General features: G+C 49.2%; 1 protein-coding gene across 4 annotated transcripts; it reads left to right on the top strand.

Moving 5' to 3' along the window:
• The first annotated feature begins 34698 nt into the window (after positions 1–34698).
• Positions 34699–118863, top strand: LOC120370582 (pro-neuregulin-2, membrane-bound isoform-like). Of its 4 annotated transcripts, XM_039485546.1 has the most exons (4): positions 34703–35164; positions 35940–36584; positions 112442–112590; positions 118502–118863. In XM_039485546.1, exons 2-3 carry the CDS (start codon positions 36146–36148, stop codon positions 112546–112548), a joined length of 546 nt encoding a protein of 181 aa, XP_039341480.1. In that variant the 5' UTR covers positions 34703–35164; positions 35940–36145; the 3' UTR covers positions 112549–112590; positions 118502–118863. The 4 variants fall into 4 exon arrangements, with proteins under 4 accessions (XP_039341482.1, XP_039341480.1, XP_039341479.1 ...); XM_039485548.1 differs by lacking the exons at positions 112442–112590; positions 118502–118863 and adding an exon at positions 37305–37900 and having other exon boundaries at positions 34699–35164; XM_039485545.1 differs by lacking the exon at positions 112442–112590 and having other exon boundaries at positions 34716–35164.
• Positions 118864–120462: the final 1599 nt, after the last annotated feature.

The raw sequence follows: 120462 nt of genomic DNA, 5'->3' as shown, positions 1-120462 counted from the left end.
GGTCTAAGCATGCTTGGTCCTGCCTCAGTGCAGCAGGCTGGAATAGATGACCTCTTGAAGTCCCTTCGAGCCCTACAGATCTATGATTCTGTGAAATTACCCAAAACGTTCCTCTTGTTGCAATAGCAGGGGAGAAGGGAAGAGCACCATTCTACGCAGTTGCATCATGTCCAGCACAGAGATGAGTATAACAAGAAGTCGTTCAAAATGTGTGGACCAGGATGAGGCGAGAATGCCAGAGGGCTTCATAGTGCCCACAAACTGCTTTAGCTAGAAAAGGTCAGAACGATAGGCGGCTTTCAAGATTCCAGCCAAAAATTACAACCTGGAAGGAGAGTTGTCAGTTTAAACAAAACTCTTTGCCCCATAAAAGGTCAGCTAAAATGGTTTTAATTTTTTTATCAGGTATATATAAAATTTGTTTTGTGGTTTATAAGCTGGCTATCTTGGCTATTTAAATGTTTTGGAATGAATAAAAATGGTATTATAGGCTGGTCCCTTGCATGAGTGATATGAAATATTGCATAAGAGTCCAGCAAATACAATGCCCTCAATAATTACAGGTTTCACTCTTTTTATAGCACCCTAAGTGAACACAGCACTGGCCAGCAGAGAAGATATGCTGTGGAAATAGATTTAATCACTAAATAGCTTATATTCTATTGGCTATGAGAAAATGGGCACAATACAATGTGAAGAGTTGGTCCAATATAGAACTCACTTAGAGTGTGCTGTGGTCTTTATAGGTAGAATGGTTGGTGAAACAGATGTGCTTGCAAAATATTTGAAGGTAAGGTGTGGGATAATCCTCTGAAAGCAAGCATGTGCCACAGAGGGCAGCAAGAGCCATGGTAATGAACGCTGTTCTCTTTAAACCAGTGCTGAAATTCAGAGAGGAAAGAAAGTGAAGGAGTTCTTGTAATGTTTCAAGGGAAGTATAACTCAGAGAGGAGAGCACAGGAAATCTGCATTGAAAATCCCCACCAGACAGGCCCCATCAGACCTTTGAATGAACCGTTTGATCATTGCAGCTTACCTCTTGTTTTCTTTCCTTCTAGCTCATTACTTTAATGTATGCTTTTAAAAAAATTCTTGCTCAGAGGTCACCGTAAGAAATTTGGGGTCAAACTTTGAAGACTATGAGTTTCACTAATGCATGTAAAAGTGTGTTTTGCCTGTGCAATGGAAACACAACGTTTTGAAAATCTAGTCTTTTTTTTTTCCACATTAGAAGTAGCACAGGGACCAAGCACCTGATCGGTTGATCTAACAACATAAAGAATGTTAACAGGCCCTAGTTCCTCCAGTTTTAAAGATGATCTAGAAAGCTATTTTTCAAAAAGAAGAAACTGGCCCCTTCCTCCCCTCCCACTATTTAAGATGCCAAAAGAGTAACAGGGTATGTGTTTACACTGAAAACTGGCAAATACATTGAAAAACAAAATTCACTGGCTATGCTACCATCTAGTGGTGATTTAAAATATAGCCCATGGTAAATTGGGTTAGGTATGTGAACTAACAAAGTTGACCTTGCTGAGAAGCAGGCTCTGTGGCTGTACTTTTCCTAACCTGATGTCAGATTTCCCTCCGATGAGTGGATCTGTATTTCCCCAGGGAACGTCTCTGGAAAGAGGAGTGGGAGGGGGAATACAGGGGTGTCCCGGCCCACGTAAATTGACCGAGGTGGTGGCAGCGACAAGGAGACCTACCCTAGATAAATTCTACCTTTATAGAAAGAATTTATTAAAAGAAAAACAAGAAAATACAGAAACTCTATGTCAGATAGACAAGGTGGAGGAGGTGATATCTTTTACTGGACCAACTTTTGTTGGTGAGAGAGACAAGCTTTCAAGCCACACAGAGCCCTTCCTCAGGTCTGGGAAAGATACTGCCAGTGTCACAGCAAAATGCAAGGTGGAACAAATGGCTTATTACAACAATCTGTAACCCACTAATCCCCTCTTTTTGTCTTATAACTGCAGAGGTGTTAACAGGCCTCTCCACCTTGAATGATCCCTTACAATATGTGCTAACTACTCCTGCTAAAAGAATGAGGAGTACTTGTGGCACCTTAGAGACTAACAAATTTATTTGGCCATAAGCTTTCTTGGGCTAAAACCCACTTCATTGGATGCATGCAGTGGAAAATACAGTAGGAAGATATATATACACAGAGAACTTATGCCCAAATACATTTGTTAGTCTCTGAGGTGCCACAAGTACTCCTCGTTCTTTTTGCTGATACAGACTAACACGGCTACCTCTCTGAAACCTACTCCTGCTAAACAATCTTTAGCAGTGATGCTGGGAATACCATTTCCCACTGTGCTTAGGGTTGCCAACTGCCTAACTGCGCAAACCCAAATGCCCTTGCCCTGCCCCTGGCCCATCACTTCATGGAGGCCACGCCCCTTCCCGCACCCTTCTTCGAGGCCCTACCCGCTGCTGACTCCATCCCCCCATCTCTCCATTGCTTGATCTCCCCCTTCCTCACTCAGGGGGTTGGGGTGCAGTTCAGGGTGCGGGCTGTGGGAGAGACTTGGGGTGTGGGCTCTGGGCTGGGGCAGGGGGTTGGGGTGTGGGAGGGGGCAAGGGCTGTGGGCTCCGGCCGGGCGGCACTTACCTCGGCTGGCTCCTGGCCAATGGGAGCTGCAGAGTCGGCACTTGGGGTGAGGGTAGCGTGCAGAGACCCTCTGCCCCCACAGGGGCCACACGGACATGCCAGCCACTTCTGGGAGCAGTGCAGAGCCAGGACAGGCAGGGAGCCTGCTTTAGCTCCGCTGCATTGCCGGACATTTGGTGCCTAAAATCTCCCAGTTTGGCTTCAGTAGCCTCCAGGAGATAGAGCCTGTTTACGGGAGACACCCGGCAAAACCGTGAGGTTTGGCAACCCTAACTGTGCTTTGCATCCAGTAGTTATCAGCAGTTCAGGTTTGGGTTGTGCTGCAGGGACCTACAACTGTCCTAGGACTTTGAAGAGCATGTTAGTGAGTGTGCTTCAGGTAGGAGAGCAAAGGGAGGTGTACAGACCCATCCTACCATGGGCACTAAGGGGTTAATGGGCAGGTTAGCCATCTCCTCAGCTGCGGCTGATTGCTGGGCCAGCAACAGCTCGGGGATAAGAGGCTGCAGCTCAGAGGAGAGGGGAGGCTGCCAGAAACCCAAGGGTACAGAGAGGAGCTGTCCTTGGCAACAGCCTGACAGGAAGTCAGACCCCCACCAAGGAAGAATCAGAGAATGTGAGTCTGCAAAGGGCCTATGCAAGAGGGGAGGTGCGGGGCAGCAACGGATTGTGGGGAGCTGGTCCCAGATGCTTAGTGCAGGGTCCTGGGGCTGGAACCTGGGTGGGGGTAGGCTGGGCTCCCCTGCCAGCCCCCAGCAAAGGGGATAGTAAAACCCAGAGGAGCAAAGCGGTCAGGACTCTGCAGTGGCCTGAGATTATTGGGGTCCTAGTGTATGAGGCTCTTTATTGCCTTGGAAGGGGAAAGACAATAATGACCCAGTTGGAGTCTTAAGAGGAAACTCAGCACAGAGCCAAGTGACTATTGGTGGGATGGGGGAAACTGAGGCAGAGTTGCTGAGACACTATGCACAGCCACAAGAGCCATGGCTGGACCGGGCAGCTTTTCTGTTTTATAGGTTAGATGGTGTGTATGCACCCTTAGAGTTTGCCAACCTCAAATGCTCCAAAATCATGAGATTGGTTTAAAAATAGGGCTTCTGATTTTAGGTTTTAACCATTAAACACTGATAAAACACCCTTGATACAAAACGAAATAAATGAAATTTTGTGTTGATTCAATAAACACTGAAAATGGTTATTCAATTTGTGGTGACTTCACCCGTTCCCAGTGCTGTTTGCTTATGTGGGTGATGTCCCTATTCCCTGGCTTGTATCTAAGGGCTTGTCTACATGGAGCAGTAGTGCGGACTACAGCAGTGTTATTGCCTAAACACGCGAACATTGCACAGTAATTGATCCGTGTAGACCCTTCTGGTATGCACTGAGATTTCCTTAGTGCATTTTAAGGTAGTACTGTTTCAAACAGTACTATGTGTATATACCAAGCAAGAGTTCCAACCCTCCCAATTTTTGAACATCTATATGGAACTCAAAATTGTTAAAAATAAATCCTGGAAAATTACATTAATAAACCCTGGAAAAACAGAAGCCCTACTTACGTTGTTTCCTACTGGTTTTTGAGTCTTTGGGTGTCATGTTTTCCAGATTTTCTCCACAACCAAGAGGGTGAAAAAAGTTACTTTTATTTTTTAAATAAAAACCTAGATTCTCACATAATCCCAGGACTCCAGGAATTGGGGCTTTAAGAAAATCACCAGGTAGGGTGAAAGTCACAAAATAATTGGCAGAATTGTCAATATTGATCTTACAAAGAGGGCAGTGAGCTTCACTCCTGGAAGATTTTGATGAAAGAAAAAATCCAATTGGCGACTCAATCATGATTCTACTCCCTTCCTTTACCACCACCATCACCCAAATTTTCCATCTCCAGTCTTGTGTAGTTCTTGCATGGGAAGATGGGAGATCTTTTTGGAGCTGGTTATGGTGGGAAGGCTATGGGTATCAGTGGCATTTCATCCCCTCCCTGCATGGGGAAATCTGCCTAGATCATCTAGATCAGGAAGAATTTGTGGGGGCTCAAAGACATCTAGCACCTTCATTAAATTCTGGATGGCTGGAGAATCCAGCACTCAGCGTTTCCAGCCTTTCCAGCTACCAGGTGGCCTGACGGTTTTTCACCACAAATTCTATATGCCACTGATATTATCATTTTTTATCTGAACTTTGGTATAGAATCATAGAAGATTAGGGTTGGAAGAGACCTCAGAAGGTCATCTAATCCAACCCCCTGCTCAAAGCAGGACCCACACCAACTAAATCATCCCAGCCACAGTTTTGTCAAGCTGGGATTTAAAAACTTCTAAAGAAGGAGATTCCAACACCTCCCTAGGTAACCTATTCCAGTGCTTCACCACCCTCCTAGTGAAATAGTATTTCCTAATATCCAACCTAGACCTCCCCGACTGCAACTTGAGACCATTGCTCCTTGTTCTGTCATCTGCCACCACTGAGAATAGCCGAGCTCCATCCTCTTTGGCACCCCCCTTCAGGCAGTTGAAGGCTGCTATCAAATCCCCCCTCTCTCTTCTCTTCTGCAGACTAAACAAGCCCAGTACCCTGAGCCTCTCCTCATAAGTCATGTGCCCCAGCACCCTGATCATTTTTGTTGCTCTCTGCTGGACTATCTCCAATTTGTCCATATCCTTTCTATAGTGTGTGTGGGGGGCAAAACTGGACACAATACTCCAGATGTGGCCTCACCAGTGCCAAATGGAGGGGAATAATCACTTCTATCGATCTGCTGGCAATGCTCCTACTAATGCAGACCAATATGCCGTTAGCCTTCTTGGCAGCAAGGGCACACTGCTGACTCATATCCAGCTTCTCATCCACTGTAATCCCCAGGTCCTTTTCTGCAGAACTGCTGCTTAGCCAGTTGGTCTCCAGCCTGAAGCGGTGCATGGGATTCTTCCTTCCTAAGTGCAGGACTCTGCACTTGTCCTTGTTGAACCTCATCAGATTTCTTTTGGCCAAATTCTCCAATTTGTCTAGGTCACTCTGGATCCTATCCCTACTCTCCAGTGTATCTACCTCTCCCTCCAGTTTAGTGTCGTCTGTGAACTTGCTGAGGGTGCAATCCATCCCATCATCCAGATCATTTATAAAGATGTTGAACAAAACTGTCCCCAGGACCGACACCTGGGGCACTCCACTTGATACTGGCTGCCAACTAGACATTGAGTTGTTGATCACTACCCATTGAGCCTGACAATCTAGCCAGCTTTCTGTCCACCTTATAGTCCATTCATCCAATCCATAATTTTTTAACTTGCTGGAAAGAATACTGTGGGATACTGTATCAAAAGCTTTGCTGAAGTCAAGATACATCATGTCCACTGTTTTCCCCATATCCACAGAGCCAGTTATCTCATCATAGAAGGCAATCAAGTTGGCCAGGCATGACTTGCCCTGGGTGAATCCATGTTGACTGTTCCAGATCACCTTCCTCTCCTCCAAGTGCTTCAAAATGGTTTCCTCGAGGACCTGCTCCATGATTTTTCTAGGGACTGAGGTGAGGGTGACCGATCTGTAGTTCTCTGGGTTCTCCTTCTTCCCCTTTTTAAATATGGGCACTATATTTGCCTTTTTCCAATCGTCCGGGACCTCCCCCAATTGCCTCGAGTTTTCAAAGATAATGGCCAATGGCTCTGCAATCACATCAGCCAACTCCCTCAGCACCCTTGGATGCATTAGATCTGGACCCATGGACTTGTGCATGTCCAGCTTTTCTAAATAGTCTTTAACCTGTTCTTTCACCACTGAGGGCTGCTCACCTCCTCCCCATACTGTGTTGCCCAATGCAGCAGTCTGGGAGCTGACCTTGTCTGTGAAGACTGAGGCAAAAGTAGCATTGAATACTTCAGCTTTTTCCACATCATAGAATTGGAAGGGACCTCAGGAGATCATCTAGTCCAACCCTCTGCTCAAAGCAGGACCAATCCCCAGATTTTTACCCCAGTTCCCCAAATGGCCCCCTTAAGGATTGAACTTACAACCCTGGGTTTAGGAGACTAATGCTCAAACCACTGAGCTATCCCTCCCCCCATCATCTGTCACTTGGTTGTCTCCCCAATTCATTAAGGGTCCCACACTTTCCCTGACCTTTTTCTTGTTGCTAACATATCTGTAGACACCCTTCTTGTTACCCTTCACATCCCTTGCTAGCTGCAACTTCAGTTGTGTTTGGCCTTCCTGATTACACTCCTTCATGCTCGAGCAATATGTTTATGCTCTTCCCTAGTCATCTGTCCAAGTTTCCACTTCTTGTAAGCTTCCTTTTTGTGTTTAAGCTCACTGAAGATCTCACTGTTAAGCCAAGCTGGTCGCCTGCCATATTTGCTATTTTTTCTGCACATCGGGATGGTTCCTGTGCCCTGAATAAGGCTTCTTTAAAATACAGCCAGCTTTCCTGGACTCCTTTCCCCCTCATATTAGCCTCCCAGGGAATCCTGCCCACCAATTCCCTAAGGGCATCAAAGTCTGCTTTTCTGAAGTCCAGGGTCTGTATTTTGCTACTCTCCTATTTTGGATGATCCTCATATTTTGCTAGGATTGCCAACTCTCCATGATTGTCCGGGAGTCTCCAGGAATGAAAGATTATGTCATGTGTTGAAACCTCCAGGAATATGTCCACCAAGATTGGCAGCCCTACTCCAGTCGCAGACAGGGGAGCCAGTCAGGAATGAAGCCCCATGGTGACAGGCAATGCACTCAGACAATATGAAGCCCTGGCCATAGCAAGAATAGTTACAGAAGGACTGGATGGAGAGTGAATTTTGGGTGAGTAAACAAAAGTATTTAACCAGATGCCTGCCTTTAAAGAGTTATGTTCAGGGTAAAGACATGTATCATGTTCCTGTGTCATCCGCTCAATATAGAATACTTACAATGCACTGCTAATGAGTGTGCTGCAGACCAAGAATGATTTGTGGAAATTACTCTGAATTTAGAATGCTGAATAAATTAGAGAAAATTATAAACTGTTTGTAGAAAATCCAAAAGCAGAACCTCCCCTCTTCCCCACAAAAAAAGATTCACTGCAGATTAGTTGCCGAGTGCTGTTTATAAGTTTCCAATTATCTGAAAAACTTTCTGAAGAACAAGAAGGAGGGAAGTCACTTCACCTGTTTTAACCTTAGCTTCTTCCTTTCTAGAATGGGCATGATATTATTAAGCTATATTTCTGGGGGACTGTGAGCCTTTACTCAATGTTTGCAAAGTGTTTTGAGTTTCATTATTAGTAGGGTCAGGGTGACCAGATGTTTCAATTTTGGGGTCTTTTTCTTATATAGGCTCCTATTACCCCCTCCCGATTTTTCACACTTTCTGTCTGGTCACCCTAAGTAGGGTGCAGTATAAGAAGAGGAATAAACCACAGAATATAAAGCTATGGTACCAGTTAAGTATGCTCCTGAGTAGGTCATCAGCAGCAGGAATCAAACCTGGGATATCTGAAGCTGAAGCATGAGCTTCTACAGGGACACGGCTCTCTAATTCAAAAGTTGCAACAATCATAAATCTATATGTGATCCAGCCACTAGAGGGAAACAGAGCCATGCTGTGTAAGCAATGGTTACAGGAGGCTAAGGAAGAGAGGGACCTGTTTGTATTAGGGCTTTGCTAGCTGGCAGTCAGGTGACATGCTGGGTCCCTGGCACGGGAGGTACCAGCTACATATGTCAGGCCAGGTTCCACAGGGAAGCGTGTAAGGAAGTGCAAGTTCTGCAGGTTAAAGAGAGCCCACCAGGGTGGCTGTTGCCCATAACCAATACAGCTAGAACTCATACCAAACAGATTCTTGCTCCTAAGTATATATCACAGCAGATCAACATGAAATACTGCAGATACACCAGGCAAGAAGTGTGGCAATATATCACAGCAGATCAACATGAAATACTGCAGATACACCAGGCAAGAAGTGTGGCAACCAGGAGTTAATATAACAAGGGAGCCAGTGACCTGTTTTCCCCTAAGGATGTGGGTCGCTCAAATGCATCCACCGTGGTACAAAATCTTAGCATGTTTTCTAGAAAATAACAGAACAAAAGACAAAAAAGTAAAACTATAAAAGATAATTAACCAACACAAACATACTTGCAACAGTAGTTTTCGGACATCCCCATAAAAACACATCCATCACATGGACTTCACGTCAACTAAACTCCATGCCTAGTTGTAGGACAGAAGGGCTTGCATTAAATCAAGAGGTGGGAAAGACCTATGAGATCATCCAGCAGTCTCCCTGGCAATGCGGCTTTGTTCCCTCTAGTGCACAGAATCGGAGAGTGTGTTCAAGTTCTAATGGTTTCTTGTCTAGTTGCTCCATTTGCTACACTGGATATTGTGTTTAACAGAACTAGTAATTGATTTGATCTCTGTCAGGGAGGTAATTGCTTCTTGGATGTTTGTGTTGAAACATACATGTCTAATTTCTCTATTTTTGCTGCTTTCATGTGTTTTCCATAAACAATCAAAAACTTCTAGTTGACTGGGAACTCCGGAGGTAGCAAAGCTGTTTATTTCACATCTCTCCCTGTGGCCCATCCCACATTTTAAAAACGTGAGTGTCAGTAAGAAGTGCTAGACTGCTAGCCCAGGAGACCGAAAACCTCTCTCTCTATTAGGCCTTGTCTACACTACAAGACTATTTCGAATCAACTTAGTTCGAATTTGTGGATTCGACCTTATGAAGTCGAATTTGTGTATCCATACTAAATACACTAATTTGAATTTCTGAGTCCACATTCACGGGGCCAGCGTCGACTTTGGAAGCGGTGCACTGTGGGAAGCTATCCCACAGTTCCCGCAGTCCCCGCTGCCCATTGGAATGCTGGGTAGAGCCCCCAATGCCTGCTGGGGGAAGAAATGTGTCGAGGGTGGTTTTGGGTAAGTGTCTTCATTGAACCGTCAATCACAACCTCCCTCCCTCCCTCCTTGAAAGCGCCTGCAGGCAATCTGTTCGTGCACTTTTCTGGTCAGTGACAGCGCGGACGCCACAGCACTGCAAGCATGGAGCCTGCTGCGATCATCGCCGTTTTCTCCTCCTCGCACTTTATCGTCCACCTCTTCCACAGTCAGCTGCTGAGAAATTGGGCCACTTTTCAATGGTGCTGCAAGCACTGGGGGACCATAGGGGACGTTTTACAAACATCAACGTCGGGTGGCCAGGCAAGGTTCATGATGCGTGTGTTTTCAGGAACTGTGGGCTGCTCAGACGCCTGCAGGAAGGTAGTTTCTTCCCGGACCACGAAATAACTGTTGTGGATGTGCAGATGCCATAGCCAGCCTGCCCGCTAATGCACTTGCTCATGAAGCCCTATACAGGCGCCTGGGACAGCGACAAGGAACTCTTCAAATACCAGCGAGCAGCGAGCAGCGTGACCTGTGACTGTTCAGTTTCTTTACAGAGAAGCTGAACCTGCCCCTGTTTCTTTACCCAGTTACTGTTGACTCTCCTCTTCGGTTACATAACCCGTTCACCCCGTTACCCCCACTTCCAGCACACGTGTAAAAATAAAATACATGTCCCATTATTACTTAACAAAGGTTTCTTTATTCATGACTTTTCATGAAAGGGTTGAAACTGGGACGCAGGCTGTGCTGGGTAGGGTGTGCGGTGATGTAAAGACCGCCTCTAAACTCAAGGAATGACAGGCTCCTGCTCCTAGAGCAGTCCGCAGTGCCGGAATGCTTCTTTCAACGGAGCCTGCCATTCCTCTTTATGGAATTCTGTGTGCGGGCGGATATGTGACCTTGTGGTGGAGGAGGACGGATACAGATTCCTCAGCTGCGTGACTCAGCGGTCCAGGACAAGGACCGCTGTATAAGATCTGTAACCGCCCTCCCCCGCTGCAAAGTCACATCTCCCCCGCCCACACAGATCCTGGAAACCACCTCCAAAAACCGACCAGGGTGCCTACTGACTGCACCGTGTGTGTGACCCGCTGCTGATCCTGCCCCCGTGTCTGTACCCTGGGAAAGGTGACTGTCCTATGCACTTAACTACCCCCTTCCCACGCCCCCATTCAAACACAGTCTTCTTTGAAAAAACATAACGGAAACAGTAATTAACAGCAAAGCATTTTTATTAATTAAGTAGACAGTTAGGGGATGGGACTGGGATTGGGACTACTGTGAGTGTGGAAGTGAAGGACTTCGGCAAATGTAGGGTATGAGAGCTTTTGGGTACTTGAGCACTGTGCTGTGGTGCAGTGACAGTATTCACGTCCCCGGCCGCCCCTCCTGATTACTTTCGGTGAGGGGGGTATGGGACTTTGTGGCAGGGGAGTGCGGTTGCAGATACACTGCAGGGTGTCTCTGTCCTCCTGCGGTCCTGCAGAACATCCACAAGGCGCCTGAGCGTGTCCGTTTGCTCCCTCACTAGTCCAAGCAGCGTTTCAGTCGCCTGCTTGTCTTCCTCACGCCACCTCTCCTCCCGTTCGCTGTGTGAGCGCTGGCACAGAGAGACGGTCTCCCTCCACTGGCTCTGCTGGTCCGCCTCTGCTAGGTAGCAGCCCATACGTTCCTCGAACATCTTGTCCCTTGTCTTTTTCTTTCGCCGCCTAATCTTTGCCAGCCTCTGCGAGGGGGATGCTGTGGCAGGTCTGGAGACAGTGGAAGCTGTGAGATGGGAAACAGGGAGTGAATTCCTTGCAAAGATACATTTTGGTGAACAATTAACTGAGTCTAGGCTGTCTCTGTGAATTCTGGGTTGAGACCCCTGTGCCTGCTGGGGCACAAATCATTTTCGCGGTGGATTCTGGGTAAATGTCGCCAGTCATTCCTTCCTCCGGGAAAGCAACGGCAGACAATCATTTCAAGCCCGTTTTCCCAGAATTGCCCTGGCATACGCCATAGCGTGGCAACCATGGACACTGTTTTGCCTTTTGTATATGTCACCGTATGTGTACTAGATGCCGCTGACAGAGGCGGGCCAGCAGCGCTACACAGCAGCATGCTTTTGCTTTTGCATGACAGCAGAGATGGTTACCAGCCATATTGTACCATCAACCATACCATAAATTGGTAATAAGATGGTAATAAGATGGGCATGGTTACCTGTCCTTTTGCACTGCACCATTTGCTGCTGTCATAAGTGCCCCTGGCCGAGCAGCCAGGGGCGCAAAAGCAAAAACTGGGAATGACTCCCTGAGTCAATCCCTCCTTTTTGGTATCTAAAAATAGAATCAGTCCTGCCTAGATTATGGGCAAGTGTACTAGAGAACCACTGTATCATAGAACCAGAGAGCACAGCTGCTCTGTGTCCGATCCTGCATAAATTATGAGCTGTATGCTATTCACAGGGGGTGCTCCTGCAACAACAACACCTGTTCATTCCGTTCTTACCCCAGCCTTCCTGGGCTACCATACCATTGTCCCCCCACTTGTGTGATGTAATAAAGAATGCAGGAATAAGACACAGTGACTTGTTTGTGAGAAATGACTGGAAGGAAGCCTCCAGCTGCAATGATAGTCCAGGCAGGACATTAAGGAGTGTGGATGAAGGAGCCCATCATCCCTCTGCTAGTCCAGGGGCAATTGAATCTTTTATTTACAATGAAGGGTGGGGGCTGATGGAGCTCAGCCCCCTGTTGCAATGATGAGGACGGTTACCAGCCATATTGTACCATCAGCCATCAAAAATTAGGGACAGGCGCCCTTGATCGACCTTACTGATACTAGTCGGCATGGTTACCAGCCCTTTTGCACTGTCCCATGTGCCAATAGGCTGATGATGAGGACGGATTTCCATCTTATTGTACCATCAGCCACCCATGGCGGGGGGGGGAGCAAGGATGTTGGTGTTGAGTGCTGCACCATCGCGTCTATCTGCAGCATTCAGTAAAGATAGGGTGACATGTAAAAGAGTCAACAGAGGATTGTTTTCACTTCTGGTGGTGGGTGGGGTGTGTGCGCAAATTGCCGAACTATGCCCTGACCCACCACAGACACTGTCTTTGACCCTAGACGCATTTGGAGCTCATCCAAGAATGCAAATACTTTTTGGAGACAGCAGGAACTGTGGGATACCTTGCGTCCTCATTCCCCCCTCCCTCCATGAGCGTCCATTATATTCTTTGGCTTTCCGTTACGCTCGTCACGCAGCTGCGTGCTGAGTCTGTGCTATGCCGTCTGTCCGTAGATTTTTTAAAAATACTTTGGACCAGGCGTAACATTACAGTAATTACCCTAAGTAGATGCAGGAGTCTCCGAGCGAGATCACCCTGAGGAGGGTCACTGAAGGAGATAGAGAGCGCATGCTGCGTGAAAGCTAGCACGTACCAGGGCCCGATGCAGCCGTGCTCGGGGAGGCAGTGCTCCCTGAGTTCCTCATGAAAGCCTTGCGCGGAAAACTGTGCTACCACGGAGCACCCAATAAGGCAGCTCTCCCCAGGAACCTCCTGCTGATGCTTTTCGATTAACGCAAGGAGAGCTTCGTGGAGATCTCCAAGGATGATTTCTGTTCTATCCCCATATCTAGAGAGACCTCCTTTTCACACAGTTAAGATTCCTGTTATATTAAGAATAAAAGTTAACATGGTTACAGCACTTACTGACTGCTCCTTCCCCTGATTCAGGGTCCGGGTTAATGGCCGGGGAGGGTTGTTGGGGGATCTCCGTGACGGTGATGAATAGATCCTGGCTGTCGGGGAAACCAGCGTTGTAAGCGCTCTCGCCTGCCTCGTCCTCCACAAACCCTTCCTCATCTTCCCCGTCCGCGAACATCACCGAGGAACTGGCCGTCGACACTGTCCCATCGTCAGAGTCCACGGTCACTGGTGGGGCAGTGGTGGCAGGCTCCGTAGCGTCCGTTTGCCGCTTTGATTTTTCGGTAGCCTTGTCTGGGGTCCTTGATTTTCACGCGGCGTTGCGTTGCATCCCACCTGTATCCTCTGTCTCTCATGGCTTTGGAGACCTTCTCGTAGGTCTTCACATTCCCTGTTTTGGAGCGCAGCTCCGAAAGCACAGACTCCTCGCCCCACACACCGATCAGATCCAAGAGTTCCCAGTCAGTCTATGCTGGGTCCCTCTTTCTATTCACAGATAACATGAACTTCTCTGCTGGAGAGCTCTGCATCATTGCAGGTGCTGCGGAGCTCGCCCCGATGTCCAGCCAGGACGTCAGATTCAAAGTGCCCAGACAGGAAAATGAATTCAAATTTTCCCGGGTCATTTCCTGTGTGGCTGGTCAGAGAATCCAAGCTCGGACTGCTGTCCAGAGCGTCAACAGAGTGGTGCACTGTGGGATAGCTCCCGGAGCTACTAAGTTCGATTTGCATCCACACCTAGCCTAATTCGAGCTAGCCATGTCAAATTTAGCGTTACTCCACCTGCTGGGGTGGAGTACCAAATTCGAACTAAAGAGCCCTCTAGTTCGAATTAAATGGCTTCCTGGTGTGGACGGTTGAGCGGTTAGTTCGAATTAACGCTGCTAAATTCGAATTAAAGTCCTAGTGTAGACCAGGCCTTAGAATATGCACAGCACAAGCTGTAGCAATGCAAGCTTCCCCTCCTACAATGGGTGAGAAAGCAGTTCAGTTACCACGGCCTATTCAATCCTTTGCCTTTCTGCTGAAATGGTGAACAAAGAGGTAAATTTCATCTGTGATTTTTGTGATGTAGAAACTTTCCCACTAGGAACTGAATCCACCAACTCATTTCACATTTATTTTAGCTCTATGTTTTGCATTTTATAACTTCCTTCAGGGCTTGATTATCTCTTGAATGGAAACATGGTTGCTCCAGTTTGTGAGATCTACATTTTTTCCCCCCTTAGGGCTTTGCACTTCTCCATGCAGTGCTTAAAAGTCACCCACATTTCTGGGTTTTGTTTTCCTATTTATTTGAACCTATTATGCGAACTCTCATGCGGTTTTAGAGTATTAAGGCCAGAACCCTTGCGTTTTCCCCTGCCAATACAAGGTGCAATATCAGGGAGGCATGGCTTTGTTTTACTTGGATCAGGAAGCTGTCTTCATTGGAGCAAAAATCTAAACAAATATAATTTGAAAACTTATCCACATGCCACATCTACAATAGTGGGTGACCTGACTTGTGAGTCCACTATAGATAATATTGTGGTGAAAGACGTGGAACCTAGACTACATAGCCATATAACGTTATATCAGAGATTTTAGAACACCTAGAGCGCTCTCTTACCATTCTAGATCCATATTTCCTATTGAGATAGCAAAACAACATTGATTTTTACAATTGGTCACCGAACTTTTTTAGTAAATTTACTGTTGTGTATTATTATGCCATGGACTTGTTTTACAGTAGCTGTTTGCTTCAGTTGTTCTTCTTTCCATACTAATTTTGCTATTTTCTTTTATTGGGGTGCTATTGTTTCCTTGTGTCTTTCTTTCATTTCCTTGACCGAAGAGGGATATGTTCATGTTTATAAAGCAGAATGTAATTTTACAGGATTTAACTAGGAATCTTTCCTTATCATCAATCTTAATCCTGATTCTGATTTCTCAAAAATTCTGAATAAAGAAACAGCATCTCCTCTTAAGCAAATAAAAATGGATTTTTCAGTCTCATCCCAAATAGTGAAACTGAAAATCTAAGGGAGACTGATAGGATTTCATCTCCTATTCTGCCAAATCAAGAGTAGAAATTAGTGACTGAAGAAATTATACCTATATTTTAATGTACACTCATAGGGCATGCACAATTTAGAAAAACACTGGAGATAATGGAGAAGCCAGTTTTAAGAAATACATATTAAGAATGGCCATATCATCAGGGCAGTGAGATCATAAGTGAAATCTAAGACCTTGAAAGAAAAAAAAAATGGACACTTGCCCTTCCAGTGGAAAATGCCACAATCTTTTAGCTCCTAATGTCTAGGAGAAGTTTACATCACACCATTCACACATGCATTCAGAACAATAGCTGGTCAGGAATAAAGAGAAACTACCAGGAAGGCTGTGGGGAGAAAAAAGAATCAGACAGCAAGTGAAAGACAAAGCCAATGAGTGGACAGGGGTGCATGATGAAGTGGTCTGTCACTGAGCATGACTGCTGATTGGCTGGAGTTTAGTAGAAGCGGGACTAAGAAGCTATAAAACATATCCTAGCTGTGAGTCAGTCTGGCCTGGGAGCTTGGTTTAGACAGAGGGCCACTCTAGCTTTGTAAGACGTAGGCATGGTCTACACTAGACGCCTTTGCCACTATATAGTTATGCTGGTTTGGGGTGACACAACTGCATCTGTTCCCCCTCAGGCACACATTCAGGCCTTCACCTTCCCAGCTATCACCACTCTTGGGCAGAAACACGGTCTCTTTCCCTCCTGACCGGGGCATTTCCAGTATGCACAGTTGCTGGCCTACACTGTGAATCCCCCAAAAGGCAGACTGCCTCACCAGGCCAGCTGTGTCTTCCTTCCCCAGAGGCTGAAAACAGCATAATTGCCACAGTTAAGTTACCACACAGCTCTTTCTAAGCAAGCACATTTATTCTTAAGGTAAAAGCATTACAGAGGAATCCTATTAAAACAATAAAAGAACCTACATACATGCTAATAAGCTCACCAGAGATCACCCCAACTCCACCAAGGGCCCTGGCAGGTGAATAGTCCTTCAAACCCCACTGAGGGTTTTCCAGTGGTTACAAGTTCATAACCATGTTCGCTCAGAACAAACACCTTTGTGAGTTACTGCTTTATACCCTTTGGGTCTTTGATCTGTCCCCATGGAACAAGTGGTCAACAGACAAAGTTCCCCTTCTCAGGGTGAAGATACAAAAGGCTGAGTTCTTGCATAACCAGAGGAGTTACATTTACATACATCTCCCCCTAGGGATTTCCCCCCAAATCCACTGAACTTAAATTTCACATTGTTTCAACTAGCCCTTTGAAGCTCATAACACGGCCCCCATAACGTGGCCCCATTAGCCATGTTTCCACCCTAGAGGCATTGCACACAGTCCCACAATAACACATAAACATTTGCATTTTTAATACAATTAACTCTTATAAAATACTTAAACCTAATTCAGTCAGGTTTGTCCATGATATTGCAGGAAATTGCTATCTGTCACAAAGGGGAGTGATTTTTGTACCAGCAACAGACCTAGTGTAGACGCAGTTATATAGGCAAAAAGTACTCTTCCCAGTATGGTTCAGGAACTGGTATAAGATATACTCGCAATAGAGTGTTTTTACGCACTTCAGATGCATCTCCCCTAGGAGGGTTTGCCAGTATAGCTACACCGGTACAGCTACACTGGCTAACTCTTTCCAGTGTAGACAAGGCCTATGTTGGCCTGGGAAGCATGCTTTAGAGAAAAGCTCTTTTTGGCTTTGGAGGACTTCATTGACCTAGGAATGACATTCACCTTGGAGCCTGACTTCAGTTGAGACCTGCTCCATTTACAAAAGACTCAGTTTAGCCTGGGAATTGAGGCTTGGAAGAGGCTGGGTTTAGTCTGGGATGGTTTAGCCCAGCTGGGAAAGCTGGGCTTAGACAGAGGCTCGTGCCAGACTGAAAAGACTTTATTTAGCTTTGACAAAGACTTGTTCTAATTCTGAGGTTTCTTCCTTTTTCTGGGAACTGTATGGGAATCTTTTCAATCTAAGCCCTGGCCTACACTATGGGGTTAGGTTGAATTTAGCCATGTTAGGTCGATTTTAAAATGAATGCGTCTACACAACCAACCCCGTTCTGTCGACCTAAAGGGCTCCTAAAATTGACGTCTGTATTCCTCCCCGGTGAGGGGAGTAGCGCTAAAATTGACCTTGCTGCGTGGAATTTGGGATAGTGCAGACACAATTTGATGGTATTGGCCTCCAGGAGCTATCCCAGAGTGCTCCAATGTGACTGCTCTGGACAGCACTTTCAATTCCAATGCACTAGCCAGGTACACAGGAAAAGCCATGGGAAATTTTGAATTTCATTTCCTGTTTGGTTAGCATGGCGAGCTCAGCAGCACAGGTGACCATGCAGCCCCCCCAGAATCACAAATGAGCTCCAGCATGGACCAAAAGAGAGACACTGGATCTGATTGCTGTATGGGGAGAAGAATCTGTGCAGGCAGAACTCCGATCAAAAAGAAGAAATGCTAATATATTTGCCAGAATCGCACAGGTCATGATGGAGAGAGGCTACAACAAGGACACACAGCAGTGCCGCGTGAAAATTAAGGAGCTCAGGCAAGCCTACCAAAAGACAAGGGAGGCAAACAGTCACTCTGGGTCAGAGCCCCACACATGCCGCTTCTGTGATCAGCTGCATGGCATTCTGGGGGGGGACCCTACCACTACCCTGCCACTGTCCATGGGCACCTGCAAGGGAGGAATCTCATACAACAGAGGAGAGGATTCTGCGGATGAGGAAGAGGAGGAGGAGCAGCAGGCAAGCGGTGAAGCCTGTGAATCCATTCTCCCCGGCAGCCAGGACCTTTTCATCACCCTGGAGCCAATACCCTCCCACGGCAGGATCCCCGACCCTGAAGCCGGAGAAGGTATTCTGGTGAGTGAACATTTGTAACTACAATACAGGGTTTAAAAGCAATAGTGTTTAATGTTTGATTTGCCCTGAAGAATTGGGATGCATTCACAACCAGTACAACTACTGGAAAGGTCTGTTCACATGTCTGGGGATGGAGTGGGAATCCTCCAGGCACATCTCCATGAATCTCTCCTGAAGGTACTCGAAAGCCTTTGCAGAAGGTTTCTGGGGAGGGCTGCCTTATTTTGTCCTCCATGGTAGGACACTTTACCACACCAAGCCAGTAGCAAGTAGTCTGGAATCATTGCAGCACAAAGCATGGCAGTGAATGGTCCTGGGTTTTGGTCGCATTCAAGCAACATTTGGTCTACATCTTTCTGTGTCAGCCTCAGGAGAGTGATATCATTCATGGTCACCTCGTTGAAATAGGGGAATTTTTGTAAAGGATCAGTAAAAGGACCCCGTTCATGCTGGACTGTTTGCGCTTGGCTAAAAGAGATCACCCCGGAGAATAGCCATGTGGCGGGGGGAGGGGTGAAGAGATCATCCCAGAGAATAGCCATCTGGCGGGGGGAGGGGTGAAGAGATCATCCCAGAGAATAGCCATGCGGTGGGGTGGTGGGAGGTGTGTGTTGCACATCCACCCGAAAATGGCAGCCCCTCCTTTTAAATGTGAAACCCAACTGGCAGTGCGTGCTAAGGGAAAGAATGGCACTGCAGTTTGAAACCATTCTCACATGTTATGAAGGTGTAAGAAGCCAACCCCGCATACCAAAAGGCTTACCATGGCTGCCTGGAAACCGAATTCTGTTGCCCAGACGTTTGTGATGTGTTACCATACCGGCAAGCGCTCAATATAAAAGGCAAAATGCAACCTTGTACCTAAAGCACATGTGCTGTCTGCTCTGAATTGCCTGATTCACTGTGAAAGAGTCTCCTTTTTGTTCTCAGAAATGTATCATCTTAAACGTTACTCTCCCTTTTTATCTCCCCCTAGGTGCAAATGTTTCTATGCTCCCCCTATCATCTCCATCCCTGAGGTTATCGCAGCTTAGAAGGTGAAAAAAACGCACTTGCAATGACATGTTTTCTGAGCTCATGCAGTCCTCCCGCACTGATAGGGCACAGCTGAATGCATGGAGGCATTCAGTGACAGAGGCCAGGAAAGCATTAAGTGAGCGTGAAGAGCAGAGGCAGGAGGTGATGCTGAGGCTAATGGGGGACAAACGGACATGATGAAGTGTCTGTTGGAGCTGCAGGAAAACCAACAAGAGCACAGACTCCTGCTGCATTCATTGTATAACCGCCTGCCCTCCTCCCCAAGTTCCATATCCTCCTCACCCAGATGCCCAAGAACGTGTGGGGGGAGGCTCCGGGCACCCAGCCACTCCACTCCAGAGGATGACCTAAGCAACAGAAGGCTGTCATTCAAACAGTTTTGATTTGTAGTGTGGCTACAATAAGCAATGTGGCCTTGTCCTTCCCTCTTCTCCCGCCCCACCCCTTGTCAGTTACTACCTTGTCAGTTACTCATTTTTTTTTAATTAATAAAGAATGAATGCATGGTTTCAAAACAATAGTTACTTTATTTCGAAGAGGGGAGGGTGGTTGGCTTACAGGGAATTAAAATCAACAAAGGGGGTGGGTTTGCATCAAACAGAAACACACACAACTCTCACACTGTAGCCTGGCCAGTCATAAAACTGGTTTTCAAAGCCTCTGTGATGCGCAGCGCACCTAGCTGTGCTCTTCTAATTGCCCTGTTGTCTGGCAACTCATAATCAGATGCCAGACGATTTGCTTCAACCTTCCACCCGCCATAAATGTCTCCCCCTTACTCTCACAGATATTATGGAGCACACAGCAAGCAGCAATAACAATAGGAATGTTGGGTGTACTGAGGTTTAACCTAGTCAGCAAACAGCACCTGCGAGCTTTTAAACATCCAAAGGCACATTCTACCACCATTCTGCACTTGCTCAGCCTATAGTTGAACTGCTCCTTACTACTGTCCAGGCTGCCTGTGTAAGGCTTCATGAGCCATAGGAGCAAGGGGTAGGCTGGGTCCCCAAGGATAACAAATGGCATTTCAACATCCCCAGTGGTAATTTTTTGGTCTGGGAAGTAAGTCCCTTCTTGCAACTGCTCGAACAGCCTGGAGTTCCTAAAGATGCGAGCATCATGCACCTTTCCCGGCCATCCCACGTTGATGTTGGTGAAACGTCCCTTGTGATCCACCAGTGCTTGCAGCACCATTGAGAAGTACCCCTTGCGGTTTACGTACTGGTTGGCAAGGTAGTCTGTTGCCAAGATAGGGATATGCGTTCCGTCTATCGCCCCACCACAGTTAGGGAACCCCATTGCAGCAAAGCCATCCACTATGACCTGCACATTTCCCAGAGTCACTACTCTTGGTAACAGAAGGTCAGTGATTGCCTTGGCTACTTGGATCACAGCAGCCCCCACAGTAGATTTGCCCACTCCAAATTGATTCCCGACTGACTGGTAGCAGTCAGGCATTGCAAGCTTCCACAGGGCTATTGCCACTTGCTTCTCAACTGTCATGGCAGCTTTCATCTTGGTATTCCTGCGCTTCAGGGTGGGGGAAAGCAACTCACAGAGTTCAAGATAAGTGGCCTTACACATGCAAAAGTTTCGCAGTCACTGTGAATCATCCCATACCTGCAACACTATGCGGTCCCACCAGTCTGTGCTTGTTTGCTGGACCTAGAATTGGCATTCCACTGTATCAACCAGCCCCAGTGCCACCATGATGTCCCAATTGCCACAGCCCATTCTTTCAGGAACATCTGTGTCCGCGTCCTCATCAATATCCTCCTCATGCTGGCGTCTCTTAGCCTGGTTCTGCACATATTCCAGGATAATGTGCGAGGTGTTTACAATACTCACAACAGCAGCAGTGAGCTGAGCAGGCTCCATGTGTGCCATGGTATGGCATCTGCATGGGTAACCCAGGAAAAAAGGCATGAAACGATTATCTGCCGTTGCTTTCAAGGAGGGAGAGAGGAAGGGAGGGGCGACTGACGACATGTACCCAAACCCACCCGCAACAGAGTTTTTGCCCCATCAGGTATTGGGAGCTTAACCCAAAATTCCAATGGGCAGCAGAGACTGCGGGAACTGTGGGATAGCTACCCACAGTGCACTGCTCCGTAAGTCAATGCTAGCCATGGTATTGAGGACGCACTCCGCTGACTTAATGCGCTTAGTGGGGACATACACAATCAACTGTATAAAATCGATTTCTAAAAATCGACTTCTATAAAATCAACCTAATTTTGTAGTATAGACATACCCTAAATTACTTCAATTCCTACAGGAGCTAAAATTAAAAAGTATATTCTTCTAATGCTCCTGAATCTATCTTTCTGCTTCTTCCCTCTCCACAGTTTCTTGAGTCTACGACTCAGTTCACATATGTTTGGCTGCTGAGTAGAATTCTACTGAACAGAATAATGGGACTAAACTCCCCGAATGGTCTCTGTTTTGTGCACATGAAAAACTTGTGTATGCTCTTTCCAGTGCTACACTAATGTGCCTTGTTATCTACCCTCAGTGATGGCGTATTTTGAGACAGAGAAATTTTGCTTTCCCTGGTAATTTGCATTCTCCTTGTATCCATGGCTTGCCAATCCTACTGTCAGGATTCTCTTCCCAGGCAGACTGCAGAGCAAAATCAGATTAATTGTTTTTCAGCATGGGGTTAACTTTCTTCTTGTTGGACCCATGCTAGGGTGGCAGTTTCCCAAAGCTAGAAATCTTAATACATGTCTTAGATACTGGAGTTATGTCTCTAATGAACATATGGAACGTTTGAAGAGAACCATGAAACTATTCCAAGTAGGATGGCAAGCTGAATAACACTCTGTGTTCAAATTTGGGTATGGACTGAAATATCAGACATAGGTACTAGGGAACAAACTAGGGTGACCAGATGTCCCGATTTTATAGGGACAGTCCTGATATCTGAAGCTTTTTCTTATATAGGTGTGTCACAGGTCCGCACAGGTTTCCACTCCCTCGTGCCTGTGCCCTGTGTTAGCTGGTTAAAATAAAGAGTCCACACGCCTTCTTCGGTGCTTCATCCTTGTGTCTTTATTTACGTGCAACAGTGTTATCCTCCTTTTTCCCCCAGCGGCTGTCCCCAGTCAGACCCTCCCAGGGTCTCCTGGCCCATGAGGCTCCTTTCCTTTGGTGAGGAGACAGAGCAGTAACCCTCCTATCCCCTCCCAGGCTAGTCTCCCCACTGAGCTTTCCCCTGGGCTTTTATAGCCTCCTCCTCTTCAGCCCAGCTGTCGCTACTTAACTCAACTCATAGCAGTGAGTCAGCCCTTGTTAGGGCTTGCAGCTGGGCTCTCTGCTGACCGCCTGGGCCCCCACACCTGACCTCCCTACCAGAAATTAGGGCCTAGCCAGCATTTTAGCAGGGCATTCAAGGGGTTTACCCCTGCCCTGCCACAAGGTGCCTATTATCCCCCATCCCTGTCCTGATTTTTCACACTTGCTATTTGGTCATCCTGGAACAAACAGATAAGAGAAAATGGCTGTGTTTTGTCCCCCTTATCTGTGTCTGCTAAACCTATGGTAGAATGTAATCAAGAGTGAATGTGTGTCCCTGGGAGGGAAAGTTTTCTGAATAAAATGATACAGATTTTCTCATAAGAACACAGCTTTTTAGCCTGCGATCTGGGTGACTGGTCTTTAATGCATTTTGAAGGAGTTATACCTTTTTTGGCTTTGTGAACCTTTGTGATGCGTGCTATACGCCATTTAGCTATAGATCTTGTCAAGACTTCCTTCGCTTTAATTGCCAAGTAGCAGAGAACAGAAAGATGGGTTTCAGGGAGGATTTTATGCTTTTGGTATAAGTTTTGATTCCTCTTTGAACATCAAGCATGAGCCTGCTTCCTTTGCCTTTGGGGGTAGTTGTGACTCTTAATTCCTGCCCAGCCATCAGGGAGCCAATGAGTGAATAGCCCTGCTCCTGCTCCGCTCTGCTCCAGCCTAGACCATGCTCTGCACCCAGGTTTGTTCCAGTCCTGTCCCAGACTCACTCCTGTCTTTGAACCAGCCCTGCTCTTGCCTTCCCTTATTCCAGGTAATCCAGTTCTGACCCTCGGTTCTGATAGCTGGCTCCAACTCGGTCTCAATGCTTGGCTCTGGCATTTGGAGTCTGACATTGGTTCTGACCTTCATCTTCGATCCCTGGCTCTGTCTGCGCCTTGGTGTTGGGCTCTGACATTTAGTCTGTGACTGCTAGGACTGACCACCTATGACCTGATCTCCTGACAGTTTGAGCTGCCCCTAAAAGGAAAGGCTCATTCAGGGGGAGGGATAGCTCAGTGGCTTGAGCATTGGCCTGCTAAACCCAGGGTTGTGAGTTCAATCCTTGAGGGGGCCATTTAGGGATCGGGGCAAAAATCTTTCTGGGGATTGGTCCTGCTTTGAGCAGGGGGTTGGACTAGATGACCTTCTGAGGTCCCTTCCAACCCTGATATTCTATGATTCTAAGTCTTCCCAACCCTGATATTCTATGATTCTAAGTCTGGTTTCATGGGCATGGATCCCAACAAGACCAATGTCTTGTGCTGTACAGGAGTGGCACTGCAAGCGCAAGCCATAGCACTTGCCACTCCAAACCTGACCCCCTGGTGAACTGAAGAGTTCACTGCTGGATAAATTCCATGAGGAGATCAAGGATTAGCTGGCATGGATGCAGCCCCTGCCTGGCCTGGATGATTTCATCAAATGCATCAAGATTGACAACTGTCTGATGGAGGGCTGCCAGGAGCAGTGCTCAGTCTCTCATGCCCCGCCAGTCACCCAGGACGTGCAGGGAAATGAGGCATTTGGTAACTAGAGAGGCAACTGGCTTGGACTTCTAAGAAGTCACATAAGCCCTGGTCCCTCTCTTCACAGGAATATTGAATTCCCTACCAGAAGAGAACCCAGAAAAAGTTTTAATTTAGCCACAATCTTGGCCTTCCTTAAACTGGCTGAATCCCCTAAAGAATGGACCAACTTCACTACTAAAACTGGACTCAATGATTTTTAGCTAAAAATCACAGCAACAAGGCTGGAGAAAATTGTGGTCAAGAGACTAAATGAGGACCAGCCGCAGTTACGAAGCCATGAGCACGTGCTGATAATGCAAACGCAACAACAACCCAGAGGAACAGTAGCAGTAGAGACAGAACATGCATGGAGCGGAGTAGAGTGAGAATTAAAGAGTAATGTCTGTCAACTTGGCTTTGGTCCCCAAAACTATATAACCAATACAATCAACTCAGCAATCTTTGATCTGTAAGAAGGCACAACGCTAAGGCCCCAGTGTCCTACCTTCTCAGAGCACGTCCTACAGATCCTTTTTTATTATTTGTATTACAGTAGCACCTAGAGGACCCATGGTGTTAGGTGCTGTACACAGAGAGACAGCCAGAGCCTGCCCTGAAGAGCCTGCAATCTAAATAGACAAGACATAGTGTTGGGGGGTGGGAGTGGGAGGGAAGAGGCAGAGAGATGAAGTGAGCTGCCTGTGGTCACAAAGTTAGTCAGTGGAAGCAGTAGAAACAGAAATCATGTCTCCTAACAGTCCAATGTCAAGTCCAGTAGACCACACTGCCTCCTATTTGCTCATATTTCTAAACAGCCCCAGGGCATACAGAATCAGCAACACTAATGCAGGCTAATTCCTTACCAGCTGATGACATGTTAATCCAGTTCTAAGAACCCTTCCTAGTTTTGTTCATGATACCAGCTGATTTTAGCCATTTGTGGCTACAAAATTCAGATCTTCTCTTGCCAGCCCTTCATATGTGGCATTCCTATTGAAATAAAAGGGAGTAGTACCAAGCATGTTGGATCGACCTGTTAATGTTGCTTTAAAGAGCCTCACGCTGTCCATTCAATATTTAGGACAATAAGAAAGCAAAAAGACTAGAAGCGCTACATGGAATACACAACAGAAACATTAGATGTTAATGGGCAGAGCAGTTCCCTCTTAAAGCTAAGGGGTAGGACAAATACCGAGGGGAAATATAATGGCTTTTTATTAGTCTTCTTGCAGACTTTGCCATACTTCTTATACATTTATTTTTCTTTAAAAAGCTAGATGCATTGAGACAATGGTATGTACCAAGAAACAGGCTAGAATGCTCATTTCTTAAGCATTTGAAGGAAGTTGGCAAAATACTAAGCTGGAAATCAAACTGAGTGGCAAAAGACAGAGGACAGTAATGCTGCCAATTATTAGTTTTATTTCTGGCCAGCATGATGCTGTGTATAGTAAGGAATCTGTACTGCAGGATTTAGTCCACACAGAAAAGTAGTAGCAATGCTCTACAGCTTTCTTTGAGGGGGTTAAAATGGTTTACAAATGTAGTTATCCACATTTTCCAGAGGGGGAGAATGAGGTTAAGAGACTTACCCAAGGTCACTCAGCGCATCAGTGACAGAGCTGAGCCCCACAACTCCTGATCCTCAGTCCACAACTCCACCCACTAAATCACATTGCTTCTCTGGTTTGTCTACACTACAAAATTAGTTTGAATTTATTAAAGTCAACCTGTAGCCTTTGATTTTACAAAATCAATGGTGTATGTCCCCACTATGCGCATTCCGTTGGGGGAGCGCATCCCCACTACCAGGGGTAGCATTGACTCACGGAGCAATGCATTGTGGGCAGCTATCCCACAGTTCCTGCTGCCGATTGGAATTCTGGGTTAGGCTCCCAATGCCTGATGGGACAAAAAATTTTTTGTGAGGTGTTTTGGGTACATAATGTCAGCCTCCAGTGATGTACTTAGCTCCTCCCTCCCTTCCTCTCTCCCTGAAAGCAACGGCAAACAATCATTTTTGCGCCTAAGCCTGGGTTACTCGTGCAGATGCTATAGCACAGCAAGCATGGACCCCGCTCAGCTGTATGCTGTTGTTGTGAGCATCACAAACAGCTCGCACATCATCCTGCGGTATTTGCAGAGCCTAGCCAGGAGCAGCCATGCAGAAGAATGTGATGCCATGCAAACAGCTGTGCTGGAAGCCATGGAATGGAGCAATTTTGCACACACTGGCAGCGGCAGCTGGGCATGTTGACACAGTGGAATGCTGCTTCTGGGACAGGGAAACAAGCACAGACTGGTGAGATCGCATTGTGATGCAGGTATGGGATGAGGAGCAGTGGCTGCATAACTTTCGAAAGTGTAAAGCCACTTTCATGGAACTTTGAGAATTGCTTTCCCCAGCCCTGAAGTGCAGAAATATCAAAATGATACCTGCTCTGACAGTTGAGAAGCGAGTGGTGATAGCTTCGTGGAAGCTTGCAATGCCAGTTTGCTTCTGTTTGGAGTGGGTAATCAGTTTGGAGTGGGTAACTCTACCGTGGGGGCTGCTGTGATCCAAGTAGCCAGGGCAATCAATTCACTTCGGCTAAGAAGAGTAGTGACTCTGGGAAATGTGCAGGTCATAGTAGATGGCTTTGCCATGATGGGGTTCCCAGACCACCTTGCCAAAGAGTACATAAACCGGAAGGGCTACTTCTCAATGGTGTTGCAAGCGCTAGTGGATCACAGGGGACGTTTCACTGACATCAACGTGGAATGGTCAGGAAAGATAAATGACACGTGCATCTTTAGGAACTCTGGTCTCTTCAGAAAGCTCCAAGAAGGAACTTTCTTCCCAGACCAGAAAATTACCGCTGGTGATGTTGAAATGCCAATAGTTATCCTTGGAGACTCAGCCTACCCTTTGCTCCTGTGGCTCATGAAGCTGTACACAGGCAGCCTGGACAGCAGTAAGGATTTAGTTGGCGATTGGTCCTGCTTTGAGCAGGGGGTTGGACTAGATGACCTCCTGAAGTCCCTTCCAAACCTGATATTCTATGATTCTAAGGAGCAGTTCAACCATAGTCTGAGCAAGTGCAGAATGGTGGTAGAATGTGCCTTTGGATGTCTAAAGGGGCGCTGGTGCACTTTACTCACTAGGTTAGACCTCAGTGAAAGCAATATTCCTATTGTTGTTGCTGCTTGCTGTGTTCTACATAATATCTGGGAGAGTAAGGGGGAAAAGTTTCTGGCAGGGTGGGGGGGTTGAGGCAGATCGCCTGGCTGCCAATTATAAGCAGCTAGACACCAGGGCAATAAGAAGAGCACACTAAAGTGCACAGCATCTCTGAGAGGCTTTGAAAACCAGTTTCATGAATGATCCCACACTGATGTGACAGTTCTGTGTTGTTCCTTACCAACCTGCCTCCTTCTTCGCATGTACTGCCCTGTAAACTAAACCCCACCAACCACAGTGTGCACAGTGAATAAAGAGCCTCTTGTACGCAATTTGTGCATTTTTATTATGCTAACTGTGACAAAGTTCCTCCTCTACCTTGGTGGGTCCTGCGCTTATTGGCGGATTTGCTCGCCTCACAGATTCACTCTGTGGGTTGGGAAACAGCCCAGAGACTTTCCCCTCTGGTAGAAGCCACAGTCCAGGTCAATTCCTCCTGTGTTTAATCAGGAGTTGGGAGGTTTGGGGGAAACCCGGGCCCACCCTCTACTCCGGGTTCCAGCCCAGGGCCCTGTGGACTGCAGCTGTCTAGAGTGCCTCTTGTACAGTTGCGCGACAGCTACAACTCCCTGGGCTACTTCCCCATGGCCTCTTCCCAACACCTTCTTTGTCCTCACCACTGGACCTTCCTCCTGATGTCTGATAATGCTTGTACTTCTCAGTCCTCCAGCAGTATGGCTACTCACTCTCAGCTTCTTGCATGTCTCTTGCTCCCAGCTCCTCGCACACACTTCCTCTCCTCTGGCTCCCTTTGGCCTGACTAGAGTGAGCATCAGAGGGGCCTTAATTAGAGTCAGGTGCTTAACAGCCTCACCTGACTCTTAGCAGGTTAATTGGAGTCAGGTGTTCTCATTAGCCTGGAGCAGCCCCTGCTCTGGTCACTCAGGGAACAGAAAACTGCTTATCCAGTGGCCAGGATTTCTTCCTTCTACTACTCTGCTGTTCCCAACTGGCCTGGGTCTATCGCATAACAAACACTGAACAGAGACATCAATGAATAACAATGATAACCAGGTAAGGGCCTGATAACACAGGGAGGGAGGGTCAAGGACACATAGCTTATTACAATTGCACTGTCTAGCAATCAAAGCTGTGGGAATGAGAGCTTTCTGCTCCATGAACCATCCCCTGGAGTTGAGTTCAAGGGATAATGGAGCTTCCCCACCTGCCCCCCGCATTTTAGGACATCTGGGAAAGAAGGATATGGAACTTGATGAGGAGGGCAGCTCATTCACATTGGGTGCAATGGGACTCTAAGGTCTAGCTGTTTTTCCTGCACCTCAGCCAGATGCCTCAACATGTCTGTTTGCTTCCCCATAAGCTGCAACATCTCCTCTTCGGTGTTACGCTCTTGTTCCCTGCTTGCTTTCCTGCCCTCTTGGTCAATGTGCATACTCTCTGACAGTGTGAGCCTCCATGCATGCAGTGGGGCCCTGTTAGCCTCAGAGGAATGCATCAAATCACAGAACATGTCTTCCCTTGTCCGCTTTTTTCACCTTCTAATCTGGGACAGCCTTTGTGCTGGAGTGGAGGAAGCACCCAGAGAAAATGTTGCAGCTGCAAAGAAAATCATGAATTGCAATGAATGAAACAATTCACAAAGTAAATACATTCCCTGAGGTACTCGGCCAAATTTTGTGTTTTAAAAGGAGAGCCTGCCAGTAAGGTACAATGCATGGCAGAGCACTGGGAGCAGATTTAGGTTTTCAGGCAGGCATGGTAAGCACACACAAAAGGTGGTGTGAGGGCACACCCAGGGAAATTTTTTAGTGTGGAAACTCTTGGCACATAAACAGGCTTTTCCAGGGAGCACCCTTTGGTGGCTGCACCAGCCGCCATTGTATCCCAATTGTTTACCTCAAATTAAACATTAACCACAATTGAATTTAACCCTTGTAGTGTTATTACAAGTGTGCACTCACCAGAGGTGCCTTCCCCGCCATCACAGTCCCACACCAGGGTCCTGGGAGGGGATTGGCTCCAGAGTTAGGAAAAGGTCCTGGCTGTTGAGGAGAATGGATCCTCTGCTTGCCTGCTGCACATTCTCCTCCTCCTTCTCTTCCTCATCAACAATGTCCTCCTCATTGTGGCCCATGGCCGCCTGGGTCCCCTGGGAGGTATCCACGGAGAGTGTTGGGGTACTGGTGGGGTCCCCACCTAGAATTGCATGCAGCTGCTTATAGAAGCAGCATGTCTATGGCTCTTCACCAGAGTGACTATTCACCTCCCTTGTCTTCTGGTACGCTTGCCTGAGCTCCTTTCTTTTCACACGGCACTGCTGTGTGTCCCTGGTGTAGCCTTTTCCCCCCATGCCCTGTGCGATTTTGAAATAGATGTCAGCATTTCTTCTGCTTATTTAGAGCTCTGCCTGCACAGACTCTTTTCCCCACACAGAAATCAGATCCAGTGTCTCCTGTATGCTCCACGCTGGAGCACGTTTGCGTACCTGGGCAGCCATGTTCAGCTGTGGTGGTGAGCTCTCCATGCTGATCAAACAGGAAATGAAATTCAAAAGTTTCCAGGGCCTTTCCTGTTTTCCCGGCTGAAGTGCAGTGGAGCTGAAAGTGCTGTCCAGAGTGGACACATTGGAGCACTCTGAGACACCTCCCAGAATCCAAACAAGTCAAAATACACTGTGCTGTGTCTACATTACCCCTAATTTGACCTGGGAAGGTCGAATCTAGCATTACTCCTCTTGTTGAGATGGAGTACAGATGTCGATTTTAAAAGGCCCTTTAGGTGGGCGGGAAGGGCGGGGCTCTGTAGTATAGACAAGCACAATATAAATTCGACCTAATGCGGGGAATGTCAATCTAACAATGTAGTGTAGACCAGCCCCCTGTCTCTTGCAGTCTCAAGAATAAAGCTACCTACAATTCTCTTGCTTTCCTTTCTTGCTGCCAGTTTATATTCTCCCCATCCCTTGCAAATGAGCCAGCAGGCTGCCAGTTATGCTCATTAGTAGCATTCCCGCTCTATGAACGCCTCCTGTCCAAATAGGCTATCTGCTGGCTTGCACTGGATTACAGCCTTAGGGCTGCTCCAGTTTGCAAACACACCCATAGCTAATGGGGGGCTATGAGTTCCATGGGGCAATTTACTAGCCCCTTGTGCCAGCTCTCATTGGGGGCTCTGCTACCCTCTCACTGCAGCCAGAATTAGAACCCTCTCTTGCTGTTTTGTAGAGGACATAGACTCTCTAGTACTCATTAGGTCTAGTGCCTACAGGCATCCACACAGAGAAGTAATTTAAGCATCCCCAGAGAAGGCAATCCATGATCCTTCCTCCTAGCAACACAGGGAAAAACTTTGGGGAATTATGGCCTATGGCAAAGTTAGAAGAATCTCTGTGTAATTTCCTACTACGGGCTAAGCAGAACAAAGCCAGATCTGAGGGTTCTGCTGCTCTGGGCAAATCAGCAACTGCCCCACTCCTGCCAGCTATCAGTCACACAAACACTTAATGTATTGCTGGCCCCATAGTTTGCTCGGTGACCCCCTCCCCGTTGTTCTCACTATGTAGCAGGGCCAGCATATGCCTAAGGCTTTCCACATAGCAGGACCCAGACCTATTTTGAAGGGGCATTTTAATCTAAGTACAAGAAACATAAATAAGAGAAAAGAACTCTAGCAGTCCCTGTGATTCAGGCCATGTCTGGTATCAGAAGAGAAAGAGAAAAGATATTGACTGATAAAGAAAGTGACACAAACCTGTTGGGGCAGGAGGGAAAGAAAAACAACAAACCCAGGGTCAGATATCAGAGGAAACATGTTTATTTGAGGAGAAGGGTTGCAAAGGAGGAGATTCCACCCTGCTTAGTTCAGGGTGGACCAGAAGGGATTAAAGGTGGCACACAAACAGGTTCTAAAAGAGACAGATGGCCCAACGTATGTATGCAATGGACTTTCTCTGTCCAGCTCCTTTGCATCAAAGCCACATAAAGCTATGATAGACTTGGAAACAGTGAATTATGGAGCATGTCAGAATAGTTAGGGAAAGGAGGACAAATTACCCAGTAAACAAAGGAAAAATATTATCCCTTATAGGTTCCATCTCATTAATGTCTGAGTTGAGATTGTCTCACTGTCTAGGCTTAATGTCCCATCTAACCCATTTTCAATATAAAATATAGCCCAGCAGCCACAAATAATGAATTCACATTTATCCAGCACTTTTTTTTTGTTTTTTTTTACCCTAAAGCACTTCTCAAACTAGAATGGTCCCATGGAAATGCAACCATCTCTGGGGTGGAGAGCAGCCATCTATAAAACAATAAGGAGGGTGGGGAGAGGAATATTGATAAAAGGACATGTGGGCAATCCCCTACTTGGGTTTTTGATGCCCCTGAAGAGCAAAGAGGTCACTTTTAAAAGTCTCAGTTAAGGGACACCTTCAGAAGAAACGGTTGAAGATCTGAGCTGCTCCTACTGCAGCACTAGAGAGTGGAGGAATTAGAAACCTGAATTTTAGTCCACTCAAGCCACTTCTCTGGACAGCTAGGAGAGGGGCAGCCCTACCCATTTCTCCTGCAGGGGAAATCTATGGCCCAGATCCTCAAAGGTATTTAGGCACCTAACTCCCATTGATTCCAGTGAGAGTTAGGCACCTAAATACTTTTGAGGATCTGGGCCTGCATCACCATCTGAAAGAAATGTTTGGGAAAGAGTTATTTGCGTAGAGATTTATAGGTAAAGAAGAGGGAAGCCAGGGCAATTTCCCCACTCCCTGTAAACTACCTGTTCCCTGACTCCAAACAGTTGGCAGCTTCCTTGCCAGGGAAAGTATTTCCCCTCCTCCCTATATTTCTCAGTGGTTTCGTCTATCAGTATATGACTTTCCTTCCCTCTCCATAGGAATTTCACCCATAAATCCCTGTAGTTGCAGAGACTGTACTGAGCGTTCTGGGAATTGGACAGGTACCAGATACCACAACTGTGTTTTCCAGGCTTTTATTATTGTACTTTTCCTTCCACTAAGCAGCTGTGTTGCTCTTTTAGCCAATCATCTTGTGTCTGCTGTTTGGTTTGCAATTTTTTTTAAATACTATTTTGGTGCCTGCTAAAAGCATCAGCAAATCATGCTAGTTATTCTTAGACTAAGATTTTAACCATAGGATATAATGAAACCCACCTTGAGCAAGCACACAGCAAAAATCATTGGTCTAGGAGAAATGGTCTTGAACTAAATGTTGGACTCAGATGTATTACAAACTTTAGAGAGTCTTTAAAGTGGTTGCCTAAGGTGGAGGACTGGGGGTGGGGGTGGGGGTGGACTGCATTGCTCAGAGGACTGACAATGGTCACAGGTTCTCAGCATAGGAAACAGGACCTCAGGAAGCTCACAAACAAGTGCCAGAGGGTCAAGACAATCGTGCCTTGCCTATATTGCTAGCTTGGAGGGATGACCACCACCTAGATGGGAGGGGAGTCCCAGGGTGGTCCTGCTATGGAAAAAAATCAAGAGCCACTGGGCTAGGTCACCAGATCAAATCCAGTCCAAGTTAGTAGCAACTGAGAGTTATTGCTGCTTGTTGACCTATGTGAGACAAGCTGGTAAGTCTTAGGGGAGTGCTTAGTGGACAGATGTCCACACTGCATGAACCACCAACATAGCTGGCGTTCACTGGCACCTTTATTGGCAGTCTCAGTGCAGAGAAGCTAAAGATTGGAATGGGCATGGAGCATGAACACCCATCACCGTTAGCCATGGTCCTGCAGGGCACTTGAGAAGGGCTGCTTTCATCACCACTGCCCACATGGTATCTGTTCTATGAGTAAAGAGAGGGCTTCAGTCTCCAGGGGTGGCATCTACTAGCGCAAAGGCTGGGATTGTCAAAGACGCCCAAGGGAATAAGGTGCCTAACTAATGGTACCGTTGAACATTTTATTAGAATTATTTTTTGTTACTTGTCTTGTAGTAGCAACTAGGACCCCACTCACGGACTAGGAACCAGTTGTGTTAGGTGCTGAACAAAGACAGAATGAAACAACTGTATTGGCCTTAAGTATGGCTAAGGATGGTTTAATTCCAGCCTTAATTCACCATGAACAATTAGAAATGGAAAAAAACATCAACGGGTTGCCTTTTGGAAGTGAGTCTTAGGCTCTGATTCAGCAAGGTATTTAAGTACCTGCTTAACTTGCTTTTAAGGAGACTAGTCCTGCTTAAAATTAAGCAAGTGCTTAAGTATCTTGCTGAACTGGGGGCCTTACTGCAGGTTTCTCTTGACCTAGAAACAACGCAGGGTAATCTGCGGGGTGGGGGGAGACAGAAAGCCAAAGCGAAATATGTTGAACAAAGGTCCTAACAATGAAAAATGTTTCTGAGACTCTATGATAAATGTGCCTGATAACACAATACATTGCTTGACGTTGAAGAATTACCCAGCGGAGGACATGCTTTAAGTATCCTTGGCAGTGGAAGTATGCATTTAAATAAAATAGATGGCTTCCTATCGGCTGAAGATCTGAATGGACTCATGCACTCTCAAAAGTCAGTGGTAACTTCTAGGAGAAATGTACATGCATAACACTGAATTCGGCTCTGCATGGGCAAAATGGTAGAATACAAGGAATTTGAACATTATTAATTCCACTCATTCTGGATAATTCCACTTTTTTTTTTGGAGATACAGATTCACAGTCATAAACATGGAGGGCCCCGGGGATCCAAAGGTACATATTACACCATCATTATCTATCACCCCAATTTATTTAAAAAAATCATTATTGGCTATAACCATCTTTGGAGTCTCCCAGTGAATTCTTGCCTGACTTTTCTTTTAGAGTGTCAGGTTGGTGGGGCAGGGCCCCTCCCTTTATCTGTGTATTGTATCGCTGCCAAGAACACTACGGACATAATAATAACAATGCACATATTTGGGTCTGAAGTCAATGACAGATGGCAGCAAAGCAGGCAGGGATCACAATGTATGCGATTATCTCACCCCCTTGCGTCAATTACCACAACAATGGGAACACACTGGCTGGGGATTCCAGGGGCAGAATTTGCCTTTTTGAAAATCCTCTGCTGTTAACTATTGTTCTTAAACTGCTGTGGCTGGCACCTTCAGCAATGATTTCCTATGGGATTATAAGGCATACAGACAGGGGAGCACCATCTTTAAAAATAAACAACTTTTCTGAGTTTAAATGGCCTCCTCCTGAAAGCCCACTGCAGTGGGGAAGTCTTGTTATTATCTCGCTTGTTTATTAAGAAGAGACAGCAGGGGTCACCACATGAAAGAAGCCATTTTCTCTTCAGCGGCTCTCTTTTCTTTTGCCAGGTAGTTTCTTTTTCTTAACCTGCATTTGACTGGAGTGTTACACACAAAATTCCATCTCCAAAGTAATCCTGAGACAGGAAAGTGGATGTGTAGGGCAGGGCGGCCCAACCCCGTTGCTAGCTTAGAGTTGTGAAATCTGCAGGGCTGGTGCCCCTGGCAAGCAGCTGAATTAGATAATATTCCGTTGCAACCGGTTAAACGGCGCTTCCTCCTGCCCCGAATGTGGCTTAGCGGATTGTCGGGTTGACGAAGGAAATGCTCGTGTTTTGACGGAGCTGTAATGCAGTGTGGCGATGGGCAGGTCTTGAGAGGATGTGATCGGAATGCCAAGGGCTGCAGAAATCAGCTATCTAGTTCTCCCTCCCTCCTCCCATCCTGGGGACCCCCCTCCCGGCCACCCTCCCCACGCTAGGCGAGATCGGCTCTGCCCGCGTTTCCAGCCCACCCCTCTTGCAATTGCAAGTCGCACCAATAGAACAGGGCAATGCTGGGGAGTCAGCCAGGCCCTCTGGCAACAGAAATGTAAACCCAGTGACTTACTGGTAGGTTTCCCCCCACCCACCCCCGCCTGCTGCAGCCACATGCTCCTCGTGTCCTTGCTGCAGGCGGAGGGGCGAGACATCGGCAGTCCCGCTGCCCTGGGCTCTCTGCGGTTCGCGGGGCAGCTCCCGGGGACGCTCGGGCTCGAGGCATGACATAGAGGTAGGTGACTGAGCGCGCACCAATGTGGCACCTTCTGGAGGGGCCGCCAAGGGAAGCCCTGAGCTGAGCATCTGCTCTGGAGACCGCGGGTTGCCTCGCGGCTCTCCCTGCAGCCCCCACCCGCCATAGGGGGTCCCCTGCACCGGGCGTCCCCGCCCAGCCCTGCAGAGGGCTGCATCCCTGAGGGGGCGGGGAGTCCCCGACACCCTCCCGCAAGGGAGCGGGCTCCGGGCGGGGAGGTTCCGGGGAGCGCTGACACCGGCTCTCCCGGGGGACAGGGAATCCCGGAGATCCCCTGCGCGGGGCGCCGCGCTCAGGGTTCCCCGGGATCCCTTCGGAAGGGCGCTGGGGACAAGATCCCCGGGGATCGGGGCAGTCACCTGCTCCACTGGGACTCACCTGCCCAGCCGCTGGGACTGGCGGGGCCAGGCAGGACTCAGGCAGGGGCCGCGCGGGGCAGCGAGGCCAGATCCTGCCCCGCCAAGGGGCTCCCCGGGGAGCCGCGATCCCCGGCGCAGCGGGTCAGCACAAGCCGGGTGCGCTCTGCTGGGGCCGGGGCATCGCCTGGGGACCCCAGAGCTTACTCGGGTCCCCTGCCCGGTGGGGGCGGGCAGCCCTCTGCCTTCCCCGCCTCCCTCCTCCGGTGCTTGGGGGCAGGGCCCCCGCGGTCCATGCGCCGCGCAGCTCCGCGCCCTAGTGCCTGGGGAGGCTGCTGCGCCGCCCGGGGAGGTGCCGGCCAGCGGGCGCTGAGATTACGCTGTTTCCGGTCCTCCAGCGCCTCTGTTTCCCCTCCCGAAGCGGCGGCGAAGCGGCAGCCCCCCAAATGGCCTGGCCAGATGCGGCAGGTCTGCTGCTCAGCGCCGCAACTGGAGGAGGCTCCGTGCGCCAGCAGCAGCAGCGCCCGCCCCGCTGCGCCTCCCGAGCAGCCGCAGCCCTGCAGCCCGGACAGCAGCCGCCGCAGCAGCCGCCGCAGCCGACGGCATGAGGCGCGATCCGACCCCCGGCTTCTCCATGCTGCTCTTCGGGGTGTCTCTCGCCTGCTACTCCCCCAGCCTCAAATCGGTGCAGGACCAGGCGTACACCGCGGCCGTGGTGGTGGAGGGCAAGGTGCAGGCGCTGCCCCCCCCGCCCGGCAGCGGCAATGGCACCCGCGAGCCACCTGCCTCCGCTGGGGGGGTCCTGGTGAAAGTCTTGGACCTGTGGCCCCGCAACAGCGGGGGGCTGCAGCGCGAGCAACTGATCAGCGTGGGCAGTGCGGGCTCCCCGGCGCCCTGCTTCAAAGTGAAGAGGAACCACCGCTACATCTTCTTCCTGGAGCCCACCGAGCAGCCCCTGGTCTTCAGGACATCCTTCGCCCCCCTGGACACCAGCGGCAAGAACCTCAAGAAGGATGTGGGCAGGATCCTGTGCGCAGACTGCGGTGAGTTGCCTGGGGCTGCCTTCCTCTCCTCTAGGGTCAAGGAGCTGCTGTTACGGGGATTGGGGTGGTTAGTCTGTGGGGTATGTGGGGTGTGTGCTGGGGGCCAGGCAGATGGGTATGGACAGCCAGCAGACTCCCTCTGCCTAGCGCACCACCAAACCGTTTGTGAACTGCGTTTGGTGGCTGGCATGTACTGCTGGAGACCTGCCATCCCAGCATCGCCCTGGGGTTACATGTAAAAAACAGGAAGTTTAGGGTTTGTCGTCTGTTTGTTGTGTCTGTGGGGTTCTGGGTCAGGAATAGGTACCTGAACCTGGAGACTGTGTGTCTCTCCCCTTAGTGACTGGGAAATGCTAGCAGGCTTGATTTGGGGAGGGGAGACTCGAGGGGAGCAGGGGCGGGGGAGGGGGCATTGAATTTGATTTGCTGAATATGACTTGTTCTGTTTTAAAAACTCCTGATCTGCATGTTGAACGCTGCTTCTGCTAGTGTAAGGCAGGCACGCAACTCATGTAAACAACGCCTTCCTCGCTGCCCCATGTCAACAGCCACAGAAATGTAACTCGGGGGTTGCAGGCTGACTTTCTCGGTGGCTGTTTTTCTATATGTGGATCGTTTTTGTTCCTGTGGGTTGTTCTGCTTTCTGTTTCTTGGGGGAACGCTTGCCAGCCCTTGTGAGGTGAACCCCATTTTTGTCTTTGATTTTCGATTTCCTTGAAGAGTGCGAATGCTGCCCGGAACAGAATTTCTTTCAGTCGTGACGATGACCTATCCTGGTAACTTACTCCTGCTGGACGTTGTCAGTTGTCTAACACCTCAATGGCAATCCCTATAGTCTGCATCCGTCACCTCTAGGCTGGTTGCAGTACAAGCATGCAGGTGATTAGGGAGATAGCATCCAGGGTTCTGGTGGAACGGTGCAGCTCCTTGGTGTCAGAAAGTCAAATAAACACGAACTGATTTGTTACAATTTGCGATTGAATTCAGAGTCTATTTTGAAATTGGATTTCGCTGTTCTTTTTGTTTGTGCTTCAGTCGCATTATAGCTCACTAAAGTATTTGTTGTCAGTCTCTTATATTTTTCATATTTAATGTTTCTTTTTGTTCTTGTTTTCCTTTGATAACTGCAGCCAGTCTACTGAATGAAAGACCTTGTAATAGCATGAATTTCTGGCCCCATTAACTCTGTAGCCACTAAATTGCATCCAATGCACTGCTTTCCTATAGCAGATAACGTGTTTACAAATGCAGAGACAGATATTTTGTTGACATGTGTACGGGTTTTGGAATAGACTGGCTAGCAGGGATGTGCAATAACTATGGAAAAGTTTGGCATTTGTCAAAATGTGTTCTAATTTTCTGAAGTGTTTTCTTCCACCATATTTAGTTTTTCTTAAAGTAACAAATGGTGTTTGTTCTGTACTGTATAAATACTCTATATCTTAGACGTTATCATGTTATTTTCAAATAGAGATGTCAAATTAGTTCAACAGGAAAGTGTTGGTTTATTTATTACTGCTTCTTGCCCTGGAATTTCATTATTGCCATCTGGAAAGGCTGGTATATGGTTTTAAAATTTCATGTTTTGATGATCTTTGATTTTTTTTTTGTTTGCACTGAATGATTTTGACTAGGTTTGGGATGTGAGTTTGGCCCTTAGTTTGGCTTTAATTCGCAGACACCACCCCATGGCCCAGGAAGTGGTGAGAACCCTGTGGTGCAGTGGAAAATGAACAACAAATTTCTCCTTAGGACAGGTTCCAATTTGGTCAGTGGATTATAAATATACGCAATGCATATCTCAAGATAATTCAGATTCCCTGTATAGGTACTCGCTCATCAGGTTAATAGACCTTTTTCCCATTATAGGCTGTGTGACATGCTAGTTATACTTAGCTCTACAATGAACATTTAATAGTTTTTTTTAAGTAGGGTTTTCTGGGGCAAATCCTTTGCCATTCAAGAGGATTGATCCTAGACTGTTAAAACAGGCTCTGTCTGCTCTTTAGCTATTATCACAAAAAGAAGTTTACAATTGCGATTGCTGGGCGAGAGAGATGGAACCTCACATATACATTACTGTTGAGAAGAATGGGCTAAGAACATAAATATCAGGAGACCTGTGGTTAATTTATGTATGTATATGGACCAACATGAACATATAACATTTAGAGAAATAACTGTTACAAAATAAAAAAGTACATACCATGGTAAATTTCATGGTCTTGTCATCTGGAGTCAGATGGTACCACATCATCAAGTAGGTTGCACGCTTTAGTCCATCAAGAAAAGGAACAATCCTGCAAGGTTCTAAGCAACCGCAAGTGATTTTGTTGAGAGCCGAGAGTGCTCTGCTCCTTCCTGGATCTGGCTCAGAGGGTTAAAGGAAAGTGCGTAGGCTGCTGTTGCTAGCCAGGTAAGAGCTGCCATTCTGACCACGTCACTTTCTCGGCCCTAATGCATTTATTTCTGTATTTTCAACAGTCTGAAGAAGGCCTCTTGGCTAAAAGAATCTGCAGGTTGTCAGTGCTGTTGTTTCATCAGAGCTCTATGGCAGGTTGCAAAATAAAGAAGCTGGGATGTAGTAACTGTCAGAAAGGTGGTTATGTTAAGTAACAGAATTGAAGAGCAACTTCATTTCACTATCAGAGGGGTAGCCGTGTTAGTCTGGTTCTGTAGAAGCAGCAAAGAATCCTGTGGCACCTTATAGACTAACAGACGTTTTGCAGCATGAGCTTTCGTGGGTGAATACCCACTTCTTCGGATGCAAGTCTTGCATCCGAAGAAGTGGGTATTCACCCACAAAAGCTCATGCTGCAAAATGTCTCTTAGTCTATAAGGTGCCACAGGATTCTTTGCTGCTTCTTCATTTCACTAACATTTTGATGACCCATTGACTTCTGCTCTCCTGTGTGCCAATACAATGCTGGGAGGTTAATGTTGAAGGTGACATGCCAGGTAGGACTGATCTTTTGATTTGTGATGCCCCCAGCTGCTGGAGGTGCATGTATTGGGCAATCAGGCCATGATTTGTCTTCTCCCTGCTTGCCTTGTGCCAGAGAAGAAAACTGGGCTGCGTGGTGAGTTGTTTCCTGCTGCGAAAGAGGGAGATGGAGGTGGTCCGTGAGCTCCAGAATTAGCATGGGATTGAGGGTCCCCTGTTAGATCATGGAGTGGTCTCTAAGGGAAGTGGCGGGTACACCATTGTTTGGGATGTTGAAAAGTAGACTGTGCGGAGCACTATAGAGCAGAGACTAGGGAACCCTCCTGCAGTGGCAAGGAGATGGACTTAATAGCTCTGCTCCAACATCATTTCTACAAAGACTGGGACCTCAAAAGGCTGCTTGCTTCCCCTCTGTGGCCAATCTCAGGAGTGAGCCTGGTGTCTAATGGTTTGTGCTCTGCTCTGCTTTAGAGATTAAGATCTTGATTCTGGAAGCAGCACAGCACTTCTTGAGAGGGACAGCGTGCCCTCTGCTCCCACTGATTTCAGTGGGAGCTAAGGGTGCTCGACATCTTGCAGGGTCAGATTGCAGGTTTGAGTCCGTGGGCCGACGTGCTGAAAAGCTGTGCCTCGCATTGGTGTTCTGCAAAGGAACAGTGTTGAAAGGAGAGCCATCTAGTGCCCAGCCAGAAGGCTGAGGGGCAGGATATCAATGAGTGACAGGTTGGATGAGGAGATGAAGAGGACCTATTAGAATAATGTCCGTATGGTGCAAAAGGGTAGGACGATACACAATACAGGTGATAGGGATCGAGTACCTAGGGTTTTAATTTTCAAAAGTATCTCCATAAAATGTGCATCCGTCATGAGCCTAACCTGCATCTCCCTTAGGTGTGTCCTGATGTTGGAGGAAGTGTCCCCATAGTTAGACCAAGGCTTTGGGAGTTGGGACTCCTGGGTTCTGTTCTCAGCTCTACCCCTGACTGACTTGGGGAAAGGCCAGGGAAGAGCTCTTTGCCTCAGTTTACCTATCTGTAAGACGCATAGAATAGTCGTCACCTTCTCTCAGTGGAGTTGGGGGGATTAATGAATGTTTGGGAACACTGGGAGTTCCTTGGATGAAAGGTGGGATGCTTTCAACAACATGGTAGTATTATGTGTGTCATGGGATAGCGTGGGTTGGGATATCAATCTGCCTAAAAGGCCATTTAAAAAGCCTCTTTGACAACCAATATTCTAGCTGTGTTATTGCTTCCTATATTGTTATATATTTATTTTCTTTAGTATGTATCCTTACATGGATTTTCTTTTGGCATCCATTTGCTGCTTGTTTTGGGGTGACCTCTTGTGGGTGGACTAAGGAGGAAGGAATATGTCCACGAGGTAACCTTCGCTTTCCCTCAGACATTTCCCGTGACCAGTGGAATCCCGGCTTTGGCCTACTCATGATTCTGTTGAAGACGATGGGAAATCGTGCCACTGACTTTACTGGAAGCGAGATCAGGCCTTTAAAGAGCATTCAGCATCTTCAGTTGTTTCACACTTTAAACGACTAAATAAGTACCGCTCTGCAAGCTTAATATATATTTTAAAATATCTAGTTTAGTGAGGGGAAGGATGGCTTTGTTGTTAAAGCATAAGATATGGAGTCTGAAGACCTGGGTTCTATTAAAGACTAATTCTGTGACCTTGAGAAAACCAATTGAGCCCTTTGTGCCTCAGTTTCCCCCACAGGAATTTTAGCATCGATCTGACTCCCAGAGCAGATTTGTACATCTCTTTGAGACCCTCAATAGGAAGTACTATGGAAGTCCAGTACAGGGCATAGTGGTTGCTACTACAATTAAATAGGGCTATTCACAGCAGTAAGAACTATGCTCCATAGAAAGTATGTCCAGGCTTGGGCTTTATTACTACAGTTGATGCTCCGTACAGACAGAGTGTCTGATCTTGCATGCGGTAGACATTCAGAATTCTTGCTGACCGCAGGGCAGTTTTGAATGCACAAGGATTGCAGGATGGGGCCCTAAATATCACATCACTTTTGCTGGGAGGTACATTTCTCAACTTGCTGAACTTGGCGTTGGCTTTGCCACATCTGCTGGGGTTAATCAGGGATGGGTGCTCAAAGTTTTGAGCACACAATGGCAAATGTGCCCTCCTGAGAACTGAATATCTGTGGTCCCATCCAAAACAGCATTTAAAGCACAATACTAGCAGCTTGTGCACAATCTGCAGAAAATGCTCGTTCCTTTTTCTTTGGGTAATTCATTCAACACATTTCAAATAAACAGTGAACTGAATATAATGCTGGGGAAAGGTGCTGGCTTGACAGTCTCTCTTTATCCCCAGAACAGGTACAACACAGGCAGCAGCAGTGTCAGCTTCCCCTGCTCACTGCCCTGCTAATTAGAGCTGTCTGAAACTATTTCGCACCACCTTCAGAAAAATCACACTTTCTCGGGTTCGCAGGAAAGCGAAAGCTGTCTCCTTCTTGCCTTGAGCTTTTGCAAATGGAAAATGGTCATTTTGCTGCAGAAAGCTTTTCTTTCTGGTAAAGATGGCACATTCACACAAGGTGCCAACTCACAGTTTTGCTCAGGTACAGAATTTTGCCTCTGCCCTGACATGGAAGGTAGTTCAGACTTTGTGACCGATTCTGTCCTTGGGTTCTCAGCTGAGCCTGCCAAAAAGGGGGCCAAGTATTTATTTTATTGCTTTCTGTTGGGGGCATAGAACTGTGCCCATCCCAGCCGGCAGGTGCACGTATTTTAGAAATAAATGAAAAACATAGAGGTTGAGCTATTATTAAAACAAACCAAGTCTATAAAATGAAGACCTGTCACTCTACTGATTCCTCTTAGTTCAGAAAAGCCTGGGTAAATATACAGTCCTTGCGGTATGCCCTCGAGGTCAACAGAGACTGGAGTACCTAGGCACTACCACAGTCCAAATAATAAATGAGTTCCAGCGCTAAGGGCCTTCCACTCAGAACTCTGGCCACCTGTCCTGTGACAAAAACAGCTGCAGATTTTTAGCTCCAGCACCCCCCAATTATCACAACTACTGGGGTAAAATACTGTGGGGAGCAGGTTCTCACATACACAAGATCCGAACCATAAAAGGCTTTATAAATCACAACTAACGCCTTCAATTGCATTTGGAACCAAATCAGAAGCCAGTGCACAGGTACAGCCATCTCCATCAGAGAAGCACCACTATGTAAATGGGTAGCCATACTCTGCAGCAGCTGAAATATACAAGTGTTCTTCATGGGTAGGTCTAAGTAGAATGCAAAATAGTAATCTAATGCAAAGGAGACAATGCCTCTGTTAATGTCTGTTGGAAGATTGTTTTGTGATGAGGGAATATCTTGGGAATGAACTAGGATCCACCAATCCATTTTACTTAGGCCACTAAATAGCAGTCATAATAATACCGGACCTTGCCAGATTTGGCAATCACTGATCACACTGGTGAAATTCTCTATCTTTTTAAGAGTCAGTCCATTTAATAAATGACACAGCGGTCCTTCCAGCAAGTACCTAAGCCCCAGGAAATCCCTTAGGGTAAATTATACAGTGCTTTGTGTATGTGTCATACAGTGAAAATGAACAGCACAAGTGGATGTAAAATTTGACTGACATCAAGGATTGCAAGCAAATCTATAGTGGGATTTTCAAAAGGGCTTGTAGAACATGCAGTAGGAAAGCAGAGAGCTTGTTGTTGGCTGCTCTTGTAACCAGTGGAATTTTCAAAGCTGAGAGGTGCTAGGGTGCTGAAAATTTGCCTGCCTCCTGGGAAGATCTTGGCAATTGTCTCTAGTTAGACATCTAATAAAGCTGCAAGGCTAAGGACGTCTTCCCCTTCTTTACCTTTTCTGCCTGTGCTTCACAAGGCATCCAGAAATGATCCCTGTTTCATGGAACCCCCACTGTCACTCACAGCCCCCTGACACACAGACATTGCCACGTTCCATTGCATGCAGCTGTTAGAAATCCCAATGGTTAAATATCACAGACATGGTCAGATAACTGTCTCCTAACAAGCAATTACTTTGCTAATGATGTTTCTCTGCAGTGCTGCCCATGCACATACTGGATGAAATTAAGCTGAGCACGGTTAAAACACACGTTGGGGCAAGCAGTGAGGCACAGACTCAGTGCAAAGTCGGTGCAGCCGGTGGCTCTAGCAGTCAGTCTTAGAATGGTAAGAGATTCCTTCAGAACAGAGCCCAATGATGGCAGTGTGCCTGGCAGGTCCGCAGGGGACACCCCTTTGCTAACACCACAGGTGAGGAGAGTCCTAAGGAACATCTCCATGTGCACTGTCAGAGAACGTGGGATCTGGACACCAAGGTGTCAGCCAGCCACGAAGCGCACCAGTTTCTTGATCACCATGTGAGTGCAGCATTAATTCTTGACACAAGCATGGCCATGCATTGGGGGATGTTAGTCAAGGGCCTCCTGCCTTCACCTTAATGCACAAGGTACATGATGCTTGAACTAAATTGTGGCAACCATCGTCACCAGTTCCCCAGTCCAAATCACATGACCCTGTTCTTTGCACCATGTCCTGCATGTTGTTGTTACACTAATGCCAACAGTCCACTTGTCTCCATCATTGATTAGCCTGTAGAAAGCAGGTGAGAGTTCATTTCCTCTGACTGGTGTCAGGTCCATCTGCTGGTCCACCCGACTTTTAATAGGAGAACTCAGCTGCTGGGGAACCCTCAGTGCAAGGCACCGCTCTATAACTGGGACTCTGGTGTCTTCAGAGCAAGAGAGCAGAGTCGCACTCATTTTAGAACCAGCTGCCCTGTGTAGCCCTCCAGTCCAATCACTCCTAGCGGCACCTGCATACGAGATGGTGACCATCCTCTCTGGATCTTACTCTGAACATCCATTGCCTCCTGATGGAGATGAGCAGAGATCTCCTCTTGAGGCCTGCCCTGGTTCCAGCGCTGCAGCACCCTCCATCTGCAGCTTCCTCAGGGTAGACAATTCCTTTGGGGGAATTCACCGGTGCATTCTCATCTCATGGAATATGGCGATGACATGAGATCCATTACAGACAGAGAGAGGCAGGATAGTACACAAAAGATGCAGAGGTGGGTAGATCTATGTGGGACACAAGTAGGCTGATTTGTGCTCTGTTGGCTGAGGCACATAGGGGTAATATTCACACCTCGGTTCCTTCTATTCACGGCCTGTGGCACATAATTGTTCCGTCTCCTGTAGGCTGTAATGCTCCAGTCTAATTTTGGTTGTTGGGTTTAGTGTGTGGGTGATGGGGGGTGTTGGTGGCCTGTGAGATACAGGAGATCAGATGAGATGGTCTGGTGGTCTCTTTTGGCCTGAGGATCTATGTCAAGTCACTGAAGCAGAATCCCAAACAAAACTCCGATGGGTTTATCCCCAGCAGGCGCTCATATCCAAAAAGGTCACCTCTAAATCCATGTAGCAATGGCAAGGCAAACTCACCAGTTTTGATAGCTGTTGTAACAGGACTCAAAGCACGGGTGGGGGATAGACCATGGGTGGAAAATGGGGACAACAGATGATATTTAGCTGAAAAGAGTTTCTTGTCCCAAAGTTGGCCCTTGCCTGCCAAAGAGAAGTGTGTGAATGTGTGTGCACACAAGTGTACATAATGTTTGGAGCTGGGTTGTATGTGATCCAGGGCCCATCCCTCATGATCCCCAATTCCTTCTTTATAAATACCCTCATTTTGCCTTGAGCCCAGTGGAGAGCCTGTGCTAATGTAGATAAAAACAAATAAAAAGGACAGAGGCAGAGTTCATTCCCTGGAACACTGTCAATTTCTGTTTCAATTTCCTGCATTTTAAGAGTTTCTAAGATAGTTCAGGAGAAGACTTTCTGTTTTTTCTTTGACAGAATAACCATCTAGTATTTAACAGAAACTTGCCAGCAGGAAGGAAAGTGCCAGCATGTAATATTTTCTATTTCAGGGAGGGGGTGTGGTCTAGGGGCTTGGGAATCAGAAGACCTGGGGTTTGGTCCTGCTGACTACCCCACTGAACTGCTCTGTGCCTCAGTTTACCTATCTGTAAAATGGGCATTGTCATTCTTGTGAGGCCTAATTAATTGTTTGCAAAGTGCTTTGGGATCCCCAGATGTTAGATGCTATAGAAATGCAAACCACTGTTGTTGTTTAGCATGGAATATATTTGACTTATCTCTGTCTGAGGTTGGTCATGTGGTCAAGGTTTTAAAGCAGTTGTTTTTTTTCTGAGTTGTATGAATAAAAAAATTCTGTGAGGTGGAAAGCACACACCGCCTAGTAAATTATTCCCCAGCTCAGCGGCCAAGGAGAAGAGACCACTACCCATGTGGGAAATCATGGATGAAACCCAGTTTTCGAAGGAGCCTAGGGGAGCTGGGCACCCAGATGCCATTGAAATTCTGTAGGGCTTGGACACCTAAGTCCCTTAGACTACTTAGAAAAACCCAGCCTTAGTGGTCAGGCTGAATATAGGGAAACCAACCAACACAGCAAGTTGTCAAGGCCGCGGCAAGTATTAAAACCCTAATGATGAGAACTACAGCTAGTCAGCTGGGGCTGTCTACACTGCCCTGCAGCTCAGTCTGCAGGTATGTGGCTAGCAGAGTGCACTAAAGTGCTGTGCTGTAACTCCCCCATGTGGACGCTGCAGGCGTGAGCTTAAAGGGCCCTAGTTCGCCTGAATGTAGTCCTGTCTGAAGAGGACAGTATTGCGAACCGGGGGCCTCCATGTTTGCACCCCCAGTGTCAACGTGGGGGAGATACAGTGCAGCACTTTGGGGCATGCTGCAGTCCACACCCCCGTAGTCTGAACTGCAGGGCAGGGCAGAGATGCCCTTCGACTCTGCTCTCCTTCCATGGTGTAATGTCAACGTAACTCCACTGAACTGAGTTGAATAACTCTGGATTTACACTGCTGTAAATCTGACCCTTTGCCTCTAAATACTGTTTGCTTTAGGCAGGTGGAGTGAACGTTAGATCTTGAGATGCAGGAGTCACCCAGTTAACGTAGTTTTCCCTTGTGCATTGGTGTTTTCCTTGGCTGTTGGTTCTGTCCCTTCTTCACGTGATTTGCAGAGGAGGTACAGTGTGCCAAACGTTGACCTAATATTCTCTGTCCCCTAGTGAGTGTATGCAGTGGTGGTGCAGCCCTGTTGGTCCTAGGGTATTAGAGAGACAAGGTGGGTGAGGTAACAGCTTTTATTTGACCAACAACTCAGTCCCTCAGAGTTTCTCAAGGTAAGTTAGGCTAAACCACGTTGGTGATTTCTTTCTTGCAGTCAGTTTGGCTCTTCCAAGGTTTCTGACATTACTGCTCCGTTTGGGAGAAGTCAGATGGGTTGGGAGCTGGGCATGAGGAACTCTGGTGAAAAGCCCAGTGTGGTGTATTTGTGCAGGTGCTTGGCACAAGTGAAGGCTTGGATTCTGCAGTCAGATCTGCATCGGCGCAGATGGATGCCTGCAGAGGAGCTGATTGCAGCCTCAGGATCTAGGTCTTAAAGCCAACAGACTATGGAAGTGATTGGGGGGAAAAAAAGAAGACGGTGATAAGCTAGGGCTGTGTCCCATGTCTGGAGTGAAGCACTGAGGACGATTAAAAGGCATTTGCAGAATTTGTGGAAGGACACACTGTACTTAATAGGAGAGTGAGGCAGCTTCTGCCAATTTGCGGGCAAGAGGCAGATATTTGCATTGATTATGATCAGCTGCTGCTAATCGGCTGAGATAATGGTTTAATAATGATACAATGGCATTGGGAACCCTCTTGCATTCTGTCTGCTCTCTAGTTGTGGCAATAGCTTGGTATGACACCACGGGCTGGAATTATTTTTGTTTACTGGGTCGTGTCACAGTCAGTGCAGCAGTCCCCGTGGCTAGCATTGGATTGAAATTTAGCCTCTGGATTATCCAAGGGCATTTTGTCCTCCTTAACCCTTTTGGGCAGCTGGGGGGATGCAAATCAGGAGCAAGCCCAATGAAGTCACTGGTGCACAGCTGTCACGAGATCAGAATCAGGCCCATTATGTCTGGCTGGAAATGCACACGGTCTCAGCTTTACGCGGAGCTGCGCCAATGTGGACAGATTAAAACGTTTCATGTACACATTCATTGGCCCTGTGACTGTCACACATAACTTGAATGGAATAGGAGGCTATTGGCATGTGCCCACAGGGCTGTGAAAGGACCTTTTATAGACATTGCTGAAAGATCTGTAGGGCATTATTATTGTGATCTTGTGGCTAGGTCCCTCTTTGCTCCTCTTTGTTGACACGCTGATCCTTACACTCTTCCAATCTCCCTTTTCTCTCCCTTTGGCCCCGCCTGTTCTCAGCTCCTCTCTCCTCCCCAGGGGCCCTGGGTTTGCCCCTTTGCACCTCAGCTGCCCACTCAATGTTCCGCCCCATCTCCCGTCCGAGGGGCATCGCGTGGACAGCAGGGGAGAGCACAATCTTTGTTCACCCCTCACCAGCTCAGCTACACCCTAAGCTGCCAACAAAACTGTGCCATCCAATGTAGCTAGCACCTTTTTGGCAGGACTGCAGGTGTAAATCCAGGCTGACATGCACAACTGGAAGGAGAACTACCATGCATCTTCCTCCACGGCCCCAAGCCATGAGTCCCAGGAGCAGCTTCTAGCCTATCAGGTGCAAGAGGGTCTTCAGACCCTGCTTAGTGTCTTGTTAAATCCTTCTCCATTAGCTGGGGAGGGACCAACAGTGTCCGCCCCCATCATTGCAGAAACCTGCAGTGGGACCCAGACCTGGGGGCAAAGGGGATGGTGGCCCATTGGAAGGGGGATAGACATAGGATCTTTTGGTAGTGTAGTCTCCCTGGGAAGCCATGAGAGAGGAGGAGCTATACTCCGGGTATCCATACTCTAGCTACAAGGGGTCCTTCTTTTTTCATTCCTAAGGCTTTGGCTGCAGTACACCTTACTCCCCTTTCATTTGGCTGAGTTTGAACAACTCTGGCTGTAACAGGCCATTTGCTCTATGGGCTAACCTGGTTTTAGAGGGCTGGGGCATCAGCCACCTCTTCCTCTGGAGTCCTGGTGGACTAGCAATGTCCTCACTTACGGGCATGCGCTCACAGAGCCCAGATCTGGAACAAGCTTTACCCTTTGTCTACTCCTGTCTTATACAGAAAATCCGTGATCGGTGTAGGTTTTTGCGTAGTTAACTGGGAGGCTGGTGCTGGGGCTGAGGTGCAGGGTGAGCTCTGATTAGCCTCCTAGCTTTTCAGCCCCAAAACATACAGGCGGTGAAGCGCACCCGTAAGAGCTCTTTACTTTTCATGATGTAGCTGGGACCAGAATTTTGGGAGGCTGGGAGAGGCATTTCTGCCAGCTATAGGCCAATCTGGAGAACTGCCATGCTCAAGTCATCCCAAAAGAACATCTCTGTGAAACATACCAGGTAAGAAATGATGTGTGTGAAATAAAAGCGCTGCGGTGGGCTCGTGCTCACAAGAGCATCCTGCTATGCAGAAGAGGGAAGTTTATTCTCTGATCCATGTGTCGCCGGACCTGGATGCCTTTGTCCAGTATGTGAGAGCAGAATTAGAGAAAACGTAAGTTGAATGCTTAGCAGGTGGAGTGCAAGCGTTTCCCTGTCTATGGCAGTGACCACAAAACACCCACGTTGGTAAATATACGTGGTGAGGCAGGGCTGGCTTCCTCTAACGAGCTGTGTGATCTAGGAAATCACTTAAATATTCTGGGCCTCAGATCAACCAGCTGTACAATGGAGAGAATAATACTCTGTGGGTGTTTGGAGGTTAACTAATGAATGTTTCGAAAGGGCCTTGAGGTCCTGGGATGAAAGCTGCTGTATATTGTACAAGCAAGTCTAAATACAGTGACTTATTTTTAGCACCCCCCCTTCAAATGACCCCCACTCCTGTGCCATGTTAGTCAGGGGTTACAGTCACTTGGGGGCCAGGAGAGGGGTTCAGTCGGGGATGTGTTCCGAACTGGGCAGTGCGAGGAGGGAGTTAGAGAAAGAGAGGAGCTGAGTGTGGCCGTTTCGGAGCAAAGAGCGTTTGGGGATGTTTCTGTGCACAATGTGGGCAGCTGGACTCCGTTTCTGTCTGTCACAAGCATGCTGGGTTTCAGAGGAGCTGGCAGTGGGAGCAGTTCATAGACCTTCCTGGCAGAAATACCTGCTCAGCTACTAGCCCGGGCAGCAACTAGGATGAGACGGAAGTTCCTTTTGTTAATTCCCAAATTCCCTTCCCCTAGCCCCCAAGAATGCAGGGAGCGCCTAGTGACTTCCTTCCTTGCAAGTGTGCTGATCACCCTGCTAACTGGGAACCAGCACAGCTGTGTTTGCGCCTAACAGAAGATGCAAACAATGTTTCCATAACTGACTATCCCGCATGCTAGTTGGAAAATCTCTAACCCTCAAGAAGGGCCAGCAGCAGCAAACGGAGGAGCTGCCCAAAACAGCATTAAATTAGTGGGAACAGTGTCATGTACCTAAGCACTGTTTGGGACTTGCCTGGACATCGCCTGCATAGTTGCATAGACTCCACTATCAACATCGGCTAACCAGGGTGTGTATAACCACCGAGCTAAATGGAGCTGAGCCTTGCAATGTACCTGACCAATACATGTTCCAATGTGATTGCAATGTATTGTCTTGTGATTCAGGCAGGGGTGCCAGCCTATTTTGCAGGATGTGTCCCGCGTGAATTCTTTGAAGTGAGAGGCACGTCACACACAGGCCTTTGGTAAGTAAGCAATGGCCAAACCTTAGTCCCTCAGTGGGAGTTTTGCCATTGATTTCGGCGGGATCAGGATTTGGCGTCATGGCCTGTTTCATCACACTGCTGCTGCATGGCTTCCAAGTTTTACATAAGAACATAAGAATGGCCACACTGGGTCAGACCAAAGGTCCATCTAGCCCAGTATCCTGTGTTCCGACAGTGACCAATGCCAGGTGCCCCAGAGGGAATGAATAGAACAGAAAATCATCAAGTGATCCATCTCCTGTCGCCCATTCCCAGCTCCTGGCAAACAGGGGCTAGGGACACCTTCCCTGACCATCCTGGCTAATAGCTGTTGATGGACCTATACTCCATGAATGTATTTGAAGCCTGTTATAGTCTTGGCCTTCACAGCATCCTCTAGCAAGGAGTTTCACAGATTGACTGTGCAATCTGTTAACCAGACTGATTCTTCCTCTACTGGATGGAGAGGAGAATTTTCTCCACCTTAACAAGGTTGTACAACACCTAGCATAACAGGGCATCGATCCCGACCAGCATCTGCGAGTGCTACAGTAATATACTTAATGCTTAATAATAATAATACATTCTGCTCAAATATTTTGAGGTCTGGGCAGCAATAACCTCAAGAGCTTGTTGATCTTTTGAGCTCTCCATTTACTTGTAGTAGTTAAAACCCAGGTAATATGAATTTCTCCCGGCATCGCTTCTCTAGGAGGTGTTCTGCTGAGGATGACTGATCTGAAATCCTGATGCCTGTCTGTGCTGATTCCTCAATATGGAATTCACCGAGATGAAAGAGACAGGGTTGTGGCCTGCTTTAAGACAAGGAAAATGTCATCTTCAGAGGATGAGATTTTATGTTCCTAGCCAATAAGGGCTTGTCTTCACTGCAGAGTTAGCCTGGGCTGTCGCCCCTAGCCCCACTCCCGTCCACATGCACAAACCTGTTACATGAGTTTAGTGGTGCTTTCAACCCAAGCTAGCTGGCCCTGCTGCAGGTATAGGCTAAAGCCCAGGTGCTGCTTTCCTCAGGCTAGTAACCCCCCACACTGCAGTGAGGACGAAGGCTAGCTCACTCGAGGGCTAATTGTCCTTCAATGGCTTCCCACAATTCCCCCTGTGTGCCTAGAAAGACGGACAAATTCTCCCACAATTAATCGGGAAGGAATCAGAGATCGGCCCAGCTGGCTGCAGCACAAAGAACCATGGGATGTGCCCCCAGAAGTCCTAGCGATCCCCATGGGGGAGGGCAGCAGGTCACTCGGGCAGGGCTCTGCAGCATGGCAACTCACAGCAGGCTAGGCTAACCCAGGTGCTGATCCCCCGAATTAGCTCTGCAGTGAAAACAAACCCTAAGCAACATGGTAGAGCTGTGGAGGCCAGAGGATTTCTGTAGCTGGTGGCTCACTGAGAGGGCAGATAAAAGCATGTGCATTGGCGGGGGAAGCCTGCATAGCCATCAGCCTGGTCAACATGCTGCATTCACCATTCCAGGCTGTCTGCATGGCAGCGAGAGCCAAAAAGTGAAAATCTCCCCTGGAACTCAGGACATTGTAAAGGCCCTAAATGAGCCACATGCTGAAGGCCCTGTCCTCAGCTCTAAGCTGCAAGAGGCCCTCAGTTCTGGGCGGGCATGCGCTGCTCTGAGCTCGGCACACCCCAGGCCCAACTCCAGTCTCGCCCCAGTTTTAGGCAGCTGCAACACCACTGATCTATAGTGGAGTCACTCCTCGTTTCCTCTGCTGTAAGTGGATGCAGAGCCGCCTCCAGTGGATTGGCTTCCTCTTCCACAGAGGTGACATGTAGCTCTTGATAGCAGCGGGGCACAATTTAAAGATTTGGGGTGGGGAGGAATGTCCCTTTCCCACTCCTTCCGCACCTCCCACATCCGCTCCAAGCTGGCACCTCCTTGCCCCCACTCCTCCTACTTCTGCCATGGCCTCTCCGCTGAGGGCACGGTGCGGGCTGGAGACAGCTCCAGACACTTACTGCTGAGCAGGACTGTGGGTGCAGGTGAGGAAGGGACGGCACGGCACTCGATGGGCTTCCCTGCGCACCCTCTGGCGGAGCTGTGCTGCCAGCCTGGTCTATCTTCCCTGCTCTGGGCGCCTCCTAGTGGGGCTCAGAGGGAGTGCTAGGTGCTGTTGCCTTTCCCAGGCATGTCACTCAGCCAGACTCCCACCCTGGCAGAAATCTGTGGGGGCGGGAGGGGGAGGTGATCCCATCTCCACCCCGTCGCCTCTTTTCTTACGTGTGCATTAGTGCATGTGGCACACCCTCATACCTGTTAGCTAGTCATTTGGGGCCATTCGTTGTCTTTGAGCTGCCGGTGACACTTGGGTGTAGGATCAAGGGGTGTCGCTGGTGTCTCAGCTCTGAGAGCTGAGGCAGGAGATAGGCCCCTAGGAGGGACACCCGGATCTGATGTGTACAACAGGGATGCATTATTCTGAGTTATTTGTTATGTGCTGGCAGAATGCTCCCTGACCCAGAGGAAAACAAGGACCCTGCTGCAAGGAGTCTAGGGCTCGAGTCTCACAGGTATTTAGGCCCTTTCCTTTGAGGATCTGGGCCTTATTGACTAAATAGTTCTGCGTGTGTCCTGAATGGCGGCAGGCAGGAGAGGGGATATGGGTTTAGTGAGGAATCAGGAGATATGGAGAGTCTCTGAGGAGTTGGAGAGATTTTCCATTTGGAAAGGGCTCCTGCGTCTCATGCATGAGGCGTGTGTCATATTTTATATATGTTAAATATGTAGATGGTCCGTGACATGGAAAAATGGCCACTTTTGTATTAGGTCATCTGAGATCCATATATAAAACATGTTACATACACAGCATGTGTAAGTTGCATAGATTTTTTGTTCCCCATGGATTGATGCTGGCTTTGGATTGGTCCGCAAGATTCAGAGACAGGAGATCTGGGTTTGGTTTCTAGCTCTGCTACTGACCATGGATAAGTCACTTAGCAGCTCTGTGCCTCAGTTTCCCCATCTGTGAAATGGGGATAATAATGCTGCATAAAAGGTTTTGGGATCGATGGATGAAAAGCACCAGTTATTTTATTACATGCCAGTATCAGTTATTTGCGTTAACAATACTAATAATTAAAACCTTCCATTTCTCTGGGATCTCAAAGCACTTTACCAGTATGAATCAGTTAAAGCTCATGTCACCCTTTGAGGGGTGTCATCATTACTATCCCCATGTTTTTACAGATGGGAACACTAAGGCATAGAGCTGCTAAGTCACCTGCCCATTGTCTGAGGGGAAGGAAGCACTTTGCTTGACCCCAGGACTGGTACAGTGTGGGCAGGGTCAATGCCAGCTCCCCTGCTCATCCTACAGCCACTGGCCAGCTGATCTTGCCCCCATGCTGGGAAGCAGAGCTAGGTGAACAGTGCTCAGCGTCAGTGCAGCCCACAGCAATGAAAACTCAGTACGTTTCAGGCTTAAAGGTGGAATTTAAACTAGATGACTTAGGTGTGAAACATGTTTGGGCCCCTTGAAAGTTTAGCCACATTTTTCAAGTGACACTTTGTGTGTGTGTGTGTGTGTGTGTGTTATGAGGTACACGTGGGAACTTCTGCTGTATTAAGATTGTTGCTGACAATCCACCAGACACACAGTTTCCTGAAATCCAATATACGTTTGTTGTGCTAAGTCATATAATCAGGACTTGCCACTAGAGGGCACTCATAACACTGAGTGCACATCATATTACTGCATTGCATCCTGGAGAGAGAGAGATTTTTCAAGGCAGTTTTATAGCTACTGGTTGCTTTTGGAGAGACTCTTGTGACAGTAGAAGCCTTGGTAGGTCTCTAGGGCAGAACAGACCCTCACCCTGATGAATGCCTGCAGAATGTACAGGGCTTAATGAAACTTCCCCTTTTCATCTGGAGCCTTGCCTTTGCCGTGCTGGGTTTGAATGATTCTGAAACTTGCAAACAGGATCATACATACAATTCTACAGACCAAAAGTCTCCACAAATCTAATTGAAACTCACACAGATCCAAAAAGGCCTTTTTGTACAGCTTTGCCTGCTGAGATCCCCTCTGAAGAGATGAGGGGAGAATTCACTCTCCATGCCCATCTCTCTGCTCAGGCTGCTAATCTCTGAGCCATCCAGTCCTAGATCATGGTCAATTTCAGTCTGTCCTTTCACAAGCACAGTGGGTCCAAGTTGCCTCATACTGGCATAACTCAGAAATAATGCCCGTGATGTCAGGGGAATTACACTGGGATAAAACAGGTGTAAGGGGAGAACCAGGTCCCCCGTTTCCTTTGATGTAGCAATCTGTGGTTTCACGATTGTGACCCTTCACTGACTGTCAGCGTCTCTCCCCTCCTCTCCTCTCGTATGCAGGAAGGAAACACATCCTGGTTGCATGAAATCAGTATTCCACTCCCAGCTCTGCCATTTGGGTGCTGGGTGACCCCTTGGGCGAGCCACGTACCTGCTCTGTGCCTCCGTCATGGGGATGATCATGCTGCTCTGACAGGGCCATGAGGCCTGATGCGTGAATGCCTGTAAATGCTGTGTGATGGGTGGGTGGAAGGTGCTACAGGGGTGCTCAGAATCCATTCACCAGGCCTTGCCATTTTAAACTTTAGCTCCCTCTTGTGGCAGATGAGAGGAATGCAGGCAGTGCCTCAGCAAGGTTTTAAAAAATCCAGTAAGTGGAGACGCTCTGCCTCAGAAATCACAGCTGTCCTTATCTGTGTCTGGCTGAAACAGGTGATGTGTGACAATCCTGGCCTCTGTTCTTCTCCCGGTCAAGGCCTGAGTTCTGGGTGCTGTTTCTTTTGCAGCTCTCGGTGCCATCACAAGCACTGAGCAGTTTGAGTTCAGCCTTCTGCCCTCTCCCAGGTGATAGCTGCATGTTGCAGGGCAAATGCAGAACCTGAACTCAGGCCTTGGCAGGGAAAAATTCATAGCTCCACAGATTCCAAGGCCAGAAGGGACCATCGTGATCATCTAGCCTGACTTCCTGTACAACACAGGCTGGAGAAGTGGCCTCAGATACGGTAATTCCTTTTGAACTAGAACAGATCTTTAAAAAAAAATCCAGTCTTGATTTACAAAATTGCCTGTGATAGAGAATCCCTCACAACCCTTGGTCAATTGTCATGCAGTTTCTCCCTTGAGCAGCGGCAGTAGCAGTGTGCTGAGCTGTGGCCGGGAATTGACTCACCGTCTGGGACAGAAAGGATGAGGTGTAAGTTTCTGTGCTGTGGCCAGGCTGTGCTGGGAACAGTTTCAGGAGCAGGAAGGGAGACAAGTGAGCTGTTCCTTGAAGGGACCTGGCTTCCTGTCCTGTGTCATTACTGCAACCCTGAGTGGGCAGCCGGAAAGGCTCCTTGACCACACTGCGTGGAACCTGTTTACACGCAGCTCTCAGCGCATCTTCCCTGTATCCCAGGGATGTGCCTTTCACATCACAAACCAGGGATCTCTGCTGAGCTTGTTCAGTTGGGTCATGTGATAGGCCAGGTCACACCTGACCCTCTGTAGAGCGTAAGGGGAGAAAAGGCAAAGAGGTAACCCCATGTGTGCAGGGGCGAACCACAGGCCTCTTGAGGGGTACAGGCACTGCTCTGAAGGGGTGCTAGGTACCTGCAAGATTAAGAACATGAGGGGGCATGGCCCTTCCACTGCCGTGTGCGCTGGGTGCAGTGCATGCTCCATGCGAGGGTAGCAGACCTGCCACTCCAGGTGTGCAGGGATTCTGGCTGACTCAGCCACAGCCCCTCCTGCGTTCTGCTGCAGCCCGTCCCCTCTGCATTGCTCTGGCTGTAAGAACCATGGTCTAGACCCAGAACTGTAATGCTGTGGGCATGTGTCAGTGGCATAAAAGCTCCCTTGTCAGTGGCTTCACCTGAGGGCTGAATGAGCCATGGAGTCGGGACTAGCAGTGGTTTCCCCACCTGGGTTGGGGTCGAGGCACGCAGGGTGGAGGCAGAACAGGAGGATCTTACACAGCCTGTCTCCCGGCCATACCCATTTTGTGGCCTTTTCTGGGGCTGCCAGCCAGACACCTTTCACCTGCAGAACCCAGAGTCAGGAGCAGCTCTGGGCTGGATGGGAGCAATTGGATGGGAGCAATTGGATGGGAGCTGTCCCAGGAAAAGGCAGGTGCTCCAGGGCCCCCACCCCTAAAACCTCATTACTGGGGACAGGCCATGTTCCTTGACCCTGCCTGGGCTTTCCCCAGCATTGGACTGAGAGCCTCCCGCTCCCTCCACATGATCAGCCAGTGATGAGCTTTCACTTGTCGCTACCACGGTGTGGATCCAGCCTGACTGAGTTTCTGCTTTTACCCTCCCAGCCATGCAGTGTTCTAGGGGGATGAGGCGCAGGGAAACGATTGCCAGCACTGTCTAGCAAGGAGTGGAAACTGGAGCGTAACAAGGAGAATGTCGCATTAACTATGCAATTGTGAGGGCTGCTATCACATCGAGGCTCGAACTCGCGACCTCTAGAGATAAAACCCGAGCAGTTACAGTTTAAGATAACTCTCTTTAGCTGAGACTGTAAGAGATGCCTAGCCTCTGCAGAGCCACACACAGGGGGACTTGTAATACCCACCCACCAATGGGTTACACAGTAATTCATCCAGGCCCAGGTCAGGGGGCTGCCTGTGGAGGAGAAGGCTTTTGTGAAGCAGGCAACAGTCATGCAGGTTGGGGATGATAAACAAGCTGCATTTCCTGGCTAGCAAATGTTGAGCATAGGAAGTAACTGGATCCAGGACGGCCCTTCTGAAAGCCTCAGCTCACTTTGCAGACTGCACACGCAGAGGTTGCTTTGCTCACCTTGAAATTGAGGCCACCTCTAGGGTGGAGCCAGCAATCTGCATAATGACAATTCAGGGTCAAGAAATGAAGACTAATTTAATCAAAAGAGGATTTAGGGTGGCAACGTATCATTAGAATTAAGGCCAGGTCTTGGGGTTATCAGCCCTAGTCTTGCAAAATGTCCCATGGGCTCTTAAGTGACCACATATGGTCAGGAGCATGGTTTTATGTCTCAGCCCAGATAGCACCCACAGTGCCCTCTAAAAACATGCCGGGGGATTGGCTTATTACTGCCTGAGAGAGAACAGTGGTATCTGGCAAATGACCAGCAGTTCATGTATAAGCAGTTCTCCCTTGGATGTCTCTCAGCCAGGACCATGCCAACTCCACAGGGTAGTATGTGTCTTCTGCTGCACAAATCCAGCTGATGCCACATATCCCAGAGCTGGTGCTGTTTGCTTGTCTGCTTCACTGTGGGCTCTTCTCACAGGTTTTAGACCAGTCTAACTCCATTGACTTCCTGATATAAATCAGAGGTTGGCCTTGCAGTTTTAAGTCTAGATGTGTGAGGTTATGTTGCCTACTGGCTATGGCAGGATGCCTGGGTGCCAGGATGCCTATGCCAAGCTCTGTAACTGACTTCCTATGTGAGATCTGAAGCAAGCCCTGTTAGCCTCTCTGTGCCTCAAATCCCTGCTTTGTCCAGTCTTTTAAATCTGAGTCCCTGATTCCAGTAAGCTCTCCCCTATTTATAACTGGCTGAGCCTCCAAGGTCCCCATCTGATGGTAGATACTGTAAAACTCCTTACATCTGACCCCAGTCAGAGCCTGCAGCGCTATCAGCTGAAAATAGCCACAAGCCCACGGGACCAGCTGCACAGTTGTGTTGTGGGTTGTCTCAGTTTTGCTGCTGGCATGTTGGGTTTGGAGGACATCCCTCCCACACAGCTGCATTCCAAACTCCAGAAACGATGTTTCCCCATGATAGCACCTCTTTGAGGGAGGCTGGGGCTTCTTTAAACACAAGCACATGGGCCATGAATCCAAAATGGCAGCCACAAGGACCAAAGCTGTTGCACATGTGTCTGTGCATCCCCAGTGCCGTAGGTGGGAAAGGGATTAATGGCTATACATTTAATTTGCAAAGCACCTGGAGATCCTTTGGGATTTAAGATCCTGCCTTCTCTAGAGCTCTGTAGGAAGGTGCAGAGAGTGCTGTGAGAATGTAAAGTCCTTCTCTGTCCCTTCCCCTCAGTCCGTGCCCCAAACAGCCTCTCGGCTTCTCCAACAGCAGCATCAGAGACAGTTCCCATGTACGCACTGGGGATCAGATACCCATTGGGGACAAGAATTTCACAGAAAATCAGGCTCCCATATCCAAACCCTGGCATGTCAGGATCCCAAATTTCTGGACCATTTGGTGCTGAGAGATGAGAATTGCATTAAGGTTCTTGGTCATGGGGATGCATGGGAGGCCTTTGCTCCACAAACCTGCGGTCATTTTACTCCATTGCACACGCTTCAGAAAGGTCTTGAAAGAGCCATGAGAATGCGACAGGAAGGGGCAAAGCGAAGTGGGAACTGCTTTGGGCACCCCGTTAACTTGCTGCGCTCCTGGGGCCCCTTGCTCTTTCAGAATGACCCAGCCTCCTCCAGCTTCACTGGTTTCCTTTTGCACCACATTCAGTCTGCGTCAGCTGCGGCTTGGGAGCAGCACTAGTAATTTGCCTTTTTCCCTTTACAAGTGGAAAGCTTCTTAAGGGACGGAACGAAGTTCTTGGTGCGCCAGACGCTCGGGTCTGTTAACTGCCAAGTTAAATCCAGTCTGAGCGAGGAGATAGTCAAGCACTCCCGAGCGTCTGATTCTGTCTAAAAGAGGCTGCCTGCTCCAAGTCATCTCGCTCAAGGATTTATTAAATGGGTTGGTCCAACAATGCAGGCGGCCCTGAGGTCCTTTCCATAGAGCCAGGCAGTGCAGACACAGCTGGTTACAAGCTGCCTTAACCCCTTCAGACTAGGCTGACAAAAAGGGTTAATTGCATAGGTGAGTTCCATGCAGAGTGTGAGGTTGTATCGCCTAGGGGTTAGGGCTGGACCCCTGGGTTCTGTGCCTTACTTCTGGGCTATGATCTGGAGCAAGCCCCTTTGATCTCTCTGTGCTTGGCTTTCCCCCTCTGTGAAATGGAGACAAAGCTACTTCCCTGCCAGGGCCAGTTAAGGATTATGAAGTGATCTGGGCAAAAGGCTCTAGCGTAGGGTGAAGCATTGTCAGTTGTCAGTGGTACCCAGCTAGAATCTCTCTCCCCTGTCTGTCTGGGGTGGGGCACTCTGAGAGCGGGAGGTCCTCAAAGCCATTGTATGGAGAGAATTATACCAAGTGAGAGCAGAACTCGCTGCTGTCCTGCCCAAGCTAGGAGCCCCTGGGGGTTTAGTGCTCCCTGCAGGAGGAGCAAGTGAAGGGTCCTCGAATGTCACTCGATTGCCAGCATGCACATGTGCACACAGTTGCAAGCTCTGTGGGACTGTGTAAATGAGACAGTGAAGCCGTTCCTCGGGGTAGGGTCTGTAAGGCCCCACGGGTCTAGGACCCAGGCATGCAGAGCTGTAACTAGCTTGTGCTCCACTTCCCATGACCATCTGTGGACACAGACAATGGGAAGTTCCACCTCAAGGGTTTGACGGACAGCAGCCCCATGACTCCTGATTGGCTCCCTGGCCTATATAAACCCCAGGGGATTTCCAGGAAGTGTCCAGGCAATGGTGTGCATCTCCTGTAGCAGCCATGACCTTTCCTGGCCTGACCTCGGCTTGATTTGGATTTTGCCTCCTGACTTGGACTCTGACCCTTAGCATCGACCCTGGCCTGGAACCTGACTCTGAATTCCTCTGCCCCTCCCTGCCGAGGTTTGCCCCTGCTCTGACAGGCCAGTGATGGGGCCTGAATGATGACTTGCAGGAGACATGGACAATGATGATCTGTGTCCTTGATGGCTGCAGAGCTTGGTAACGCCCAGGGGAGCTGTGAGCCAGGAGCAGAGATTCAGGGACACCCTCTGCTCCAGTAGCTCCTCCTCTTTTCACCTTCAATGTCTGGGTAGCACCTTTCTGGAACAGGAGTCCCAGCGCCAGCTCGGTCTCGTCTACACTGAGGGTTCGGTGGCAACTGGGTCTAGTGGTGCTGCGGCTCCACCAGTGGAAGGATCGTTGGGAAGCCCTAGTGGAGACCGGTCATTTGCTCAGGACGTGGTTAGACAATGGGGGGTCATTTCCTGGCATTCCCACTAGTGTGTCCACAGAAATCCCAGTGCAAACATAGAGTCCATGACGTGAAGGGAGCTTAGTCAGGAGGGTCTGTGAGTTAAGGCTGGATGGGCTGGGAAGCAATCAGGGGTTAGGGGGCGAGCCTGGGAGTGAAGACAGCCACATCTCTGCTCTGTCACAGGTCCCTGCCTGCACTTAGACAAATCACGGAGTCTCTCAGTACCTCAGTTCCCATGTGTACAGTGCGGATAACAGCCCTGCCCTGCCTGACACTGCGGATTACACATAGGTGCTGACCTCGTGGCTGCTTCAGGGCTCAAGCTCCCACAGAAACCATGCGGATTGGGGCAGACAGAGGTTGATCCAGTGGCTGGAAGCGGAAGCTAGACAAATTTAGTTTGGAATAAGGCCCAAAACTTGTACTGGGGAGGGTGATTCATCGTTGGAACAATTTACAAGGGTCGTGGGGGATTCTCCATCACTGGCAATTTTTCAATCCAGATTGGAGATTTTTCTGACAGATCAGTTCTAGGGATTATTTTGGGCAGGTCTCTGGCCTGTGTTACACAGACTAGATGATCACAGCGATCCCTTCTGGCCTTGGAATCTCTGAATCTGTGGAATTACCTAGCTGGGAGCCGGACATGCCCAGTCTGAGACATTCTTGGAGCAGGAGGATGGGAAGACCTATGTTCTCCATGGGCAATGGTGGGCTGGGTCATTGTTTTTATCACTTCTATTTATGTCTGAATAGTTTGGGCTCTTCCTTTCCTGCTGGTTTGCTCTGCCCTATATTTCCCTGAGATGTGGGCCTGGTATCCTTCATTTGGCAGGGGGATGTGTACGCTGCATAATGTATACAACCACCAGGTGGAGCTGGGTATGGGCCCTGGGCAGTGGTAATCTTCATGCCTGGGGCTCTGGGATGCCCTGCTGTGTTCTCTGTAATCTGCCTTCTGCTTTACCTAGTGCTGCATGAACCCCCCCATCACCCAAGCCCTCTCTTTGCTTGGGGGGTTAGGCAAGGAGCATGTCAAGCAAGCACCAGCTGTAGTGAAGAGAGGAGTTCAACTGGTCTTTCTGTGTGGGGTTACAGAGCTCAGTAGCTGCACTGCTCTTTCATCCGCTATAACCCTTGTTATACCCTTGGGAGCTTGCTGGTCATTGGCCTGCTCCCCGGGTCACACCCTGACAAAGCTGCTCACCGGCAAAGCAGACAAGGGAGTCGATGAAAGAGATTTGTACCTGGGAAGTGGTTGGGAAGGGAAACAAAGCTTGAAAACGGAGTAAGCAGGGGCCTGTCCCAGAGCCAAATTCAGCCCTAGCATAAATGGGTGAAATGCCAGTAATTTCAGTGGGGTAAAGGCCACTTGTACCACACTGAACAGTGACATTTTGCTGTTGAAGCGAGGGTTGCTTGGTTTCCTGTGGGTCAGAGTTACTGTGACCGTGTCTAGAGTCCCGTGACTGACAGCACCTTCAGGAGCCAGTATTACACACACCCTGTAGGTTGCATGGAGTCCAGCTTGCCCACGTAATAGGTGTGTTTTGTTCCACAGCGTGTACCTAGACACACATGGTGTATGTTTTTTCAGAAATTAACTAAATTCTGTGACTCTGTATGGCTTGGGCAAGTCATTTCCTGGCCCCCTTCTGTGCCTCAGTTTCCCCATCTGTAAATCGAGGATAATAAGCCTTATGTACCTGCAGAGCACTGTGAGTCTACAGCCCTGTCGGCAAAGTGCCTTGACAGGGTACCGAGCTATGGAAGTGCTGAGGATTATGATTATCTTCTTCCTCTCTTCACACAAGCTGGGTGCATGCGTATGCGATATTCTGCTGCTCCCTGGCTGGCCTTTAGAGAGACACATCTCTCTGTGAGGATGGTCTCTGGGGGCCGACAGGGAAGCAGTCAGACAATCTCACTCCAGCACACTTCAGTGTAATGCAAATCGCGGCTGTAGGGTGCTCTGATCTGGAGGAGCAGCCAGCCCAGGGCAGTCAGTCTCATTGCATTTTACACTGATGAAGCGTCTGAAGATAAGAAATTTTAAATCCCTTTTCAAATGACAATGCAGGCGCCGTTTTCAGTGACCAACAGTTCGGTCTAGCTGGTCAGGGCTGCAGCCCCAAGGTAGACAGTTGAAAGGGAGCTGACGCTTATCCACTGAGGAGATCAGTGCTTCTCATCAGAGAGTCTTCGCCATAGGTGCCGACTTCTATTTTTCCCTGGGGATGCTCCACCCCTGCTCTGCCCTGAGGCCCCGCCTCCACTCTGCCCCTTCCCCCAAGGCCCTGCCCTTGCTCCCCTCTCCCTGCCCCTGCTCTGCCCCTTCCCCTAGGCGCTGCCCTCAGTCCACCTTTTCCCGCCCCCCCGCTCTGCCCCCTCCCCAAGGCCCCCGCCCACTGGTTGCTTGCTGCTCTCCGCCCTCCCCCCAGCCCCTCCCCAAGCTGCCAATCAGCTGTTTGGCGGCTCCTCCCAATCAGCTGTGGCTGGTGGGTGCTGAGCACCCACTATTTTTTTTCTGTGGATGCCCCAGGCCCAGAGCACCCGTAGAGTTGGCGCCTATGGTCTCCGCACATTCTCACGATGTATGTTTCACACTACATTTGTAGATTCCAAGGTCAGAAAGGATCAACTGTGATCATCTAGTCTGACCCCCTGCGTAGCACAGACCAGAGAACTGCCCCCAAATAATCCCTAGAGCAGATCTTCTAGAAAAACACCCCATCTTGACTGAAAAATTGCCAGTGATGGTGCATTCACCCTGACCCGTGGTGAATTGTTCCAATGGTTAATTACCCTCCCTGTTAACAATGTACGCCTTATTTCCAGTCTGCCTGTGTCTAGCTTCAACTTCCAACCATTGGATTGTGTTAGACCTTTTATTATTAAATATTTGTTCCCCATGTATGTACGGACCATAATAGTCACCCGGTAACCTTCTCTTTGTTAAGCTAAATAGATTCTCGTGGTTCTTCTCTGACCCCTCTCCAGTTTATCAACATCCTACTTGAACTGTGGACACCACAACTGGACACAGGATTCCGGCAGCGGTCACACCTGTGACAAATACAGAGGTACAATTACCTCTCTGCACCAACGCAAGATTCCCCCGTTTATGCATCCCAGGATCGCATTAGCCCTTTTGGCTTCAGTGGTGCACTAGAGACTCATGTTCAGCTTATTATCCACCGTACTGTATGGATTTCTATAAATAGTGTATATATAGGTGTGTCGACTAGATAAGTAACTGCATTTCATTGTGGAGTGCATGTATTTCAAAATAGTGTGTATTTATTTTTATGAATAATTATGATATGCATTTATAAAGCACAACTAGTGGTAATGTATATATGGAGAGATACCTATCTCACAGAGCTGGAAGGGACCCCAAAAGGTCATTGAGTCCAGCCATCTGCCTTCACTAGCAGGACCAAGTACTGATTTTGTCCCAAATCCCTAAGTGACCCCCTCCAGCATTAAGCTCACAATCCTGGGTTTAGCAGGCCAATGCTCAACCCACTGAGCTATCCCTATGATTTTGGTAGGTGACACACAAGCTCCAACAGATGAAATTATGCCCCTCAATTAAAAAAAGCATCAATTCTCAGTCAGCAAAATAATATTCCTAGGAAATCAATCAGTTGGGGGTAGAGACAGGTGAATTTAGAGAAGATTGTGGCAAACAGATCCAGGCCTGTTAGGAAAAAATCTGTGCAGAGGCAGGGCTTTGATATTGTGTGGTCTGCTGTGGTAATAAGCACACATCTTCCCAAAAGTGGGATCATTAAGGGGGATTTTATTCAGAACAGTTTGTCAGCTTAAGGTTGTCTTTCCTGGTGAGAAAAGCACATGTAGAATAATTTACTGGCTGATCTGTCTGAAGGAAAATCCTCACTCTAGAATTCTTACTTTTATGACACTCAGTTCAAAGTAATTTTCTGTTTTTATTATGCAGAACACAAGTCATAGGAAGCCCACTTACAGGGAAATAAACCCTCTTCTTTCATGCTGCAGCTTTACCCTGACAGTGTAGAATATTCCTGAGTCCTCTTCTTGTATTTTCCTTCCCCCACCCAAGCCACATGGGTCCTTGTGTTGTTTGAAGTTCAGCAAGGTTGACAGCACATGTTTGGCTGGAGGCTTGGGGTTCTTCTGGGAAGGACAGTTGGACAAGAGTCTTGATTTCACCCTTCCCTGTGCACTCCATCCCTCAGGGAGCATTTCTGTAGACTTTTATGGAAATGCTATGGGAGTCTACAGCAGCGATCTGCTTCTCCTTTCAGTTCTGGAGGTTGTTTTGTAGTTTCTGTAGCACCCAGCTGGGTCCATCCCTGTTAAATTCTGTAGAATTTTTCCATAAGGGGTGGGTTGTTTTGGGCCAGCCAGAGATGGGGTCAGCACACCCCAGAGTCCTGCACAGCCACAGGACTTACCCATGGCCCGGGGAGCGGGCTGCTGCCCCTATCTTCTTCCCTTCTCTGCAGATCCAGTGGCCATGGAACTCTTTGGCTGCCAACTTTCCATCCCTTCTCCCCTTAAAGGGACGTCACTGAAGGGTCCTGCTCACGCTAAGCCTGCTCCAAGGAAATGGGAAGACCCCCATGACCTCAGTGGCAGGTGGATCAGGCCCTTGGTGAAGAGCAGGAAGGAGAGAAAGGCTATCACTCTGTGGGTAAGACTTTCTAAAGCCCCACTGGCTTCCAGTGGGATTTAGGCTCTTAAGTGACTTAGTTGCTTTTGAAAATCTTACCCTATGTCCCCTATTACTCCAGTACTCTGAGGCCGCCCCGAATAGGCTGCACCAGTCAAAAACCTCAGCCTTTGATATGCACCATGCATGTGCTGATTGGAATAACCAAGGAGAGAACTACTCATAACCCTGAGTAGGAGCAGAGAATGTCCTTCATGAGGCAGCCCTGCACCAGCTTCTGCCCAACTGTGTCAGGCTAAACACTGGTGATTACTGCCTGGGGTGGACGGAACCCATATGAAGTCACCAACACCTCCCCCGCCCCATCCCTGACCATCCAACCCCAGCACTCCCTTGTTGATCATCTTGGCACATGCCCTACTGTTTCACCAGCTCATTTCTACTCTCTTATGTGCTCATAATAAACCTCCCCAGACAGCCCCAATCTGCAGCACAGTGACTTTACTTTGAAGTCAGCCTCTCGGACAAATCCCCAGAACAGGAGATATCAGCTGCCAGGAGCTTAGCTGTAGGCAGAGAGCACTGCCAGGAACAGCATGGCCTAGCAGCAGACCAACCAAGGAGCTTGGAACTCTAAGCTCCTGGGTTCAAACTGGGCAAGGCACCTACCTCAGTTCCTTCCTGGATAAAAAGGGAACAGTCTGCCCCTCAGGGGGGCGAGGAGCCAGTCATTAATGGGCACGAGTAGCAAGGGTTGTGTGTAAGCCAAGGGCCAGCATTTGATTTATGTGTAACTTACAGAGCTGGTCAATTTCCTGCCCTCAGGGAACATGGCGTCTTTGGGTCCCTCCAGTGCCAGTCCTCTTGGAATCTGTGGCGTGGAAACGACATGGTGAGAATCAGAAAGGCAGAAAAGGGCTGCTGGTGAAGTAACGTGATGGACGTTTTGTCTGCCTTGCTCTCAGCATGGGGGAGAGGCGGCTGGCCAGAAGGGACAGTTACCCTCCCAATAAGGATCCTGGATTTCCGTGACACTTCAGTCTCGTGTTGTGTGCCTGTGACACTCCCGAGGCTCCCCACCACCTGCCCTTAGCCAGGCAGCCTTTTTTCTGCATGCTGTGAATCAGCAACCTGAACCCACCGCCTTTGGCAACACAAGCACTGCCTGCCAGGCCCCTGCTGGGCTTTCGCTCTCGGTGCAAGCTAGTGAATGGCACTCACCAGCCCCCGAGCCCTCTCTGAAGGCTTTCATAAATGTGGACACGCTGTTCGTTCACCTCCTACGTGCAGGATGCAGCGGTGCCGTCTCTGCCTTCTAAATATACCTGCAAAGTTTGTAGTCTGTAGACAATGTGGCTTGTTTTCTCCCGTGTGCTCCCTTCCTGCTGATTTCACGTCTCTTCGTTAAGCTTTGACTTGGTTGGTAAATGGGCATCCATCGTGTTAGCCCACGATGCTTAGTTTACATTCTGACAGTGAGAGAGGTGAATAAACATCTCTTGTCCGACAAAAACCTGGTTTTCGCTTCCGCTGATGGCTTAAGCTGCAGACTCTCAGACCATAATTTCAGTCTATATACATCACTCCTTACATAGTGTCTGTCCATCCATGTCACAGTGATATTATTAAGCAGTGTGCCACCAGCTTGCACTGGAGACCTCACGTGGCATTCTTTGGTGAACCAGAGTGTACACGTCTGACGCAGGATATTCCTGTGACCCCCTTGCCAGCTGGCAGTGAGTGGTTCTTGGGTCACAGTGCTGGACAAGTCTGACAGGGAGCTGAAGAAAGCAGTGCTTTGTGCATTCGAGGCTGGGAACACCAGTGCACTGATCACCTAGGAGAGCCGCAGGTTCAGACCTCGGCATGCAGCCTTGGGGACTAAATGGAAATGTGCACGCAGGGGGTGCACCAGCGTGGCAGCTATCACCCGTTCAGCACTACTTACGTGGGCTCAGTAGCAGCAACGCTTAGCACTTGTACAGAGCTTTAGATTTAGGACCCTACCAATTTCATGGTCCATTTTGGTCAATTTCATGGTCATAAGATTTTAAAAATCTTAAATTTCATGATTTCAAATATTTAAGTCTGAAATGTCACAGTGTTGTCATTGTAGGGGTCCCGACCGCAAAAGGAGTTGTGGGTGGGGGTCACAAGGTTATTTTAGAGGGGGCCATGGTACTGCTACCCTTACTTCTGCGCTGCTGCAGACGGTGGCATTGCCCTCAGAGCAGGGCAGCTAGAGAGTGGCAGCTGCTGGTATGGTATTGCCACCCTTTCTTCTGTGCTACTGCCGGTGGGGCGCTGCCTTCAGAGCTGTGCACCTGGCCAACAGCCACCACTCTCTGGCCGCCCAGTGCAGAAGTAAGAATGGCAATACTGCACCCCCCTAAAATAACCTTGCAACCCCCCCCCCCGTCTCTCCCCCGCAACTCCCTTTTGGATCAGGACCCCCAGTTTGAGAAAGCTGGTCTCCCCAGTGAAATCTGTATAGTATTGGGTAAAAGCACACAAAAGACCAGATTCCACAGGGGGAGACTTCATGGTCCGTGACAAGTTTTTCATGGCCGTGAATTTGGTAGGGCCCTACTTATATTGTAATGACCTGGCTGGGGTGTGTACACTACTGCACTCTACTGGAAGAACTCTGAAGTGCTCACCTGTGTCTGGGGTAACTGAAGATCTCTTTAGCTCATGGTGTAAGGGCCTATGCTGGAAGATCTCAGTTCTATCTAGGGTGACCAGATGTCTCGATTGTATAGGGACAGTCCCAATTTTTGGGTCTTTTTCTTATATAGGCTCCTATTACCCCCATCCCGATTTTTCACACTTGCTGTCTTGTCACCCTATTTCTATCGCAGTGTTGCCATGAAGCTCCCCGTAGCTGCGCTCTGCAGCACAGCAGTGCCTGCGGAGTCCTAGGTGGCTACAGGTTCAGAGTGCTGCACAAACATTTACAACTTAGCGAAAGTAAATAAAAGGCCACAGCTCACACACGGTGTAGTTAACAGCGTACTGACAGAATGCTATTGTACAAACTGCTCGGAGAAAAGCAGTGCAGGGAATCCAGGCAATAAAGAGAACCCGTTACATGAATAGTTATGGATCTATCATGACTTGAACATTTCTCCCCCGCTTGCTTTAGGGCGTGGGAGGACCATCCACATTTGAACTGCAGCACTGACTTCCTGAATCTCCAGGCAGCACCAGTGCTTCTGCTGCTGCTCGTAGCTTGCCCATACAGCAGCAGAGAGGAGCTGATGAGATGGGTGAGGGAAACCTCATACCGACATGCATTTTGTCAGTTTCACTCTGCTGATACTTGGGCAAACTCGGAGCAGAGGCAGGCACTGGATATACTCCTAGAGAGGAGGACCCAAGAGAGAGACTAGGGAAAGGGCAGAGAAGCAACTGCAATCAGGAGGCCCTGGATGGTTTCTTCTCCCATCCATCTGGGGGTGGGGAGACAAGGTTTCAGGTGCATCACAGCCCTACTAACCGGAGATCCATATAGAAACTGGAGCTTCCTGCCCCAGGCATGGTCCAGGGTCAGCTCCTTGGTGGGAATCCCACTACCTTTCCCTGCCTCGCAGATGGGAGTGGGGAGACTGGGTTTCTTGCCACGTTGTCATGGGTGCAGGGCCCCTCATCTTTGGAGGCAGCCTTTGACTAGTGGATTTGCAATCTGTGACAGGTGACCCTTTCCCGTGACATGGGCCCAGCCCTGCCAAGGCTCCCAGCACAGTCAGACTCCTGATTCTCTCCTTTGTTAGGTGCTCTATTTATCAGGCCTTCAACAGAACAGAGAGAAACCGACAGCCCGAGCAGGGATCTCTTCACCCTGAGACCTAGGCTAAGGGTCCCTTCCCCAGTTATTGAACTGTAGCAAGCAAAGGAAAAAAACAAGACCGGAATGTACCTCCTGCTGGCAGTCTGGCCTGCTCCCGTGACCTTCCCAAGAGGCAGCAGCAGGTTGTATATCTCCCATTGGATTAACTGGCAGGGTATTATTGGCTACCCAGCTTCGTAACCCCCGTTGGGCCTTCATCCATCCTGTAATAGTCCTGGGGGGGTGTATGGGGTGTTCAGGGAGGGGTAGCACCTCTGGTGTAGGGGCATGTCGTGTCCTTTCAGGGCAGCTCGTCCACCTTTGGTCCCCACCTGTCACTCAGCTCTCACCTGTGGCTCCCAGTAGCTGTGGCATGCGCAGCGGCCACACCCCGGGCAACAGCTTCGACAGGCTGGCTAAACCAGGTTGAGGGTAGCCGTTGGGCTTAGACCTCCGGTGAGATAGGGCTTTGTCTATCCCGAGCATGTGAAGACAGACTCCGGCGGATTGAGCGGATGAGACCTTCTAGAATAGGACCAACGGTCATGAAGGCGGTTTCTGCAAGCGGTGTGGTACGCTAAGAGCACGGCAAGACGTGAAAGATGCCCTGGTCAACCACTGCGCCCAGCCCATCTCCAACCGTCTCGACTCTTGTCCTGCCATTGGAGCAAGATGGGATGTGGGAAGAGAGAGTGAGGCTGACTATGCGCACCTCTCCCTCACTTTAATCCAATCCACGCGCAAGTCTTGACATCTTCTAAGGCCTGGTCTACACTAGGACTTTAATTCGAATTTATCAGCGTTAATTCGAACTAACCGCTCAACCGTCCACACCAGGAAGCCATTTAATTCGAACTAGAGGGCTCTTTAGTTCGAATTTGGTACTCCACCCCGGCAGGTGGAGTAACGCTAAATTCGCACTTGCTAGCTCGAATTAGGCTTGGTGTGGATGCTAATCGAACTTAGCAGCTCCGGGAGCTATCCCACAGTGCACCACTCTGTTGACGCTCTGGACAGCAGTCCGAGCTTGGATTCTCTGGCCAGCCACACAGGAAATGACCCGGGAAAATTTGAATTCATTTTCCTGTCTGGGCGGTTTGAATCTGACGTTCTGGTTGCACATCGGGGCGAGCTCCGCAGCACCTGCAACGATGCAGAGCTCTCCAGCAGAGGAGTCTGGGCAATCCCAGAATAGAAAGAGGTCCCCAGCATGGACTGACCGGGAAGTCCAGGATCTGATCGCTGTGTGGGGCGAGGAGTCTGTGCTCTCGGAGCTGCGCTCCAACAAGCGGAACGCGAAGACCTTCGAGAAGGTCTCTAAAGCCATGAAAGAGAAAGGATACAGCCGGGATGCGATGCAGTGCCGCGTGAAAGTGAAGGACCTAAGACAAGGGTATCAAAAAGTCAGAGCAGCAAACGGACGCTCCGGAGCCCAGCCCCAGACATGCCGCTTCTACGAGGCACTGCATGCCATTCTAGGTGGGTCTGCCACCAGTGCCCCACCAGTGACGGTGGACTCCGAGGACGGAATAGTGTACCGGGACAGTTCCTCCTCCCTGTTCGCCGATGGGGAAGATGAGGAAGGGTCTTCTGAGGACGGCGCAGGCAACATCGAACCCACGCCCGCTTTCCCTGACAGCCAGGATTTCTTCATCACCCTCACAGAGATCCCCTACCAACCGTCCCCGCCCGTTAACCCGGACTCGGAATCAGGGGAAGGATCAGGCGGTAAGTGCTACAAACAGGGAAACATTTATTTTTTTAAGAAACAGGGATATATATAAAAAATAGAAATACTATATAAAAATTTTTAAATATGAAACTATACAAACAGCAGGTCTACACAGATAGGAATGGAGCAATAGTCCTCTGGGGACAGTTCAAAAAAGCTCTCAGAGAGCAGCTGGAAAAGCCTCAGCAGGAGGTTCCGTGGTAGAGGTGCCTTGTTGGGTGCTCCGTTGAAGCACACTCTTCCGCGCCAGGCCATCCTCAGGTAAAGGGGGACCATCGCCTCGATGAGCATGGCAGCGTATGGTCCTGGTCTGTGCAGGGCTTCTGTGAGCATCCGCTCTCTCTGAGTCCTCCTGACACGCCTCAGGGTGATGTTGTTGTGGAAGTGCTGCATCTAATTAGTGGAATTACTGTACTGTTACTATTGTGAATGGTAGACTTTTACTTTGCATAAGAATGACCCTCGCTTAACAGAGTTTTACTTTGCATAAGAATGACCCTCGCTTAACAGAGTTTTACTTTGCATAAGAATGACCCTCGCTTAACAGCCACGTGTTGGAGGCCACAGAGGAAAAGCATACAGTGATCTTTCCAGTTCACTGGCGGGAGGTGCCGCAAAACGGTCATCTTTTCTGCTTTGCACATTGCCTCCAGCAGGAGAGCACAGCTAAGCACTAACTGATAAGCACTCTGTACTGTAAGGCTTACCAGGACTTTGTGCAAGAGGGATGCAGCTGTCTCTCCTCGCTTGTGCGCTATCCAGTGCAATCGCGCCGCCAATGAGAGCGTATTCCGAAATCTCGGACTAGTTCCGAGATCTCCTGAGACTTGGTTCCCTCTTTGGTCTTCTTAACTGAAACTGACTAGACTGTGTTTACTGTTGGCAAACATGTATTTGTTCAAGGAAATCACCTACTTTTTCACATCACACAGCTTCGGCTCCTTCCCGGACTGCCCCGGCATCCCCCTCACAGAGGCTGGCTCAGATTAGACGCCGAAAGAAAAAGACTAGGGACGACATGTTCCAGGAACTGATGGCCAGCTCCAGAGCGGAGGCGGCAGAGCAGAGACAGTCGAGGGAGAGCCTGTGTCAGCAGCATCGCACACACCTGGAACGGGAGGATAGGTGGCGGCAGGAAGACCAGCAGGCGACTCAAACGCTGCTTGGTCTAATGAGGGAGCAAACGGACACGCTCCGGCGCCTTGTAGATGTTCTGCAAGACCGCAGTCAGGAGGAGAGAGCCCCCCTGCAGTGCATCTGCAACCGCCTCCAACGCCAAGAAGTCCTGTCCCCTCACCCAAAGTTACAAGAAGGAGGCGGTAGGGGCCGTGAGAACTGTCCCTGCACCGCAGCACACCGATAATGTTCGAGACAACTCTCGCTGTAAATTTGTACAAGCTCTTTCCTTACAGCATCAACCAGTCCCAACTCCAAGTTCAAACCCCCCACTGTGTACTACATTATTAAAAGCGGTTTGGTGTTACTGACTGTTTCCGTCACGTTTCTGGTGTCAGAAGACTTTCTGTTGTTCTGTGTGTGTGTGGGGGGGGAATTGTAATTTCAGTGCATAGCCCACAGTGCCATGCTACAGACTTGGCTGCAGGGTCAACTGCAGGGCACACACAGACTGCAGTCACTAGGCACCAGGGACAGTCTGTGTGGTGTATGCTGCCCCGGGTCTTTCCTTGATGTGTATGCTTGTGCAGGGTCCTGGTGCCTGCCATCCCCGAATGTAAAGGCAGGCTTCCCTTCACATGCACTTGGACCGTAGTCACGATCCTCCCGGTGCCCTGAGCCCCAAAGAGACCTCATCCAGGGGCAGATACTCACCCTTCCCCCACACCCCTCACCCCTTCCAACGCCCAAACCCACAGCCGTCATGTTAACCCCTATCCAAAGACGGCACCCCTCGCCCCTTCCTGCAAACCCACCCATCAGTGCACACCTTACCCAGCACAGAATGCTTCCATGTTTCAACCAAGAAACAGAAATGCAAAGTCAACGAAAGATTTATTATTAATTACTAAAACATGTCCTTAGTTTTAAAACGTCCTTCGGAAGTGGGGGAAACTTGGTTTATGATCAGGCTCTCTTAAAATCAAGTGGACAGTCACAGGTTACCCTGCTCTGCGAGGAAACTCGCTTTCAAAGCCTCCTGATGCATATCGCTTCCCGCTGGGATATTCTCTCAGCACGGGTGTCTGGCTGATCGTAAACAGCAGCCAGGCAATTTGCCTCAACCTCCCAAGCGGCCAAAAGGTCGCCCTTGCTCTCACAGAGATTGTGGAGCACACAGCAAGCAGCAATAACTACGGGATATTCTTTTCGCTGATGTCCGAGCGAGTCAGTAAGGTCCGCCATCTCCCTTGAGACGTCCGGAAGCACACTCCACCACCATTCTGCACTTGCTCAGCCGGTAGTTGAAGAGTTCCTTTTCACTGTCCAAGGCGCCTGTATAGGGCTTCATGAGCCAGGGCATTAGCGGGTAGGCCGGGTCCCCGAGGATCACTGTAGGCATCTGCACATCCCCAACCGTTATTTTGTGGTCCGGGAAGAAAGTGCCTGCCTGGAGGCGTCTAAACAGACCAGAGTTCCTGAACACACGCGTCATGAACCTTGCCCGCCCACCCGACATTGATGTTGGTAAAACGTCCCCTATGGTCCACCACAGCTTGCAGCACCATTGAAAAGTAGCCCTTCGGTTAATGTACTCGCTGGCCTGGTGGGCTGGTGCCAGGATAGGGATGTGAGTCCCATCTATAGCCCCACCGCAGTTTGGGAATCCCATCGCGGCGAAGCCATCTATGATGACCTGGACATTTCCGAGAGTCACTACCTTTGAGAGCAGTTGCTCAACGATTGCGTGGGCTACTTGAATGACAGCAATCCCCACAGTAGATTTGCCCACGCCAAAGTGGTTCGCTACTGACCGGTAGCTGTCTGGCGTGGCAAGTTTCCAGAGGGCTATGGCCACTCGCTTCTGCACACTCAGGGCTGCTCGCATCCTTGTGTCCTGGCGCTTCAGGGCAGGGGACAGCAAGTCACACAGTTCAAGGAAAGTGCCCTTACGCATCCTGAAGTTTCGCAGCCACTCTGTGTCATCCCAGACCTGCAGCACTATGCGGTCCCACCAGTCTGTGCTTGTTTCCCGGGCCCAGAATCGCCGTTCCACACCATGAACGTGACCCATTGCCACCATGATCTCCACTGCCCGGCGTACCCTGCTTTCTGAGAGGTCTGCGCCACTCTCCTCACCGTGCTGCCGGAGCCTCCTCGCCCGGTTTCTCAGCATCTGACTGTGGAAGAGGTGTACGATAACGTGCGAGGAGTTGACAACGGCCATAAGTGCAGCGATGATCGCAGCGGGCTCCATGCTCGCAGTGCTGTGGCGTCCGCGCTGTAACCGACCAGACAAGGGCGCGAACAGATTTCCCGCCGGCGCTTTCAAGGAAGACAGGGAGGGCGTGATTGACGGTTCAATGACGACACATTTTTCCCCCCAGCATGCATTGGGGGGAAATCCCACAATTCCAATGGGCAGCGGGGAGTGCGGGAACTGTGGGATAGCTTCCCACAGTGCACCGCTTCCAAAGTCGAAGCTGGCCCCGTGAATGTGGACTCAGAAGTTCAAATTTGTGTATTTAGTATGGATACACAAATTCGACTTATTAAGGTCGAATCCACAAATTCGACTTAAGTAGATTCGAAATAGTCCTGTAGTGTAGACAAGCCCTAACTTCCGTAAATTTCAAAGTCCTGTGGCGATGGGCGAGCGACGAAGCAGCAGGTGTGGATACACTGGGAGCTGTAGCCGCGGACCTGCACACAGGCGGCTCAGGTCTAATGGTCGTCTTCTTGCTGATCGAAGCAACAGCTGGATTCGGCGTCTACCTGAGTGACTGAGCAGCCCTTTTTAGGACTGCACTGCTCACCTCCGTAGCAAGAGGAAGGGGCTAGAAAAGGTGCCCTAAACATTGTTTGCTTCACAGAACCCTGGCCAGCTTACCGCGGCTGGAGGAGATCCCTTCTTATGCGGTTGAACAACAAAACTTCAAATAACAAACCGCAAGGTGACACCACTCATTATTGGTACATGGAACGTACGCACGCTTCAAGATAACCCCTCAGCAGATCGACCAGAAAGAAGAACAGCCCTGGTCGCTAGAGAGCTCGCAAGATTTAACATCGATATTGCGGCCCTGTGTGAAACTCGTCTAGCCAACGAAGGTCAGCTCACAGAAATAGGGGGTGGTTACACATTCTTCTGGTGTGGACGTAGCAGTGACGAACGTCGTGAATCTGGAGTTGGCTTTGCGGTTAAGAATCAACTTGTCCGCAAATTTGCCAGTCTTCCCAAGGGTGTGAACGACCGACTCATGACACTGCATCTTCCACTACCGAGAGGAAAGCAAGCTATACTAATCAGCGCTTACGCACCCACAATGACGAATCCGGATGAAGTAAAGGACAAGTTTTATGAAGATCTTGATGCCCTACTCTCATCTGTGAAGCGTACTGACAGACTGATTCTACTTGGCGATTTTAACGCGAGAGTAGGATCTGATCACTCTGCCTGGGATGGCGTCATTGGAAAAAATGGAATCGGCAAATGTAACAGCAATGGCCTACTACTCCTGAAGACATGTGTGGCTCATGATCTGATCATTACCAATACCATCTTCCGCCTGCCCACTCGCAAAAAGACGTCCTGGATGCATCCACGCTCCAAGCACTGGCATCTCATTGATTATGTCATCGTGCGGAGGAAAGACAGACAGGATGTAAGGGTGACTAAGGCCATGCCGAGTGCTGACTGTTGGACTGATCATAGACTCATCATCTCTAAATTAAGCCTTTACATCAAGCCAAAGAGACGTCCGCAGGGAAACAGAGCTGTGGTGAAAAAGATTAACATCAGTAAACTGAGGAACCCCAATACAGCAGCTTTACTAGCAGAAGATCTTGACAACCAACTCTTAGAGCTGCAATTAGAGGAAAATGCTGAGAAGGACTGGGAACGCTTCCGTAATATTGTGCACTCTTCTGCACTAAAGGTTCTTGGACCTTCACACAGGAAACAGCAGGACTGGTTTGATGAAAACGATGAAGAGATCAAGGACTTACTTGCTGAAAAGCACCGCCTTTACCGTGCTCATCAGAACGACCCGTCATCATCAGCTAAGAAAAATGCCTTTAACAACACTCGCAGGACCGTACAGAGCAAGCTTTGCAAGATGCAGGACTCCTGGTTGAGTGCCAAGGCAGGTGAAATCCAGATGTTTGCTGATAGAAACGATGCCAAATGGTTCTACGAAGCCCTCAGATCCTTGTACAGACCTCGGCCCTCAGGGAGCTCTCCTTTACTGGATTTAGATGGTGTAACTCTCATTACTGAGAAGACTCTGATTCTACAGCGTTGGGCTGAGCATTTTCAATCCGTACTGAACCGCCCATCTTCCATTAATAACGAGGCGATTGATAGAATGCCCCAGGCGGATATCAACCACAGCCTGGACGTTCCACCATCAGAGACTGAAACCCTACAGGCCATCAGCCAGTTGTCCAGTGGCAAGGCCTCAGGATCTGATGCGATCCCAGCAGAAGTTTATAAGGATGGTGGTGCAGTGCTTGTCGACAAACTCACTCAACTGTTTCAGTCCTTCTGGAATCAAGGGTCTATTCCTCAGGAATTGAAAGACGCGTCCATCGTACACCTCTATAAGAGGAAAGGAAATCGAAAAGTCTGTGATAATCATAGAGGAATATCATTGCTTTCCAGCGCAGGCAAGATCCTTGCACGAGTGTTGCTGAATCGCCTGATTGACCACCTGGAACAGGGTCTATTACCCGAGACACAGTGCGGCTTTCGTAAAGAGCGTGGCACTATGGACATGATCTTCGCAGTCTGACAGCTCCAAGAGAAGTGTCAAGAGCAGAATCGTGAACTGTACACCATCTTTGTGGATCTTACCAAGGCTTTTGACACTGTCAGTCGTGAAGGTCTGTGGCGTATCATGTCGAAGTTTGGGTGCCCTGATAGATTCATCCTGATGGTACGTCAGTTCCACGACGGCATGACGGCTCGTGTTCTGGACGACGGAGAAGCTTCAGAGGCCTTTCCCGTCACAAATGGCGTCAAGCAAGGGTGTGTGTTGGCACCGACCCTGTTCAGCATGATGTTTTCAGCCATGCTGTCAGACGCCTTTCAGAACAGTTCCTTGGGAGTCAGCCTGAGATACAGGACTGATGGGAAACTGTTCAACCTGCGAAGACTCCAGGCTGTCACCAAGATAAAGGAGATTGTGCTACGAGACCTCCTTTTTGCTGACGATTGTGCCCTGAATGCTGGATCAGAGCAGGAAATGCAAGCCAGCATGGACAAATTCGCAGCAGCATGCGATAACTTCGGCCTTCTCATCAACATAAAGAAAACCGAAATGATGCACCAGCCAGCTCCGAAAGCCCAACACCAAGACCCCACCATCACAGTGAAGGGGCAAAAGCTGCAAGTAGTGGACCAATTTACATACCTTGGCAGCACCCTCTCCCGCGCAGTGACAATTGACATCGAGGTCAATTGCAGAATAGCCAAGGCAAGCTCTGCATTTGGCGGACTGCTGACCAACGTGTGGGACCGCCGTGGAATAAGCCTTGCTACAAAGCTTAAAGTCTACCGAGCAGTAGTGCTAACTACCTTGATGTATGCCAGTGAGACCTGGACTGTATACAGGAGGCACGCTAGGCAATTGAACCACTTCCACACGACTTGCCTCCGCAGACTTCTGAGGATTCGGTGGCAGGATAAGGTGCCTGACACAGAAGTCCTTTCCAGAGCAGGCCTGCCGTCAGTTTACACTCTGCTTATGAAAGCCCAGACACGCTGGGCAGGCCATGTTGCAAGGATGCCAGACCACCGCATCCCCAAACAGCTCTTCTATGGTGAGCTGTCTCAAGGAAAGTGATCACACGGGGGATAAAAGAAGCGATACAAAGATACGCTGAAAGCCTCTCTTAAGTCCCTGGATATCGACATCACCTCCTGGGAAACCCTGGCACAAGACCGATCGACATGGCGTACGCTGATCCACCAAGGCTGCCAGTCATCTGAAGCCAGAAGGATAACCCTAGCACAAGAGAAGCGAGCACTCCGTAAAGCCAGAGCTACAAATGTTGTAACAGTGGTGCCCACACATGTCTGCCCGACATGTGGCAGAACATTCCGTGCCCGTATTGGCCTTACCAGCCATTTGCGGACGCACCGTGGACAGCTCACAACCTGATAGATGTTAAGGTCTTCTTCGAAAACGATGGACGAACATCATCATCAATAGTCCTGGGGTAAGGAGTTTTACATCCAGGGATCAGCTGGTGCTGGAGTGCTTACTGCCCAGAGGAGCTCAGTCTCTGACCCTGGGAGGGCCAGATCTCACCACCACGTCCCATGGGTGATACTGGCAGACATAGACCTGTGCTCAGTGCAAAGCGCATAGAAATGTGCAGTGTATTTTTCTCACGGACCAAGTGAATTTTTCAGTACAACTTGCACATCCCTTAAATCAAAGTTTAATGTTTGCCAGACAGTTACTCGGGCAGAGCAAAGCTCGCAACAAACCAAACATCACTTGAACCTGATTGGATGGCCGTAGCTTTAAAAGGCATCCCTGGGGTTGTGACTGGGCAGGAAGGCGTATGTTGCCATGCTAATGGCATCCAATTGATTTTTGGCACTAATAGTCTTTAGTTAATACAGAAATTCAACTTAATTTCTGGTTATAAAATAAATCCCAAACTGAGGTAAGAGGCCAGATGCTTCAGGGAAGCCGGGAGGTGGGTGAGTGGAGCTGAGATGGCTTCTGAGATCCTGAAGCAAAAATACACCCAGGCCTAAAGTCCTTACAAATTCCCTCCAGCTCTCAGACCAAATTACAGATGATGAGGCGGATGGTCAGGGTTAGCTCTTATTTTACCAGGCAGAGCTGAATTCGTTAAATTGAATGCCCTTCCAAGATCCCAATTCATATTCCAGTATCAACTCTGATACTGCCAGCAAGCTGTATTTAGGGAAGAGAAACAGGACAGAATTAAATATAAATTTCAACTTGATAACAAAGAATGTAAGGGAGTGACCCTCTGGCAGCCTGCCTAAATACCTAACCTACTGGATCAGGTGCTCCTCACATGCAACGTGTGTATGTTCCTCCTTTCCTACTATCCCACCGAGATCAATACCATGAAACTTCCCCCCAGATCCCAACCTGTTATGTCCCAGGGATATACTCCCCAAAATCTTCATAGAAACAAAGTGTGCTGCTTCAAAAGCATTACCAAAGTACTGTACTACCTGCTCCATCATGGTCCATAAGGGAATCAATCCAACAAGTTGAGATGCAGCCATGGAAAATAAAAAGCCTTAGAGAGATGGAACTAACCCCAGTTCAGGTTCACCACTCCCAGGATTGGTCTGAGGTTCCAGGCTTCCACTAATACATCCAACAAACATCGCACACGCAACAGAGACAGGTAACCCCAGCCGAAAACAAGAGTGCACTGTTTGTAGGAGGGACACCAGCCCATCATCCATATATGCATACTGTGCACTGACTGGCCCAGTCCTTTACACTTCTGCCTGCAACCAGGGCCGGCTCCAGCTTTTCTGCTGCCCCAAGCGATGAAGGGGAAAAAAAAATGAAAAGCCGATCGGCGGCACTTCGGCGGCAGCTCAATTGCGCCGCTTCATTCTTCGGCGGCAATTCGGCAGCAGATCCTTCACTCCCTCCGGACGTGCCGCCCCTTTCTATTGGCCGCCCCAAGCACCTGCTTCCTTCTCTGGTGCCTGGAGCCGGCCCTGCCTCCAACAAATATAGCCCCAGAGACACTTACTTGTGTGCCTGGCTATGGATAACAACTGCACGACAAATACCGAAGGCTCTCCTTGCATGTAGCCATGCTAACACTATTTTGCACCAAACCAAACCAATCTGTGTGTAGCAGTGTAAGGCGGAAAGAAAGAGTGTATCCACCCACTTGTGACATTGCCTTCTCTCTCTCTCTAGGCATGTTGATGCAGCCTGAAAATCTAATTGCAAACTGGGCTTATGCTTACCTGGAAATGCCTTTTAAAATATGAATAAACTGCTTTCTAGGTATTTCTCGCCTGGTGAAGCGTCGCAACATTAATCAAAAGCCACTTCCAATAAAGTGCCAGGGTTGAGCCAATCAAAACAGTCTGCCAAAGGGGTGACTCCCACACAGTCCCATGGAATTCGCTTTTACCTTATATTGGGCTCTAGCAACAGCTCTGTTCCCCCTCCACTGGGGGGTCGCTACAAGTTATTTAGCTTCACTTACTTGGGCCTGAGGAGGTACCTGATGTTCAGCAGGGCCGAGCACCCAGCCATGTCATTGTCCACCCCTCCCCCATATGGGAAAATACTGATCTTAATTTTAGTGTCCTCCCGGCGGAATTAGCGGAGTTCCGTCCTCTTCATCACGATTCAGCCAATGCCCCTGGCTAGCCAGCCTGAGATCGGGTGACCATATGTCCCGTTTTGGCCAGAACGGTCCCTTTTTTAAGCCCTGTCCCAGCTGTCCTGACTTTTTTTGGCAAAAGTGAGGTTTGGCCTGTTTTCTTTTGCCAACTTGATCAGCTGGCAAGAGCAAAGGGGCCAAATGCCCACGGGGGGTGGGCAGCGACTTCAGCCCCACACAATGAGGGAGGCAGGGCTGAGGTGGGGGGGCAGTCAGGGCTTGATTGAGCAGCGACTCCAGCCCCGTGTGGGGATGGGGGCTTGGGTGAGCGGCTTGGGCCAGCCCCGCATAGGGGGCATTGGGCCAGCCCCGTGCGGTGTTCCATTTTCCCTTTGGGAAATACGGTCACCCTAGGCTGAGAGGAGCATTCAGCAGCCTCCCCTCACGCTAACCCGGCTAACATCCCCTGGATCCTGGCTAGCGAGCCAGGGCTGTGTTGGATGCTGCCCATAGTGCTAAAGGCATTTTGATCGTTGTGTGCACAGGTCACCTTTAGAAACAGTGGCCACTGAGATCAGGCTCCGGAGGGGCCAGGTTATCTGGTTCTCACCAGCTTCTCAGCAGGCTCCTCATTGATTTTTTAATGAATTTCAGGCTTTCCCGAGTTAAAGGGTTTGGAGGTTAAGCAGGTGTTTAGCAGAATCAGCAAATCAGTTAGTCCCTATCATTTTCCCGCAGCATGAGCACAAAGACAAAACATTAACCCCTCGTCAACCAGCAGAGCTTTAGGGAGGCTTTATATCACCGAGTCACTACAGAGGAGGGAGAACTGTCCAAAATCAGATTTAATCTCTTTTCCTCTCTCTCTCCCCCTAATTTCCAGCTGACCCTGCCCAAGATTCCCCAGTGCTTGCTTACCTGCTGCAGTGTTCGAGTAGAGAGACAGGACAAATGGCCCTGATTTCTAGGCATTTTTTACAAGGTTTCAGTAGTTTCTTTCACAGATTTCTATAAGCTGAGAAACATCAGGGTGTTTTAGCCCAGTGGGTCCCATGCCAGGGCCCTGCCAGGTGCTATGCAGAGCTGCTTCCCTCACAATAGCGAAGCATCTGTCAGTCTTCAAGCAGCGATGCCTGCTGCTAGCTTCCCCATCAACAAATGGGCGGATAGTACTTGATTCCCAAGGGTGGTGGGGAGAATCTCACCGGGCCCCTTTGGGGCAGGGGAGTTTTCAAAGCTGTGTCAGGCCAGCTAAGGAGGTCAGAAAATCAGGTGCAGCTTGGCCACTCAAGAGGCCAGGTTCATCCCGGGTCCATGCTGATGCTGGCACAGGGGTCTGAGCTTGCATGCTCCTGTTCAGGGGTCAGTTCAGCCTCTGGTGCAGGCCAGGGCAGCACTAACTTACACACCCCATGGCCTTAGCTCTCATGAGGCCTCCTCCAGCCTGCCCTTCACATTTTCCCTGGTGTCTGCCCTGTCATGAGGTCTTCTGTGGTGACACAGAGGGGGGAAATGGGGGGCTGGTCTGTGCTGCGGGCAGTTCAGCAGGTGGGAGATGTAGAGCAGGGAAGAATTCTCCCCCGAGTATCTGGTTGCGCAGGCTTCTGCTGGGCGGCCCACAAGAGGACGTCAGAACCCCATTGTCAGAACATCCAGGGTTGGCTGTTAGAGCTCCTTCCCCCATTCTGGGAAGTCACAGCTTCCCTCAGTCTGAAGTCAACCCCGACCCTTCAGCAACCTTCCCCTGGCACCCTGCTGGCCCCTGCAGCAGCACAGTGACCTTGCCAGTTCCTGCATTGGTAGCAGAGAGGAGTGGGTGCCACTACCACCAGCAATGGGCGCAGGGTGGGCTGTGTCCCTTCCACACGCTGCTAGCAGGTGGGTCAGAGTGCTAGCTCTCTGCCTGCCTCATAAGCCCTGAGTGATGGTCACTGTATTTAAACAGAAACAGAGACAAGTCACCCTCTTCCCCCTGCTGCATGGTGATGCCCTGAGCCAGAGCAGCCTGCCATGCTCCCTCTGACAGCTGGCAGCTGTAGCCAGCACCTGCTGCAGGTATGGCCTGGCGTGGTCACTCTCTCACACTGCTGGAGAAAAGGGTTTGGGGGTGTCCCTTCTGAGGCCTCACTCCCAGGGAGCGGAACCAGGAATGACAAGTGACTGTGCTGGGAAAATCAAACCTGGATCTCCCGGGTACAGTGCCAGCAAGTAACCCTCTGGGATTGGCTGTGGCTAAGCTCAGGGCTGGCCAATGAATGTCCAGAGCACTGGGGCATCCAAACAGGAGGGGGGCCTGAGTGCCCAGGGCTCAGCAACTTTTGTAGTAATGCCCATGTACCCCTCATGGGTGCTCAAAACACCCCTTACCATGCATGTTAGCATATGTAAATTAGCAATGTCAATTAGCACTAGGCAGCGAGGAGCGAGCAATGTAAAAGTTGGCTCTTTTCAGGAGCCACTGGAGAGTGGCCCAACCCACAGGCAATGTGCAGCCTTAGCAAGGTCAGGGGCTGAATTACAGCCTCTCCCCGGTGCTGTCTCCAGCCACCCAGTGTACCAGGGCCGTCCAGAGGATTCAGGGGGCCTGGGGCAAAGCGGGGGAGCTGCGGCGCTTGTACTCACCCAGCGGCGGTCCAGGCCTTCGGCGGCATTTCGGTGGTGGTGGGCCTTCAGTCACTCTGTGTCCTCGCCAGCACTGAAGGGCCCCCCGCCGCCGAAATGCCGGCCGAAGACCTGGACCGCTACTGGGCCAGGGCTCGCTGGGCCCCTGCTGGGCCTGGGGCAAATTGCCCCACTTGCCCTCCCCCGGCGGCCCTGCCAGTGAGCCCCAATCTCTGGCCTGTGTGCTCCCCACCCTCCCCCCACTTGCCTCTCCTGGCCCCTATCCTCATTCTGGCTATCTCCCCACTGCCGTATTCCCCTGCTATAAACCCCCATCCTGTATCCACAGGGCTCCTTACTTTGCAATGTCTGTTTTCAGGCAGCCATGAGGGTTGCTGTTACAACACTTTCACCTGCACCTCCTAGCTTACTTATGCCTCTTATGTGACTAACTTCTGAGCACCTGGAGCATCCCCTGGGCGCTTCTGGAAATGTGGGTGCCATGATCCCCCGGGGCTGCCCTTACCTGGTCCCTTGGAGCACTCAAGTGACTGGACACATCCAAACACTAGCTCTGAAAAGCCCCTGGGTGCCCAGCTTGCAGCTGAGCCCCAAGGTGTCCCCAAAGGGCTGTGACCCAGCTCATGCGTTAGACGGTGCTGGGATAGTGTTCTGGGAAGGTTGCGAGCATCCCGGGGGAGGTTGCTAACAGAAGGGCCAGCTGGGGACAGAGCTCACATACAGGGCAGGAAACCCTGCCACGGAATTGCCTACAAAAATCTTTCCTCAGGGTGGGGGTTTGCCTCTACCCCAGAAGAAGCAAGAGAGTTCACCCCCCATATCCCATGAACCCCACTTGAGTGGGGGTGTGCTGCAAGCCTGGGCCATCTGCACAGAAGCCTGAAGCCTCCCCGCTGACTGTAGAGCACTCTGCTGCCCATGTCTGAGTCTCCTTCACCCCCTGGAGGAGGAACATGCTTGCTGTTGGTCAAGGGGACATCAGGAGCAGGAGTTCTGGCTGTGCTCAGATAGGCTGTCAGCTGGTTGATGACAACATCACAAAGCAGGGCCCAGGAAGCGTGGGAGAGGAGGAGAGGGAGGTGGGTGTGTACGTACAGAGGAGTGAGGTGGGAGAGAGAACAGGTGGAGGACAGAGGAAAGGCGAGGCACTGTAGGTGCAATAGCTCATATTGATTTCTCTTTCGATAATCCCGTGGTGCAATCAGGGAAGGGCTGGCTGCTGGAAAGCCAGATATCTGCCTCCCCAGGGCTCAGGAATGCAGGGAGTCTGTCTCTGGCAGAGTTTAATAGCCTGTCTGGCGTGGTTTGACTGGCATCCCTGCTCCCAGCAGATACACTAATCCCGCCGCCATGTAAACAGGAAATGAAGAAGGATATCTGAGATTGTATGTACGTGCTGGCGAAGTATTAGGAGTGGTTAGAGGGAATTAGAATTGTTTTATAACAGGGGACAAAAGCATATTAAAAGTCGATGGGCTTTCCTGGGCAGGAATACGTGATATTTCATGGACCACTGCCTAATGCTTTCTCCCTGGCCCAGCTGCCTCTATATGCCATGAGTTGTAAAAAGAAGGGGGAACAAAAAGCAGACTCCTGGTGGTGAGGCCACATGCTTCCGAGATGCAGGGCTGTTGTAATGAGACAGCTGGGATGGTAACCAAAGAGAAGTCTGTGATAACACCTTATCGATGTCTGAGCTTTATAGCGAACCCAGAGACCACGTTAACTGGAGGTCTGAAAATGTGGGTGCTTAACAACACAAGAGTCACCTTCAGGGAATGCGGCGCGTGATCACGTTGTGAGGCTTTGCTAAATTGTGTAGTGTTGCTTTGGTTCACTTCACAGTTGCCATGTTCCATATTGGAGGTAGCTGCATTTCAGTGGCGAATGAGATAGTTCCTATATACAAGGTTCATCCAGAGTTTGGGATCCTTTGAGATAATAAGTGCTCCAGCATGTAGGAAGTGACTAAACTGTTAATTGTCTTCCAGATCTTGCTAAGTGGGGAACCCTGGCACAGGAACAGAATCATGTGGAGTTATTTGTTTGGGCTTGAATTACAATTTTTGCATCTGGTTCCAAACTTTCCCAGAGTTCAGGGGTGTTTGGTCCTGGGGTTTTGCATGACTCGTTACTGAGATCAGCTGCCAAGTTCAGATTCATTGCCAACTTTCCCAGCACTGGTGAGGGAATAGGAGGGCTAATGTTGGATCCTGGAGTTTTGGGTCAAACCTGTGCTATCCCATTGAGTTGATCCCATCCTAGTGTTGCCAAATCTTGTGATTTGATCGTGAGTCTTGCCATATTTGGTGTTTTCCTTAAAGCCGCAATTCCTGGAGTCCTGTCATTACAGAAGAATCTCAGCTTCCATTTTAAAAATAAGTGCGTTTCTGGCCCTCCTGGTTGTAGAGAAATGCCTGGAAACATGAACCCTAATGGCTCAGCAAAACAGAAGGCAAGTAAAACAAACCCAGTGATTATGATTTTTCAAAATCTCATGAATTTGAAGCCAAATCTCAGGATTTTTTGTGGTGACTCATGATATTAGAATGCTTTGGACCGGCAATGCTGAAAAAGAGAGAAGAATTTCTCTTACAATCTGGGCCGCTCCGTTTCCCTCCACCCTCATGGCCACACCATAGTAAGAGATGGGAGATCCATGGATAATTATCAGAGAACAGAGGCCATCGCACTGTTAGCAGAAATCATGGCAGGCCAGCTGAGCAAACAGTGGTGTCACTTGGGACCTACCTACTAAGTCCAAGCACTATCTCACATCTGCTCAGGGCCTCAGTTGCTGCTGGGCCATATTCAGAGTCAGGTGTACAGGGCCCATGTTTCCATGGGAATAGGTCCCCCAGCAAGCTCTGCATACTCCCAGCAAGGCCATCAGGCCAGCTGGGGCATGTGAAACCATCCAGTGTACGCAGAGCCCTCTGCTAGCCTGTGGTACTGATGGCAGATGGGTGGGGAAAGGACCCAGAAAGATGGGGCGCAGGGTACTGAGAATACACAGTGCTTCAGCCACCCTGGTATGTAGCGCTCAGTTACTGGGGGCTGTTTGGGGGTGGGGCACTTGGATTTGTGGGACTTTGTGCGACTGCACAGGAAACGCAGGCCTGAGCCTGCTGCTGGGTTTGCCCCTCAGGCTCAGTGAGTCCCTGAGGCTGGGGAGTGCCCTGGAGGAGGTGGGTGCCTGATAGGCCCCGCTGCGTGAGATCTCACAGGACTGGTGGTGATGTAGCGAATAATGAGGCGAGGAAGCGGCTGCCCAGCTATCTGAGAGAGGGAGGACCTTCTGCACTCCACACTGGACTCAGTCTCCTCCCTGGGGAGCCCCAGGCCTAGGGAACAGTCACCAGGAAATATTCTGGGAAATCATGAGGCCCTGGGCTGCCTGTCTCACTGACCCCATGGCAGGCGTTTCCTGTGCTCAGAAGGGCCCACAGTGGGTCCTGCGGTGAGTGCCCTTGGCTGTGCATGGAGAACAGCCTTTCCCCTACTCCTCTCACCCTAGACTTGCCTGGCCCTAAACTTGAAATTTACCATAGATTACCCATGAGCCTCTGCTGCCAGTGCGGGAGGAAGCTGAGAGGTGGCGGGTGAGTCAACGTGCCCGACAGCTAGAGCTTTCAGACATGTGACCGCGAAACAGGCCTCCACGGGTGAGAGGTGAGTGTTGGAGATCGACACATTTCAACACACAGTACTGTACGGCTTGCCATGCCCTTAGTCACATGCAGGCAACTTTGCACGTCTGAGCCAGCATCCCCATGCACACCTGCCTGAAGATAGACAACTACATCCATATCTGCATAGCAGCAGCCTGCGTCTCAAGAATGCTGATCACTTGCGACTCCCACGGTGGAGCTGGGGGTAATGCCTCTGAAAACCAGGAGACTGGCTTTAGTCACCCTCCTCTGAACACCCTGACCATATTTTTTGAGGATGTCTCCAGGGTTTCTAGAGGGGCAGTTACCGTCTCAGCTATGAGTTGCATGCTCATTATCAGGAGATCATGTGAGTGTCTAAGGAATTCCTTGTGAGTTGCATGCTCATTATCAGGAGGTCATGTGAGTGTCTAAGGAATTCCTTTCACTTGCATTTTACTGGGTCTGGTCAGTGTATTGAACCACTTTGCAGATAAAGCAACAACAAGAAAAGGGATGTGTGATATTGACAGAAAAGTGTATCAGGCATGCCCCAAAGGTGTTAAACCCAGGGCCTGTCTTAGTTCATATAGACTGGAGGGCAAGGTTAATGTATGTAGGTAATACCTCTCCCTTTGGTTATTGTTGCTGAGTGGTAATGGGAATTCTTGTGCATACATTCATAGCCGGACATGGACAGTCACATCTCCCCGACCCGGCCCTAAGCAGTGATGTGATTATCAGAGACTGGTGCTTTCAGCAATGGGGCTTTGAGCAGGCTGTCTTACGGTTTTGCTCCAGAGCACCGACAACTGCTTGAATAACATTGTATGATACACAATGCAAGCAGGGCTCCCCAAGAGGAGCTGTGTATCCAAAGGACAACAAAGGGAGTGACAGCTGCTCCTTGGAGGAGCGGGCCTCCGTTTGCACTGGCTTCCCTCCCTCAGCCAGTTACAAACAGTGCATTTGCACACTATGGTACATCCCAGCCTGGCGCCTGTTCCTGGGCCGGATGATGCCATTTACTGAAACCCCAGTGGTTTGTGCAGTCCCAGTGGAGAGTTGTGCTATGGCAGTTGTTTGGGAACCTTGCTGAAGTATTTTTAGAAGTGGCTATATGACACACAATGCCGTACCCCTTCAAAACACTCTCCAAACATTAATCAGCAAACTACAGAAGTACCAGCAGCCCTGGGGAAACTGAAGCACAAGGAGGTGAATTGACTTGCATGAGATCACACAGAGTCCGAGTCTGCTTGCTCCCAGCCCTAGGCCTTTCCTGCAAGACCATTCTCCCTTTCTCAGAAGGTGCTACCACAACCGGAGGAGGTTGTCACCAGCCAGCCCTATACAAGGACGTGACTGTTCTACCATGGCATCTCCCCCTTGCAAGGAGGCTGTCAGAGACGCAGAGTGGCAGCAGTTCCCAGCTGTCTCTGGTGGGGACCACTGAAGGCGACGCTCCTGAGTGGGGGAGGAGGGTTGAAGGCTTGGTGTCTCAGGCTCAAGTATGGGATACACGCACAAGCAATCTCTGTGTGACCTCTCTCCAGGCAGGAACGTCGCATTGGAATGATCCAGTCCAGAATCTTCTCCCTCAGAGTGGCCAGTGCCAGGTGCTTCAGAGGAAGGTGTCAGAACCCCATGGGAGCGGCTGTGGGATAATCTGCCCCCCACATTTGGTCTCATCCTAATCCCTCGGAGTTTGAGGTTGGTTTAAACTCTGAACCATGAGGTTTAACAGCCCTTCTGAAATTGTCATTTAGCAATAACTGTGATAAACCTGGAGTTCCTTGTTATCCCCAAACATCCATTCCCTTTTGGAATATTACTACATTTAAAGCAGGAGAACTTTCACTGTCTACCCAGCCAATCGGTTGGGATTGGAACCTAGGACCTCAAGCACAAAGCAAAAACGGTGCCACTATTCTACCAAGCTATTGCCTGCTTCTTTCCTATGTCTGTAACAGCTTGGCCAGGACCTTCTTTGGGGCCTTCTCCTCAGTGCCAGTAGTGCTCTGTCCCTCACTGGGACCTCATCTCTCCTCAGGAGAGGTGCGAGGTGACAGTGTCTCAGGCTTTGGGGTGGGTGTGAGCAGTGTCTGCCAGGGGCCCAGCTAGTGGAGGTGCTGAAACCAAGAACAGAGATACAAGGGGCTCTGTGTGTGGTGGAGCTGTCATTATGCACGATTACATGGCTTGGTTTCAACAGCTTCTTCTTGACCTTGGTATAAATCTGCGAGAAGAATGGGAGATGGGATATTTAATGGAGAAGCTCACCAAGGCCATTGGGGAACTCGGTGTCTGTCAGACTGGAGGATCCAGAAAGCTGCTCTCCTGAGCAGAGTTTGCTCTGCATCCATGTTTGTGAGAGCTTCCCTGGCGACCTTTGGCAAGGTTGCATGGATGTCAGTTTGTGCAAAGCTCCGCCTTACTGGGAATCCAGTTTGGAGATCCAAGCTTGGTCCTTTTGCTTTGTATTCTGCTTCAAGGCCAGCACAGGTGTGGAGCCCTGTGGGAGCATGCTCAGCCCTTGGGGGTGTGGGGCGGGAGGGCAAGCTTTGTGCAGGAACCCACATCAGACCCTCCTAAGCTGGAAGAAGGGCCACAGCCACTGTGACGTAAGACTGGAATTGGGGGAGAATGGGGAAAGGGAGACTCTTGGATCTCTGAGTGGGACAGTAGCATGTCATGGTCCACAGTCCTGATAGCTGAGGGCAGATGCAGAAGGATCTATTAACAGAGGAGGTCATCCACAAACACTACCAACCCCATCTCTGTTCTAGGGCTAGCATGGTTCCCAACTGAGGGCAAGTCTACACTACAAAATTAAGTCGACCTAAGTTAAGTCAACATACACCATCACAGTAATTAAATGTGCATCCTCACCAGGAGCACTTGTACCAGTTGTACTGTCAGTGTGGGGCCTTGTGGGTTGGCTTGTGAAAGGCAGCAAAAGTTGATATAAGCAACTCAGTGTCTGCACTGACACTGCGCCGAACTAACGATATCGATCTAAGTGTTGCACCTCTTGCAGAGGTGGAGTTATTAAGTCGGTGTAGTGGGCAAGTTACATCGGTGGGAGCTACATTTTAGTTTAGACACCTACAGAGTTAGGTCGACATAAGCTGCCTTATGGTGACCTAACTCTGTCGTGTAGACCAGGCCTGAGAAGAATCCAGGATACTGCTGGTGAATAGGTGTGTTGGGGGATGCTTCTTCTCTAGTTTCTTGGTCAAAAATGGGAGGTTTGGCATCAGGTGAGATGTTGCCGAGTCTGCTGGGTCCAGAGATGCTGTCCTGAGAGTTGGACGGACTATGGGTTGCCATAGGTTTTCCTCTTCAAGTGCTCCTGGGCATCTTTCACAGTGGTTAGGGGTTACGGTGGACGAAAAGCTGAATATGAGTCAACAGTGTGCCCTTGTTGCCAAGAAGGCTAATGGCATTTTGGGTTGTATAAGTAGGGGCATTTCCAGCAGATCAAGGGATGTGATCATTCCCCTCTATTCAGCACTGGTGAGGCCTCATTTGGAGTACTGTGTCCAGTTTTGGGCCCCACACTACAAGAAGGAGGTGGATAAATTGGAGAGAGTCCAGCGGAGGGCAACAAAAATGATTAGTATCAGAGGGGTAGCCGTGTTAGTCTGGTTCTTTAGAAGCAGCAAAGAATCCTGTGGCACCTTATAGACTAACAGACGTTTTGCAGCATGAGCTTTCGTGGGTGAATACCCACTTCTTCGGATGCAAGCAGTGTAGGAGAACCTCCATGGCCACACAATAGCAGATTTTAAGGTGGCCATCCTACAGCAAAAAACTTTAGGATCAGACTTCAAAGAGAAACTGCTGAGCTCCAGTTCATCTGCAAATTTAACACCATCAGCTCAGGACTAAACAAAGACTGTGAATGGCTTGCCAATTACAGAACCAGTTTCTCCTCCCTTGGTTTTCACACCTCAGCTGCTGGAACAGGGCCTCATCCTCCCTGATTGATCTAACCTCGTTATCTCTAGCTTGCTTCTTGCTTGCTTATATATACACCTGCCCCTGGAAATTTCCACTGCTTGCATCCGAAGAAGTGGGTATTCACCCACGAAAGCTCATGCTGCAAAACGTCTGTTAGTCTATAAGGTGCCACAGGATTCTTTGCTGCTTCTACAAAAATGATTAGGGGGCTGGAGCACATGACTTATGAGGAGAGGCTGAGGGAACTGGGATTGTTTAGTCTGCAGAAGAGAAGAATGAGGGGGGATTTGATAGCTGCTTTCAACTACCTGAAAGAGGGTTCCAAAGAAGATGGATCTAGACTGTTCTCAGTGGTAGAAGATGACAGAACAAGGAGTAATGGTCTCAAGTTGCAGAGGGGGAGGTTTAGGTTGGACATTAGGAAAAACTTTTTCACTAGTAGGGTGGTGAAGAACTGGAATGGGTTACCTAGGGAGGTGGTGGAATCTCCTTCCTTAGAGGTTTTTAAGGTCAGGCTTGACAAAGCCCTGGCTGGGATGATTTAGTTGGATTTGGTCCTGCTTTGAGCAGGGGTTTGGACTAGATGACCTCCTGAGGTCCCTTCCAACCCTGAGATTCTATGATTCTATGGATATGGGTCGGAATTGCAGGTGATGACTTGGATTCCATCAGGACTTGTACAGTGTCTTGCTGTGTGAATTTGCCAAGTGAGAAGATGTATCTTCTCTCCTGAGCTCAGTGCATGGTTGCTGCTGTCCAGAGAGGGTATCACGGATGTAGGTTAGCTTCTGTAGGAGGAAGGACGATACCAGATACATCCTACACAGCTGGTCTCTGGAGCAATGTTAAAACCTGAGTTGGGTGGATGGATAGATGGCCAAATCCTGAAGCTCTTCTGTTCTGATTTTACTCTGAGTAAAAATTGAATCTGGATTTCAGGCTCTGACTCATGCATGAAATAATCCTTGTGTCTATTTATCTGCTTCTCAGTGCTTGTCCTCTTGTCACTGTATTACAGGAGATCTTAAGTAAGAGGGACTGACTGATCTTTTGCATTTTGTTTTTTAAATTCATCGCTTGATCTAGGACCTTGGTGCAAAGCATAAATTAAATATAATCATACACGAATTACATTGCCCATAATAGACAGCCACCCAGCAACCAACCAATCTCAAATAACACTAGCAACAGTCTCCTGGGCAGATATGTCTTGCAGCACGCTGTAAAGGTCAGTAAACTCTGGCTCTTCCTCCGTACTGCCAGAGGCAGTGAGTTCTGCAGCCACAGACCCTCTACACAGATTTCAGTACTCAAGAGCTCCTGTCTCAGGAATGTCAGCTGCAAAGCCTTGGTTGGTTTGAGCTGCTGCGTAAGTCCCAAAGGTAGCCAAGAATCCATTTTTCACCAGTCTGATCTGTGCTGCACCCATTGCTCATCTGACTCTGCTTTATAACCCCCTGGACAATAAACAATGGGCAGTGGGACTGGAGTATGTAGAAGATAGGTAGGGCGAAATGGCCTAGGTAAGGGCTGTGGGGAGTATGTTTGCATAAGGAACAATGGGCTGCTCAAATCAGGCGTTTCAGGTTAAAGATCAATCTGTCTAAATGTTCCAGAATGCTCATAACAGTGGCCATCTCGCCATGGGAGGCTGTTTGGGACCAGATTTTAACATGCCGGATGAGATGCAAGAAAATCACAGGACACAAAATGAAGCAACACTTTGTGTGCCAGGGAATGCCTGAGAAACTGGATCTGATATTGGCCCTTAGACAGCACCAGGATTCCAGGGGGTCCCAGGATGATATTAACTGCTTCGCCCGAGGCCCTGGAGTAGCTGAGACACTGGGACACAGTGTAAGGAGTGCTTTTCACACTTTGGTCCCTGCATCACCAGGAGCCCTTGGAGCCCTCCCTGGTTGTCTGCAGAACGAAGCATTGGGGGAATGGGGTGTCAGGAGGGGACATGGATCCATGAGGGTCTTTAGGAAGGGCTCACAGAATGCAGAGCACAGCCGTACAGAATGCAGAATGTAGAGAATGCAGAGCACAGCCGTACAGCCAGCGTTGCTAGTGATGAAAAACATGCCAGTGCAAGAGTTGGGTCTCTGTTGCACTTAATGTGCTGTATGGAGCTTAGAACTGGAACATTTTGTCCTAGAAAACCACGTGTGTTAGTCCCGAGGTCTCCAAGGCCTCCACTCCCATGTAGTGAAATCCAGTTACAAGAAAGTGGGACAGGAGAGACCTGATAAAAACTCATGGCTCAGTACCAGCTTTAGGCTTGGAATGACACAGAGAGACAGGATCTTGAAATGATTACGGGATTGTTGATTCAAACCATTTGCAGCTTTCCCAGATGCACAGAAAACTAGGGAGGATGCAATGGATATAAATATAAAAAAGTCCATTGCATGGGGCTGGATTGGGCAGGCTGGGCCAAATGGCTTGTTCTCCGTGCCTGACATTTCACAAGGCCTAATTAAAGACCTATTAGCTGATTAGCATCACCTGAGAACAAAAATCAACTCAATTAATTAAGGTTAATAGGCGGCACCTGCCCTTAATGGAGCACTGAAATGTTTTACTAAAAAGGACTGTGTGAGATCCTAACCTATTCAGGGTGCAATTCTCCCCCCCTGCAATATTGCAGAAAAATTCCCCCAAGTTAGGTACTTAGAAGTAAAAAGATTACCACTTTATGTTTAAAGAGACACTCAGATTAAAATCATGTATTTAAAAATAATAATTCATTTCTTTGCATCTGGGATTAATAACCCCGTAGATTATTAGAAGTCAATGAATGATTAAAATCTACTTTACTTTTCCTGCAAGTCGATTTTTTTTTGCATTTTACACAGTTTGGACAATTTAAAATAGACTAGCCCATTTCATTTGTTTGTCAGGTCAGTTTTACTCTCTGATTCTCCTACACTGACACAATCCTGTAGCATAGGAGATGCATATGATGAAATTTTTTGACACATTAGCTATTAATATTTGATTTGGACACGTTTGGGAGTACAGGAGTTGCATGAAAACCGTAGTAGGGAACTGAACTGGGACTCTTACTTTTGCACTGTTTTTATATAATTACATAGCAAAAACCACATTAAAGAATGTTAAGATTGAAAAATCAAGTACTCAAAATTTAGAAAATGCTAGAGTTTGTGTTGCCTGGGCCACCTTAATTCAGCCTCCTTGTGCATCTGCATTATGAGCAGGGGCGGCTCTAGGCACCAGCGGGCCAAGCGCCGCGGCAGGCTGGGGGGGGGGGCGGCATGGGCCCCGTGGAGCCCGCCGCCGGCATGCGGCGCCACGGGGAGAGAGCGGGGGCGGACCCTGCCGTGCGCCGCGCGCGGCGCCGTCCCCCGCCCCGCCGCTCGAGCTCCCCCGCCATGACCGTGGCACAGGCGCCTCCCGTCCTCCGGGCGACCAGCCGCAGGCATGCCCGGCCGGAGCTCCAGCGAGCGCCATGCCGCCTCCCCCCCCGCCGGAAGAGGGGGGGGAGGGGACCGGGACGCGGAGGGGGCGGGCGGCGCGCGGCTGCCTCGCTGCTTGGGGCAGCCTACTTTGTAGAGCCGCCCCTGATTATGAGCCAGTCTTTAATTACATTATCAAATACTGTGGGGTACTGAGCCACCGAGATATTAATGTCAAAAGCATACACTAATTTTGGATGTGCCAGTCAGTCTCAATGGTTAAAATTTGGCAGTTATAAGCAACTGAAAACCAGGTCTTATAATGCAAAGCATCAGGTAACCTTAACTATAGGCATCACTACAGTAACTCCTCACTTAAAGTCGTCCCGGTTAATGTTGTTTCGTTGTTACGTTGCTGATCAATTAGGGAACATGTTTATTTAAAGTTGTGCAATGCTCCCTTCTAACCTTGTTTGGCAGCCACCTGCTTTGTCTACTGCTTGCAGGAAGAGCAGCCCGTTGCAGTTAGCTAGTGGGGGCTTGGAACCAGGGTGGACCAGCAGCCCCCTTATCAGCTCCCCCATCAGCTCCCCACTCCCCTAAGTTCCCTGTGCAGCAGCTGCCTGCAGTTCAGCTGTCCCTCCCCCCACTGCCATGTGCTGCTCCTGCCCTTGGCCTTGGAGCTGCTCCCTGAGCTGCTCCCAGAGGGGGGAGGGAAGGAAGAGGGGAGCTAATGTCAGGGTGTTCCCCTCCTCCCTGCTCCTGCACCCCGCTTACTCCATCTTCCATAGAGCAGGGGGGACACACCAGGGCTCTGGACGGAGGGAGCTTGAAGCAGCTGCGGTCTCAGCAAGTTGATCTAATTAACAAGGCAGTGTACTTAAAGGGGAAATGTGCATATCTCCCTCCATTCCTGCTGCCTTGTAGAGTGAGTAGGATGACCAGATGTCCCGATTTTATAGGGACAGTCCCAATTTTTGGGTCTTTTTCTTATATAGGCTCCTATTACCCCCCACCCCCTGTCCCGATTTTTCACACTTGCTGTCTGGTCACCCTAAGAGTGAGAGAGTTAACCCTTGAGGGCTTAGCCAATTGCTAGTTCATCATTTAACAGTAAAGGAAATATCCCACCCTCTGACTCCTCCACCTCAACCAAGCTTCACAATCATCATCACTATGTATCAGTATTAAACTGTTTGTTTATAACTTATACTGTGTGTGTGTGTGTGTGTGTGTGTGTGTGTGTGTGTGTGTGTGTGTGTGTGTGTAGTCTTTTGTCTGGTGAAAAAAATTTCCCTGGAACCTAACCCCCTCATTTACATTAATTCTTATGGGGAAATTGGATTCGCTTAACATCGTTTTGCTTAAAGTTGCATTTTTCAGGAACAGAACTACAACATGAAGTGAGGAGTTACTGTACCTGCACTGCCTGCAATAATAATAGTACTTTGCAATTCTGAGCCAGCTTTAGCCTGGGGATCTCAAAGTGAGTTGCAAATATTAATGAAATAACCCTCATACACACCTCTGCATGGTATCCCCATTTTACAGATGGGAGAACAGGGGGCTTGGAAAGGTTCAGTGTCTTGACCAGGGTCACCCAGCCAGTCTGTAGTAGAACTGGGAAGAGAACCAAGGTGTCCTCTTCTGAGTCCTTTGCTTTCAGCCATGAGAACATTCCTTCCTCTCCCAGACCCTGTATGTGTGATAGTTTACCCCTGAGATGGAAGGAGATGAGTGACCCTTGTGAAATCTCCTTGGGGAGCCATTACAGCAGGTACAGACCAGACAGGGCTGGCTACGGCACCCTCTGGAGGGAGCAAGTTGCTAAAACTTTTATGGCCTGTGTCATAGGTTTCTCCCCGCCCACTTGGAGCTGTTGGGTTCCAAAATAGGGACCTGCATGGACTCCCCTAAACGAAAATCCTAGTTTAGATCTGGTAAAAGCTGCCACCACCCAATAATGTACGTGTATTGGGACACAGTCCTTCCCCAAAATCCTTGGGGATCCCAAGAGCCCCAAATCCATGGAGTTCTTACACCTAGGAGAAATAAACCATTCCCCCCTGCTTCCTCCCCCCTCCCTTTTCCTAGGAGAGATACCGGGATTCAACTACAGAGGGATGCCTTCCTTCTCCCTCCTTCCCTTTCCCTGAGAATTCACCCAAGGAAAGATCAACCAAGTCCTTAACAGAAAAGATTTATTAAAGAATAAAAAGAAAGTAAACTGTCTCTGTAATACCAAGATGGAACAATACACAGGGTCTAAACTTATCAATCTCTGGAGAGAATCCCCCCTCCTTTCTTTCTCAGTAAAAGCAATAACAGTACAGAATTAAAGAAATTCTATAGCAAAACACAGAATTGCAAATGTAGAAATCAAATTATAAGACTAATCCGCCTTTCTAATTAATACTCACTATTGGATAGTAGGAACTACTCCAGGAGAACTTGGAGACATGTCTGGCCTCTCTTAGATCCAAAGAGAGAACACAGAGCCAACAAGGAACACAGACAAAGGCTTCCCTCCACAGAGATTTGAAATTATTCTGTCCCTTGATTGGTCCTCTGGTCAGGTGTTTCTCAGGTTACTGAGCTTGTTAACCCTTTCCAGGTAAAAGAGACCTCAACCCTGATCTGTTTATTTATGACAGCCTGATTTTCAGAGATGCTGAGCCAGTGATGTCACGTGGAGCTGTGGGTGCTCAGCCCCTTTGGAAACCAGGCCACTGATGTGCAGGGGAAAGAAAGCAATATCGCCAGGCAAGAAGGAGTCACCTTTGGGGGCTGCAGAGGGCGGGATAGTGGAGCCTGAACCAGATCCCTTGAGTTCTGAATTAGACCATGTGACTGGCTGAGATCCTGGCTGGGCAGAGCTGAGATGACAGAAGTTGGGGCTTTGTATGCCAAGAGCTGGCCAGCAACACTGGCTAAACAGTTACAGAGAGAATTTCCATACCATCATACAGCAAAATATGGTAAAGGCTTTGAGGGTGGATCACAAGGGGGCCAGCTGGTCCAGATTCTGTTACATGAACAGCCTCGCCTTAGTCCCCAAAGTGGGTGACTATAAATGTTTAGCGAAAAGCAAGGAGGCTTCAGGAGTGTGCATTTTCCGTGGGAACCTAGGCTAAGGGGCTGGAGCAAGTTGGAAATGTAATGCGGTCCTAAATGGGGGGATGGTGAACTGGCCAATAACCTGAATGGAAATGGAGAAATCTGGGGGTAAGGATTAATACCATTCAAACTAGAATTCTCTGCGGGTGGACGCTCACTCCAGGACCACAGGCTCCGCTGCCCAAATCATATGCAAAATTCTCCACTTATATTTATAATGAAGTCTGTCCCATGTGACTGATGCCCATGTGACCGTGAGAACACCCATGTGGTTGACAAGCATCCGTTCCCTGCAGAGCTGATGTTCTGATAGAAGTGCAGTGGAATGGTACACAGTCCATTTGGTGACGAAGTTGTTGGGCTGAAGATGGGCGGTGGCCTCTTGGCCAGGATTCATGGTTTTATTTGCTTCTGCTAAGATGCAAAATTTTGGATTCAGAATTGTAATAGAGGCTGGGCCAGATCCAGATCTGATATAGATCAATGAAGTCAATAAAGTTGGTGGAGCTTTGCTGATCCACACCAGCTGAGAAATAGCTATTCTTGTTTGTGGATAATTGTGTGCGTGCGTGTGTGTGTGTGTGTGAGAGAGAGAGAGCTGTAAAACTCTCCTGCTGCAACACATCCTTTGTGTGAGGAGTGTGTGGCAGAGACAGGGTTAACCAGAGCTTGGACCATGATGTCAAGTCTGGACCGGCTGGGGGTGCCCGAGTGGGGTGGGGAGAGCTCCTGAGGCACAGGGAGGGTCTGGGAGCCTACACGTAGTTTATCTTCTGTGTCCTAAGTGGTGCCATCAATATCCAGCAAAAATAAAAGCCAAACTATTGATTTATGCTGGTGATTTAACCCTTGTTAAGCACAAGCGTGAAGGCTCCCACGATAGCTCACTGGGGTTTGTCAGATCAACTGAAACATATGGCACAATGACACCGACAAGGGATGATGGGTGTTCCTCTGCTAGGTGCGGCACAGCGTAATTTATGACGCGTGCCCAGGCCTTTCTGTCAAGGGACTCGTTTGCATCTGTATTCTCTGTCTGCATTAGAGACCCATTCCTGCTGAGCCTCCCAGCTCAACGTGGAATCATTTTACTTGCTCCCTCTAGCAGTGTTGGGGTGAATCTGTGTGCAATTGATCCTGCCCCTGCCCTCTTTTCCTGATGAGCAGAATCGGCTTATGGATTCTGCAGAGAGACGCTCTCTTCTTCCATCCCACCCTCCTCACCTCTGTAGGTGACTGGAACTATGCGTCTGCTCCTTGTACTCCCTCCCTCCCTTTGTAAAGGCCCCTGCCTCTTATCAGCATCCATACCAGTGCAAGCCGTTTGCACCCCTTTGCCCCTTCCTAGTCTCATCCCCCCGGCGCCGGTAACGTTCCCATCAGAGCGGTAAATTGCTTGAGTAGCATATCTGTGGAATGTGATTGGACTGTGCTCATACGTGTCCTTTGTTTGCCCTGGGTTCCCAAACACCGAGCAGATTGTTTTATTGTATCAATGATCAACAAGCTGCACCCTAACGAGCTTCCATTTAAGGTCTAACAAGATAATAAATTAGCGGATGACTTCCTATTTCTCTTTGATATTGCCTGTTTCCCCAGACTTTGAGTGCCTGTCTGCTGCGGTGTGATGGCCAGATGTTGACATTCTGTGCACCTTTTCCATACTCTTTGTTAAGAGAATTTAATGCTGGGGCAAGAAGCCAGATTGAGGGCCTCGGAGACAGGAGCTGTGAAGAATGGGTGCAGCACATGGGGCAGTAGGACACACACTGCCTGTGGGCCTCAGTCTTGTTCTGCAGGGACAGAGTCCTGGGTTGTCAGGGAAGACAGAACTTAGTCATAATGAATATGAACAGAGATTTTTTTACTGAGGCTGCTGGTCACACACCAACCATAGAATCATAGAAGATTAGGGTTGGAAGAGACCTCAGGAAGTCATCTAGTCCAACCCCCTGTTCAAAGCAGGACCAACACCAACTAAATCATCCCACCCAGGGCTTTGTCAAGCCGGACCTTAAAAACCTCTAAGGATGGAGATTCCACCACCTTCCTAGATAACCCATTCCAGTGCTTCACCCCCCGCCCTAGTGAAATAGTGTTTCCTAATATCCAACCTAGATTTCCCCCACTGCAACTTGAGACCATTGCTCCTTGTTCTGTCATCTGCCACCACTGAGAACAGCCTAGCTCCATCCTCTTTGGAACCCCCCTAGATAGTTGAAGGCTGCTATCAAATCCCCCCTCGCTCTTCTCTTCTGAAGACTAAACAAGCCCAGTACCCTCAGCCTCTCCTCGTAAGTCATGTGTCCCAGCAGCCTGATCATTTTCACTGCCATCACTAGACTCTCTCCTATTTGTCCACATTCTTTCAGTAGTGGGGGGCTCAAAACTGGACGCCATACTCCAGATGTGGCCTCACCAGTGCCGAATAGAAGGGAATAATCACTTCCCTCGATCTGCTGGCAATGCTCCTACTAATGCAGCCCAATATGCCATTAGCCTTCTTGGCAACAAGGTAACACCGTTGACTCATATCCAGCTTCTCGTCTACTGTAATCCCCATGTCCTTTTCTGCAGAACTGCTGCTTAGCCAGTCAGTCTCTAGCCTGTAGCGGTGCATGGGATTCTTCTGTCCTAAGTGTAGGACTCTGCACTTGTCCTTGTTGAACCTCATCATATTTCTTTTGGCCCAATCCTCCAATTTTTCTAGGTCACTCTGGACCCTATCCCTATCTTCCAGCATATCTATCTGTCCCCATAGCTTAGTGACATCTGGGAACTTGCTGAGGGTGCAATCCATCTCATCATCCAGATCATTAATAAAGATGTTGAACAAAACCGGCTCCAGGACCGACCCCTGGGGTACTCCGCTTGATACCGGCTGCCAACTAGACATCGAGCCATTGATCACTATCCATTGAGCCCGACAATCTAGCCAGCTTTTTATCCACCTTATAGTCCATTCATCCAATCCATACTTTTTGAACTTGCTGGCAAGAATACTGTGAGAGACCGTATCAAAAGCTTTGCTAAAGTCAAGATATATCATGTCCACTGATTTCCCCATATCCACAGAGCCAGTTATCTCACCATAGAAGGCAATCAGGTTCTCACTGGTTCTCTAGCTCCCAGGTTAATACAGCCTGTGCTGGCACCAGACAGGGCTTCCTTAAATCCTGGCCTGGAGGAAGCAGTCAGGGAATGAACTGCTGACTATACTATAGGGCGCACAGGGAACTCATTCCCTTGGGCTTCCAATAAGAGGGTCAGTTGTTGACCTATCACAGAAATGGTCTATTTAAACATTGTACTTATCATTCTGTGTTCAGTTGCGGATCAGTTTGCCAGATTTTGACACCATACTTAAGTGGAAACCTGGAAATCAATAATCAATCCATCTCACATTAGATACAAACCAAAACCATTGGCCAAATGCTCTGGGAAACCAGCCATTGGCTGTCTGGGTTTGCTTTGTGTCATTCAATCACAATACATAATGGGACTTTGGGATCATTCACTCAACCCATGTCTCCTCGTCTTTCTTTTAAAATAGTTTAGTTGTGCTTTGACAGGATATTTCCAGGTAAATACATGGGTAAAAATACATGAGAAATACACACACAAATATAGAGGTTTTCGAGGTGGCACTTTCTAAAAAGAGAAAAACATAGGCCACCACTACTGAGGTCAATATTTTCTTGGAGTTAGGTCTTTGAAGATCTTGACCTGGGTTCTCCATAACTACATACACAGCGCCATATTGCTATACAGCTAGGCACATGGGTGTTTGAAGCAGACTTGCTATAGCTGGTTAAGTCAGCATTAATTATCCCGCATATAAATGAGAGACTAACACAGTTTTCTAGTTACAGTTGGATGTAGTTTTAGCTTGAGGTTGCTGTTTATCTTTGTTTCTTACATATTTTAAAGAGATAATTACTTGTAGTCCAGGGCTAGCGTTCCTCAAACTCCATCTTGGGACTGTCCAGTCCAAGCTGTGAGCTGTTCCCATGTCTCCTACTCCTTGTAGTGGCAGCTTTGTCTCTTGGGAAGCACATAGTGGTGAGGTATTCTCATGCTGCTATTGCTAAGATTCTGAATAAACATCTTCCTTTGCTATTTCATGCATGTCTCCCAGTATGTGATAGGGGGGAGGGGGGTTGACTGGATCGTGTGTCAACGTCTTTCTGTATGTGTAACCAAAATGTTTGTATGTATGGGAAGTCCAAGAAAATGTGTGTGTGGAGATGTATTGGCTCACGTCTCCCCAACAGAAGTTGGAAAGTGTCAGAGTTCTTTGAGTGATTGCTCCTGTGTATTTCCACAGTAGGTGTGCGTGCTCGCCATGTGCACAGTGTCGGAAGTTGTTCCCTTAGCAGTACCTGTACTGGGGGAGCACTGCTGCAACCCCTGGAGTGGCGCCTCTATATCGCGCTATATGGTGAGCTGCGCGTTCCCCCCGCCCTCAGTTCCTTCTTGCTGCCGGTGAAGGTAGTTGGAATGTTTTGCTCCAGCCTTGCTGCAGCTTCTCTAGTTGACCTTAGTGATACAGTTACTTTTAGTAGTTTTTCAAGTTGTTAGAGTGGGCTTGGGGCATGCCCTGGGCCCCAGGCTTCAAGTCGTGCGACTCCTGTTGCCGTTCTATGCCCAGAAGCGAGCTGCATGCTGAGTGTCTCCGCTGCAAGGGGTCCCTTTCCCGGAAGCCTCCCCATCATTAGACCTGGTGTCAGATGCCTCGGATCTGGGATGGGGAGCTCATATAGGGAACATTCAAACCCAAGGGAGATGGTCGGCCTCGGACTTGTTCCTCCACATAAATGTCAGAGAGCTCAGGCCAATACAGTTGGCGAAGGTGCATGTATTTCAGCATGCACCTTCGCGGGAAGGTGGTCAGAGTCCTTACAGACAACACTGCTGCGATGTACTACATCAACAGGCAAGGCGGGACTCATTCTTCAGCCCTATGCCTGGAAGCCCTGAGCCTATGGGAATTCTGTATAGCCCACAATATCTCCCTGTGAGCCTTCCAGCTACTCAGCGTCTGCAATATGTGAGCCGATCACCTCAACAGGGTTTTCTCTCACCAGTATGAGTGGTCGCTCCACTCGGAGGTCATCCACCAGCTCTTCCGAGAGTGGGGAGTTCCCTGGGTCAACCTCTTTGCAACTGACCAGAATCAGCACTGACTCCAGTTCTGCTCCAGGGGAGGAGTGGGGAAGAGGGTGATCTCGGACGCCTTCCTCCTCCAGTGGTCAGGCCAGCTTTTCTATGCCTTCCCACCCTTTCCCCTGATCGGCAAGGTCCTGCAAAAAGTAAAAACAGGCAGGATGTGGGTTATCCTCATAGCCCGGGACTGGGCCTGACAACACTGGTACGGGACCCTCCTGCACCTCTTAGCGGCCCCCCAGTGGAGGCTACCACTTTGCCCAGACCTCCTATCCCAGGAAGGAGGCCGCCTCCTCCATCCCAACCTAGCTGCGCTCCACCTGACACCGTGGTTGCTCAGTGGTTAGATGAGGAGGAGGGGAGGTGCTCAGAGGACATCAAACGAGTCTTGCTGGAAAGTAGAAAGCCATCCACATGGCGGATGTACCTGGCAAAGTGGTCCAGATTCTCTAGGTGGGCGGTGGAGCGGGGAACCTCCCCATTGTCCGTACCGCCCCAGATTATCTTTGATTACCTCCTGTTCCTTAGGACCCAAGGACTAGCTCCTGCCTCTGTTAGGGTACATTTGGCGGCCATATCAGCCTTCCACCCACCGGTGCAGGGCCAATTGGTCTTTTCTCACACTATGACCTCCCGCTTTCTAAGAGGCCTGGACCGTTCATTCCCATATGCTAGGTCCCCCGTTCGGCAATGGGACCTAAACCTAGTGTTATCCCGTCTCACAGAACCTCCCTTTGAACCCTTGGCCACGTGTTCCTGGTTTCACCTGTCATGGAAGGTAGCATTCCTTGTAGCTATCACGACAGCCTGACATGTCTCGGAGCTCAGGGCCTTGACTTCGGAACCCCCCATATGGTCTTCCACAAGGATAAGGTCCAGCTTCGCCCACACCCCTCATTCCTCCTGAAGGTGGTCTCTGCTTTCCGTATGGAACAGGACATTTTCCTCCTGGTGCTCTGTCCTAAGCCCCATTCCTCCAATGAGGAACGTCGCCTTCACATGCTTGATGTGTGTAGGGCACTGTCCTTCTACCTGGACCGGATCAAGCTGTTCCCGGAAATCCTTGCAGCTGTTCGTTGCATCAGCCAACCATATGAGGGGGCAACCAATTTCCACCCAGCACCTCTCTCTTGTGCATACGCATGTGCTATGACCTGGCAAGGGTTCCCCCGCCACCCATCATCAGGACGTACTCAACGAGAGCTCAGGTCCCGTCGGCTGCCTATGTAGCCCATGTCCCGATTCAGGACATCTGTAGGGCTGCCATGTGGTCCTCTGTCCACACATTTTCTTCGCATTATGCAATCGTCTCCCAAGCGAGGGATGATGATGGGTTTGGTAGAGCAGTACAGGATCCCGGAAACCCTTAAACTTCTACCCACCTCCATCAGATATAGCTTGGAGTCACCTACTGTGGAATGCACATGAGCAGTCACTCGAAGAAGAAAGGACAGTTACCTGTTCCGTAACGGGCATTCTTCGAGATGTGTTGCTCAGGTGTATTCCACATCCCACCCTCTTCCCCCCTCTGTCGGAGTTGTCCGGCAAGAAGAAACCGAGGGTGGCGGGAGCGTGCAGCTCCCCTTATAGCGTGATATAAAGGCACCACTCCAGGGGCTGCAGCAGTGCTCCCCCAGTACACGTACTGCTAAGGGAAAAACTTCCGACACTGGTGCACGTGGCCAGCACGCACACCTACTGTGGAATACACTTGAGCAACACATCTCGAAGAACGCCAGTTACGGAACAGGTAACTGTCCTTTTGGGTGCCTAGAAGTCATGGGTGCAGTATAAATGCCTAGATCATAGAAATCAGGACTGGAAGGTACCTCAAGAGGTCATGTTGCCATCCCCCTGCACCGAGGCAGGACCATGTAAACCAAGACCATCCTGACAGGTGTATGTCCAATCTGTTCTTAAAAACCTCCAATGACAGGGATTCCACAACCTCTGTAGAGCTTAATTATCCTTATAGTTAATAAGATTTCTTAATATTTAACAAATTTCCCTTGCTGAAACCTAAGCTGATTACTTCTTGTCCTACGCTTGGTGGACCTGGAGAACAATTGATCACCATCCTCTTTATTACAGCCTTTAAGAGACAAAGAGATCACTTTCTTGAGGATTCTGGTATATAGAAGATGCAGTGGTTACTGTCCAGTGGAATTCTCTGTGGGATGGGGAGGAGTTAGTGGCATGTGTGTTTTGGAGGGCGTCTGCTTACAAATTGTCTTCTGTGGCCCCTCAGACTCCGCTTCCCACTTTTACTTTCTTGGCTCTGCCTTGTCTATCTCAGCACTGTTCAATGCCACAGAGAGAAGGGCAAGTTTGTCCTACTGGGCTGCCTGATTTCTGGAGTCTTTCCAAGCTGGGACGTGGGTCGCTGTATGCCTGGCCTGGGCAGGCGGTAATGTTGAAGTTGGACATATTTATAAAAGTCTGATCTTTGAAGATCAGAGCGTCAGGGCATATTTGGGTGAGTTGTTCGAATGGTTTCAAATGTGAACCTTGGCAGAGCTGGTCCAGGTGGGTCAGACTGTTCCGCTCCCATCTTGATCCTCAGTGGCAATGGACAGTAGAGGTTGTGGAACAAACCTTCTGCTGGCTTGTGCACCTCCCCTGAAACTGCCTGGGTTGTTAAGCCAAGGCAGAGGTTAGCCCCATGATAAGCCAGTGATTGGGCAGTGGGTACCCCATGCTGGTCTGAGTATGAGCCATTCATTTTAAACCATTCTACTATGTCCATATTTCACCAGCATCTTTTTGGGGAGGGGGGTGGAGGAAACCAGAAGAATGAGCCAGGCTGCTCTAGGGGATTTCCTCTGAAAACTTCTGCATGTTGCTGGAGATAAAAGAGCTCTAGGCTCTGATTCAGGTTCTGAGTTTACAAACTCATAGACATTAGTGAAGGAAAATACCTACATTAGATGCATATCCACTTAGTGATTGTTTAGCCCTGCGGTACAAGCCTAGCTGCACCCTTTTCTCATAAACCCCTTAAGCAGCCTGTTGCATCCCTCTAACCTCCCTGCACTTTGTTGATCTGTTTCTGGTGTCACGGTGCCCAGAGTCCTGCAGCTGTTGAGGTGGGGTCTCCCCAGAGCTCTAGAGAAAGGAGCTATGCCCTCTCAGCTGTGGGGCACGGTGATGGTGTGTATAGATAGCCCAAATATACAGTCATTTCTTTTGCTGCTGTGTCATGTCACAGGCTCGGATCTCATTTACAGTAACCCCTCTAATCTCTTTCAGTATCACTCTTTTCAGCGTCTCAACCCTGGAAATGGCCATTGTGCTGCACGTGCGTGCTGCTGTTTTATCCCACTATTAATAACCCTCCAACTTCAACTGCCTCTAGTTTTATCAGAGTGAATAAGAATCATCCACAAGGACTCTGAAATGTTTTTACAGGCTGTAGATGTAGGGATTACTCTCCTGCCACAGCAATGCAGCCACCTCTGGGATTGGGTGCAGCAGCAACACTACCAAACAGTTTTTGAGAGGGGAATGAGCAATAGCTTCTCCAGGTGAAAGTAAAGGAGGAATATAGGGGAGCTGGTGTGATTAGTGTAATTGGGGATTTGGCCAGGATGCCAGAGGGATCTCTCCTGCTGTTGGATCAGAGACTGGTTTTACAGCTTGTCCATAGTAACACAGTGCCCCCTAGCACCTCCCAGAGCACTGACATCCAAGCACTGCCAGGCCCCGGCTTAGGGTATGTCTACACTACAAGAGTAGTTCGAATCAACTTAAGTCGAATTAGTAGAATCGACCTTACAAAGTCGAATTTGTGTGTCCACAGTAAGGACACTAATTCGACTTTGTGAGTCCACACTAACGGGGCAAGCGTTGACATTGGAAGCGGTGCACTGTGGGAAGCTATCCCACAGTTCCCGCACTCCTCGCTGCCCATTGGAATTCTGGGATTTCCCCCCAATGCATGCTGGGGGGAAAACTGTGTCGAGGGTGGTCTTGGGTAACTGTCAGCATTCCACCGTCACTCCTGCCGGCGGGAAATCAGTTCGCGCACTTTTCCTGTTAGTGACAGCGCGGATGCCACAGCACTCCACTGCAATCATGGAGCCCGCTGCGATCATCGCTGCACTTATGGCCGTTGTCAACTCCTCGCACCTTATCATACACCTCTTCAACAGTCAGATGCTGAGAAATGGGGCGAGGAGGCTCCGGCAGCGCGGTGAGGACATGAAGTCTCAGAGTGGCACAGACCTGTCAGAAAGCAGGGTACGCCGTGTCGTGGAGATCATGGTGGCAATGGGTCATGTTCATGCTATGGGACGACGATTCTGGGCCCGGGAAACAAGCATGGACTGGTGGGACCGCATAGTGCTGCAGGTCTGGGATGAATCACAGTGGCTGCGAAACTTCAGGATGCGTAAGGGCACTTTCCTTGAACTGTGTGACTTGCTGTCCCCTGCCCTGAAGCGCAAGGACACCAGGATGCGAGCAGCCCTGACAGTGCAGAAGCGAGTGGCCATAGCCCTCTGGAAACTTGCCACGCCAGACAGCTACCGGTCAGTAGCGAACCACTTTGGCGTGGGCAAATCTACCTTGGGGGTTGCTGTGATGCAAGTAGCCAACGCAATCGTTGAGCTACTGCTCTCGAAGGTAGTGACCCTGGGAAATGTCCAGGTCGTCATAGATGGCTTCGCCGCGATGGGATTCCCAAACTGCGGTGGGGCTATAGATGGGACTCACATCCCTATCCTGGGACCAGCCCACCAGGCCAGCCAGTATATTAACCGAAAGGGCTACTTTTCAATGGTGCTGCAAGCACTGGTGGGCCATAGGGGACGCTTTACCAACATCAACGTCGGGTGGCCGGGCAAGGTTCATGATGCGCGTGTTTTCAGGAACTCTGCTCTGTTTAGACGCCTGCAGGAAGGTAGTTTCTTCCCGGACCACAAAATAACTGTTGGGGATGTGGAGATGCCTATAGTGATCCTCGGGGACCCAGCCTACCCACTAATGCCCTGGCTCATGAAGCCCTATACAGGCGCCTTGAACAGCAACAAGGAACTCTTCAACTACCGGCTGAGCAAGTGCAGAATGGTGGTGGAGTGTGCTTTCGGACGTCTCAAGGGGAGATGGTGAAGCTTACTGACTTGCTCGGATCTCAGCAAAACCAATATCCCCATTGTTATTGCTGCTTGCTGTGTGCTCCACAATCTCTGTGAGAGCAAGGGGGAGACCTTTATGGCGGGATGGGAGGTTGAGGCAAATCGCCTGGCTGCTGATTACGCTCAGCCAGACACCCGTGCAATTAGAAGAGCCCAGCGGGAAGCGCTGTGCATCCGGGAGGCTTTGAAAGATAGATTCCTCAGGTTGCAGGTAACCTGTGACTGTTCAGGTTCTTTACAGAGAAGCTGAACCTGCCCCTCTTTCAGTTACTGTTGACTTTCTTTTGCGGTTACATAGCCCGTTCACCACGTTTCCCCCCTTCCAACACACGTTTAAAAATAAAGTTAATGGAATATTGTTAATTAACAAAGTTTTCTTTACTAATGAATTCGCGTTAAAGGGTTGAAACAGGGACGCAGACTGTGGTGGGTAGGGTGTGCAGTGATGTACAGACCGCTTCTACACTTGAGGAATGAAAGGCTCCTGCCCCTAGAGCGGTCTGCACTGCCGGACTGGTTGTTTCAACGAAGCCTGCCATCCCTCCTTTTCGGGACTCTGTGTGCGGGGGCTATGTGGCCTTGTGGCGGGGGAGGACTGGGGGGAGGACATTTACAGGTGGGTGTGAAGGAACGGGTGAGGGGTGCAGGCTCTGGGCTGGGGGTGGGGGCGTAGGAAGGGGTGAGGGGTGTGTGGGATGGGGGAGGAGGTGTAGGGGGATGAGGGCTCTGGCTGGGGCTGAGGGCTTGGGACATTGGAGAGGCTCAGGGCTATGGTGGAAGGGCAGGGTAAGGGCAGCCTGCCTTGCCATTTGTGTATGGCAGGCGCTAGGACCCTGGGGCACCAGACAGCATTTCTGCGGGGAGCCGCTCTACTGTCAGGCAGGTACGCAGTGCGGCGGGGCGGGGGGAGACCCGTGGGGGCCAGGGCCCGATCCAGGCAGGGCCGGGGGAGAGACCCAGCTCCAAATATAGCTGGAGCAGGGCACCTGCCGCCTATGCACAGAACATGAAAAACACCTCCCAGACTGACCAGGGTGCCTAGTGACTGCACTGTGTGTGTGACCTGCTGTAGATCCTGCCCCCGTGTCTGTACCCAGGTAATGGTGACCGTCCTATGCAATTACCAAACCCCTCCCCCGCTTCACACAAAGTCTTCTGTAAAGAAACATGACGGAAACAGTAATGAACAGCAAACTATTTTTAATAATCAACTACACAGTGAGGGGACGAAACTGGGATTTGGGCTTGGGTGATCCAGGAAGGGAAGGACTTCTCAAAATTTAGCGAATGAGAGCTTTTTGGTACTTGAGCACTCTGCTGGGGTGGAGTGACAGTTTTCACGGCCCCTAGTGCACCTCCTTCTTGTTATTTTGGGTGAGGGGGGTATTGGACTTTGTGGCGGGGGAGGGCGGTTGCAGATACAGTGCAGGGGGGCTCTGTCCTCCTGCCTGCGGTCCTGCAGAACATCCACAAGGCGCCTGAGTGTGTCTGTTTGCTCCCTCATTAGTCCAAGCAGCGTTTGAGTCACCTGCTGGTCCTCCAGGCGCCATCTGTCCTCCCGTTTGCTGTGTGAGCGCTGCTGCTGAGAGAGGTTCTCCCTCCACCGGCTCTGCTGGGCCACCTCGGCTCGGGAGCAGCCCATAAGTTCTGCGAACATCTCGTCCCGTGTCTTTTTCTTGCGCCGCCTAATCTGCGCCAGCCTCTGTGAGGGGCATGCTGGAGCAGGTCGGGATACAGTTGCAGCTGTGTGATGGGAAAAAGGGATTGACTTCCTTATAAAGATACAGTTTTGCAAAGAAGAAACATAGTCTAGTCAGTCTCTGTGAACAAGACCATGCACAGCACTCCCTCAAGGAAAGTTCGAATTTTCGGAATTCGCTTTCATTGCACTGCAGATCAGACAAGCGGGGCAGGACAGCAGAATCCGTGGAGCAGCCAGGCATGGTAAGCCAAAAACTTTTGGCTGCTTAAAAGTCAATGTATACCACTGTCTTCTTGCTACAGGCAATCCTGAAAGCATAAACTCTGCCCCTGTTGCACCCCCTCGCGTCTGTTCCATGGGAAAGATCCGTGTATGCTGCCACTCTGCAGCCTCCACCACGTGGCTGTAAAGTGACGCTCATTGTTATGCAAAGGAACAGTGAAGCACTCCCAATATTAATAGTACACAAATTACTGTAATTAAATGCAGGAGTCTCTGAGCAAGATCACCCTGAGGAGGGTCACTGAGGCAGATAGAGAGCGCATGCTGTGTGAAAGCCAGCACAAACCAGGGGCCTATGCTGCCATGCTCGTGGAGGCAATGCTCTCGGAGTACCTGATGATAGCTTGGCGCGGAAAAGTGTGCTACCACGGAGCACCCAATAAGGCAGCTCTCCCCAGGAACCTCATGCGGAGGCTTTTCGATTACCTGCAGGAGAGCTTCTCGGAAATCTCCCAAGAGGATTTCTGTTCCATCCCCATATATATTGACCTTCTTTTCAACTAGTAACTATTCCTGCTCCATTAAAAATAAATATTAACATGTTTAAAGCACTTACAGACTGATCCTTCCCCTGATTCAGGGTCCGGGGTAACATCTGGGGAGGGTTGGTAGGGGATCTCAGTGAGGGTGATGAATAGATCCTGGCTGTCGGGGAAATCAGCGTTGTAAGCGCTGTCGACTGCCTCGTCCTCCTCATCTTCCCCGTCCGCGAACATCTCCGAGGAACAGTCCGTCGACAGTATCCCATCCTCAGAGTCCACGCACACTGGTGGGGCAGTGGTGGCAGACCCACCGAGAATGGCATGCAGTGCCTTGTAGAACCAGCATGTCTGGGGCTGGGCTCCGGAGCGTCCGTTTGCCGCTCTGATTTTTTGGTAGCCTTGTCTCAGCTCCTTGACTTTCACGCGGCACTGCGATGTATCCCGGCTGTATCCTCTGAGCAGGGGCGGCTCTACGTTTTTGGCCGCCCCAAGCAGTCATGCACGGGAGGCGCCCCGGAGCCGCGGACCTCCCGCGGGCATGACTGCAGAGGGACCGCTGGTCCCGCGTGGCTCGGCTGGACCTCCCGCGGGTCCGGCGGCTCCGCTTGAGCTGCCACAGTCATGCCTGCGGGAGGTCCAGCCGAGCCGCGGGACGAGCGCCCCCTCCGCAGTCATGCCTGTGGCAGGTCCAGTCATCCCGGGGCTCAGCCTGCCGCCCCCCTCCCCGGCCGCAGGGGATGCCCCCTAGATTTTGCCGCCCTAGGCACCAGCTTGTTTTGCTGGTGCCTAGAGCCGCCCCTGCCTCTGAGTGCCATGGCTTTGGAGACCTTCTCATAGGTCTTTGCATTCTGTTTGTTGGAGCGCAGCTCCGAAATCACAGACTCATCGCCCCACACAGCAATGAGATCCAAGACTTCCTGGTCAGTCCATGCTGGGGCCCTCTTTCTAGTCTGAGATTCCCTGGACTCCTCTGCTGGAGAGCTCTGCATCGTTGCCAGTGCTGCTGAGCTCGCCACAACGTCCACACAGGAAATGAGATTCAAACTGGCCAGACAGGAAAAGGAATTCAAATTTCCCCGGGGCTTTTCCTGTGTGGCTGGTCAGAGCATCCAAGCTCGGACTGCTGTCCAGAGTGTCAACAGAGTGGTGCTCTGTGGGATAGCTCCCGGAGCTACTAAGGTCGATTTGCATCCACACCTAGCCTAATTCGACATAGCCATGTCGAATTTAGCGCTACTCCCCTCGTCGGGGAGGAGTACAGAAGTCGAACTAAAGAGCCCTCTATGTCGAATTAAATAGCTTCGTGGTGTGGACGGGTGCACGGTTAATTCGAATTAACACTGCTAAATTCGAATTAAAGTCCTAGTGTGGACCAGGCCTTAGTTTGGGATCTGACCAAATTCCAGCCTGCCTGTAGCCTCAATATGGAGCAATCTAGTCTGGAACCCTGGAGCCCCAGCCGGACGCTGCTTCTGTGAGTTCTGCTGCAGCCGACGCATCAGTAAGAGAGGAGAAGCCTCTGGGAACTGGTGTCTGTCCCTCTTATAGGTTCTGTTGCTTCCCAGACCGAGGAACTCCTGGCTCACGCTTTCTTGGGATTATGGGGCACATAAGCCGGCTCTGCGGTGGTCCGACTGATCCTCACCTGTGATGATCCTGCGGCAGGGGTTTGTGTCTGTGTGCTGCTCTCTGGGGGCAGGAGATGGAACTGCTTTGGGGTGAGGAGACAAGGAGCATACAAGGGACCTCCCTTCTCCACGCCCTTCCTCTGCACAGCCTGCCTCTCTCTGGGTCCTGCACAGAGGCTGTGGCCTGCAAAGCCCTGCTGAGCCATCAGGGCTAGAAGAGAGGGGTGGGGCAGCTGTCCTTCAGTGCACTGGGGGGTGGGGCGAGGGAGGTGCTTTCTCCTCTCCCAGGCCTATTGTATAGGAGAAGGGGGTTTCTTTGACCCCTGGGCTCTGTCCCAGGACCCTTAAGGATCTATGGGGCCTGGTATCCATCAGCCATGGAATGCTTCCCCAGCCTGTGCGGCGCCTTCCCTATACCATCCCCAAGGGCATTCCCTATATCTCCCCTATACCATCCCCAAAGGGATGGAGGAACGGGCAGGAGGGGGAGCCGTGTAGCAGCCAGAGAGGGAACCATACCCCGGCTGGATCCCCGTGGTCTCCTACGAGCACGGCGTGAGGTCAGATCATGCAGCCTTTAAGCGACCCTGCAGAGTCCCCTGCAGCTCTTTTGTGGCAGAGCTAGCATACATCCTGGGCTTGACTGGTGCCAGCTTTGTCTTTTCCATACCTACGGGACAAGCTCTGCTCTGGCAGGGACCAGGCCTCCATGATCCAATTGGTCCCTTTGATCTCTGATGGCTCTGATTCTCCCTGACCCCCCTGTAATGGGGTCATCCCCATGTCAGGGTCCTGCACGCCCCAACCTCCTTCCGTTCCCCTTTTCAACTACAAACAGCAATGCATTCATCATCTCAGAAACCCTCCTGCTAAACCTCAGGTCCAGCTGCCCCTGCACCCTTGGCAGGCCATGTTCCACCTCCACCCCAGCTCTCTCTGCAGCTCCTCATCGGCAGCGCCTCCTGACTGGTTGGCAACAATTGCAAAATGAAAATGTCTCCTGCAGCGTTTTTCAGTTTTTACACAAAAACATTACAGAGCCAAGAGCCAGAAGCTTCTCCTGCAGCCCACTCTGTGCTCGGTGACCTGGATGGGACCTAGGCTTGGTCCTGTTTAGCAGTGCTGGGAGCGATGGTATCTCTCATGTAAGTGCTCTCAAAATAATGATCTGATCCTCAGGAGCAACAGACGTTCAGGTTGAGACTGACGTGTGGCCCCATCTCTCCTTTTCTTTCAGACATGGCATGGTTCCTGCCTGTCTCTGTCCCCGGTGTTCTGGAGGGGAAAGGTAGCTTGGCGGATCTACAGCTGACCTCAGAGATCCTAGCTCCGGCTGCTGTATAATTAGTCAGGAGGCCACATATGGGACATGCCAGAGCAGACGAGGTGAGCCCATCTGAAGAGAACAGCTAGCAGCTCTAGTGACAGCATGGGCATGAATTCCTTATGGAGTGGCTGTCAGCACTCCAGAGCTGTGACTGCAGCCAGCATATAAAATGTATCCCTAAGGTTTCCTGCCAGAGCTGAGAAATGGGCTCTACAAGGAATATGACTCAGTGAATTGGGATCATGTAACATTAAGGTGACAGCTTGTGAGACATACCGGTTGTGTTGCTCCATCTCTCTTTGCTGGTTGCTCCCAATGGTCTTGCTTTTTGGTTGATTTCTTAGAGCCGTTCCCAGTCTCTTCCTTAGTGCTGAGACAGACTCTTAGTGATAAGAGATGGGACAGACCTAGGAGCTCCCCTTGTCTGTTGATCCACCTAGCCAGTTCAGCATTGTTACCTACAGTGCATTGCCCAAAGCTTACTCAAGCCTTGGCTTAACTGAATGCAGGTGATGAGGTTCCACCTCTCCCTTTGGGAGACCCTGGGGGGGTTTCACCTTCCTCTTCAGCCCAGGGCATGAGTCACTTGCTGGTTAGAATTAGAGTATCATAGAATTCAAGATCAGAAGGGACCATTATGATCATCTAGTCTGACCTCAAGATGATGGCCACACATATACGATCCACCTACCAGCTTAAGCGACCCCCCCCCCATATGCTTGGAGGAGAAAAAACCTCCAGGGCCATTGCCAATCTTCCCTGGAGGAAAATCCTCCCGACCCCCGACAAATATGGCCGCTGAACGAACGAGCATGCGCAAGACTCTCCCAGCAAAACTCAAACCTCTGTTATATCATACCATTGACCCATTGTACTATTTACCAGTGTGCCAGATAATTAATTGACCTATTGACTGACTTATCCTATCCCATCATCTCCATCCATCCATCTAGCTTAATCTTCTTTAAAGTCAGGTCCTTCCCTCGCCTTCCCCACCAGGCTGTGTTTCTATTGCACTCCCTGATGGTTAGATGATGGTTAGATTTCTTCGTCTGAATGAGCCTCCTGACTTTGACTATCCGCTTTATATATCCGTGTCTCCTCACCTGAGCTGCAATTGATTGTCTCCCTCTCTCCTTCCCTCTCTGGTATTTATCCTTCCTATTATATATATCTCCTCTTATCCTTCTTCTCTTATTTTTCTTTCAAAACAAAAAACAAACCGAGCAGTCTCCTCCTTCTTTCATTCCAATCCCATTCTAGTGGCCCTTCTTTGGCCCTTCTCTTCTTTGTTCTTTTCTTCTATTCATCCTTCAAAACATGGGAGGAGACCAAATGACACAATACCAAATAAATGAGGTCTCCATATACCTCTATATATCTCTCCTAGCCTTACTCTTACCTATCCCTACTATCCTCTCCTGACCTAAGACAAGAGAGCTTTTTTAACTTGCATTTCATCACATTGCATCACTTACATATAGGACTCCCAGTCAACCTCCTCCTCCTCCTCCCTCCCTCCTCCTTCTCCCTACACTCCCCCCAGCTTATAACTAAAGTTCCTTATAGTCATAATCTTACACATCACTTTACACTTCTCACTATTGAATTTCATCCTGTACTTTACTTCCAGTTTACAAGGTCATCTAAATCTCCTGGAGAGAATATCCTCTCCCCAATCCGAATTGAAACACCCCAAACTTGGTGCCCACTTTATCAGCCCAAACAGCCTACAGCTCCCTCCTACAGGTCAGTAATAAATATAAAATCGACCCATAAATTGAATAAAATCGACACAGGAAAAACCCTTGAACCTCTCCACCCTCCTTCCCAGTCTCCCTCCAATCCCCCTTCCTATCCACCCTCCGCCATCTCCTTAATCAGCTTTCTTTCCACCTCTTTTATCTTTTTTCCCCATTTAACCAGTTCCTCTTCATGCAAATGTATTACTGAAATACTGAAATCCAGATATATTAGAAGATATATTTTTTCCTCTAAAAAAATTCTGTTCTTTCTCAAATCTCAAAGAAGGACAAATTTGATCTCTCTTCTAGTTGGCTGTATGCTATCTTCCTCCCATGCTCCCATTAACCCCCAGCCTCATGCACTTCATTTGTCTTTTTTTTTCTTTCTTTTTTTCAGATTGTTTGACTTTATGGCCTATAGTTCCCTGTCACTTTTTAGTCCTTTCCCCCTATTGAATACTTTCTACATTAGCTAATCTCCAGTCAGTATCTAATAATCCCAATTTATTTTAGATTAGATTTTACCTATTAGCAATATAATATCCATTATCCGTAATATTCTAGATCCGAAGATTATCCTCCCCATTATTATCCGCCCCGATTTACTCCCTTTTACTCTTTACTCAGATACTACCACCCATATCTCCCCCTATATCTTCATTCCTTCATTCCCCCATATCTTCATTCCCATTCCTTCCCTTAGCTCATTTAACTCATTAGAAGTATTCATCCAAGATGATATTGTTAGATTCCAAGATTCTCCCTTCGCTTAAAGTTTTAAAGTTTTTCTTGGTTTTCTTCTTTATTCTTGGTTTTCCTTTTTTTATTATTAAAAATAATTTTGCTATTGGTTTTAATCCCATTTGTAGGTCTCTCTCCACTGCTTCAGGCCTTCTCACTGCTCCTGCACCCTTCTTCCCTCAATAAGGTAGGTTTCTTTCCTTAATGACCCCTGTTTTTTCTGTTTCCCTCTCTAATTTTCTTTTTGTGCTCTCAGTTCTTTGCTTCTCTAGCTCATCCAGCTCGAGCTTCCTCTACCGCCCAAAATCCTCTCCTTCTCATACTCTCCTCACCCTTCTCCTCTGAACCACCCTAAGTAACCCCAAATATCTGCCCTTAGATCCCTAATCCCTTTAGCCCCCTTAATTCCTAACTTCCTTCCTTTATGTCGTAAAGTTAGTTAAGTTGAGTCTTGAATATACTAGTCTTTATCATGATCTTGATTATCCCCATTCATTTGGAAATTCATTAGCTCATGATCACTGAAAACCAATTCAAACAAGGTTGTCCCCTCCCTCAAAAAGGTCCTCAAAACAAATTCAAATCAAATCTAAATCAAATCCAAAATCAATCCCCCTCGCACGTTCAGCAAAAGCATTGATTCAGCTATCATTACCTAGCATTTTTTTCCCATATTATTATATTAATTATTTTCTTTTATTATCATATCCGTTACTGTTATCCTACATGATCAAGCAGTTCCTGTGCTTACCTCCAAAAAAAAAAATTAGCTTAGTCCTCCTATCTCAAGCTAGCCCCTCCCACTATCCATCTGCCCACCCCAATCACCCGGTGAGGGAACTGCCCAATCCATTGCCCAATGTATTATTTTGCCATTGCTTATCTCATTATATTATTTGCATTGCTAGTATATCATTACAGTTTCACCATTATATTCCTAATTAGTTTTCTCCCCACCTACCTTTGCATCGGTCTTTACCATACAGCACATATACTTCCATCACCATCTCCCAGTCATGGCTACCCCCCACCCCATTTTCCCAGACCAGGAGCTCCGCTTCAGTTTTTCTCCCCCAGCACCTCAGTTCTCCCCTTTTTTCCTATTGGTTTCTCCTATTGCGACAGACATTTTAATTTTTCCTGTTGGGCCTCTCTCTTCACACAACTTCCAAGACTCCCCATAGCAGTATAGGTCCTTACCTCTTCCTTCTCACCGGTTATCTCTCCCTCACCTCCACCGTATTCTCTTGTCATACCAATGTATGTTCTCACCTGGACCCCTCACTCCCAATGTATCTGAACTGTCCAGAGTCTGTCTAGTTTATCCTCCTCTCTACTCAGTTGCCTACCTCTCTCCTTCTTAAGTCTACTCTCCCAGCTCCTTCCCTTCCCCTCCCTCCCTAACAGCCAGTCCCCTGCCCCCAAAGCCACACAGTTCCCTGTCCCCAAAAGTCTCCCTCCCCCTCCTCCACCAGCCTCTCACCAAACTATCCCTCATCCTTCTATTAATCGTCTCTTTCCCTTCCCTAGGACAGGTAGAATCCACTGAAGATCACCTGAGCCCCACCCTTTGAGCCCTCTCCCAAACTCCCCCTGATTTCCTCTCCCTTATTTCTAGCGCCTCATCTAGCCCTTCTCCCTGCTCCTTAAAGGCAATCTGATCAAAGGGTTCTTACCCTCCTCTTAGGATCCTTTCAAACCTCAGAACATCCCCTCCGGTTTATTTCCCGTACACTTCACACCCCCGTCTTCTCCTCGGATCAGCCCTGTCACACAGGCTCCTCCTACCCTTCGCCACCTGGAATCCCCAATCACTCTGACCTGCTCGCCTGGCACAAGGCCATCCTGCCCCTCCCCCTGGCAACCTGGTTGCAAGCTGCTTCATCCCCCTATCCCTTGTGGCCATCCCTTGTCATCCCCCCCATCCTCCTTGGCCTTGGCTCATCCTGTACCTCCTTTCCTTCCTCCTTTCCTTTTGACTGGTTCTCTTTTCTCCTTTTTCTATGGACCCTTGCTCCACTCCCCTCTTTTCTCCCCCTCTCAGCTCCCTTCCTCTTTCTCCTGTCCCCCTTCCTCATTCTTCCTCACTGGCTCTCCTTGGCCTGCTTCTCTTTCCCACATGCCTCTTCTCCCGCCCCTCTTTCTCCTCCTCCTCCCACTTCCCCTCTCCTCTCCCATCCCTCCCTCAGCTCCCCCTCTCCCATTGCCCCCTGCTCCTCCTGTGCCCCCTCTCTTTTCCTTCTCATTGCTCCATCAGGTTTCTCTATCAGGCCTTCCCTCCTGGACTCTTCTCTCTGAGGGCTTCCTCCCAGCTCACTTCCTGCATATACCCCTGCTGCTACATGCTGCTAGACACTGTAGCCATTATGGGTCCCCTCCTAGTCCTCTGAAATGGTGGATTCTCTGAAACTTGAAGTCTTTAAATCAAGATCTGAGGAGTAACTCAGCCAGAGGTTAGAGTCTATCACAGGAGTGGGTGGGTGAGGTTCTGTGGCCTGTGATGTGCAGGAGGTCAAACTGGATGATCATAATGGTCCCTTCTGGCCTTAAAGTCTGTGAGACCATCTGTGTACCTCATGGCTAGGACGTGCTCTTTGAGAGCCTCCATTTTTATTTGCTCACTTCCATCCCATTTGCCTGACTGCTGCAAGCTTGGCCCATCCTGCCCCATTGTCCTCGCTCCTGAGTATATACACCGCTCCAATATTGGCTTCACTTTGTGAATGACAAATAGTGACAAATGATCTGTCAATACTTGTAAGACAGTTTAGAATCAGACCTAGCTAGTGCTTTCGTGAGCAGAGGACTGGGAGTAAGGACTCCTCATATTCTAGTCCCATCTTGGACAAGGACTTGGGCAAGTTTAATCCATGTGTATAATAGGGATGCTGATCCCTTACAAAGGGCATTTTGTAGCTTAATTAATGCTGGCAGAGTTTTGAGTTCCATGGAAGAAAGTTGCTATAGAGGTGCAAAGGGTTATTATTAAGGTCAACCAAAATGCAGTAGCCGATCTACTGAATCCTGACAGTAGGGAATGGGATGTGATTGCTCACTAGTCATCCCCATGCCAGTGACTTCTGTAGGGAATTCCTAGCTTTTGAAGCCCAACAACTCCCCATGAACAGTCATCCACAGTTCACTGCTGGACAGTGGGTAAGCATGATGCTGTAAGAAGCAGAGGCTGGGAATGTGTATCCTGTCTGATGATTTGGGGTCTGGTGTTTCATAATTCGCCATGTTAGGCAGGGAAAGAGCCAGGGAGGCAGGGTGGAGCTGCTGTTGTATCATGGGAAAGGCCGACCTGCCCGCAGCAAGCACAGATGGACTGGTCATCTTGGACTTGCTTGCTCTTGCATTTGCTGGTGAGCTTAAACCTTGGTGTACCAAGTGATGTACAGATTGCATTTAGGGAAACGTCCTATACAGTGAGGAAGCCCCGTGTGGCCTATGAGGTGTCATGATTTTCTTTTTAATTTCCTAGGGATGAAGGCGAGCGAGGAAGAGGGTGAACTCTCCACAGAAATGAAGAAGATCCAAAGGCAGTGGACAAGGGTCAGGGAGAAAATAGGCCTGAAACATTGTTGTTCAGAGGCTGTCAGTCACCTGTTAGATTGACGGGGAAAGGAAGGTGGGATCATTTCCAGATGCATGGGGTTGGATTTTTTTCTCCTTGTGCTATATTGTTGTATTGCCTTTGTTATCCATTTTGATCCTTCTCTTCTGAAAATGTTCACCCCACTCTGTACTGTATACAATGGCTGCATGTGCTTCCAGCATCCCAAAATCTCCAGTGCATTCTGTGTGGATAAAGTCGGTAAAATAAAAGACATCCACTCCTCCAAAGTTGTTTGCTTTGCCAGTGTTTTCTTTGGCTGATGTGTTTGAGGCACGTCCTTGTGTATGCATGAGTGTACGTGTCGGAGTTAATGGACAAGGACGAGGGATAATTTGCAGGTAGTTGGATGGATAAAAAATGCATCATGCAATGCTGCTGGAAGACTAAGTGCTTGTCTGTGGGTCTCTTTTCAAAGATCCTCCTGAGATAATGGCTGTAATCTTTCCAGGACTGGAGTGATGCACAAGCAGAGGCAGCAGATTGGGTCTCTTTGCGCTCTCCCCATGTGTGATCACGATTCAACAGGATACGCAACACACTTAGCAAGCTTCACCCAAACCCGATTCCTCTCTCTGTCCCACGTGGCACATTATAAAAGCCTACAGGATAAAGTGGGTGTGGAGTGGGAGGTGCCCAGTTGACTCAAATATACATGCAGAAAGGACAGCACAGGATTTGGCTGGAGCCTGCTGCATGTGAAGCTGAATGACAGCAAGACTGGTGGCTAGCTCCAACAAGTCACGTGTCACTGGGACCTGAGGGGTCATGAGGAGGAACAATGGCCTGGAATTAGGAAAGGGGAAATTCAAGCCTGCACGGAAGCCTTTTTCCATCTGAATGCATCTCCATTTGTTAATAGTCCCACTTTGGGCTTCCCTGTTGCTTGCGATTGAAGCTGGCCAAGTATGGTTTGACGAATCATGTGTTCAGTAAATTCCACGAGATTTAAAAAAAAATGATTCAGTGAGTCTTTTTCTTGTTATTTTTATATTTTTTCAGCCCACGGATCTGGCTGGATAATCTGCAAACAGAATTGGCTCTTGCAAAACATTTCAGAAGACAGGGTGGCCTAGTGGACAGAGTGGAGACCTAGGCTTGGGAGACTTTGAGTTCTCTTCCTAGCTCTGACGCTGGTTTGCTGGGTGACGCTGACAAGCTACTTCTTTTCCCAGGGTCTCAGTTTGCAATATGGGGATCATGATAGTGACCACCTTTGTAAAGCGCTTTCTGGGGATGAAAAGTGCTGTGTTATTATTTAAGTCACATTATTCTGCCCTCTGTGCAGCTGCATGATCACAGGATAGGCACCTGGTCACACTTCTCAATGCTTATTGAAAGGATTTCATCCTGCCACCCTTCCATTCACACCCCCCCCACACACACTCTCACTCTCTGGGCAGCAAAATGGGTGTGATTTCTGCTGCACAGGAATGGGGCAGGTTATGGGGAGCCCTCCCAGAGCTCTGCATTCTTTACTACCTGTGCTTGGGAGGGACAGAGCTGGTGCATGCTCGACTATGTGGATCTTCTGGTTAAACCCCACAACTTGTGGCCTGGAGTGGAGAATTTCTTCCTTTCACCTTGGTGCTGAGCACCAAGCCCTGGTCTCAGGTATGGTGCAGGGAACGGAGGCTGGCCCAAAGGAAGGGACGTTGCCGACAGGAGACTGGTGACACATCCATGGCACTGAGTCCTTGCCCCACAGTGAGATGTGGCACGCCCGTCAGTAGCCCAGGTGCACTGTACTTCAGGAGAGGGGTTAGTACGAATTGCCGGCTGGCGCCCTGGGGGTCTCACTCCTGGTTTGATGCTTACCACCCTCATGT

The sequence above is a fragment of the Mauremys reevesii genome, linkage group 8, assembly GCF_016161935.1.
Source record: "Mauremys reevesii isolate NIE-2019 linkage group 8, ASM1616193v1, whole genome shotgun sequence".
Lineage (NCBI taxonomy): Eukaryota > Metazoa > Chordata > Testudines > Geoemydidae > Mauremys > Mauremys reevesii.
The sequence above is the reverse complement of the archived record's forward strand: the minus strand, read 5'-3'. Positions and strand labels throughout refer to the sequence as shown.

Bases quoted from the DNA above. Each gene is read 5' to 3' on its own strand.
- LOC120370582 (XM_039485545.1), top strand. From the start codon at position 36,146: ATGAGGCGCGATCCGACCCCCGGCTTCTCCATGCTGCTCTTCGGGGTG. The intron at 36,585-118,501 runs GTGAGTTGCCTG...TTAATTTCCTAG, and splicing joins GATCCTGTGCGCAGACTGCG to GGATGAAGGCGAGCGAGGAA.